General features: G+C 51.2%; 11 protein-coding genes and 2 long non-coding RNA genes across 24 annotated transcripts; 5 read left to right on the top strand and 8 right to left on the bottom strand.

Annotated features, from left to right (window-relative positions):
* Nucleotides 1–123: 123 nt before the first annotated feature.
* On the bottom strand, nt 124–3,435 carry LOC131917310 (asialoglycoprotein receptor 1). Its single transcript, XM_059271057.1, has 8 exons — nt 3,092–3,435; nt 1,952–2,068; nt 1,733–1,828; nt 1,579–1,650; nt 1,227–1,313; nt 835–986; nt 652–758; nt 124–524 (listed from the first exon to the last, which is right to left on the bottom strand). The coding sequence occupies exons 1-8, from the start codon at nt 3,159–3,161 to the stop codon at nt 368–370; spliced, it is 858 nt and encodes a 285-aa protein (XP_059127040.1). The 5' UTR covers nt 3,162–3,435; the 3' UTR covers nt 124–367.
* A 9,329-nt stretch (nt 3,436–12,764) lies between these two features.
* On the bottom strand, nt 12,765–38,802 carry Dlg4 (discs large MAGUK scaffold protein 4). Of its 6 annotated transcripts, none has more exons than XM_059271027.1 (20): nt 38,399–38,802; nt 30,109–30,174; nt 26,692–26,745; nt 26,486–26,545; nt 26,158–26,282; nt 25,739–25,908; nt 25,490–25,626; nt 25,234–25,378; nt 18,571–18,866; nt 18,289–18,391; nt 17,979–18,093; nt 16,556–16,732; nt 16,250–16,286; nt 16,126–16,153; nt 15,943–15,990; nt 15,753–15,854; nt 15,248–15,420; nt 14,274–14,383; nt 13,685–13,776; nt 12,765–13,492 (listed from the first exon to the last, which is right to left on the bottom strand). In XM_059271027.1, exons 1-20 carry the CDS (start codon nt 38,426–38,428, stop codon nt 13,386–13,388), a joined length of 2,175 nt encoding a protein of 724 aa, XP_059127010.1. In that variant the 5' UTR covers nt 38,429–38,802; the 3' UTR covers nt 12,765–13,385. The 6 variants fall into 6 exon arrangements, 5 of the variants coding, with proteins under 5 accessions (XP_059127010.1, XP_059127011.1, XP_059127014.1 ...); XM_059271028.1 differs by having other exon boundaries at nt 26,486–26,536; XM_059271031.1 differs by lacking the exon at nt 38,399–38,802 and having other exon boundaries at nt 30,109–30,296.
* Nucleotides 38,803–42,523: 3,721 nt separating this feature from the next.
* On the top strand, nt 42,524–47,869 carry Acadvl (acyl-CoA dehydrogenase very long chain). Its single transcript, XM_059271034.1, is given in 21 exon segments — nt 42,524–42,668; nt 42,736–42,811; nt 43,070–43,132; nt 43,217–43,289; nt 43,372–43,436; nt 43,525–43,659; nt 44,274–44,418; nt 44,554–44,683; nt 44,776–44,901; nt 45,166–45,230; nt 45,233–45,363; nt 45,740–45,844; nt 46,266–46,352; nt 46,436–46,498; nt 46,587–46,688; nt 46,765–46,862; nt 46,942–47,014; nt 47,090–47,162; nt 47,271–47,343; nt 47,440–47,515; nt 47,587–47,869. Coding segments are annotated over 21 exon segments (1,962 nt in total). The 5' UTR covers nt 42,524–42,606; the 3' UTR covers nt 47,728–47,869.
* A 160-nt stretch (nt 47,870–48,029) lies between these two features.
* Dvl2 (dishevelled segment polarity protein 2) lies at nt 48,030–57,689 on the bottom strand. 2 transcript variants are annotated; one of them, XM_059271025.1, is made up of 15 exons: nt 57,236–57,689; nt 53,179–53,248; nt 52,777–52,922; nt 52,534–52,643; nt 52,279–52,414; nt 52,067–52,157; nt 51,893–51,962; nt 51,668–51,807; nt 51,511–51,587; nt 50,774–50,841; nt 50,313–50,441; nt 50,107–50,238; nt 49,803–49,982; nt 49,161–49,379; nt 48,030–49,014 (listed from the first exon to the last, which is right to left on the bottom strand). In XM_059271025.1, the coding sequence occupies exons 1-15, from the start codon at nt 57,427–57,429 to the stop codon at nt 48,566–48,568; spliced, it is 2,211 nt and encodes a 736-aa protein (XP_059127008.1). In that variant the 5' UTR covers nt 57,430–57,689; the 3' UTR covers nt 48,030–48,565. The 2 variants fall into 2 exon arrangements, with proteins under 2 accessions (XP_059127008.1, XP_059127009.1); XM_059271026.1 differs by having other exon boundaries at nt 52,546–52,643.
* On the top strand, nt 57,441–58,886 carry LOC131917313 (uncharacterized). The gene is made up of 2 exons (XR_009380653.1): nt 57,441–57,583; nt 58,391–58,886. It is a non-coding gene; the product is annotated as an uncharacterized LOC131917313 (long non-coding RNA).
* On the bottom strand, nt 58,260–62,434 carry Phf23 (PHD finger protein 23). 4 transcript variants are annotated; one of them, XM_059271039.1, is made up of 5 exons: nt 62,189–62,434; nt 60,602–60,633; nt 60,388–60,480; nt 59,119–59,947; nt 58,260–59,012 (listed from the first exon to the last, which is right to left on the bottom strand). In XM_059271039.1, exons 1-5 carry the CDS (start codon nt 62,220–62,222, stop codon nt 58,798–58,800), a joined length of 1,203 nt encoding a protein of 400 aa, XP_059127022.1. In that variant the 5' UTR covers nt 62,223–62,434; the 3' UTR covers nt 58,260–58,797. The 4 variants fall into 4 exon arrangements, with proteins under 4 accessions (XP_059127022.1, XP_059127023.1, XP_059127025.1 ...); XM_059271040.1 differs by having other exon boundaries at nt 59,119–59,746; XM_059271042.1 differs by lacking the exon at nt 62,189–62,434 and adding an exon at nt 61,614–61,951 and having other exon boundaries at nt 59,119–59,746.
* On the top strand, nt 61,546–63,537 carry LOC131917312 (uncharacterized). Its single transcript, XR_009380652.1, has 2 exons — nt 61,546–62,035; nt 62,783–63,537. It is a non-coding gene; the product is annotated as an uncharacterized LOC131917312 (long non-coding RNA).
* On the bottom strand, nt 63,297–66,794 carry Gabarap (GABA type A receptor-associated protein). The gene is made up of 4 exons (XM_059271054.1): nt 66,060–66,794; nt 65,439–65,517; nt 65,184–65,302; nt 63,297–63,787 (listed from the first exon to the last, which is right to left on the bottom strand). The coding sequence occupies exons 1-4, from the start codon at nt 66,147–66,149 to the stop codon at nt 63,722–63,724; spliced, it is 354 nt and encodes a 117-aa protein (XP_059127037.1). The 5' UTR covers nt 66,150–66,794; the 3' UTR covers nt 63,297–63,721.
* Nucleotides 66,795–67,473: 679 nt separating this feature from the next.
* Nucleotides 67,474–78,323, bottom strand: Ctdnep1 (CTD nuclear envelope phosphatase 1). Its single transcript, XM_059271024.1, has 8 exons — nt 77,371–78,323; nt 74,662–74,728; nt 74,447–74,565; nt 74,183–74,254; nt 69,682–69,798; nt 69,165–69,276; nt 68,501–68,585; nt 67,474–67,911 (listed from the first exon to the last, which is right to left on the bottom strand). The coding sequence occupies exons 1-8, from the start codon at nt 77,470–77,472 to the stop codon at nt 67,851–67,853; spliced, it is 735 nt and encodes a 244-aa protein (XP_059127007.1). The 5' UTR covers nt 77,473–78,323; the 3' UTR covers nt 67,474–67,850.
* Nucleotides 78,324–78,365: 42 nt separating this feature from the next.
* Nucleotides 78,366–91,548, top strand: Elp5 (elongator acetyltransferase complex subunit 5). Of its 2 annotated transcripts, XM_059271022.1 has the most exons (8): nt 78,366–78,753; nt 78,905–78,965; nt 79,055–79,135; nt 84,215–84,435; nt 88,206–88,387; nt 90,084–90,179; nt 90,506–90,606; nt 91,187–91,548. In XM_059271022.1, exons 1-8 carry the CDS (start codon nt 78,708–78,710, stop codon nt 91,299–91,301), a joined length of 903 nt encoding a protein of 300 aa, XP_059127005.1. In that variant the 5' UTR covers nt 78,366–78,707; the 3' UTR covers nt 91,302–91,548. The 2 variants fall into 2 exon arrangements, with proteins under 2 accessions (XP_059127005.1, XP_059127006.1); XM_059271023.1 differs by lacking the exons at nt 78,366–78,753; nt 78,905–78,965; nt 79,055–79,135 and adding an exon at nt 86,368–86,602 and having other exon boundaries at nt 84,325–84,435.
* Nucleotides 91,549–91,908: 360 nt separating this feature from the next.
* Cldn7 (claudin 7) lies at nt 91,909–94,822 on the bottom strand. Its single transcript, XM_059269466.1, has 5 exons — nt 94,740–94,822; nt 93,442–93,718; nt 92,489–92,653; nt 92,304–92,388; nt 91,909–92,219 (listed from the first exon to the last, which is right to left on the bottom strand). Exons 2-5 carry the CDS (start codon nt 93,659–93,661, stop codon nt 92,057–92,059), a joined length of 633 nt encoding a protein of 210 aa, XP_059125449.1. The 5' UTR covers nt 93,662–93,718; nt 94,740–94,822; the 3' UTR covers nt 91,909–92,056.
* Nucleotides 94,823–111,316: 16,494 nt separating this feature from the next.
* Slc2a4 (solute carrier family 2 member 4) lies at nt 111,317–116,592 on the top strand. Its single transcript, XM_059269465.1, has 11 exons — nt 111,317–111,578; nt 113,042–113,158; nt 113,249–113,421; nt 113,514–113,638; nt 113,752–113,867; nt 113,972–114,134; nt 114,241–114,428; nt 114,582–114,686; nt 114,793–114,894; nt 115,475–115,678; nt 116,157–116,592. The coding sequence occupies exons 1-11, from the start codon at nt 111,546–111,548 to the stop codon at nt 116,358–116,360; spliced, it is 1,530 nt and encodes a 509-aa protein (XP_059125448.1). The 5' UTR covers nt 111,317–111,545; the 3' UTR covers nt 116,361–116,592.
* Nucleotides 116,593–117,969: 1,377 nt separating this feature from the next.
* Ybx2 (Y-box binding protein 2) lies at nt 117,970–123,703 on the bottom strand. 2 transcript variants are annotated; one of them, XM_059271009.1, is made up of 9 exons: nt 123,331–123,703; nt 122,622–122,685; nt 121,255–121,288; nt 120,262–120,351; nt 119,409–119,693; nt 119,119–119,222; nt 118,782–118,959; nt 118,422–118,506; nt 117,970–118,192 (listed from the first exon to the last, which is right to left on the bottom strand). In XM_059271009.1, the coding sequence occupies exons 1-8, from the start codon at nt 123,602–123,604 to the stop codon at nt 118,456–118,458; spliced, it is 1,080 nt and encodes a 359-aa protein (XP_059126992.1). In that variant the 5' UTR covers nt 123,605–123,703; the 3' UTR covers nt 117,970–118,192; nt 118,422–118,455. The 2 variants fall into 2 exon arrangements, with proteins under 2 accessions (XP_059126992.1, XP_059126991.1); XM_059271008.1 differs by having other exon boundaries at nt 117,970–118,343; nt 123,331–123,702.
* Between the last annotated feature and the right edge of the window lie 10,264 nt (nt 123,704–133,967).

The raw sequence follows: 133,967 nt of genomic DNA, 5'->3' as shown, positions 1-133,967 counted from the left end.
GTCCAAAGCCATCCTGTTTTCCCAGCACCACTGCCGGCCCGTGGCCTTCCCAAAGCTAGCCAACCCACCCCTGGTTCCTAATCCCCAATGACCAGACAGCTCAGGGACGGTTAAGTACACTTCTCTTCTTTTCACTCTAAAAAAAGGTTGACAGTAGTAAGCTGCGTGGTGCACAAAGCGTCACAGCGTTCCGGTAACCCCACCTCATCAGGCGTCATGGCACATTCCTCAAACACCGTTCTTTACCCTGCCCTTAAAATCCTAGACGGAAAATTCCGAGGAGGTGGAGACCCCTTGGTAGGATCTCCCAATTCCAAACCTCAGCAGCTCGAGGCACTAAAGAAATAAATTAAGGGGAGGGAGGCTCCTAACGGGTCTTGTCCAACTCTGTCTCGCACACCCAGCGGTAGGGCCTCCTGCAGACGTCATCATTCCAGGGGCCATCAATGGTGATGTGGGCACAGTCCTCGCCTCCTCCAAGCCCATGCCCATACCAGTTATCTGGCTGCTCTGGTTTCCAGTTCCTACAGACAAAAGACTGCTGTGAGTCCCAGGAAATCAGACTCTCAGTCACATTCCCGGAAGATCTCTAGCCTTGGGAACACCGGCTGGGAAAGCTGGGTGCCCCGCACCCGGAAGGCGTATACTCACTTGAAGCTGGCCTCGTAGTTGGTCCCATCCACCCATCTCCAGGGCCCGTTCTGGTCAGTTAGGCCAATCCAAGTGTTTAAAGGTCCCATGTGGCGCTGGACAAATCTCTGAGAAAAGAAACAGAGCTGGTGACCTCTTCCTCCCACCGTCCAGCGTCCCAGAAGAACGCACCCGTGGCCTCACCTGCTCGTCCCAGGAGGTCACCACCACCAGGTGGGCATTCTCGAGCTGGCAATACTTGTCAGCCTCAATCCAGGACCTCGAAGAGCTGGAGAACCAGTAGCAGCTGCCTTCAAACTCCACCCAGTTGATGGGGCAACAGGTCCTTTCAGAGCCTGAGGTGGGGGGTGAAGGGCTGAGATGCTACCGAGGGTGGGGGTGGTCAAGAAAGTGGGGCTGGTCGCCCCTCCCCTCGCCGTCGCCCCGCCCCTCGCCGTCGCCCCGCCCCTCACCGTTGCCCCGCCGCCCCGCCCCGCCCCACCGCCGCCCCGCCCTCGCTGTCGCCCCGCCCCTCACCGTTACCCCGCCGCCCTGCCGCCCCGCCGCCCCGCCCCCACCGCCGCCCCGCCCCTCACCGTTGCCCTGAAGGGCGGCCATCTGACAGCTCAGACTTCGCAGGTCAGACACCAACTGCTTCACGTGCAGCAGCAAGCTGGAGTGATCTGGGGTGGCAGAGGACAGAAGGCAGCAGAGGGAAAGGGAGCGAAGAAATCAGTTGGATGTGAACATTGGGAACAACCAGCCATCACAGACCCTCTGGCCAAAGCTTTGATCTGGGCTGAGAAACGGACCCCCCCCCAAGTCCGACCCCTCCCCTTACCCTCAGTTCTCCCCCCCCTCACCGCTCACCTCTCCCCGCTCCTCATCCTGACCTCCCCCTCCCTCTCTCTCACCCCTCCCTCTCCCTCCCCCCTCCCCCCCACACACCTTCACTCAGATCCTTCTGCTGTTTCTCCAGCTGTGACTCCAGTAGCTTCATCTTTCTTCCCACACTACCCCCTAGAGAAGAAACTCTCTCAGTGTCCGGACAGTCGTGCCACCCCTCAGCCCCACCCCCGGCCCCAGACCTGGGCCCCCTCACCCTGGGTGCTCAGGGCCTTGACCTGGTCCTCAGTGCTCACAGTGAAGTTGCTGAGATTCTGCCTTAGAGACAGCAGATCGCCCCGCAGTTGGGAGTCTAGGCAAGAGAGGATGTGGGTATGAAAAAATAAGATGTCTGTGTCCACCCACCACTGCGTCCGTCGCTCCCTCACACACCCCCGAAGCTGCCCCCTTTCTCTGCCCAGCCCTGGCCACCCACTTTGGGATGCGATCACACAGACAACCACCAGCAGCAGGAGGCTGAGGCCCACGGACACCAGGAGGAGGCGGGATCCAGAGCAGAGGCGGTGCAAGAGCGACGGGGTGGGAGGCGGCCCTGCAAGAGAAGGAGTCAGGAGTTCACCCGCCCAGGCCAACCCCGCGTAGATCCCGGGGTCCCAGGAAGAGCGCAGGCTGAGCTCTCCAACAAACTAAGAGAAACCATACACATTAAGAAATGTGGGCCGTGGGCAACCCTGTAGGACCGAAGCAACCTAAGATGGGGAAGAAAGGGGGTTATCTCAGAAGTGCAAACCTTTGACCTGCCCTAGCGTTTGCGGGGGGGCCTGAATCTCTGCTGCCACCTCGTGGCATGATCCTGTCATTACAGACGAGGAACTACCTAGTCTGCGCCTCGGCACCTGGGGAGTCGCTGCTCCACCAAAGCGCGGGGAAAGGTGGGTTTCTTCCTCTCCACGTGAATCCTGTGCATCTTGGGCTGCAGGGAGAGAAGGCGGATCTCTCTCGGTTGGCGAGAAAATGACAGTCCTGTCAGTTGGAGTGTGGCGCCTTCTCCCTTTCTTCCTCCCCAGTACTCCTCCTCACACGCTACCCACCCAGGACGCCCCAAGAGCTCTGACCTTGTTCTGCTTACACAACGGTCCCTGTTCAGAGGACAAAGACGTGGGGAGATGGGTTTGTTTTAGATGCAGGATGCTTCATCTTCCATCAGAGCAGAGACTCTCAATGCTCTCTCCAAGGGTCCTCAACCTAGCCCCTGGGATCAAGCTGATCCTGGTCACCCCCCACCACTGCCACATACACACTGTCAAAACTGAAGAGAACAAGGGACCTAACTTCAGAAAAGACTGACAACAAATTCATTCCCCAGCCTTCAGTAGGCCCAAAGTCTTGGATCCATCCACTGTCTGGGGTTTTGAGAAGTGAGTGATACTTTGAGGAAGCTTGGGTAACTGCCACTAAGAAGGACTCCAACACTGTGTCCTGTACCTATCTCCTCAGCAAGAGTGACTCAGGCACTGTTTTCTGAGTGTTTGGGACAGAACTAGGAGTCACCAGGGGAAAGGAGCTGAGTCGAGGGACAGAGCCATGGATCCTTCCAGTGAGGAGCACCCCTCACCTCTCCGGAGTTGATGATGGTCATTCTCCTCATTGTCCAGGTGCTGGAAGTCTTGATAATCCTTTGTCATGATAGCACCGGAGCTGGGCCTAGGGGAGCCAAGTTTAGAGCCCGGGTTGGGGCGAACAGGCCCAGAAGTCCAATCGATCCCTTCTACATCCGACTGGGTGACCTCAGAAGAACAGCACCTTTCTTCTTCCCTCCCTCTGCTCCCAAACCCGACATCCAAAGATCTATCCCCTGGCTGGGCATGGTGGTGTATGCTCTTAATCCCAGCACTCAGGAAGCATACGCCAGTGGATCTCTGAGTTCAAGGCCAGCTTGGTCTACATAGTTAGTTCCAGGCCAGCCAAGACTACATCCTAAGAAAAATCTGTGCTCTCCGATTTACACACACACACACACACACACACACACACACACACACACACACACACTTGTGCGTGCCCACCCGTCTGTGAACTCGCATGTGCAGGACCCCTCCACCCACTCTCACTTGCCTGTCATATTCTCGCCCTGCTTTACTTACTGAAGGTCCCTCAACTCCACACAGAGCCCAGGCTAAGGAGGGGGCTGAAGGCTGAAGAATCAGGTGGACGGCCTGGGCAATGGAGGGGAAGGGACAGGGTCCATCCAAGGGCCCTGCGTGTCTGGCTGTCTGTGTGTCTGAGCATGCTGAACCTGGTATCACCAATGCCAGAACTTTGGACCTTAAACAGAGGTGGAAATAGATTTGGAACTGGGGAGGTGTTTGGGTAGGAGGAGGGCATGGGTGACCTCTACGCTATTTCTGAGAGAAGGGGAGTCTACAAACACACACACACACACACATACACACACACACACACACACACACACACACACACACACGTTCACGTTATGCCCCACTTCAATACTCTTTACATTTTTGTGGGGGAGACAGGCCTAAAAAAGCCAGGTGCTGTTCCCTCTCAGGGCCCTCCCCCTTTCAGTTCTGAATTTCCCAGAATTGTCCATATCTCCAAATATCCCTGACCAGGATCAGAGGTACCAACTGATCCCTGACTCTTGCCCAATCCTGCCCTGTGACCTTGGCATTATAGTTGCAAGCTGTGGATTCTTAAGGGCTCAGCTCCAGGCTCCCCAGCCCTAGCCTGACCCGTTCATTCTCCTGTGGTCCTCCAAGCAGCATGGAGGGGCCATGAGGAGCAGTTCTCCTCTGGGATTGGAGCCCAGAAATCCATGATTCTGCCACAGGACTTCAACCTTTCTCGTCCCCAGAGAACAACCCATTCTGCAGGCAAGAAAGCTGAGGCCCTGAAAGGCAAGAGCTTGCCTTCCTGCCATACTGCACCGAAGAGCGCAGACTAAAAACATGAGCAGCCCTGTACGCTGCCTCCAGAACTTTACCCAGAACAGGGTTTCCAGCTGGTCCACACACGAGGTCCCCAAGTCCCCAGAGATGCTTAAACATGGCCCCTCACAGTCCTGAGGGCTTCAGAGGTGCCTGCCAGAACTCAGCCTCTAGCTTGGAAAGTGAACAACATTGAAAATATCCACAGGCCCCATGCAGCCGTCTAGATCCTATGAGCTATTCAGGAAGGCATTGCTTACATAAATGCAACTGCTCTGTGTGTCCTTGTTTGTCTGTGTCCTAAAAATCCTCATGTTTACATGGACTAGGCTTGCTGCCAGTGATTTTGGTGAAAATTGGGCCATTAATTTAACACTCTCTGATTTTGCCACTTCTGATCTAGTTTATTCTGGCAAACAAGCAGACACGGATCCAGTCTGAATAGTAGTTACACTCACAGAGGTGGCAACCGGCAGGGAGCAAGGTGGGCTGTAGAGGTGAGGGAGAGGGGTGTAGGGGTGAGGATGCACCTAGTGTCTTGGTGTCTGGATGTGGCGACACCTTAGCATTGGCTTGTAAAACTGCAAATGCTGTAAACTTGGGATTTTTGCATCTTTCTATTTGCAGGTTGTGCTGGAAGAAGGCATTTTGAAATCTGTAGCCTAGAGCCATGCCCTAAAAGAGTAGTATTGGACTAGTGTTGAGTGTGTGTGTGTGTGTGCGCTTGTGCACACATATGCATGTGCATGTGTAAATAAGTATAGGTGTGGATTGTGGATGCGTGTGGATGTGTGGATGTGTGGATTGTGGATGTATGGATGTGTGTGGATTGTGGATGTGTGGATCTGGATGTGTGTGAATGTGTAGATGTGTGTGGATGTGTGGATGTGTGTGGATTGTGGATGTGTATGGATGTGTGGATGTGTGGATATGTGGGTGTGTGTTGATGTGTGGATGTGTAGATATGTGTGGATGTGTGTTGATGTGTAGATGTGTGGATATATGTGGATGTGTATGGATGTGTGTGGATGTGTGGATGTGTGGGTATGTGGATGTGTGGAAGTGTGTGTTTACCTTTTCATCCCTTTCCAAAAGATTTCTATTTAGATAAATACATTTCATAATGTATGTGTAATGGACCTGTACCACTGGAATGTGTATTTGTTACCTATTATAAAATAATTACCCCTCAACTTAGCAACTTTAACAATAAACACATTGCAAAGATCATTGCATCTCATTGCAAAGATCAACGTGCAGCTTAGCCCACTGGTTCTGGCTCAGGATCTCTCCTGAGGATGTACCAAGACCTCAGTCAGTGGTCGTGTTCTCTGGAAGACTGGACTAGGACTGGGAAGCCAACTGACAGCGTGACTCACTCAGATGACAGGCAAATTCTGCTACTGCTGCTTACAGTCCCGGACTCCTCACCCGTAGGCCTCTCCACAAGGCTGCTCGAATGTCCTCATGATGTAACTGCTGGCCTAGCCTCACAGCAACAGCCCACCATTTCCACACTGTCCTGCCAATCTCTCGGGGCAGCTCTCCTCATTGTGGAGAAGAACTAACAGTGTAAGTCCCAGGGGGCGAGAATTCCTGGGACCATCTTGAAGGAGTGAACACATACCAGGAAGACACATGCTCAAATATCTACTGATATCACTGTATGATCAATACATTTAAAGATGGTGTGGCTACACTACAGGGCCATGAAGAGTTGTAGCTCCACTGGAGACATCACTTGGTGATAGAGAGCTTCTCTGGCATGCCCAAAGCCTTGGATTCAGTCCCCAGGACTACAGAAAAAGGAAGGGGGTAGGTTCTGGCAAGACAATGGTGAAGCCAGATATCTAAAGGTATGCAACAGCCTGCCTCGGAGTAGAACTTGGGTCAGAGGGACCAAGTGGCCCAGAGGCAATGAGACCAGTCAGGAGTGTGCCTCTGAAGGGTATGTCCTGTCCTGGGACTCTTTCTCCCCATCTCAGCTCCCTGGCTGCCATATCCCCCACCCTGCCGTGATGTTCCTGCCTCACCACAGGCCCCAAGTGATGGAGCCAGTGGAGCATGGACTGAGCCCTCTGACACCCTAAGACAAAACAGGCCCTTCCTCTCTTAGGCTGTTTTTTCAGGTATCTTCTCCCAGCAGCAACAACAACAAACATCGACGGAATCCCAGAGCAGGGCAGAGCAGAGAATGCGGACCAGGGAGGCCAGCTGGGAGCTGGAGGTGACCAAGAGAGAGAGAGATGAGTCTCCTTTGGGGAAAACCAGAAAGAAGGACGTATTTTCCAGGTTGGGAGAGGCCTGAAGTCCAAAGCTGAGAAGGAACTGGCCAAGGTGAGTGTGTGAATGCTAAGAATGAGCAAGAGGTACCGAGGGACGGAGGCCCCCTCCCTCCTCCCTCCTCTCCTCGCTCCCGCCCCCACCCTCCCCCCATCCCCCCCCATCCCCCCACCCCCCCCACCCCCCCGCAAGGAGATATGAGAGAAGCCTGAATCCTGTTATCAGACAATTCTGGGCTCATCTGAAAGGTGGATCAATGCCCATCTCAAGGGTTTGTCCAAGTCAGAATGATGAGTCAGCAGTACACAGTTCCACGTAGGCCCATACTGAGTGCTGGGCGCTGACTCTTCCTCATTCCCACTAGCAGCCCAGGATGAGTTGGGTTGTGTCTTGGCTACTTTTCTTTCTGTAAAGAGACACCACGACCAAGGCAACTTATTAAAAAAAAAAAAACAAAAGCATTTAATTGGGAGCTTGCTTACAGTTTCAGAGGGGTGAGTCCATGACCACCATGACAGGGAACTGGGCAGCAGACAGACATGGTGCTGGGGCAGTAGCTGAGAGCTCACATCTGATCCACAAGCAGGAAGCAGAGAGAGCAAGACTGGTGGGCTCTTTAGACCTCAAAGCCCGCCCCTGGTGACACACCTCCCCTAACAAGGTCACACCCCTTAATTCTTCCCAAAACAGTTCCACCAACTAGGGATAAAGCATTTAAATATATGAGGGCTGAGACAGAGCTGGAGAGGTTATGTGATGGATTCAGGAAGCTGAAGGAAGAGAGGGACATCCAGGGCGAGGAGATGGGCCCCTGTACCAAGTGTATGATTGGAACAGACACCTCCTGGGGGCCTCAGAACCCCAACACTGCAGTTGACAGGGCCTTCCTTAGAAAACAAAGAAAGCATAGTCCACCAAAGTCCAGCAGGGTCCCTCTCCATCCTGCCTTGCACATCCTGAATTTCACTCTTTCCAAACGAGGTACACCCCAAGTTTGTAGCCTTAGAGCAATTGGGGTTCTGTGGCCCCGGTGTTTCTGTCTCTTTCCTTTCGTGGGGTGACAATTTAAGAAAAAGTTTTTGAAATATCAAATGCTATGGTTCGTATGTGATTTTCAGGTTTATCGAATAACTGAAGGGACCCGGAGCCAATCACACTCATTGTGACTACTGTGATCCACATCCAGGGCTCAGGGCGTTTACAAGCACTGCTCCACGTCATTCCTCTTAAGGACGCCATAGGTAGGCAGTTACTGTTGCCGCTTTACAGACAGGGAAACAGACTGAGAGGTTAAGCTGACCCAAAGTGTCAGCCACACCAAAGTAGCCTCTCCTATCAATGGGGCAACTACCTCCAGGCTTTCTACTGCCCCCTACTGCATGTTCTCTCCCGCACCTGGAGTCCTCTTGCCCAGATAGAATCCCGCCACTGTGATAGCTTCTCTTCCGTTTGTTTGCTTCTCAACATTTATTTATTTTTGTGTGGGTGTGTGCATGCAGAGGTCAGAGGACAACGTCTTTCCTCCCACCATGTGGGTCCCACGTAAGGATTTGAACTCGAGTCGTCAGCCTTGACAACAAGCTCCTTTTCCCACTGAGCCACTTCCCCAGCCCCTCTGACAGCTTTCCATGGCACTTGGGCTCGAAAGCATGCAAAGGCCTAGGAGCCAGATCCTGCTGACGTCTCTGCCCCCTGCTGCAGATCCTGCTGACTCCTCTGCCCGCTGCTACACCCCAGTGCCCTCCTCCATCCTCCCATCTTCCAAACTTAACCCCATTACTGCTGCTCTCCTTGACACACTCCTCCGCTGTCTTTACCATCATTTATGTCTCAACACAGTGTTGCTCCAAGGGAGGCCGCACACCTGAACTAGCCTGAGACAGGTGTCCATTTCCTCTTTTACTTGTTTGTACTTTTGAACAAAGCTTCTCTATGTAGCCTTCTCTGTCCTGGAACTCACTCTGTAGACCAGGCTGGCCTCGAACTCAGAGATCTACCAGGCATGTTGCCACCAACCGCCCGCCGAAACAGATGTCCAACAGTCACTGTACTTACTTAGTAGCACTCGTCACTTTATCTGCATCTGTTCTCATCTTTTTTTTTTTTTTCCATCCCCACTGATAGATCCCAAGTTCCCTGAAACCAGGGACGTTGTCGTCTCTGTATTTAGAACATAAACTAGAACCAAAAAAGATCCAACGAGGATTTGATGAAAGACATGAAGAGGGTGAGGAAAGAGAAGCCAGGATTTGCCAAGCCAATTTGGTAGTCTTCTCTGCCTTCTGGAGCTGGGGAGACGGCTCAGGGGTTAGGAGCCCTGGCTGCTCTTCCAGAGGACCTGGGTTTGACTCACAGCACCCACATGGCGGCTCACAGCCATATGTAACTCCAGTTCCGGGGCCTGACACCGTCTCCAGGCCTCCGAGGGCACCTGGCAGACACATAACGCACAGACACACACACAGACAAAACACTCACACATATAAAATTTTTATTTTTTTAAATGTATTTTACTGAGTGTATGAATGGTTTGCCTGCGTGTGTGTACACCACGTGTATGCCGGTTGGATCTCCTGGATGAAGGATTACAGATGTGTGTGAGCCACCATATGGGTGCTGAGAATTGAATCTGGGTCCTCTGCAAAAGTAACAAGTGCTCTTAACCTCTGAGCCATCTCTCCAGCCCCACACATCCAAATATTGAATTAAAACATTTTCAATCTGGTGCCAAGAATGATGGTGTGCACCTTCAACCGCAGCACACAGGAGGCGGAAGCGGAAGCAGCAGCAGAGGTGTACTGGGAGGAGATTAATAAGGCCAGATGGGCCGGGCAGCGATGGTGCACACCTTCAATCCCAGCACTCGGGAGGCAGAAGCAGGTGGATCTCTGAGTTCAAGACCAGCCTGGTCTACACAATGGGTTCCAGGAAAGCCAGAGAGCTACATAATAGACCCTATCTCAAAAACATGTTTTTATTTTGCCTCAAGGGGCAGGAGGGGCCGAGGACATAGTTCAGTAGTACAGTGTTTGCCCAGCCTGTGGCCCTGGGCTTGAACCCCAATGCGAGGTGGGGGGACAGCAGGAAAGCATTCTCAGTAGACTTAGAATAAGACACTCCACACTGCTAACCACACTCCCTCAGATGTGTGGGAGGAAGAGGAAACAGTTTTAACTGTGTGAACTGCTAGATGTATTTGTCAGGTACACAGATCACTCACATCATTCAAAAATAATGCAAGACAGGCATGATGATGGATGCCTCTAACCCCAGCACTTGGAGGGTGGAGGCAGAAGAATCAGGAGTTCAAGGTCATCCTTGCCTGCAGTTTGAGGCCAGGTTGGGAACCTGAGACCCTGCCTCTCAAAATAATAAAACAAAACAATAATAGCCAGGGAGATGGCAGGTCAAGACACTTGTCACCAAGCCTGAAAACCCGAGTTCGATCCTTGGAATTCACATGGCAGGAAGAGTATCTACTCCTCCAGGTTGGCCTCCGACCTCCAAGCACCTTGGTGTATGCACGTATATGCTAGTGCGGTACACGCATGTACGTACACACACACACACACACACACACACACACACACACACACACACTAAATAGAAGCAATTGGAAAGGGAAGAAAATAAACAAAAAACAAAACTAAGGGCTGTAGAGGGATCAGCAGTCAAGAGCACTCACTGCTCTTCCAGAGAACCTGAGTTTGGTTCCCAGCACCCACACTGGGCAGCTCACAACCACCTGTAACGCCAGTTCCAGGGGACCACCTGACACTCTCTTCCGGCCTCCTGGAGCAGCCACGTGAATGTGGCATACACTCTCATAGACACACACACACACACACACACACATGAGAATTTATTTTTAATTAAAAGCAGTAATAAGAATGTAGCATTTGAGGCCGGTGTGGAGGTGCACACTTGTAATCCCAGCACTCAGAAGGCTGTAGCAGGATGACAAGTTTGAAACCAGCCTGAGGAACTTAATAAAGAACAAAACTGGATAATCCACCCTTCTAGGTAAACTCTCCTCAACTCCTTGGACTCAGCCCCATTGCCTTAGCACACCCTCCTCAGCTCCTAGATTACTCCTATTGGCCCATGATGGAAAACAAAGGCAGCCTCACCCTGCCTCATCCTACACAGAACCCAGCTAAGAGAATGATCTGAAAACTACCCTCTGAAGCAGTGTCTTTCTACCCAACAGGATGGCAGAACCACGGGGAGCTTTCCAGACATGTAGACCCCTGGGTCCTCCACCCTCAGACTTGGAAGGGTGAGTCTTGTGAGGCAGGATACTGCACGAATATACACTAGGCAATATAGAGTCACAGGTTTATGCAACAGTACTCTAGTGATCTGACTTGATTGTTGGATGACATGTCTTCCCCACAATCACTTCTCCTAGGCTAGCCTTTTGTTGTTGTTGTTTTGTCGAGACAAGGTTTCTCTATATAATAGCCCTGGCTGTCCTGGAACCTGCTCTGTAGTCCAGGCTGGCCTCGAACTCACAGAGATCCACCTGCCTCTGCCTCCCGAGTGCTGGGATTAAAGGTGTGTACACCATCATCTGGCTTTTTTGTTTTTTGAGACAGGGTTTCTCTGTGTAGCTCTTGCTGTCCTGGAACCTGCTCTGTAGACCAGGCTAGCCTTGAACTCAGAGATCCTCCTGCCTCTGCCTCCCGGGTGCTGTGAATGAAGGTGTGCGCAGCCACCACCGCCCGGCTTCCTAGGTTCGTCATTTGCATCCATTCCTCATCTTTGTTCAGGAACGGCTACAGAAACTTCCCTTTTGCAATTGTCGAGGATCTACCAACTCTCAGGGAGCCCCCACCTCAGCCTTCTCCTCAGGGGTCTCTGACAATCAGACAGACATGGGGATGGCACCACAGTGGTGGCATCAGGTAGCCTACCAGTCAAGTGCCGGGGTTATACGCCCACAGTATTTGCAAAGACACCACAAATCTTTTCCTGTAGAGATGGAGCATAAAGAAATCCAACGAATAACTATTCCTATAGCATCCCTCATCAGCAAACTCCTGTAAAGGCTCTGTCCACAACCCCATGAACAGAACGAAGAATGGTCGGTCCCTCTATGCAGCCCCGGCCTTGATGGGCCGACCTGGAGTAGAAACTGCTTTTTGGTTTTGTTGCATTTTGTTTCACTTTTTAAGGAAGCTTCACTCTGCAGCTCAGGCTGCGTAGCCTAGGCTAACCCTGAACGCCCAATTCTCCGGCCTCAGCTTCTCAAGTGCTGGGATTACAGATGTAAACCTCCATAATTGGATTTTTGATCCTTTTATGGGCTAGCAATACACTGAGTGACCTGATGCCAGGCAACAGCAGCATGCCTCGCTTCCAGGCCACCCCAGGGCCTGCTCGGTACTTCAGAACACAGCAGGCTTTGCTCAGCTATGGGCCGACTCTCTGAGCCCTTCAAGATGGATGAAGCTGTGTCCTAAATTCAGCAAGTGAGGTATATTAAATTTCTACATTCTGTACACAATCTTGTACACAGGTCATTTTCTGCCTACTGTAAGTCAAGGAGCTTCTGGATTTTTCTTTGGGAATAAATGACAACAGGGAGGAGGCCAGCTAGGGGAACGGTCAGGGCTAGACTGAGTTTGCCGGTGACTAGCACAGCTCCGGCGATTCCCAGGCCCGTTCGTCCCCATCTCTGCCGCCTTGGCCTGACAGCTCCTTCCCAGGACCCTTTCAGGCACCCTATTCTCTGTGAGGTAAGGAGGGATCTGAAGTTCTCACTCACCCATCCCAGGCACCCACCTGTGTCTCCACTTCCCTCCCTCACCCCAAAGAAGCAGGCCACACACTGGGTTTCAAGTATCTGTCTCTTCCCTTCACTCTCTCAAAAGAAAAAATAAATAAATAAATTGCAGAAGGCGGCAGCATTTCCTGTCTTCCCCTGGCTCCCGGACACCCAACCCCTGACCCCTCACCCCCCACCCCCCTCCCACATTCCCCACTCCCTAGACCCATCCCTCCCCTTTCCCCCCCAAAAAGAAAAGAAAAAAAGAAAAGAAAAAAATCCCAGAAAAAAAAAAAAAGCCACAGTTAGGCCTTCCACTCATGCAAACCGGCGAAGAAGAAAGGTGGGAGGCATGTGGAAGACAGGGACCCCACTGCAGAGTCCCCCACTTCTCCCCCCAAAAACCACCTTTGAGAAGAAAAAAATGGAGAAAATAAATGAGAACTCAAATGACATGGGGAGTTATGATGGGGCAGGGGTGACCCCAGCCCCTGCCTCAGGAGAGCGCGGAGGCCTGTGGCCCTGCATCCCTACAGCGGGTACTCCTTGAGAGGGGCCCTGACTTCTGGAATGTATGTGGGAGAAAATGGGGAGGGCAGAGGCCCCCAGTGGGTCTGTGTGTGCATGGGGGCGGGCACGGGTAGGGGTCCTAAGGAGCAAAGGCTCGGAACCAGGAGCCCAGCCCCACCCCCAGGCCCCAGGTTCCTGGGGTCCAGGAGCCCTGTTCTGGGGTACAGGGATACATGCAGAGGAGTGTCCCCCCTCCAATGGGCTGGATCCAGTTAGAAAGGAAATAAATAAGAAGGGTGGGAAGGGGGGCTGGGGTACAAAGGGCTTGGGCTATTCAGTCCAGACCAAGGGCCCAGGTGATGGAGGCAGGGTGAGTCCAGGCCAAGCCAGGGCAGGAATCAGAGTCTCTCTCGGGCTGGGACCCAGATGTAGGGGCCTGAGAGGTCTTCAATGACACGCTTCACTTTGTGGTAGATCTCCTCAAAGCTGTCACCCTCCACGATGGCTGTGAGTCGGGTGGAGAAGGGAGTGGGGCCAAGGTCCCAAGAACACGTGACCAAGGAGCCCAGAGCAAGGAGCCAGGGGTCCCCGCGCCCACTGACAGGACACCTCTTCCCACACCAACCCAGTCGGGCAGCTCCATCAGATCTCAGTAGACTCCCTGTCCTCGTGGCTCACGGGAACTGCGACCTCTCACCTGAGAAGCACTCTGTGAATTCCTGCTCCAGTTTAGTGGCCCTGTCAAAGGCTTTCCTGGCTTGTTCCTCTGTGATCCGCTTATTGATCTCTCTGTCAAGAGGGAGAGAGAGGCAGATCTGAGGGGTGGGCCCCTCTCTGCATTTTTACCTCCTCAATCCTAGCATGCTAAGTTGCAACTTTTCTCCTTGTTGGAGCCCATAGCCAACAACATAATTTCTGACATCCTCTGGGGCTGCAGATGCTCACGGCAACCCACCCGACCCAGGACCTCTCTGGAACTCATCGCTCCAGTCTTTAGCCCCACAGACGGGATCCGGACTCCAACTTCCAACTGCCTCTGAGGTTCTGATTTGCCCCCGCCTGTGTACGCCCCTGGGGGGGCGCTACTGAGAACTGGAGTACTGCCTAGCCCGAGGCAGGAGAAGCCTGCCATTGCGTCCAGCCCGGGCTCTCGACTCTCAGCTGAGCTCTCTGAGCACGGTGGGAATTGTTGTCCAAGGTTCTGAGAGGACAGATCAAGGTAGGAGCCTTGAGAGGCCATGATCACAAGCGTAGGGGGCAGAGGGGGCCCCCAGGACCGTACTCACAGCACATTCTCCAGGGAGCGGGGGCGGATGAAGATGGCGATGGGGTGCAGGTGGGCCGCCTGCAGCCGCCGCACGGCATTGGCCGAGACATCGAGGATGCAGTGCTTCCCCTGGGGGCAGGCAGGGTAGGCGGAGGGGGACCAGCAGGTAGCAGGGAAGGACAGACAGAGGTGCCAGGAAGAAACACAGAATATAGAAAGGTTGGGGGGCAGGAGGGTGGCCACAGGGGAAGTGACAGATGTCAAAGGACATGCAGGCAAGAAAACAGAAAGGTGTGGACAGAGCGACCAGTAGAGGGGAGGGAAGGGAAGATGGAGTGCCAGGTACAGGAGGGCAGGGAAGGGGCAGAACAAAGTGTAGGAGGCACAGGACCCAAAGGATGAAGGCCGAGCAAGGACGCGGGGGCGGGAGAGGTGGGATGCGGGGAGGACCAGGGCAGGTAGGGCAAGACAGGAAAGGGAAAAGGAAAGAGGAATTAGGATAGAGGGAGGAGGGTGAGGAGGACAGACAGAGGACAGACAGATGGAAGGAATGGGAGAGCCAGATGGGAGGGAGGGAGGCAGATGGAGAAAAGAGCCACCGAGGGAGGGCGGGCAGGGTGGGGAGCAGTGGGGAAAGGGGTGAGAGAGCGGGTAGTGAGGACCCCCCCCATTAGAGGAGAGAGAGAGGAGCAGAGGGGAGTCAGGGAGAAAGAGGGAACGAGGTGGGGAAGGCCAAGCCACCAGAGGCAAAGCCCCAGGAAGAGAGGAGAAATGGGGCAAGGAGTGGGAAGCAGAGGAGAGAGGGGACAGATGGCAGTGGAGGGCATGGGGTCAGGAAGCGAGGGGAGCGGGCCGCGGAAGAGGAGGAGGAGGTGGAGGAGCAGACCCAGCAGGGAAAGAGACAGAGAGAAAGAGAGTTAGAGAGAGCTGGAGGGAGGCGATGGGGCGGGGAGAGGGCGGGAGGAAGAGGACGCGGTGCCCACCAGCTCTTACCTGCTCGGCTACCTCTCGCACAGACTGGACACTGGTCCCATAGAGGTGGCTGTTGTACTGGCCAGCCTCAATGAACTTGTGCGCCTGAATGTCCTTCTCCATTTTCTCCCGGGAGGACACAAAGTGGTAATCCCGGCCATCTATCTCATATTCCCGCTTGGGACGTGTCGTATCTGCCAAGAAGTCATCCCATCCCACAAAGATCTAACCACCATCCCTTAATACTAGCCTGCATCAACCCCCCCACCCCCACCCCAAGACCCAGCTGGTCCTTGGTAGGATGGTGCTGGGGAGACTGAGACTCAGGTGGGACAGAAGTGCCACCCAGGGGCCTCCCAGGCGCGGGCCCAGCCTTGCCTGCTACAGACACACAAGTGGGCAGGCAGCACCCCTCCGCCACGGTGACCTGTGTCCCACTGTACTCCAGCGTCATGGCCCTGACAAAGTAGGTCGCCTGAGGTTCCCTAACTCCAACTCCATCTCTATCCAAGGCCCCGATACTCACGAGGGACACAGGATCCAAACTTGTCGGGGAACTCAGAGAGAAGATCATCATTGGCACGGTCTTTGGTGGGCCCAAGGATAATGATGGGGCGAGCGTAGTGCACTGAGGAGAAAGAGCCGGAAGGGCTTAGGCAGCAAGCAGAGCGGGCGGGCGGGCGAGCAGGACAGCTGAGGCTGGGGCTAGGGCTCACCTTCCATCTGCGTCACTGTCTCATAGCTCAGAACCGAGTCTTCTCGACCTGGTAGGAGACAGGGCATCTGCAGCAGGGCTCCAAGACAGAGGACTTGGAGGCCATCTTGCCTGCCTTCCCAAGAACGTCAAGGGAAACGCCATGCTCCACTCATCCCACAGCTTTCCAATTAGTCCTACCTACCCTGTGATCCAGAGCTGGAGCCCCAGTCCTGGAAGAAAAACCAACCTTATGGTAAGTTCAGGATTTAGCTCAGAGGCCACCCCCATGACTTCTCCCCCAGGTTCATCATCCCCCCTCCACCTACCTTGGCCTTTAACCTCGACCACTCTCGTCGCTCAACCCTGTGGGGTACATGGAGGAAGAGCAGGGAGTAGCAGGGAAATGCTCAATGAGGCCCCATCCTCTGAACCAGGTGGGAAGCCCGTCTTCCTAGCCACACCTGGGCCCTGTGTACCTCAGTGAGAAGTCCTTTCCCAAGGGCTGACGGGAGCCATGGTCCCCCAGCAGGGTCTAGCACACCCCCAAGAACCCTCCACTGAATGTCCCCCGGGGAGACCTTGTGAACGTCAATGCCTCTATCAGGAAGGCTGCACATCCCCAGGAGCCTCACCGCCGTTTGCTGGGAATGAAGCCAATGTCATCGGTCTCACTGTCAGAGTGGACCCGCCGCGCCTGCCACCACTCTTCATCGCTAGCGTCGATCACATGAAGCACATCCCCAAAGCGGAAGCTCAGGGCCTGACTCAAGAAGCCGCAGTCCTTGGTCTTGTCGTAATCAAACAGGGCCCTAGAGCACAAGGGACTGTGGGTCAGGGCCTGGCTGAGAACTCCAGGAAGGATGCAGCAGCCACCTCGAGAACCAGCCCGATTCTGGGCAAGGGATCCGTTACAGAGCATGGACCGCTGGTGGCACACACAGAGAAACTCCCAAAGCGCCTAGGGACTAAACACTCTGTCAAGTTTCTGAAAGAACAAAGACACAGAGGAAACAGTGGGACTGGGTCGCGCAGTGTCCGCTGCGGTGAGAATCACACATCCTCAGGGACCTATAGACTCCACCAGGAGGGAGAGCGGGGAGCAGGGATGCGGGCCTCCGAGAAGGAACACAGCATCCAGGAGAAACACAGCAAGCCCAGCCCAGGACGTGTCAAATGGGACATGCCCATGGGACAGCCCAATGGAGATGGCCCAAAAGCAGCAGCCAGAATTGGTCTAGGCCTCCAAGATGGTATCAAGCCAGGCCAGACAGCCTTAAGAGACACCTGTATAGCAGAGTGGCAGATAAGGCCGGTCAGGTGGACAAAGAAAGAGGACAAAGAGAGGCGAGGGGAGGGAGGAGGCCTCAGTCCCTGTGAGGGGACAGAAGGGGAACCACGAAGAAGGAGCCTGAGAAGGGGATAAATGCTATGAGTGGTCAGGGGATGAAGCTGGGGTGTGTTTCCAGCGGGGCTTTCAGTGTAAACCTAACATGCATGAGGCTCTGGACTCAATCCCCAGCGTAGGAAAAAAAGATGGAAGGAAGGAAAAGAAAGACAGGAGGCAGGCACAAAGAGCTGCGGTCCTTCCCACCAAGGCTTCCCACAGGGATGCCAAGCTGAAAGAGGACTCAAAATATCCCAGAGCTGGGCACCGTGACAAGTGCCTGTAATCTAAGGCAGGAAGATTACTAAAGCATAGGAGTTCAAATTCAGCCGAGGGAGGAGGAGGGAGGGAGGGAAGGAGGGAGGGTGGGTACTAGAGATGCCTGCTGGGTCAGACACTGACCTTAGGTCCCACTGTAATAGCTGTTGGGGAAATGCGTGGGTGACCAGGGGCTAGAAGGCAATTAAGACACTTGGGGCAGAGGCTGCTTTTCAACTCAGATAATATGTTCTAGAACATCAGCCTGTGTGGCCAAGCCCGTGAACTGCGGGCTGAGTGTCAGGTCTGAGTGAGGTGGGGGAGAAGAAGGCACGTGTGGGGAAGGGACACACGCTCAGGGGGGAAATAACACATGGCGTCGTCCTCAAACGTCACGCCCAGGAGCGTCTCACCTGATATAGAAACCCCTCTTGGGGTTGCTCCGCAGGGAGGCAGTCCCTGAGCCCAGGCTACTATTCATAAGCTGTTCCCGAAGATCATGGATCTTGGCCTCGAATCGGCTATACTCTGAGAAAGGACAAGAAGGTTCTGGAACTCTGTCCCATCCTAATACCACACACACACACACACACACACACACACACACACACACCCACACACACACCCATGCTCACCCCACCCCCGCTGAGGCCATCCATCAGCTAAAGTGGCGGTTCTGAGGACCAGTTTAGCCAATGACACAGGGAAGCTTAGGCCTGGTACCTTCTGGTTTATACTGAGCAATGATCGTGACCGTCTGACCCGCGTTCTTCAGGGCAATGGCAGCCTGCTCATGGCTGGCATTGCGGAGGTCAACACCATTGACCTAGACAGGGGAGAAGAGGCTGTCTGTCACCTGGGACAGGAAGACAGTAAGTAATTCTTGGGTCCGAGTGGGTCAGGGAATGGTCCAGGAGGACCAGGCTGCACCCCAGCCATACCCTCCCCAAGAGCATAGCGCTCTCTTCAGGGGGCAGTGCAGAGGCCTGCACAGGCCTTTCTCACCGATAGGATCTGGTCCCCCTTCCGCAGCTCCCCACTGAGGTCAGCAGGGCCCCCGGCGAGGATGAAGGAGATGAAGATGCCTTCACCGTCCTCGCCACCCACGATGTTGAAGCCCAGGCCTGTGGAGCCCCGGTGGATCACAATTCGTCTTGGTTCCCGGGGAATGTCTTCCTCCCCCAGCAGGTCCTTGGCCACAGGGGAGTAGCGCCGAGGGGAAGTGGGGGTCATGGCTGTGGGGTAGTCGGTGCCCAAGTAGCTGCTGTGACTGATCTCATTATCCAGGTGCTGAGAATACGCTGAGGGAAGAGAGAAAAGGGTGAGGTGGAAATCCAGGCAATAGTGCCCACCCACCCATCCTCTCCAGGGGAGCCCAGGGCCAGGCCTGGCCAAAGAGGAGTTATTCTACCAGAAAAGTGTATTGGTGACCAGCAGCATCAGGGGTCGGGAACTTACAGATGCCATCAGAGGGCACTGACCTGAAGGTCGTATGTCTGTAGGAAGCTAGGAACGGTGGCGCCCCAGGGGAAATACTAGTACCGTGTTTTTCAGACTGCCTTTTGGTTAAAGTGTCTCTCAGGTCTCTCAATCCATAAAATTTCTCTCCCTCATGGCTAGTCATTTATTTTTTTAAAAACTGGATCATTTGTCTAAAGTATTTCCCCGCATTCTACCAGGGATAGTCCTGCTTACATCCCTGTGGTCTTGCTTAACCATGTGCCTATCCCTGTCTCCTCTCTTTTTTTGTTTTCCTAGGCTTATCCTAGAGGCTTGAGCAGACTCAAATTCAGTGTGAAATTATTCTCGCAGGGTACCAGCAGCCTTGAGCTTCCCACGGCATCACCGCAGGATGCAGTGAAGTCTGCTGGACGTGGTGCCACACACTTTAAATCCCAGTGCTGGGGAAGCAGTGGATGGTCAGTGAGTTCCAGGCCAATCAGAGCTATGTAGTGAGACCCTGTCTCAAAAAAAAAAAAAAAAAAAAAAAAAAAGCCTGGCTGCCTGTCTGTCTTCCTAGAGTTGGCGGGTTCTGGTTCTGGTGTCGTCAGCCTGATCGGCTCATTACAATGTGCTCCATCAGCCTTCCACCTAAGTTCTTGTTGCAGGTGTTGATGATGGAGTCTAAGTCTGATATTCGCAGGGACTGCAAATGTTAGTATTCTACAATCATTAGTAAGATTTTGCTAGTGTTGTGTTCAAGCCTGCTTTCCCACTCAGGAGGACTGCTGAAGGCCAGCATGGGGAACTTGGTGACTCTAAAGTCAGCTTAGGCTATCTAACGAGATCCTATCTCGAATAGCAATAAGAAAACATGCACACGCACCCACCCACACACCCACACACCCACACACACAAGAACTGCTGCATGGCAACCTTGTGCCTGCTCCGCGGTAAGGCTGATACAGAAGAGAGGGGATGGATGACCGATTACCTCCCTTACAGGTTTTCAGGAAGAATGGTCTAGGTAAGCTAGCATCCTACCAAGGTAACAAGAGAAAATGATTTTGTAGTGAAGATGGAACCCCAGACCTTGCTCATCCTACACAATCGCTATGTGACAGCTTCCCAGTCCCAACCCGTTTGATGAGGGTTTTAACTCCAGTCAGGATCTCACTGGCTGCTCGTGCCTGGCTGAGCTCAACTGACCCTCCTACTTCAGTCTCCTCAGTAGCTGGGACTACAAACCATCACCATGCCTGGCTCCCAGCTTTTTCTTAGGTATTATTATGACCTCGTGTGTTTCGAATACTAAATGAATTCTAAAAGGCCAGGAAAATCCTCTTCAATATGGCTCACGTGTATGCTGTGACTCTAATAGTCTTGGGTCCCTTCTTTGGGGCCCTCTAGTATGACAAATATTAAGGTTCATCCTATACATTTGACTATTTCTTTTTTCTGGTTGTGTGTGTGTGTGTGTGTGTGTGTGTGTGTGTGTGTGTGCACATGCGCGCACAGGAGAGAGTATTCACGTGCATGCACGAGGATGGAGGCCAGAGGTTGACTTTGGGTGTCTCCCTCTAAAGCATTCTCCATCTTAATTTTTATTTGTTTGTTTGTTTATTTACTTCAGTATAGGATCTCACTACATAGCTCTGGCTGTCTTGGAACTCACTATGTAGACCAGGCTATCCTTGCAGAGATCCCCTGGCATTTGCCTCCTGAGTGCTGGGATTGAAGACGTGTACCACCATGCCTAGCTCCACCTCACTTACTTAGAGCTCACAGATTCAGCTAGGCTAACCGGCCAGTGAGCTCCAGGAATCCACCTGTCTCTGCACCATCCCTCAGAGCCAGAGTGATGGACATGCGCCCCAGCACCCAGCTTTCTATGGGAGTGTTAGGGACACAAACTCTGACCTCGTGGTTGTGAAGCAAGCGTTCTACCACCTAAGTCACCCCCCAGCCCTGCTTTGGGTTAAAAAACAAAACAAAAAAAAAAACAGGGTCTCATGTAGCCCAGGCTGGCCTCAAACCCACTGTGCGGTCTTGAACTTCTGACCCCTCACCTCCATCTCCTGAGCACTAGGACCATGAACCATAACGCCCAGTTTTATCCAGTACTGGGGATAAAACCCAAGGGCTTCATGTACACTAGGCAAGCACTCCACCAGCTAAACTCCATCCCCAGTCATTTTTTGAGACTGGTTCTATGTAGCCCAGGCTTTCCTTAAATTCTCAGTCCCCCCTACATAAACCTCCCAAACACTAGGATTACAAGTATATACTGGCCCTCCTGTCTCTTGTCTTATGCCTCTTGCCCAAGACTGGAAACCATTCTTTTTCCAAGGAGTCCAAATTATTTTTAGTAGGTTATAGGGTTCAGAGATCGTACCAGAAAGCTAGATATGATTGTACACACTTATAATCCCAGCCCTGGGAGCTGAGCAGGAGGACTACCAGTTCAATGAGTCTTGGCTACACAGTGAGACCTTGTCTCAAAAAGAAAAACAAATAGTACCATAATATTTCAATATGGTGTGTCTCATATTTGATAAAGGAAAATAATATTTCATTCTTTCCCCAAATAATGTCTTGTTATTCTCCCACACAGTTTTCCAATTGAACTTTAGATGCTACATAAATTCCAGGGACAGATAACACTGAAATTCTGATTAGGATTCCATATAAAATGTGTAATTTGAAAAAGGTTGAGATCTTTCACATACTAAGATTTTTTTTCTATACAGGCTCAGTGGATAAAGATTCCTGCCAACCTCAATTTGATCCCCAGGACCCACACGATAGAAGGAGACCAGACTCTCACATACAGTCCTCTGACCTCTACTATGATGTGTGAGCCTGTGAGCACACACCTACACATGTGAAACACACACACACACATTAAATAAATGTAAGAAAAAAACTTTAAAAAATTTTTCCACCGGGAGGTGGTGGCACACGCCTTTAATCCCAGCACTCTGGAGGGAGAGGCAGGCAGATCTCCATGAGTTCAAGGCTAGCCTGGGCTACTGAGTGAGTTCCAGGACAGGCTCCAAAGCTACACAGAAAAATCTTGTCTCAAAAAAAAAAAAATCCATCCAAAAGCATTGTTTTATACCCTTCACTAAAATGTTATCATTTTGCCGGACTGTGATGGTGCACGCCTTTAATCCCAGCACTCAGAAGGCAGAGGCAGGCAGATCTGAGTTGGAGGCCAGCCTGGTCTACAAAGTGAGTTTCAGGACAGCCAGGGCTACACAGAGAAACCCTGTCTTGAAAAAAAATGTTTTCCTCATTTTCAGTGGGTGTGGTGGCACCCACCTATAATCCCTACACTGAGGCAGAGCAGAGGCAGCTGGATCTCTTTGAGTTCCAAGGCAGCCCAGTGTCTATAATAAATTCTAGGCCGGCCAGGTCAGCCAGTACTACATAATGAGACTCTGTCTCAAAATTTTTTTTCATCATTTTCTTCATCAATTTATTATATTTCTGTCAAATGACAAAAATATTCCTTTCCTGTTTCCCCCATTCTAACCATAACAAAGTGTTATGACAAATTTAGTCTAGAAAAATTATCCTGGTTAAAAATCACTGATTTAGCCCAGCAGTGGTGGCATAAGCCTTTGATCCCAGCACTCAGGAGGCAAAGGCAGGTGGATCTCTGTGAGTTCGAGGCCAGCCTGGTCTACAGAGTGAGTTCCAGGACAGCCAGTACTGTTATACAGAGAAACCTTGTCTAGAAAGAAAAAGGCAGGGGGGGGGGGGCCGGGGAGGGGGTGTTTAGAATGTGGCCATGGCCATAGCGGTGCACACCTTTAATCTCAGCACTCAGGAGGCAGAGGCAGGTGGACTTCATGAGGTCCAGGCCAGCCAGGGCTACACAGTTAACATGGTCTCAAAACAAGAAAAAAATAATAATAACGTGGCCACCCCAAGTATAGTGCCTCACCCCTCTAACCCCAGCACTCCTTAGCTGAGGCAACAGTATTAGTTCAAGACCAGGATGTACAGTAACAAAAAGTTGTAGCATGGCTGGGGCAGGATACAGCTGTTACAGACATCTGCTCAGCATGCTCAAGGACCAAGATTAAATCCCCAGTAACACAAAGGAAAAAAAGAAAACCAAAGAAGAAAGAGGAGAGGAAGAGGGAAGAAAAGAAGAGAAAGGAAGGGAAGATGTTTGGCTGGACACAGCAGCAAAGACCTGGAATCCCAGCACAGCCTCGCCTCAAAGACCGGTCATGGGATGGGCCAGACAGCTGAACAGGTAAAGGTGCTTGCGACCAGGCTTGACGGCCTGAGTTTAAGCCCCACAACTCCCACGGTAGAAGGAGAGAACAGGGTTTCCCAAGTCGTCCTCTGTCCTGCACACACACACCGTGGGATGTCCGCACACACACAAATACACACAAACAAACAAACTGATTTCTCCCTCTAATTTTTAAAAAAGACCTAATATAATGGGGCCAGGCATGATGGTTCACATCTTTAATCCTAGCACTTGAGTGGCAGAGGCAGGCGGATCTCTGAGTTCAAAGCCAGCTCTGTCTACAGAGTGAGTTCAGGACAGCCAGGGCTACACAGAGAAACCCTGTCTTGAAAAAACAACAACAACAACAAAAAGATACCTATAAATAAAAATTCTAAAGCCAAGCATGGTGACACACACCTCTAACCCCAGCATTCAGGAGGCTGAGACAAGTGAATTAGCACAAGTTCAAAGCCAGCCTGGACTACATAAGGAATAGCTGGGTGACACAAAAAGACCGAATCTTTAAAAAAAAAAAAAAAGGAAGGCAACAGCCCTGTGAGGAGTTCTTTCTTACTTTTCCCTAATTAATCGATATTCACTCTACGAAGAAAAGGAGGGTGGGGGGAGAAATTATACAGGGCTAAGGCCTAGGGGTGTGATTCAGTGGTGGTGCACTTGCTCAGCATGCATGAGACCCTGGGTTCCATCCCTGTCACCTCTCCAAGAAAAAGTAAGTAATCTTTTTAACTACTGGAAATTCCGGGAACAGTTTCCGGTTGGTAAGCAGCAGCAGCAGCAACATGGAGGAAGTGCTGGAGTGATGGGGAGTGTCGGCAGTGAGAGGCATCCTTGCTCGGCTCCTGGAGTGATAGGCACACTGCTGGGATTTCCTAACTGAACCATCTGCTGCTGGTTGCTAGGAACAACTCTCTGTGTCTTAGGATCTCTACTCCGGGTTTACTAAAGGGTTTTGTCTGAAGACAGACGCTGAGCATCATCAGTGGACTCTCACATCTGTACTTGGTCATCTAACTTCCTTCCTCTGATAGGGTCTCATCGCCTGTGTAGCCTGGAATTTCCAATCCTCCTGCCTCTGGCTCCAGAATTCTGGGATTGCAGGGGTGGACCACCATTCCCCTCCTTCTCACTTTTAATGTATCAAATCGTGTGAAGAGGTTCCCTAACATTAATCCAACTATGGTTTTCTGAAATAAACCTTATTCTGTGACAGTGTTATCCTCTTGATGTGCCGCTGCTGTGTGGAGACCTACTGTGTGCATACCTACTGCGGTGTTCTGAACTTACACCTCTCTGTCCGCGTGTACAGCTGCCCTCTACACTCCTTCTTCCATGGCGTCTTTGTGACCGCATGAACTGCTCTTATAAAATGAAAGGTAAAGGATTCTATCCTTTTCCTCCCCTACCCTATTTTCTCACAAGTCTCAAGTAGCCCAGGCTGACCTCAGACTTGCTATGCAGCCCAGGATAGCCTTGAACTCCTGACCCTCCTACTTCAACCTCCCAAGTACTGGAAAAGCAGGTATGTCCCATCATGCCCAGTTCTTTCCCTACATTTGTGTGGGGGTGTGGGAAGGGGAAGTCCAGACAGGGTTTTTGTGTGCCGTTCTATCTGGCTGCCCTGGAACTTGTTCCATAGATCAGACTGGCTTCTTAACTCAGAGACCTGCCTGCCTCTGCCTCCCGAGTCCTGGAATTATTTTTAAAGAATGTGAGAATGAATTATCTGTTACTTAAGGATTTGATCAGAACCACAAAACCAAGTGGGCCTTGTGTCCCTTGGGTTGTTTTTTAGTGCTTCACCATGAGTGAGTTCCGGCTCCTCTCCAACCATCACAGGGGTCAGAGGTTGGGGCCATTGCAAAGAATAGGCTACAGTGGCTGTCATGGGATTGCATGTCTTAGGAATTACTAGGATGGGTCATGAGGAGTTTTGAGGTTTGGAGGGCTCTCACAGGTTGTGATGTCTGGGGGAGCATAGCTGTCACTCAGGTAGGCATTGCTGGGCTTGGCCACCTTTAGGTAGACAACGTCATATGTGTTCTTCAGGGCCGCCACGGCATCTTCGTGCATGACGTCCTCTAGCCCCACACTGTTGACCTGGGGTCAAGGGAAGCAAAGCTCAGACAGAGCCGGATGTGGTCAGGCAGTGAGGACCCCAGGCCTGCCATGAGACCCGAGTCCCAATAGAAACATGATTCAGGCCCTCACCGCCAGGATCTTGTCTCCAATCTGCAACCTGCCATCCTTGTGGGCCGCACCGCCTTCGATGATCTTTGTTACGTAGATGCTGTTATCTCCAGGGATGTGCTGGTTCCCTACGCCCCCTGCGATGCTGAAGCCAAGTCCTGGATGGCAAGGAGAGGAGAAGAGGCTGCCCACAGGCCTGGGGAGCAAGCCCTGGAGGCAGGGGAAGCAGGATGGCTGGGAGGGGACTGGAGCTAAAACGGTCACTACTACCTTTAGGCCCTTTGATAAGCTTGATCTCCATGACCTTCTCAGCTGGGGGTTTCCGTCGCATGACATAGAGGCGAACGATGGAACCTGCTTCTTTGAGGGCCTCTACCGCAGCTGAATGGGTCACCTCCCGAACATCCACTTCATTTACAAACAGAATGCTGTCGTTGACCCTGGGAACAACAATATGGGGCTGAGCCAGGAGCTTCCAGCCCTCCCTTTCCAGAGGTACTCGCCTTTTTTGTTTGTTTGTTTTTCTGAGACAAGGTTTCTCTGTGTAACAGCCCTGGCTGTCCTGGAACTCTCTCTGTAGACCAGGCTGGCCTCAAACCACCTGCCTCTGCCTCCCGAGTGCTGGGATTAAAGGTGTGTGCCACCACTGCCCAGCAAGTACTAGCTTCCTAAACCCTGACTTCTCCCACCTGAGGCGGCCATCCTGGGCTGCAGCCCCACCAGGAATGATCTTGGTGATGAAAATGGATGGGTCGTCACCGATGTGTGGGTTGTCGGTACCACCTGCGATGCTGAAGCCCAGACCTGAGTTACCCTGGTAAGAAGAAAGACAAGAGGATCAGCTCCCTTTACTGCCCCAGTCATTCTGTTAAGGGAGGCGGGGAGGGGACAGGATTAGAAAGGCACAGCTAGAACACACAGGGACACAGGTAAGTGTCTGGACACCTAGGAAACGCAGGCACAAAAAGCAACACCAGCCCAAGCCCGGGGACTTTGGATGGAGGGGCTGGCTCTTACCCTTTCCAATGTGATCTCCTCGTATTCCATCTCCCCCTCTGTCCCGTTCACCTGCAACTCCAGCACGGGACAGAAACACAAAAACAGTGAGACAAGACATTCCGGCCAGAGAACGTGCCCCTCCTTCCCCGCATAGGGAGGGACTTCTTCCTTCCTCTCTCCTACCCTTCTGCTAGGGCCCCAGCCCCAAAATCTAAACAACTCACATATCCTGGCGCTTCTAGGGTGTCCGTGTTGACAATCACAGGGGGAGAATTGGCCTGGGAGGGGAGACAGAAGACAAAAAGCCACCTAAGCCTAGACTCCAGAGGAAGTCCATAACCAAAGGTGAGTCCTACCAATCTGGATCCCCTTCTAGCTGCGTAGCCAAGCCCACTCCACCACCTTTAGAGCAACTCAAGGACCCAGCCTGTCTATATTACACAAACATGCATGCACTCGTGCACACACACGCACGCACCCCAGGCCCCTGGGTGTTTAAAGAGGTGTATGAGAAGAGGGAAGAGAGAGACAGCCAGACGGAGAGGGGAGCAGCAGATGGTACAGAGTGGGGAAAGGGGAAGCATGCTGGGGGGGATGCTTCTCACCGGATGTAACGCTACAGGGTGTTACATGCATTACGTGCTACGCATTACACCCCAGGGTTCAGGTCCACTAGGTCCTGCTCTCCTCTTTGGGGCCCCCTTCCTGTCTCTATACCCTCAAAATCACCCAGATATCTTGATAACCCTCCCCCAAATTCGTCCCTCACCTTGGCACACATTTGCTCTAAATCTTGCGCCATGAGAATCCGGGGTTTCCCCAGCTTCTGGTCCCTCCCTCTCTCTCATCCACCCGCCATCCAATCCACCCCTTCCTCCAGGGACCAGGTTGCCTAGCAACAGTATCTAAGACCAGCCAAGACCTGGGGAGACCCACCTCCAGGAGGCCTGGTAGTCAGGACAACGGGTGGGGGCGTGGCCTAGGGTACGACAGACTCCCTAGAGCAAGACTCTGCGGCTCTGGACCCGCCCACCGTTAGCCCGGCCAAGAGGCCAGAACGATTCTGTTCGTGGGCGTGGGCGCAGTGCATCCTGAATAACCTGCCTTCCTTTCTCCTTTGAGCCCCTCACCCTACGCAGTGCAAAGAACGTCAGGAGGGAGGAATGGGAAAAGGCATCCAGAACATAGCCTGTTCCTCTACTGCCTCCGCTCCTCCCCGCCCCCACTTCATTAAGGAAAGGGTTAAAGCGAGGCGTGCCCTGGTCCCTGACGTCAGTGGCCTCAACGCAGCCGGGTCTCTAGCTAAACTGCAGGGCGGGGACAGCTTTAGACTTGTCCTAGGGGCTTCCCCAATTGCCAGGGCAACCAAAGCCACGTCTCTATGGCAATGAGGTGAGGCTGCCAAGAGACTCCTTCCGGTGGTCCCCAATCTATTTCCTCCTTAGACAAATACTTGAAACCGACCGAGTACGAGGATTCCCAGTGCCCTTCCTAAGTTCTCCCTCTCCTATAAAGGTCCCTCTTCTCCCTTACTGCTATTTCTCAAGCCCAGAAACTCCCAACCATTTCAGGCCCCTCAATAGATTTCATACCCATGAATCTCTGTCATCTCCACCGCCACCACCCCGCCCCCAGGCAAATGCTGTTGTCTAGCCAACAGTCACTGGCTGCTGAAGTCATCCACAATTTCATCCTCCGTGGCACACATCCTCAGACCCACCCTTATACTACAACCTCTCCCCACACCCAGTCCCTCCCTATTCTTTCTGTCTACCCTAATCCCACACCCTCCCTAGATCCTTGTCCCCAGCCTTCAGTTTTCCAAAATCTTCCAATCCCAGTCACCATCCTCCACCCACCTCCCTGTCCCTATACCAGACTTCAGCTCTATCCCTTACCTCTCCTATCCTCGCCTGTCACCTCTCTGAGGAGAGAGAGAGAGCACTTCATTATTCCCCTTTACCTTATCTTCAACCCCTTAAGGTTCTATCCCCAAATCACAGCCCTCCATTTCTCAGCCCACTCGCCAACTCTTTTGGACACTGGAGCATCTCCAGCCCCTGAGCTGAAGCCCTGTCCTGAGACTTCCCACCTTCACTTACGGCCTCTTCTAGAACTCTCCCAGCCACTCCCTGAGCTCTGGTACCACCACACCTCTGCACTGTACGACTACTGCCCTCAAACACCTGTCCCTCCCTACCCAAGACATCATGGCCCCCTCTTACAAAAGGCATCTGGAGTCTTCTTTAACCCCTTGAAGGCACAGAGCTGTGCATACTCTGTTCCCACGCCCAGTGCTTCATGTTCCTTCCTCTCAAGCAGCTGACTGAGTAGCCCAATTCCAGTCTTACCCCATGCCTTAAGACCCTTGCCCTTCCCACGTTCCCCCAACCCCTCCCTTTGCCACTTTTAGCCTCAGAGACTGCTGCAGCCACTTCCCTGCCTCACCCCTGGCTCACAAACCTCCTCCCACCTTCTTAGTAAAATGTCAGCAACCGGGGGTCCCCCTTCCTAAAGCATCCCACACTTCTGGCCCCTCGGTGTTCTCCTCAATCTTACAGCTTGTGTCCCTAGAAGAGGAGATTGAGAGAAAGGGGGCTGGGAAATAGAAGATCTCAGAAATAAGGCCTCTCAGGCCTGGAGGGGAAAAAAATACGGAAAGCATACTGTGAGCACCAAGGAGGAGTGTAGGGGAACAGGTGGCCATATATAATGAGGACAGGGGATGGCTGAAGAAGGTATGGTGGAGGAGAGAGCAAGTGGAGGAAAAGAGACAGAGACGACCAGGGAAGAGCGAAATGGAAGGAAATGGGGAGCTGGAGGACAGAGAGGAGGACTGCTCAAACCAGGAGAGGATTGATCAGGCCACAGAGGCCTGAGCTGGGGATCAGCGAGAGGGGGAAGGAGATGCATGCGTGGGAGGAAGAGAGAGACAGCATCATGAACCAGCCAGCCAGCCAGCGGGGAGGGGGGGACGGGAATGGAGCAAAGGCTGGGGCACAGGAAGAGGCAGGAAGGACCAAGACTTGAAGTCTCAGTCCAGCCAGATGGAAAGAGCTGGAGACTCGGGAACAGGCAGAGCCAGGCCCAGAGGCAGGCTGGGGGAGGAGTGGGGAAAGGGTCAGGAGCAAATCAGGGCACCAGGCACTTGGAACAGCGCTCTGGACACAGAAAACTGAAGCGGAGGCTGGGCATGTGAAAGAATGAAGGGCCCCGGCATGAGGGGCACTTCTGGGGGATCCTCCATCCCTCTCAACACACCAAACACACGAAAAGGCACAAGCATCCTGGCTTTAGGCTCTGTACCCACTCCCACTTGCCTGGCCTACTTCTCTTCTGTGAGACCAAAACGTTTCCAGCATCGTGCCCCACCCCAATCAAGAAGCACACACCCCCACCCCAGCCCCAGGAGCCCAAGACCCAGATGCCAGACCATCCCCAATCTTTTCCCCCATAGCTCTTGCCCTACCGGCCCTTGGGGATTGCTGCAGCTCCGAGGTTCCGAGGGCCGCACTGGGGAGGGGGCCGCCAGGGTCTCCTACCTTGAGGGGGGAGAGGTGGGCGTGGCCCACGACCCCATGGACGGCCTCGAGGTGGGACAAGTTCCTCTCCGCCACGTGCACCAGCTCGGGGGCGTTTACCTGGTTGGGGAGGTGGGCCGGGCTGTGCTCCAGAGGGGGCGTGTCTTCATCTTGGTAGCGGTATTTCTGGGGATGGGGACCGAGGCAGCCGTCACTGGGCCAGCCCAGCGCCTCAGGCTTCAGGCGCCCGCCCCGACCGCCTCCTTTTCCCCCAGCAGTGCAGTGCGGAAGGCCCTGGGGCCTGACCAGCTCCTCCCCCTCCCTCTCCTCCAGCCCATTGGCTCCCCTTTCTCCACCCTCCCGACAGCCCCCTCTCCAGCCAAGGCCTCAGCACCTCTCATCTCTACCCAAGTCCAGGCGCCATCCTCCAACTTCCTACTCCTCATATCCTATGGTTCTGGCAGTCTACCCCATACACCCCCACCACCATCGTCTTCACACCGTCCCCAAGCAAGGCTTCCTCTTTTACTCCATCCTTTTAAGAGTTCTAGCACCTGACCCTTGTACCCTCATTTATTCCCAAGTTCTTTGCTTCCATAATCATCTCCCACTCCCACACTCAATTTAATGTCCCTGCTCTACACCCTACCCTTATCACCCCAGCCTCCCCATTACAACTGGCTCTCCAGCACCTTGTATACCTGAAACAGGAACCCAAGTCAGCTAGAAAGTACTGGCCATCAGGAGCCCCTAAGCAGGACAATGCTAACCCTACCCCTCTCTTCCTTCATTGGCCTCACTCATTCCGAATTACTCAGCAAAGGCGCCCCAGAAGCCAGCCAGCTAATCCGGATATAATAGACAGAGACGGAATGGGGGAGGAAGCCAGGGAAACAGAGGCAGGAAGGCTCAGGTTTGGGGGGAGGGGAACAGGAATGAGTGCCAGGCCCCCTGATTGGAGAAGAGGACACAATGTTAAAACTGAATTTCTGGTCTCCCCCTGACTTTTGCAGGTAAAAGGCTCAACATGACTCCCTGCCCAATTAACCAGCTGCCAGGACAAGAGCCTCCTAGCCAGCTTAGTAGCAACATCAGTAAATGAGATTAACTGGGGGTCAGAGAGAGGAAACATGCAGAGAGGCACTAGTGAAGGGCCGGAAGCCCACCGGGCTCCTTCCACATCCACCTCTACGATGCTCTTCTAGGTCCCTTCCCTCCAGAGTTGGACACCCCCCCCCCCATACACACACAGAAGCAGAACTGTCAAAACTCTAGAGTCAGGGAAGAGAGTACCAGATGCAGGTCTGGGACTGGAGAAAACAAAATACAGCCGCTACTAACTACACGTGGGCAGAATTTCCCTCCCAAGGTCTGAGAAACAGAGAACGCCAACATTTCAGGGGCAACAGTTGCAAGATCAAGTAGAAGGGAGCTTATCAAGGAGAGTCAATGCCTGATGCTAGAGTATGATTCTGAAAGTCTGAAGATGATGTATCGAGTTGACTGTAGATTAAGGGTGCAGTAGGAGAATTAGGAAGGCAAGTGGTCCTGTCAACAAAAAACTCTCATACCAGGACACACAGGCGACTAGAGTTGAGCAGCATCCTGAGCTGGGCATGATGGCACACGCCTTTAATCCCAGAGTTCGGGAGGCAGAAGTAAGCAGATCTCTGTGAGTTCAAGGCCAGCCTGGTCTATATAGAAAGTTTCAGATCAGCTAGGGTTACATAGTGAGACCCTGTCTCAATAAATAAATAAATACACTCGACATGTTTGGAGAGTCATAAAGACGGGAAATGGGGCTCACCAAGTGTGGGTCACAGATTTAGACCATGGGCAAAGAAAAAGTATAGAGAAGAAAATCTGCCATGGTAGTATATGCTTAAATCTCCGCACTCTGGAAGTGGAGGCAAAAGGCTTAGGAGTTCAAGGTCATCCATGGCTACATAGTGAGTTCAAGACCAGCCTGAACCCCATTTTATACCCCACCTCCCAAAAAAGGCAGAGAGGGAGGAAAGGAAGGAGAACACAGGCAAAATAGCCCTCCTTGCAGGCTGAACTGTCTTGGATTAGCAGCTCTGAATGAGCAGGTCAACCAACAGCCTGGTCACTGCGCAAGCTGGGGGACAATGCCCTACAACAGTAAATGCCCAACAGAAATTGCCCTGAATTCCCTGCAAGACCTCCCAAGTTTTGGAGGCTGGGGAGAACTTGAGCCCAATGTCCCTTCATGGTCACCCCACTTAACAGGAAATTTCTAAATCAGAGGAACTGCCAGGTGCGCCAAAGAAAATGGAGACATGAAGGGAGACAATCCATCATTTATTCTAGATAAGAAACAAGGGTCATTTTTATCATAGTGAGTCCCTATATCTCCCTGTTCCAGCCCTATGATGGGGAGGGACTTGCGTCTGACACTAAAGGAAAGGCTTTGGAGACTGGCAGACGATGTTAGGGAAATGGGGACCACAGATGAACAGGCGAAGTTCTCAAATGCAACTGGAAGTTAGGGTCTATGTTCAGTCCCTGGAAATTTCACAGTGAGAAAGGGCTATGAAGGGGTAGGGGGAAACAATTCTAACACTGCAGACCTGGGGTGGGGAGGTCGGCCCCTCTCAGTCCTGGATTACAGGCCAGCTAGATCCAAACAGGAAGGAGGACAGATCTCCTATAACCCACGGGGATGCAGGGTCCTGACGGGCACTCTGTGCTACTGGGGCAAGTCTGCACCCCCAGAATGTCCCTGTTGTACCTTCCCCCTACCTTCAAAGCCCCAGCTGCACAGAATGACCTGGAACCGGGGCTTGCACCTCAAAAATAGAGGGGTGTGGGTTAAAGTGGGTAATAAGAAGTTCAGCCCACTGCGCCTGTTTTCAAGAAGTTGCAACCCAGAGACCCCATGCCAAGCAGAAGGAACAGCGACAGCACTTGACGCTCGCATCCTGAGATGGGGGGGGGGGGTTGTCTGGGAAGAGGGAAGCGGGCCGGATCCCGTACCGCGGCACGTACCACGCAGAGACACATGGAGGCGAATCTGTTCCGAGTCGACATGGAGAAGGGGAGGGGGACTAAGGGGAGGGTATAGGTGGGATAGCAAAGGTGCTGGGTTGGGGGAGGGGGAGGGGCAGAGGGGGCGGGGGCTGCGGCGGCCGCGGCGACAGGAGGCTGCGGCCAGAGAAGGGGGGGGCGGCGCCTGCGCAGTACGGGAGAGCGTCATGATGGGAGAGAAGGGTGAGGGGAGACCCTCTTGGCTACCAACTTCCCTGATTCCAGCCATTTCCCTGCGGACTTCAACTTCCCCGGTATACTCCCATTTCGACCCCTCTACAAATACCGACACTTGTAAACTTTAGCAATTTATCTCTCTGGTTCTCAGGGACCCCTTATTTCACCTAATTCTCCACCACTCCCAAAACACTGGGCTTCTAACTATTACAAAACCCCAATGGGCATCTCATCAGTACTGTACTTCCAGACTACAGGGGAGGCAACAGCATTTGCCCTATCACTTCTGAGAACTACTAGAGATCTCAGGCCCCCACCCGAAGCCTCTTACATCAAACATGCCATCAGATTTCAAACCATCCGATAGAGTTCCTGCAACTCATCCAGCCCCATCCCATAACTAGACAACGCTGTTTTCAAGAGTTAAGAACCACAGATCTTGGATGTGCCTTCATATTTACATACTCTTTAAATCATTCGTTTCTAAGTCCTATCTGCCCCCCCACCCCAGTCCACCACTAGTGACCTTAACATTAATATGTTGCCCTTGGCTAACACAAACATCCACATAAGGCCTCTTCAAATTTGTTTGGAGTTGCCTTGTCCAAATCATTAAACCGAATGATATGATGGACTAAGATACCAACCCCCCAAACCTCACTTGGAGTATTATTTAATCTTCCTTAAAGCAAACCTTCCAAATTCAATTGCAGTCTCTTCAAGTCATTCCCAAACTCTTGCTTTATATTAAAAAATATTTTATCTTTTATTTAAGTTTTTTTTTAATTTTTATTGCATTTGTGTGTGTGTGTGTGTGTGTGTGTGTGTGTGTGTGTGTGTTAGCATATACATGCCTGTGCTGTGGAATGCATGAGGAGGTCAAAGAACAATTTTAGGGAGTTGGTTCTCTCCTTCCACCAAGTGAGTTACAAGGATCCAACTCAGGTCATCAGGCTTGACAGCAAGTGTCTTTACCCTGAGCCATCCTGACAGCTCACACACACACACACACACACACACACACACACACACACACACATATATATATGGAGAATAGAGTCTCATGTAACCCAGATTGGGCCCAAAATCTTTATGTAGCTGAGGGTGACCTTGAACTCCTGATCCTTCTGCCTCTACTTCCCAACCTCCTCCACCTGCCAAGTTCTGAGATTATGGGCATGTACCACCATATCTAACTATTCTTTTCTTTACCCCTCAAATTCGTAAATTTTCTGGCTGCCCCCACACCACTTCAACACCCTCTCCATGATTCTGAGCTATATTTTTGTTGGAAGATTTGCTCCCAAATATATTTCTTTTTTTTTTCTTTTCTTTTCTTTTTTTTGGGGGGTTGGAAGGTCAAGACAGGGTTTCTTTATGTAGCCCTAGCTATCCTGGAACTCACTCTGTAGACCAGGCTGGGCTAGAACTCACAGAGACTTACCTGCCTCTGCCTCCCGTGTGCTGGCATTAAAGGCGTGCGCCGCCAGCGCCACCACCCAGCTCCAAATATATCTTCTCTACTACACCCAAGCGGGGAGGAAGCATCAGGCTAGGCACGGTGACGCATGTCTTTAACCTCAGCACTGGGGAGGCAGAGGCAGGCGGATCTCTGTAAGTTCCAGGCCAGCTTGGTCTACATAGTGAGACCCTATCTCAAAATAATTTCACTAATGATCTGGACCTCAAATCTTTCAGAATTCCCTAAATTGCCCCATGTCACTTCAGTCTTCCATTCTTTCCCAAATTCCTGGACTTGCAAACCTCTCTCCCAAATATCCTTCCCGTGAATGTCCACCTGTCTAGTAAGGGTTCTCCCCAAATCAGCTGTTTACAGAATATAAAATTCCCACCTAAGGCAAAAGGCGTTAATGACCTCTGTAGATCTCATCCCTGCATTTATCGGTATCTGTTAGGTAAGCCCCTGAAGATGAACTCCCCCCCAATGTCCTAGTTTCATATCTGGATAAAACGCATGGGTCCTCAGAAACAACCAGTGCGAAACAGGCTTATACTCAAAATTCCTTCCTAGCCTACAAAATACATTGGCCCTTCTTCTCCACCAGTAGGCGATATGGACTACTAAGACCCTTTCCCATCCCCCATTTCCTTTTTCCCTCCATTTTCCGTTTCCCCGTTGCCTGGCAACGCAGCAATCAAGGACTTTGCCGTCGCCTAGCAACTGTCTCCCTGGAACATAGAGCTGAGGTAGGAGGGGTACTCTGATGAAATCTGAACAGGCCTCCATCTTAGGAAAATTGAGACGTCATATCTCCAACCCACGGATTCTCCTTTCCAAAGACCCCGCATCCCGCAATTACTTGGACTACCGCCACACGAACCCGGTCTCCTTTCTGTACAGGAACCACACCCCGCCCCTCCCGGGTCAGCCCCGCCCTCATTTTGGTCTGGCAACCTAGTCCCTCCCCTTTCTGAGGCTTTCTGCCCGCCTCCTCCGATAGAGTAAGCCGACTCCGCCCACCTGGCCCTATGAAACCACGCCTCCCTCCGCTTCCCGCCCATTCGCTCCCCCGGCCTCGCCCACACTATCCTTCCACCACGCCCCTGCCGACCAATGAATGAAGCTGTTGGCCACATTGCCCCGCCCCCAGCATCTTAGTTTTGCCCAATAAGGACCACCCAGAGGGCTTAACCACTTCGCCTCCAGGGCCCAGGCCAAATGCCCCCTCTCTTTTCCCTACTTTCCCCCCAGCCCCCATTTGTTCTGCTCCGCCCTCCGCCACCCTCGCCCTGCCCTCAAGTCCGCCACGCAACTTCAGTCGTCGCTGGTTACCATGGCAACTGCGGCAGCAGCGCGGGGAGAAGGGGGAGGGACGGGGGCGGAGTGGGAGAAAGCTGCTCTGAGATAGAGATACTGGCAGAGATCTAGGTACCGAATAAGACTCAGTGATAGCTGTAAAGCAGAGTTTTCACAGAGCACAGAGCTGAGCACATATTAAGTATTCAATAAATGTTCCTTAAATTACTGCAGCAGGTTATAAATATAGGCACCGAAAGATGGGAGGGCCATCAAACAGACCAGGCGAGATCAGAGACTACAAAGGCTGAGCACTCCCAAACCCACCCCCCAGCATTTTCGGAGGGCAGAAGCTATGTGCCCCCTGCTGGTTTTTCCTGGGCTCCCCGCCACTGCCCTGGATAGAGGGGAACCACAACTCCCAACAGTCCTAAGGACAGCCACACTCTACCACGGAGGGATCTTGTACCTCAAGGCCTTATGGGAGTTGGAGTCCCTCCACCCTGAAGGCTGACAAGTTTTCTGGCCAATGAATGTGGCAAACCTCAGTAAAACCCGAATGCATGATGATCCTCTCTGCTAGCCTGCTACCTTCAGGGATGCTCAATCATGTGCCCCACTGAACACACAGGAGTGTGGAGCAGAGAAATGAATAAATGCATCCACCCAGAACGGTTACCAGTGCAGGCAAACCCCTCACCCTTACTGGCATTCCTGTGCTCACGTGTTAGAAGCAGAACCCACACATTCCGATGGGTTTCCTACATACAGCTGGACACAGGTGAGAACAGCTAGGGGCCAAGGCCAAGGATCAGGCCTAAGGACAAGAGACAGAAAGCACAGGCAGACGCTCAAAGAGGGCCAGAAGAACTAAGGCACAAAAATCTACTGAAAACTACAGGGGATGAGAAAACCAGCAAGCTGGAAGAAAGCCCACAGCCCACAGAACAGGAGAAAAACAAGCAGCCCTGTAGATGGGGCCGGGGATACAAGACCTAAAGTCTTCAGCCCCCAATCTCCAATCATGCTCACACGTGCACAAGGCATGTGTATACACATGTGTGAGTTTGTGGCAAGGAACATGTGTGTCCTCAGCTCCCTCCCATAAGAAGCTGCAGTTCCCACTAAATATAACCCCCTCCCCAGCCTGTGACTCACCCGGACCCCGCCTCCCCCGGCCCCCACTTCCTGTCCCACCCCCCAACCCCCAGCTGCCTGCCACCCGCCCAAGCCTCCCTCCACACACCAGGCATCCAGCTTGCCAGTCTCAGAGTCTGGGAGCAAGCGAGTGAGCGAGCAAACGACCTAAACATCCTACCAGGAGCTTGCCTGGCCTCTTCATCCCAGAGCTCCCATTCTGTCCAGGCTCTGACCACAGGGACCCTGGGCCCTTGTGGAGATCCTAGCTCTGGCGGCCCTGCCTCCTCCTACACCTTTTTATCCCAGTAACCTCTTCACCCCACAAGTCTTCAGAGACCCTTACACCCAGGTGTCCTCCCAAGAGTCAGGGTAACAGTCCCCACCATCTGCTCTTCTGTTTTCTTGACCAGGACTAGATGAAATGTGAGCGATGGGGATACTGGACACCTGCCTGGACTACCCCCAAATTTTGCATCACCCACATGGTCCCCCTCCACAACTACCTTCTCTCTACCCTCCTACCCTAAACCTCTCATCCTTCTTTGGAGATGGCAACCTCAGCTGTTGCAACCTTCTAGCTCCCATGGGAGTACCCCAAATCCTAACCTCACCTGGTCCATTCTCTCAGGTAATTCTGTATCAGGCCTCAGATCTCTGACAACTCCATTATACCATATAATCAAACCCTAAATTAACAATTCCCTCAAATCAGAAGCATCCCAAACATATGTATCATAAGATGTCCTGTGTCCTGAAGGGCCACCCTTATCTGCCAGCTGACACCCCCAGACAAATCAAACACTCACAACCAGTAACCTTTACCCTTATGCCAAAGAGACCCCTCAAATTGGTCAGCACCTAGAAACCAGCTTTTTGACCAGGAAAAAAGAGAAACCCCCCGCAACACACACACACACACACACACATAGCCCACCTTCCCACATATATGAGCAGAACTCCCATGTGAGCCAGGCAGGTTTCTCCCTAAATAAATTGCCCTCAAAACACTGCTGGTGAACACCAGAGCCTACCAAGCCACCCCAAACACCAAATTCTCCATTTCTCTATAGGTACAAAATGATCACTCCAGGAGGCACCTGTGGCCAAATCCACCGTTTTCTCAGACGTGAACCCCAAAACTAAATTGTGACCCCTCTAATACATCTTATTTCAGATGCTCCACTCCAGTCCAGTGTCTGCAGCCCTAGATAAGGCCTACCTAACCCCTCTCCACAAATTCCTTACCTGCTCCCCCTCCCCACTGGCATTACCCCCCATCATGCTTACCTTGGTTGTCACTATACAGAGACAGTCCATGTTGGGGGGCCTGGCCGCGGCGGCGAGTAGGGGGCTCTGACTTCATTGGAGTTTTGTTCCTCCCCTCGGTGGGTTCTCACCCCTCCCCCCTCCGCACCCCACTTTTGCAGGGGGGGCCAGGATGGGGGGAGGGGTGAGAGGGGAAAGAGAAGGTTGGAGAAGAGAAGGATAGGGGAGCGTGGAAGGGAGGGGGGACCCTAAAAGGGGCTCCCAAGTGGAAGGGAGGGGGCTTGAGGAGCACACCCCGATTCTCAGGAGGGGCAGGGACACCGGGGGCTGGCAGCCCCGGAGTTCTGGGGCTGGGGCATGAGCTGGGGTGGGGGAGGGGAACTGGATTTCGGGAAGCCCCGGGATATGCAGGGGTCTTGCCGAACGGCCAGGGGCTAGGGGCCGTGGCGGGGGAGTGGGGTGGGGGGGGGTTGGAGATGGCAGCGGCCGATGAAGCCGCGGAGCCGAGGAGGGAAGGGGAGAGAGGAGGAGAGAGGAAGCAGGGGGAGGGAGGGAGGGAGCTAGGAGCCAGAATGGGGGGGTGCCTTAGCAGTGTTAACTCCTTCACTGCTGGCAGGAACCCGGATAATGGGAAAGGAGCTAGGAGCGGGAGCAGAGAGGCCCTATAGCAAACATGGAGGAGACCTAGTCAGCCTCGGTTACGACAGCAAAGGCAAGGAGGATGGAGTTCATTTCCTAGAAGGAAAAAGCCCACAGCTGGGATGGGAGCATCCCTGGTTGTCTAAGTGTGGGAGGGAGGCCACAGCATGGGGCAGGGTCTGAGGGAGGGGCTGGCAGCAGGGAATCCTGGGGGCTAGTTCTCCTCTAGGATTCACAGGAAGTCTGAAAAGTAATTAATTATGGCCTGGGCTCTCTGCTGCTGAAATTGGGGCAATCCAAGAAAGGGGAGAGGGAGAAAGGGGTACAGGGCTGGCTGACCACAGAAAGAGCACTCTCAGTGTCCCCAACCCCTCAGTCAGTACTCAGGATTCTGAGTCTCAATTCAATACTAGCAAGGAATCAGTGTGTCCCTCCAAGTCCTGCCAGCTCAGTCAGGAAGCCAGGAACCCACCTTCAGCACCTTACCTGACCCTCTGAGATGGAAGCCTCATAATAGTCCAGGATATCTGTCACAGGAACATAACTAAGTCACCCTCCCACTTCCCAGGCCTCTCTGGCCACCCCTGCTACCCATGGCTTCTGTTTGTAGAGAGAAGCTCCTCTGGCTAGGCTGATGGAGGGCACAGTGGCATGAGTCTACAAAGGCTATATCTTGGACAGATGCTCTGCAGGCTCCCACCCAGTCTAGAACCAGGAACACTTGACCTCATAGGCCCGGGACAGCCCTTTCCGCCGTGGCCCCTCAGAACCCTGGAATTACTCACCCAGCAAGGCCTGGAAGAGGTCACTGTGCAGCACTGTGAGAAGAGGGGGTGCCCACCGCAAGAGTGGGGGTGCCAAGAGCCAGAGAGCTGACCGGGGAGCTGGTGAGAAGTGACGCGGGAGTGAGGCCAAGTCACTTACACAGTCATCTAAGGTTCCCCGGCCTTCGTCCTTCCACTCTAGACCCCCATGGAAAGAGTCAGGAACAGAAAGAGCACCCGGGCCCCCATCACAGATCCAGATCTCCCCTCCAAAGACCCGTTTTTCACCTCTCGGTCTCTGGGACATCTCTCGCTTCTCTTGCTTTAATCTCCCTAATCCGTCAAGATTGGAGTTGAGCTGCCTTCTCCCTACGCAGTTGTGGCTAATAAAGTAGGCAAGCAGATCGTGGGTCCATTCTTCCACAGGTCCCCAGGTGCCACTGGGCTCCACATAGTGTGCCTCCCCAAAAGCCAGGTATAATTTAGCTACTTTCCTGAAAAACGAGAAAAATGGTTTTCTCTAAGGCAGTCCCAGCAGTTCAAAAGAATTAAGTTGAGCCCAGCTCTTTCTCTTCCCAGACCTGACGACCGCAGTGAGAAGTATGGAAAGAGGGGTGTACAGAGGTCAGTGACATGGATCACTGGGCACAGGAACTTGCTGCCGAGCCTGACATCAGGAACCCACATAAAGCTGTCTTCTGACAAGTGCTTGAAGAGTGCACACACACATAAACAAACTTTTTTTTTTTTTTTTTGGTTTTTCGAGACAGGGTTTCTCTGTGTAGCTTTGCGCCTTTCCTGGAACTTCACTTGGTAGCCCAGGCTGGCCTCGAACTCACAGAGATCCGCCTGGCTCTGCCTCCCGAGTGCTGGGATTAAAGGCGTGCGCCACCACCGCCCGGCCCATAAACAAACTTTTAAGTGAGGCTTGAGAGAGAAGGGCTCAGCGATTATGAGCATTTATTGCTCTTGCAGAGGACCTGAGTTCAGTTTCCAGCGCCCACATACATGGTGGCACACAACTATCTGTAACTCCAGTTGCAGGGCATCCAATGCCCTCTTTTGACCTCTGCCAGCATCAGGCAGGCATGTCATGTGCATATATACATCTTGGCAAAACATTCATATACATAAAATTAAAAAATAATACAATAAACCTTTAAAAAATATAAAGAAATGTGCTGGGCAGTGATGGTGCACACCTTTAATCCCAGCACTTGGGAGGCAGAGGCAGGAGGATCTCTGTGAGTTTGAGACCAGCCTGGTCTACAGAGCAAGATCCAGGACAGCCAGGACTTCACAGAAAAATCCCTGTCTTGAAGAAATAAAGGAAGGAAGGAAGGATGGAGAGAAGGAAGGGAGAAAGAAAGAAAAGGAAGGGAGGGAGGAATGAATGAATGAATGAATGAATGAATAAATAGATGCATGCACATCGTTCTTCTAGAGGACCTGACCTATGTTCCCAGCACCCTCGTCAGGAGACTCATAACTGCCTGTAACTCCAGCTCCGGTGGACCCATCGTCTCTGGCCTGCACAGACACTGCACTCAATGCAGGAAAATATATACAAACACACAGAGACACAGAATTAAAATAAAATCCTTTTTAAAAAAAACTAATATAAATTTCTTATTTGGGTAACTGTTGCCTTGTTTGCTGACCTTGACCTTGATATCCTCCCTATGCTAATTCCCTGCTGGGTTCTACCCTCCTGAATGCTTAAGGGAAGTTCCTTGTCTGTGTATCCTGCATAATGGGCGTTAACAGCTTAGATGCAAGATTGTAAAACATCTGTATCCAACTTCTGCCCTCCGGGGTTCTCCAATTGTGCCGTAAGCCTGTATTTAAGACCTCTTCCCTTCTTCAATAAACAGCATTCCGCATTAAAACAAACAAACAAACAAAACAAAACAAAACAAGGTCCCTGAGGCCTCAAATTCACAATGATCTCCCTGGTGGTGGTGACTGCACACCTTTAATTCCAGCACTCGGGAGGCAGAGGCAGGTGGATCTCTGTGAGTTCAAGGCTAGCCTGGGCTACAGAGTGAGTTCCAGGACAGGCTCTAAAGCTACAGAGAAATCCTGTCTCGAACCCCCCAACCAAAAAAAATTTTTTTCACGATGATCCTCCTGATTCAGTCTCTCCCAGTCCATTGAAAGAGACCAGAGGCTCCTACTATGTGCTTTTAGATTTTTTTTTTTGGGGGGGGGTTTCGAGACAGGGTTTCTCTGTGTAGCTTTGCGCCTTCCTGGAACTCGCTTTGGAGACCAGGCTGGCCTCGAACTCACAGAGATCCACCTGCCTCTGCCTCCCGAGTGCTGGGATTAAAGGCGTGCGCCACCACCGCCCGGCTGCTTTTAGATGTTTTGAGCTGGTGAAACCTCCTAGGTCTCAGAATTTGCTTAGAGCACACCCCAGCTTGACTCTGCCACCCCATTCCCTTTATTTGTTGGAGACATTTTCCAAATATTCCATGCCTCTGCATTTGACATTTACCTTACCGTCCTTTTTCCCACCTCTCCCTTCTAACTCGATCCAATCTACCTCCATCCCTCTAGCTGGACTAGATTTTAGTTCGGACCTGCTGCACTAGAGTTTGGGAAAGAAAACGGATCGCTTGAAGATTGATTACTCTAGGTCAGTCAGAATATAGGGACCGGGTGCACGCCGGAACTTCAGTTCCCACCATGCATCGGGCCCGAACGACCACGCCCCCTACCGCGCAGAGCATTGTGGAGCATGAGTCAGGGCCCAGACACACAACCCTTAGGCAGGCGGGGACGTAAGGAGAGGTCAGCGGTCAAGGCTTCCGCGGCGGCTTAGAGATGCAGTCGGCTCGGATGACCCCAAGTGTGGGGCGGCAGCTGCTGCGGCTGGGGTCCCGAAGGTCTGTATATGGCAGGGGGACAGTGGGTCTGGAAACCAGGGCAGGACTGAACCCCGACTCCTTACAGCTCACGATCTACTGTGCTTCTGGGACAAAACCGGCCCACCTCTGCCCAGCGACTTTATGCTAGTGAGGCCGCTCAGGTAAGTGACAGCGGCACAGGAGTGGGAGTTGTCGGCTCCCACTAGCCTGCGACCAACAGGGGTCTCTCTTCATCCCAGTCACCTGGTGACAGCTCTGGCACCGAAACTAGGGGAAAGGGCAAGCCAGGGTGCCCTAGTGAGAAAGTAGGGGAAAAGACACTGATCACACTTTGCCAGAGCCAGCGCTTCCCCGGGTTCTCCCTGGCACACCCTAAGACCCATCGCGAGCCTATTTAACTGCTCGCCTCCTTTCCCCAGGCGGTTCTGGACAAGCCGGATACCCTCTCCGATGCTTCTACCAGAGAGAAACCAGCCAAGGCGGTAAGTGACCCGGAAATTGGATTGACCCTTATGAGCCAGTAGACGCACCGAACCAGTGCCCTGAAACTTCTCTTCCCTGCCCAGGAATCTAAGTCCTTTGCCGCGGGGATGTTCAAAGGCCAGCTCACCACGGATCAGGTGTTCCCATACCCATCTGGTAAGCAAGGGGGTAGTGAGTGGCAGTGTGGGCAGGGCAGCCTCCCCACCTGACTGGCCTGTTCTCCTTCCCCATCCTGCAGTGCTCAGTCAGGACCAGACACAGTTTCTCAAAGAGCTGGTGGGGCCAGTGGCCCGGTTCTTTGAGGTAAGTGACTGGGGCACAGCACCTCTTGGGGAAGGCAAATGTTAAGCTTAAAGGAGCCTCTGAATATGAGGTCCAATTCCTTGCCCAGGAAGTGAATGATCCTGCCAAGAATGACTCCTTAGAGCAGGTGGAGGAGAAGACTATGCAGGGCCTCAAGGAACTGGGGGCATTTGGTCTGCAAGTACCCAGTGAGCTGGGCGGTTTGGGCCTCTGCAATACCCAGGTAAGAGGATTCCCCTGGTTAACTTACTTATACCCACATTGCTCCAGCTTCCTCACCACTGGGGCCAAGTAGCCAGGGATACTATCTGCCTGCTCTTTTCTCACCTGTCTGCATCTCCCCCTGAAAACATGAGCTATGTGCAGCCCACTAGGACCAAGGACCTAACCCTGAGACCCAAGTCTTTAGGGACCTGTGGCAACAGGGTAGTAAGCAATATTCACGTCAAGACCAGGGAGAGCTGGGCATGGCAGTGCATGCCTTTAATCCCAGCACATCCGGGGGCAGAGGCAAGCAGACCTCAAGAGTCTGAAGCCAGCCTGGTCTATTTATCATGGTCCAGGCTAACCAGGGCTACACAGTGTGACTGTCACAAAAACCAAAAGATCTAGAACCTTTGATGTCCCTGTTTTCTTAAGGAAGCGTTCCAGGGCCTCATGCGTGCTTAAACAAGCACTCTACCACTGAGCTACATTACCAATCCTCCCCCACGCCTTTTTATGATCCCACTTTACTTTTACATGCTCACAGTAGAGATGACCCACATCAGCTCGCCCTGTTGCCCACTCTCTCTCAATGCAGCCCGTTACATTCCCAGATGCCTTCTTCCCCTCTAGTATGCTCGCTTGGCAGAGATCGTGGGCATGCATGACCTTGGTGTTAGCGTTACCCTGGGAGCTCATCAGAGCATCGGTTTCAAAGGCATCCTGCTCTTTGGCACAAAGGCCCAGAAAGAAAAATACCTCCCCAAAGTGGCATCTGGTAAGGCCACCTTAAGGGACCTCGGGGTAAGGAGTGTGAAATTGCTCATCTTGTTACAAGGAACTGCTTGGGAGTAGTAAGGGAGGGACACAATTTTGATGGTCATCCCAGGTAAAGCAGTTCTCTCCCCAACAGGACAAGCTGTGGCGGCTTTCTGCCTAACAGAGCCCTCGAGTGGGTCAGATGCAGCCTCCATCCGATGCTCAGCTGTACCCAGCCCCTGTGGGAAATATTATACCCTCAATGGAACCAAGATTTGGATCAGGCAATCTTCCATTTCTCTTCTTCCCTTCAGCCCAATCCCCCGCCCTCACTGCTCTGAACCACACCACTTACTGATGCCTCATTCTTCCACAGTAATGGGGGCATCGCAGATATTTTCACCGTCTTTGCCAAAACACCAATTAAAGATGCAGCCACAGGGGCCGTGAAAGAGAAGATCACAGCTTTTGTAGTGGAAAGGAGCTTCGGAGGTGTTACCCAGTGAGTGAGCATGGAGAAGACAAGGTAGAATCAAGGGGGCAGCACTGGGCTCTCAAAACCAGACATTACAGGTCACACTGGGGCACGCACAAGAGCCAGAGGAAGTGGGCAGTTTGTTTCCTTGGGAGACCTCCGCAGCCCTAGGGCACACGTGCAGTGCCTGTATCCTAAGTCTGGGGAGTTCCTCCCTGATCATAAGGACCAGGAAGGCCATTCCTCATGGTATCCTATTCACACCTCCTCTTTCCTGCCCTGCCTTTTCAGTGGGCTCCCTGAAAAGAAGATGGGTATCAAAGCATCTAACACGGCAGAAGTGTATTTTGATGGCGTTCAGTACCATCAGAGAACGTGCTGGGAGAGGTAGGAAGTGGCTTCAAGGTTGCCGTCAACATCCTCAACAATGGAAGATTTGGGATGGCTGCAACCCTAGCAGGCACCATGAAAGCCATGATTGCCAAGGCGGTGAGTCCTGCCCCAGTCCCTAGCTAGCCTGAAGGAATCACTCTCTGCACGTGCCCCCAAGTACCCTGCAGGGACTCCCTCCATCAGAGCAACACACACACACACACACACACTTCCACATATACACACACACTTCCAGATCTACTACTGAGTTAGGTCTCTAGCCCCTGCCCAGGTGCCCCCGACTACCCTGCAGGGACTCCTTCCATCAGAGCAACACGTATGCGCACATACATACATACATACATACACACACACACACACACACACACACACACACACACACACACACACTTCCAGATCTTCTAAGTCGGGTCTCCAGTCCCCACCCCAGTGGAGACTGCAGAATCACCAGTGGGATACATGTGCCTTTCAGGTTGATCATGCTACTAACCGTACCCAGTTTGGGGACAAAATTCATAACTTTGGGATGATTCAGGAAAAGCTGGCTCGGATGGCAATTCTGCAGTATGTGACTGAGGTAAGGGCTTCCTGTGTCCCTCCCCCTGGAGCCCTATGGCTTTCTTCACAGTTGGGTCAGACTACAACCCCCAGCAGCACCTGGGGCAGTGGGTCTCCAGCTTTACACCAATGCCCTAGGGGATGCGAGGAGGCATAGTCAGTTCAGCTTCTGAAGGAGGGATGCTGCTCTAAGTGCTTCCCAGCGATACCAAACACTAATTCTAACCCACCCCTTAAAGTCTGAGGCCTGGAAGCCTGGCTTACCAAATCAGAGGAACACATATTGGACTTGTCTGACCTGACCAGGGAGTTAGATAAAGCGAATGCAAGGGTTGTGGGGGAGTAGAGCCGAGCTGGTCTTGCAGCCTGGAGTGTGAACCACCCTGTCTCACACAGCCTCTTCCTGTTTTCTTCCCCACGTCCCAACTATGCCCTCTCAGTCCATGGCTTACATGCTGAGTGCCAACATGGACCAGGGATTCACAGACTTCCAGATAGAGGCCGCCATCAGCAAAATCTTTGGCTCGGTGAGGACCCAGGTATAATGGAAGGGCAGAGTTCAGTTGCAGAACTCAGTTCCCCAACCAAACTCCTCTGGGTCTGTCCTTAGGAAGCAGCCTGGAGAGTGACAGATGAGTGCATCCAAATAATGGGGGGCATGGGCTTCATGAAGGTATGGAGTATCCCTCGGCATGGGTGGGCATCCTACGGAGTGGACAGGCACCTTGCAACAGAAGTTTGTGTGTCTTCCTCTGTGCTAGGAACCTGGGGTAGAGCGTGTGCTCCGAGATATTCGAATCTTCCGGATCTTTGAAGGGACAAATGACATTCTTCGACTGTTTGTGGCTCTGCAGGGCTGTATGGTAAGAGGAAGGAGAGGGAGGCGGAGGAACTGTGAAGAACATTGAGTTCTGACTGTCGGACCCTCCTCCCCCACAGGACAAAGGAAAGGAACTCACTGGGCTTGGCAATGCCCTGAAGAATCCTCTTGCCAATGTTGGCCTCCTCATAGGAGAAGCAGGCAAGCAGCTGAGACGGTAAGCCAGGGACAGGTCGGGGAAAGACAAGGTGGCATGCAGCAGCTACCCAGCCCCTCACTGCTGCACTGTTTTCCAGGCGGACAGGGATTGGCAGTGGTTTGAGTCTCTCGGGGGTTATTCACCCAGAGTTAAGTCGCAGCGGTGAACTGGTGAGTAGTCCGTAGAACAGAGCCTGCAGCCAGGGGCTGGCCGCTTCTTCTGCGCTGTGACTCTTGTCTCTTCAGACAGTACAGGCTCTGGAGCAGTTTGCCACTGTAGTGGAGGCCAAGCTGATAAAGCACAAGAAAGGGATTGTCAGTGAGTGAGCTCCGCAACCCCCTTACCTCCTGTCGCCACCCCCTTACCTCCTGCCACACCCCCGCCCTCCCTCAGACTAACAACCCCCCACCCTCATCTACCTGACAGATGAACAGTTCCTGCTGCACCGGCTGGCAGATGGAGCCATTGACCTCTATGCCATGGTGGTGGTTCTCTCCAGGTAAGAAGGCACAGTGGGAAGCTTGGGAGGTTTGAACCTCAGTAGCTGGGCCAGCGCCACAGCTCACGATCACCTTAACCTCCTGCTTCCTTACAGAGCCTCAAGATCCCTGAGCGAGGGCCACCCCGAAGCACAGCATGAGAAAATGCTCTGTGATAGCTGGTGTATTGAGGTGAGCCTTGGAGCTCCCCAGGACAGGGGGTGATGGAGACACAGGCCGACCCTCTCCTTCCCTCTCCCCAGGCTGCAGCACGCATCCGAGAAAACATGGTTAACCTGCAATCCAACCCTCACCAGCCACAGCTCTTCCGTAACTTCAAAAGCATCTCCAAGGCCATGGTGGAGAGTGGGGGCGTGGTCACCAGGAACCCCCTTCGAGTCTGAATACTCCCAGTCAGGCCCAACATCGTTTCGTGCCTTCTTTTACGCCAAAACCCAGGTCCCCTTTATGGGGCCCTGGTTTCTCCTGTTTGTCCTCTGGAGTACTTACTACTGCCTTAAGAACAATAAACTTTCTGACAAGCCACCCTCTGCTGCTGCCTCTCGGCGGTCCTCTCCACAGCCTGCTTCCCTCCCGACTTTCTGACAGGCCACCCTCTGCTGCTGTACCTCACTGTCCCTCTGTGTCTCCCTCAGTCCCTCTTCTCCACTGCCTGCCTCCCAAAGAAAGGAGCCAGAGGCTTGGGGAATTGGCCTCTATTGCTTTATTTGGTGTTTTATACAAGTGACTAAAATAAATAGAGTAACAAAGGCAGCTACACAGTCCCCAAGTACACCACCAGCTTCCTTGGACTGCTGTCTAGGGTACCCAGCACCCCCTTCCTCTTCCCAGGGTACCAGTAACCACCACCCCCCTCCAAGTGACAGCTAACTAGACAAGTGGAGGTGGTGGTCGTATTCTGGGGTTAGAAGGGACCCAGGATATTTTATATGAAGGGATTCTTCATATAAAAGAGAAAATGTCTATTACAAAAATACTCCCCAAAATATAAGAAAGTCTATTTTAATCCCCAAAAAGGCTTATAAAAAATAAAGCTAAAAATAACCAAAGGTCCCCGACTACCCCCGAGGAAGGGGAAGGACCAGGCACTGCTGGTGAGTCACACTGACAAAAACCTTGTGGTAGGTACCAAGCACCAGGATGACCCAGGCACTATGAGGAGCACCAAGCTGAAACTTAACAGGCCAAGGGCACGGACCCAATGTGGCCTCAAGGTGGGCCCTACATAACATCTACAAAAAATTCACTGGGGTTGCCCATGGCCATGTGGAAGCTCTGACGGCTAGCTGTCAGTTCTGGGGGCACAGAGCCCAGGTCTCTGACTGGAGGAGCACCAGGGGGCTGCACTGCAGCGGAGACAGGGGGTGGGGGGGGAGGCATCATGACTACCATCATGGGGTTATAGGGGAGAGCCATGCCAGGGGGAGGGCCATAGGGATGGAGCCCTGGGAGAGCTCGGAGATTAGGAGTACCGCCTGTTGAGCCCCTGGATGGAGGGGGGCCCCCATCACCAGTCCCACCAGGTTCCCCACCCCGCCGAAGGCTGCCTCCTCGGCTGGAAAGCTCGGACTCACTGCCACTGCCAGACTTTGACTCAGGGGCCCGTTCCTCAGGCCTCCCTGTGCGCCCGGCCCCCCCATCACTTCTTGTTGACCCACTGCTCCGGCTCCCTGTTGGGGGGGAGGGGGGAACGGGGTAAGTGAAGCTCAGCCCAGAGGCCTCTGGATCCCCCCAGCCCCTGCTCTTGCCTCTCCTCCCTGAGTCCCTCCACTCTGCCCTCACGCCCTGGCTATATCTAATGTGCGGGGTGACTCACCTTCACTGTGCTGGCTGCTGGCACTGCCTCCACCGTAAGTGTACGATGAAAGCTCGTGGTAGGGTGGAGGCTGTGGGCTGTAGGGGTGTGGGGCTGGGTACTGGTAGGAGAAGGTAGGCAGCAGGGGCCAGGGGGTAGCTCCAGGAAGAGGAGCCAGGGTGTCCTGGTCAGAAGCCCCACTGGAACCGTCATTGTCATTCAGAGACAGGTTAACTAGGTCTGGAAGAAAAGGGAAGAAAGGTCCCTGTTTTAAGGGGCCAGGATTCCTGAGAACAGAGAGAAACCGGGAACCATTTCCCCAGAGGCACCCACGAAGAGATTATGAAGGCCTGGAACAGAAAACTCTGCTTCTGGGGCAGAGACACAACCAGGGCCACCGTTACTAGTCCAGTATGCTTTTGTGGGACTCGTGAGTTTTTCTTTCCCTCGGAATACAGCTCTGCAACTGGCACCCAGCTTACTCAGCAGCATACGGGCACATATCAGCCCCCATGGTTGGCCACTGCAAGGCCAAGTGTGGGACACACAGTGCCTGACTACCCTGGTGGCCCTGGCTACAGTTTCTGGGCCAGGTCTAGGGCTGGACAGCAGAACAGGGCAGGACAACCTGCTCTCCCACACCAGGGCAGGCAGGTGACTTACAACTTTCACAACCACCACTGAGGTCCCCGAAGACATAATAGCACTGCTCAGAAAAAGTAATCTTGTTGACAGTGTGTCGGATGAGTCCTGCCTTCAACAGCCCGCTGGCGTACTTGCGGGCCTCCCGGCGCTCAGGAAAACCTTCTACATGATGGTACAGCCAGTCGACCACGTCTGAGCCTGAGAGCAATCACAGCAGGAAAAGTGAGACTCTCCTCCAAACCCCTACCCTCAGCCTTGCTCTGTCCCAGCCTTGGTCTCTTCCTCCCCTTCCCATACCACCTTGCTCAGGGCCTGGCAATACCTAGAAAGGCATTTGGGATGGTGATCTTCAGCCACATGCGGTCTCGGACTTCTAGCCCAGACTCTGGGGCTGCCATGGCCTTGGTCACAGAGGCCATGTCCATGTGGATGGAGAGACCCCGGCTTTCACAGCCTGACAGAGGAGACAACAGAGAACTGAAGAAAGGTCCACTGAAACAGGGAGGTGGGGAGGGGCTCGAGACTCACCATCAGGCAGGGAGGAGCCAGATGTAATAGTGCTCATGGATGAAGAGCCTGGATAAGCAGGGAAGGTGCCAGTCAGCGCAGCAGAATGCGACACCCAGGCAGCAGGATCAATTGGCTGGATGGGCTCATCTGGTACAAAAAATAATCATCAAGATCATCACTGCTCAACCCTAGAAAACTAGCCCTGTCTGCTCCAGGATTAAAAATCCAGTTGCACCCCTCCCTTGACCTTCTTGAACCCATTCCCTACAACTAGAAGCCCAGCCTCATCTTCTGGCTCATCCAATCTCTGTTGTTCTTGTTTGTCTGAGGCAAGGTTTCACTCTGTAGCCCAGGCTGGCCTCAAACTCCGGGAGAGCCTCCTGTCTTAGCCTCCCAGGTGCCAAGATTCCAAGCTTAAGTCACCATGCCCAAGCTCCCCACACCTCTTAACTTCAGACCCCGGCCTGAGCATCACTCACTGCGGGGGAGGGTGAAGTAGGCCTGGGGAGAAGGATCCCAACACTTGGCCACGGTCAGCACGATGGGGCTGTGGGGAAGAGAAGGCCAGTCAAGCAAGTAGAAGGGAGAGGCCTCGGGAGGACCAAGGCCCGATGCAAGGAGGACTAAGGACATACAGACGGAGAAGAAAGGAGCACATGCATAACCAGGCTCGAGAAAGTGAGAGTGGAGGGTTTCACAATGTGGGTGACTCACCAACACGGTAAGTTCAAAACACACTGCTGAGGGAAACAAGGGAGTACACGCTGCACAATTCACAGGAAGCGTGAAACAGCTAACAGCGAACCATCCTGTTCCAGGATTCAGGCATGGGTGGAAAAACCATCAAAGGTTTTCTTGACCAAAGAAGTCAAGAGTAATTACCACCAGTGAGGGGGGTAGGAGTGGGAAGGGGTGCACAGTGGGGGGCGTTCTGAGGCACTCACCACACTGGTTTCATGATTTAGGCTGGAGTGACATGACAGCCACTTAGACCTGTTATTCTGTTTTGGTTTTTTTTGAGACCTGGCTGGCCTGCAACTCACTCTGTAGGCCAGGCTGGCTTCACATCGGAGAGTCGCCTGTCTCTGCCTCCCTGGTGCTATGACTAAAGGTGTGTGCCACCATGCCCGGCTCACTTCCTTTTCTTAAATTGCAAAACAAAGACAAAAGGACTAAAACCAAGAGGCCTGAGGACCAGCACCCCGCAGAGGCTCACCCTGGCTTGTGTACAATGTCTCTCAGCACCCGTACAGCGTCATCATTGCTCATGTTCTCGAAGTTCATATCGTTCACCTGGAGGGAGGAGGACCGGGTCAGAAGCAGTGAGAGATGGAGAGCCGCGGCCCAAGCCAGCAGCCAACCTGTCAGCACACCTGCAAAAGCATGTCGCCAGGCTCGATGCGCCCGTCCGCAGCCACAGCACCCCCCTTCATGATGGAGCCAATGTAGATGCCTCCGTCACCCCGCTCGTTACTCTGGCCCACAATGGAGATGCCCAGGAAGTTGTACTTCTCTGTGGAGAGAGTCCACGTGAGGGGACTAGGCCCCAGAAACCCTGGAGACCCTCTCCTCCCGCCTCTCATCAGGACCTTCCATACCCATGTTGAGGGTGACTGTGATGATGTTGAGAGACATTGTGGAATCGGTGACACTGCTGAAGGATGAGGTCTGTGGCAGGGAGACAGGAGAGAGGTGAACTGCTCTTCACCAAGAGGGAGACAAGCCCCAAGCCTCCGTGTCACTAAGGCCCACTTCACCCAAAGAACCCTCACCCTTTCCATGCGTGGTGGCCGCTGCTTCCTCCGCCTTCGGTGGCGCTTGAGGAGGCGGGAGGCGCTGCTCTGCTCGGTGGAGCTGCTGAATCTGACAGCAATTGAGAAGCAGGGCGTTTGGAGGTAGAAGTGGTCAGGGAGCCAACCGCAACAAGACTGACTAGAGGGAGGAAGGGGGGAGGGAGCCCTGGGGAGAGACGTGGGAACCATACCTACTCATGGTGTCATCCTCGTCCGAATCGCCCAGGCTGGTACTCTCCAGCTCACTGGTCATGAGGGTGGAGGAACTCTCGTACCCAGCCAGGTGGCGCTCCAGCCTTGAGGCACCACTGGGCCTGTGGCCACCAGCTGTGTATAAAGGAGAACCTCAGGAGCCAGGCCTCCCATTCCTCTTGGTGTTCTTCATGCTGAGGCTTGCCTCCCCTCCCCGCTCCCAGTCTACCCTGCCTCCAGGGCCTGCCCCTCACCGCCATGCTCACTGCTGTCTCTCCTTCGAGGTCGCTCTCGTCTCAGTGACACAACAGACTCGGTTTCTGTCTCAGGCTCTAGATTTTCATGGCTGCTGGACACATTAGGGCTGCACAGGTAGAGAGTTTCCAACCAATGTCAGTAGGTCAGAGCACCAAATCCTCAGTCTCCCTTCCCCAAGGGCTGGCACTGGGTTCCCTCTTCACTCCCCTCCCCTGGATTCAAGACTGTAAAGGACTCACTGGAAGGACGGAGGCCTTGAGTCCCCAATGCCACTGGTCCTTTCTGGTGGCAAGGGGGGTAATGGTGGAGGTGGAGGAACCAGTTCTGTGCGAGACTCATGGGCTGGGGGAGCCATCTCAGGCTGGGGGTTATCTGAGGATACCAGCTAAAAGATTGCAAGAAAACATGACTCCACTGGGTAGTGGCTTACGTGAAAAGACCAAGGAAAAGGAGCAAGAGAACGGGGTCTCAGGGACCCGGGAGAACAGCCCAGAGAAAAGCCGGTATGGGAGGCTACAGAAAGAGAAAGCTAAGGAATGCCCACTGCTTCCGCACGTAGAGAAGCCAGGGCCACCAATGGGCGGGGAGAGGCTGCAGGAAGAGACTGAGGCTGGAAGCAGCTTGGTAATGACTCCCCTTACCCAGGAGACAACTCTTCCATTGAAGCACGGTAGGCGGGCATTGTCATCTGAAATCTCTTCCTTCACCACCCTGTGGAGAGAGCAGAGCGGTCAGTAAGAGGGCAGGTGTGACGTGCACATCTTCAGTTCTAATACGTGGGAGGCAGAGGCAGGAGGAGCTCTGTGAACTTGAAGCCAGCCAGGGTTACGTAGAGAGATGCTGTCTCCAAATAATAAATAATAATAATAATAATAATAATAATAATAATAATAATAATAACAATAACAATAATAGAAGAGGAGGAGGAAGAAGCAGAAGCAGCAGCAGCACTCAGGAGGCAGAGGCAGGCAGACCTGAGTTCAAGGCCAGCCTGGTCTACAGAGTGAGTTCTAGAACAGCCATGGCTACACAAAGAAACCCTATCTTGAAAATCCAGAGAGAGGGGCTGGGGAGATGGCTCAGAGGTTAAGAGCACTGACTGCTCTTTCAGAGGATCTGGGTTCAATTCCCAGCACCCACATGGCAGCTCACAACGTCAAGGGGACCCTCACACAGACATACACACACAGGCAAAACACCAATGCACATAAAATAATATAAATTATATATGTATATCAAAAAAAAGGAAGACCCAGAGACCCCAAATCTTATTCAAAGCCTCTTCCAATCTCCATCCAATCCAAGCATGTTGACTCTCTGCTGCCCTGGCTAGTCCTCTTTATGTTTTTTTTTAATGTACATAGGAGTGTGTGACTGTCACACGTGTTAACACGGGAGGGTGCTTACAGAGGACAAAAGAGGGCATTAGATCCTCGGGAGCTGGAGTTACTGGTAGTGGTGAGCTACCATTTTGGTGCTGGAAACTGAACTCCGGTCCTCTGAAAGAGGACCTAGCACTCATAACCTCCAAGCCATCTCTCCATCTCTCCAGATCCAATCCTCTGCCCTCTTTTTTTTTTTTTTTTTTTTTTTTTACGGGGAGGGTGTTTCATTTTGTATTCCTGGATGGCCTGGAATTCACTATGTAGACCAGATGGGCCTCGAACTCACAGAGATCTGCCTGCCTCTGCCTCCTGGGACCAAAGGCATGTCACCACGCCCAGCACGCATCACCATGGCACCTGGCTCTTCCGCTTTTACAATGAAACTATTTACTTTCCCACGTGAAAACAACTTCAGTCTCCCTCCTTATTTCACCCTCTCCCACCCCAGGGATACAACGCTGCTCCAAAGGATTCTTCCTATCTGATCCAAACCTGGAAGCGCCACTCGGGACAGTTCTCCAATTGCTCCAACAGCTTTAGGAGCCTTGCTAACCTTTCTCTGGTCTACACATCTGTCCCACAAAAGGTTCTGGTCCTCATGTGGTTCTCTGCTGTTCTACCACTTTTAGTTCTCCCTAACTCACAACCAGAGTCTTTCCAGATGTGTGGCCTTGGCTGGATAAAAACACCCTTAGATGCAACGACAATCCTTCACACTAGGAAAGCTCCCACGGAGAGGGGAAGCTAGGCTTCCTGCTACAATCTGCTCAGCCTGAGAAATTCTGAAGCCCAGCCTTGGTGGCCAGCCTCCCACAGGTTCCTGCAGCAGACTAGACTTGTTCCTTCTCAATACCCACAAGAAATCATTAGCACCTATTCTGTTCAACATGTGTCCTGGGTGTGCAGCACCAGCCTTGACACTTAGCAAGCATTAGCAAATACGCGGTGACAAAATCTGAGCCATGAGGCTTTCTTTCACGTACATAATACCTCACCCCCAAATGAGAACTTCTTGTCCGGGGCTGGAGAGTTGGCTCAGTGGTTAAAGCACTTACCACAGAAGACCCAGGTTTAGTTCCCAGCACCCACACAATGGCTCATAACCATCCATACCTCCAGTTCCGGGATCTGATGGTCTCTTCGAACGCTCACAGGAACCAGGCACCCACATGGTGCACGTACATACATGCATGCGGGCAAAACATTCACATACATAAAAATAAGCAAAAAAAAAAAAAATAAAATAAATCTAAAAAATAAAAATAATAAAACTTCTTGGCTGATTAACTATGCTCTGGGGGCCTTGGGTATATGCCTCATTTTGAGGGTAAATGCTTCATATATTTGCTGTCAAGACGACATAGCCCAGTCACCACTGGTCTGCTCAGCGTATACAACTCTTCCCAACATAACCCAACCTCAGCATGGCCCAGTCTCCTCCAAAGCAGGCAATTTTGTATCACTATAATCTAGTCTATCAACTAGTTAGCCTCAATACTAAATGAAAATTACCAGCCACCAAGAATTTACCATGTGCTGTGCACCTAAATTAAGCATTTTACACTATGATTATCATCATGCCACAGATGAAGAAATCAAAGCACAAAAGCTAAATAAATTGCCTAAAATTATAATGCAAAAGAACCTTGATTTAAATCCAAGACAACCCCCTAGATAGTATCACTTTGCCCATGTCAAACAATCTTTAGCGAGAGTCGTTTGTTCAGTTCTAGCTGATGAGGAATGTGCTCCAATCACAGGGATTCTTCACGGCTAAGGAGACCCTCCCAGACCCGGGCGGCAGAGAACCTTTGGCTCCCCAGTACCTTGCACTCCTTGCTTATGCCGACTCAGGCTATCAGAACCTAATACACTCTACCTTCAGACCCTGAGCTTGAGGACACACAGAAGGCTCAGTCCCAATAGCTACAAAACAAAAGGCTGCCTTACTCTGCCTCACTCAGAGTCCCAGTCCAGCCCAGGATCACCCAGAATGCCCCAAATTACCCTAGAACAACCCAATCTATTCTAGCATAGCCCCCTTGGCTCCCCACAAGCAGCTGTCTGCACCAGTACTGACCACAATACCCCAGTACAGCTGTATGTACTGGCACCACCAGCCCGTGTGTCCCCCTGTCTTGTGACACAGTGGACCCAGGTCTGGGCCGGCCAGTGCCACACATCTCTAGTCCCAGCACTCAGGATGCAGATGTAGAGGCAAGCCTGCTACAAGTTCAAGGTGAGCCTGTTCTACATTGTGAGCCCTAGGTAGCTTTAGTTACAGAATGAAATCCTGGCTCAGCCGTGAAGAGCACTGGCTGCTCTTCCAAAGGACTGGAGTGCAATTCCCAGCACCTACGTAGAGGCTAACATATCAAACTCCAGTTCCAAGAGATCCCGTGCCATCTTCTGGTTTCTGTGGACATTGCATGCTTGTGGTGCACAAATATGCTAGCATACAAAACACCCATACACATAAAATCTCTTTAAAATGAAGACAAACAAACCTCCAATTCCCCTCAGGGGAAAAAAAAAAAGTCTAAGAGAAAATAGGAAGAACTCATTGGAGTTCAGAATGGTGCAAACTTTGCCAGAAAAAAATCTACTTCAAAACAGCCTAAGATATCTAAGTACCAATAGAGACCTCTCTGCATCATTACAGATTACACTGTCCCAAAATAATGATACTATGGGACCTAATTAATGAGCCAGGATAGCCTAAATTGTCTAACTATAGCCCAGTCTACATACTGACACTTCATGCCCAGCATATTGGCTCACATCTGTTAATTCCAGCTCTCAAGGCTGAAGCAGGAACTCCATGAGTTCGAAGCCAGCCTGGGATACAGAGTAAGGCCCTGTCTCAAAACAAAAGAACAAATCAAAACACGTACACAAACAAAAAAACTACAGAATTTCTATATAATTCTCACACAGACGTCTGAGAACATACCAGACCACCAAAAGATAGATGCATCTAATCTCAGCACAGCCTAGAATATCCTCAAGCATCGCCTCTTAGCCTTTTGGCTAAAATCAAGTGGAGAGGATAGCCAAACAAACCAGAGTGCCCCATTATTCCCACCTAATTTTCTTGCCTCTGGTTCACTGAAGTCCAGCCTGTTCTCCTAAAGCTCTCTGTGTCCAACGATAACCTTGTCTGTCTTGGGATGGCCGATCTACCCTAGCAGAGTACAATATGCTATGTTCCACTACAGGCCAGAAAAATTCCAAGGCAGACCGGTGCCCCTCACCATCGCTCAATCCATCCTAGCACACCCATCGTCCTTCCCAGTCTAGGCCTCGCGCTTACCCAAAATCCTGATCCATAGACTTGAAAAAGTACTTAGCGCCCGCGGGCCGCTGCAAAACGCTCTTGAAATCGCCAAGGGTGATGCGCTCCGCGGGGACAGGAATCTTCACCAGGTAGGGAGTCTCTTCCTCATCCAGATGGTAAATCACCTTCGTCTCGCCGACACCACCGCCCCCCGCGCCGCTGCCCGCCATGGTCTCGCTCGCGCGCTCCCGGGCTCAGCCGCCCACCCAACGGGGCCAAGCGCCCCCGCCGCGCCTGCGCACACCCGCAAACTGACGTGCTAGCGCCGGCAGGGCAGGGCCGGTGCGGGCGACGCGCCCAAGGAGGCCGGCGTGGAGCAGCGGGGTGAGAGCTTAGAGCCGCCGAGCAGGAGCCAAAGCCCTGGACCCCACAGCCGAGGGCCACCTCCACCACCAACGTCTCGAACACTACCAAGGTCCCCGCCCACCTCTCCCCATGCCACGTGACACAAGCCCGCCCACTTTGCGCAGCGGACGGCCCTTCACGTGACTCCCCGGTGTCACGTTACCACAAGCTCCTCCTAGACACTCACGTGATCACTGCCCTGAGCAACGGTCTTCGGTCCTCGGTGACTCCGCCCCCAAACGTGTACCCCGCCCCACACGAAGTACTATGGCCAAGGCGGCCCCAGCTTAGAATACTAGCAACTGGCTCCGCTGTGCTTTACCCTCCCCAAGCCCAGAGCTCCAAGCACCTCGGGTGCAACTATGGGGAGGGGTTATTGTTAAAACAAGACTTGCAAATCCTCTGGTTTGAGAAAGCTGGGAGGCAGTCCTTTCAAGATCTGACTTTGGGGGAGGGTGATGGGGGGAGAGGGGGCTTCAGACAGGGTCTCATATAGTCAAAGCCAGTCCTAGCCCCTAAGTTTTCTGTCGCCGTCTCCCAAGTTATGGGATTACAGCCCTGGACCTTGAGTCGGTTTCAGCCCCAATTCATCTTCTCCAGCAAGCCATCTGCCAAGTTTCCCAAAGATTCCCCTCCCCAAACAGGACAACAAGGGTTGTAAAACGCAAGAGCCCACTCTGCTTTATTTACAACACTGGCTGTCTGTACAGGCAGCCAGCCAATTATTATTAAAAACGAGGCTAGTGATAATTGACACCTTCTTGCTCTCCTCCCCCACTCCACCAGGTATGGTACTCCGCCTTTGAGCAACCGCCAGGCTCAAACATGGGAGTTCAAAATTAAAATACAACTGGTGTACAAGAAAGTAAACAGGAGTGAAAGAGAAGAAACCATGAGGGAGTGCTGTATTTACACTACATTTTATAGACAACTATCCCATTACATCCCAGTTTGAGCCCTGGCCCTGAAAGTGAACGGGTGGCAGGTTCACCGGACAGAGATTTTGTCTATAGATCCAGCCTCCCCGACCCAGCTGTAAGGGGTCTAATTCAAGTCCATGGAGCAGGAAGGACAGAGTAGAAGACACTCATTTCCAAACAAGTCTCCCTTGGGAAATCCGGCCTGGAAGAGGCTGAAGACTCTGAGTCTCAGTTCCCAAGTAACGTCAGAAGTTCCAGCCTCCAAGAGTGACGTCAGGGTTCTCCCGATTTGGGAAGACCCCCTAACCGCCGGGCCTCTGGCCGAAGTTCCTTGCATTTCTGGCAATAAAAGAAGTCAGGAACATTGGTCTTCTTAATCTTAGCACAGGAGAGGTGGATCCAGGTCCCACATAGGCTGCACTCAATCATGGGCCGCCCAGCAAAGGGCTTTCTACAGTAACATGTGATCAGATCCCATGAGTCATCACCTGGAAAAAGGAAGTTTGTTTAGTGTTCAACTTTAAAGCTCAGCTCCTAAGAACCCCCAAACCCACCCTCCCAGCTCCCCACCCTGGGCAGCCCTGAGCTGCTCACCTGATTCCACCATGATGTCCTCATCCATGACCCGCATCTCGCCTTCACTGGAGCTGGCGTCCCCATCTTGGCTTGTTTCTGTGCTGCCCACCTCTTTGCCCTCACTGTCAGTAGGGGGAGCACCGTCGGGGTGCACGGTAACAGGGGGCCTGGGGGCTTCAGGGGGTGTTGGGAGCACAGGGACTTCACCCCCCACCACTGCTGTCATCTCTTCTTCATCCTCCTCCTCCTCCTCTTCCTCCTCCTCTTCAGAGTCTGTATCACTGGGAGGTGCCCTAGGAGGGCCAGGAGGTGGGAGTCTATCCCCACGATCCGCCTTTTTCAACTTCCGCTTCTTGCTCTTCTTGATCCGAGACCGTTTTTCCCCATCCCCAGGAGCCGGCCGAGGCCTCCGAAGCACCCCAAAGCCGGCCCCAGCTCCTGGTCCCAACTTTCTGTTCTTTCGGTCCTTCTTTCGAGGCTGAGAAAGGTGCCCCTGGGAAAGCGGCACTGAGGTGAGAGCAGCAGGGGACCGGGAGGTATGCGTCAGGGATGTGGGAGACAGTGGAGATGCCACTTTGGGCCCATCCAGATCAAACAGAGAGTCCTTCAGCTTCATCTTCTCGAGCAGAGTGGCACTGTCAGGGGCCTGCAGACGAGAAAAAGTGGACCTTGGGGGTCCTGGCTGGGTAGGACCTGCTTGAGCTGCCCTTCTCTTTGATGACTTTGCTTTCTTAACAAAAGTCTGGATAGTTCGAAGGTCCGAGGGGGCTGAGTCCCAGCCATCACTGTCTGCTGCACTCTCACCTCGTAATGGAGAGCTAGAGCCAGAAGCTGGCCAATCGCTTTCCTTAAAAGGAGGAAGAGACTAGGATCAGCAGGAGCCTAGGGACAGCTCAGCCCTGACACATGTCCAGCATAAAAACCAGGAACTAGACATGTCCCTACCCAGATCTGCCATGTACTCTAAGCCTGCCTTCACCCCAGGCCTCCTGCCTGCTCCTTCAACAGTTTCTGTATCTCGTTTGCTAGCATACTTATCTCCTTACAATTTACCTGAAAACTTTCCATGAACAGCAACTCAAGACCCTAAAAAAAAAAAAAGCCTGACCAACATTCCAAATTTGTGTTACTGCTGTTCAAGCCAGCTACTGCCATATTCCATCCCTCCACACCAGCTTTCCCACCACAGCCCTAAAAGCTTCCAGTTCTTACTCTTACATATTATAGTAGGATCTTCCTATAAAGTAATTCACTCTGACTCAAGTCGGCTATTTTTCAGTTTCCTACCTCTTTGCTAGGAGGAATGTAACCCGCATAGGCCAAGACAAAACTGCAGAATTTGTTGAAATCCTCAATTGTCCTCCGCCGCTTCTCTGGTGGCTAAAAGGAAGGGAAACGTGGGTCAAATGGAAGCCAGGCACGACTGTTAAAGAGGCATTCCCCACAACCCGGCTCCCAAATGGTCAGGCAGTGTACCAGTCAACGGCACGGGACAGCTCACCTGAGTCTCTGCCTTAAGGGTCGGAGGTGGATCTGCGAAATCAATAAAAGCTGAGTCAAGGCACTAGGAAAAAAAGAGTCTGGGAAATCCTACCTCTGAACCTTGGAGGTCCCGACCTCATCCCATCCAGCGCGCGGTGGCCCGGCCCCGCCAGCCAGCCCCCAGCCGTGCGGGACCCGCCCCTGCTCCCCCTTCCGCCCCGAGGGGCGGAGCCCGGGCGCGGCGCCCTCCCCGGCCTCGCTATAGCGCTCCCCTCCCCCCCACCCGAGGCCCAGCGCCCCGCCCCCTCCCCGCTCTCCAGTCAACTCGGCTCTCTTGGCGCCCCACCCCGCCATACCGCTCCCGGGGCGAGACCGGGCCACCGCCCGCCCCCGTCCTTCACACGCGCCCGGAGCCCGGAGTTCCTACCGGCCGCGCTCCACTGCCCGGGGCCCTCCACGCCGCCCGCCCCCGGGGTCCGCGATGACCACGCCGATCTGCTCCCCGCCCTCCGGCCGCTTCTCCTCGAACACGAGGCCGGGCGCGCCCCTTACCCCCACCCGAAACACACACGGGCACACACTCCCAACATTACTTCGCGTCCGGGACAGGCGGCGAGCTGCGGCCCGGACACGGCCCCACCTGCCCCCCCCCCCCCCCGCCGCCGCCGCGCTCCCCACAATTTCGCTGTCCCTCCGCCCCCATCCGGGGCTTTGGCCCCTCCCCGTCTCGAGCTCTTCGGGCTCCCCGCCGGGCCCCCGGGCCCAGTTCCGAGCTTCTCCGGCCGCCCCCCGCCCGCCCCCGTACTCGGCGAGTCCCTAGGCTACGGACCCCTCAACTCCAGCCCCCGGTCCCCATCCAGACACTCCACGGCAGCCCCCTGCCGCCGCCTCCGCCGCTGCCCCCCAATACGCTCCACAACTCGCAAGCTCCGGCCCTAGCCGACCGACCAACCCCCCCCCCCCCCCCGCTCCCGCCGCGCAAGTTGCCGGTCTTAACCCCCCCCACCTCGCCCCGCCGCCCCTACAAGTACCGGGCTAGCCTCGCTCGCCAGCTCTCTGGCCCCACAACTGGCCCTCCGGATCGGGCTCTACCGGAGACAATACCCAGACTCTCTGCTCTCCCCACAACTACCTGCCCACCCCTCTAACAATCACCAAGCTATCTCTGGCGGCAACTACTAGGCGCTCCAGCGCCACCGTCACAAACTCCCCCACCGCGGCCAACTACCGGGCCCCTCACTCAATCCTCGTCCGGCTCTCCCAACTACTCTCCGGCAATCAGATTCCCCCCAGCCTCTCGGCTACGGAGCGCCAGGCACCCCGAGGCCTTTCCAGCCCCTAGCCCCCGGAGCTGGGTTTCCAGCGCCTATCCCCGGACACCCCACCACCGCCATCCACACCGCGCCTGATGTCTAACTCTCCCGACCCAGGCTCCCACTCCTCTTTCTCCAAGGTATCTCAACTCGGCGCTCTCCCGGGAACCTCAAGAGCCAGGCCCCCGACCCCTCTTCCCGCACTCCCCCGCTGGGTGCCGGGGCTCGACCTCCAACTTTGCCAATTAAATCCTCACCCTCTCCCTGCCCTCCGTGCCCGTGGAGCGGCTTACCTTCGGGACTGGGCTCCGCCATGGCTTCCAGCATCGCCCCCTCCCCTCCACCCGGTCCGGCGACCCCCTCCTCTAAGCCAGGATTCCCGGTGCTGCCTTGGGCGCTCCGTGTTCCTACTGCCTCGCTTCACCCAAGTGTCCGCCTTGGCGCGGTTGAGACTCCAGTCCGCTACCGCCACCTCCCTCTACCACTGCCTCCCGCACTCCCGGACCGGGCCCCCTCCCCCCGCACCGCCGGCCGCCTGCTCCCTCCTCCTCCTCCTCCCTCCTCCTCCCTTCTCCCCCTCCCCGCCGGCTCCGCCGCGCAGTGCACCAAGGGATTTGTAGTCTGTGCCGGGGCAGCGGAAAGAGGATTGCGAGATGCTCCGGAACTTCAGTTCCCAGTAAGCCACGGACTGGCGCAGGCGCAATAAACAACCTCCCCCCGCCCCACCAGGGGAGTGGTGGGGAGCTCAGGAGCCGGAGGGGTAGAGCGGAAGAGTGCGCACTGAATCCCGGGAAGTGTAGGCTGGGCGGGACCAAGACAGTAGACGAAGAAGGGATTAGAACTCTTGGCCACCATACTGCCTCGTTTTGTACCTTTTTATCCCTCAGGGAACCGCCCCACTTCCGGCCAGGAGGAGACATGGATGCTGGGAGATGAAGTTCTCCTACTGATAATGGCACCCTTCTCCCACTATTTGCCCTCTCTCAAATTCCACTTTACAAGATCCCATACACTGGCACAAACTCTGCAAGTGACAGCCAGTTAGACAGTTCTTTTACCACCTCCCAAACAGGAACTTCTCTTCTTTAATACAAAGTAACAAATTTGGATCTGCTTACCTAAAAGTGGTACTTTCAAACTTTGTCCACAGCAACCCACAGTAAAAACTACCACCCCTTTGTTTACATCGAAACCCAATATATACACATATAAAATCAAAGTTTCATGAGATAATGGTCACATTATTCCACTCATTTAAAAAATACCTTTTTCCAAAGAGGGAAATAGTAACATCAACACAGTGTTTCTGTTTCTCTGACCTATCCCCATTCCCTCTTTCCCACCATAGACGTTCATGACACTTGAGACAGACAGGAGGTGGAATGACACAGGGCAATTCAATTCAGCTCGGTGGTTTCTTCTTTATTGATGTGCCTCCTACCTCCCCCGACAATGTCAATCCCTTCCATCTACCCCCCCAAAAAGAAGGTAGTGAAAGGAAGGGATTGGTGGGGTTCTGAGCCTGCTGGGCAGTTAGAAAGGGAATAGAAACCAAAACAATCAACGGATGTGACAGAGATTGACAATCAAGAAGTCTAAAGCAGAGTGGGAATGGAGGGCAGACAAGGGAGGAGAGAGGAGATGTACAGAGACTGTGTCCACCATTACCCCTCTTGCCGAGAGGGACTGGAGAAACAGTCTCAAACATGTAAGTGCAGGTCCTGAAGAAGGGAGATGGTGTTTTCGCCTGAAGGAGGAAGTGATGTCAAGGAAGGAGCGCCACCTCTCTCTGTAGAATGGAACCCCCCACCTCAGGGACAGCAGCTTCACAGACCATAGACGCTTTCATCGCTGTAGGCAATGTATAGAAAGAAGTCTTCTTCGTGGTGTTCCTAAAATGAAACCAAAAGGGTTTAATGGCAACTTGGATCGATTTACCTGAACTATTTACCACCAAGACATTCCTCAAGACTCATTCTTTTAAGCATGGCCTGGTAATTCCAGTTTCTGGATAGGACTGAAAGTTAGGGGCCACCAAGGTAACTTAAGAACCTGATTCAAAATATACTTGAAGATATAGATCATCTGTAAGGCACCTACCCTAATACTAAAGGAATAAAAAAGAGCCGTTCATTCTTATTTTCTCTCTCTCCTTTAAGAAAGGCTGACCCCGCCAGCCTGGACTACCAAGTGAGTTCCAGGAAAGGCACACAGCTACACAGAGAAACCCTGTCTCAAAAAAACCCAAAAAAAAAAAGAGGCTGACCTCAAACTCATTATGTATGTAGCCAAGGTGATTTCCAACTCAAGATACTACTGCCTCAGCCCTTAGTGTTTATTTGCTTGTTTTCATTTATTTTATTTTTGGTATGTGTTTGGGTTCCCTGGGGTTTTTGCTTTTGAGATAGGGTGTCACTATGTAACTCCAGCTGGCCTCAAACTCCCTATGTAGACCACACTGGTCCCGAACTTACAGAGACCTGCCTGCCTCTACCTCCAGAGTGCTAAGACTGAAGGTGTTCGGTGGTTTTACGTTGTTTGTTTTGAGACAGGATCTCGATATGTATCTCTGACTGACCAAGACAGCTTCTGAGACCCACCAGCCTCTGCCTCCTGAGTGAGAGGATTAAAACTGTGTGCAGAAACAACTATGATTGTATTGAGACAGGCTTCTGCCTCCTGACTTAAAGGATTGAAAGTGTGCACCACTATGCATCTGTTGTTCAAGGTGGGAACTTCAACCAGATGTGGCAAAACACGCCTTAAAATCCAGCACTCTGGAGGCAGAGGCAGGCAAATCTCTGAGTTCAGGGCCAGCCTGGTCTACAGAGTGATCTCCAGGACAGCCAGGGCTACACAGAGGAACCTTGTCTCAAATTGTTCTGACATCTTGGATGAGGGAAAGAGACTTGGGTAGTAGAATCCCAATCAAAACAGCTACTCCAAGCGGGGCGGTGGGTGGTGGCACACACTTTTGATCCCAGCACTTGGGAGGCAGGGGCAGGCTGTGAGTTCAAGGCCAGTCTGGTCTACAGAATGAGTTCCAGGACAGCCAGGGCTACACAGAGAAACTCTGTCTCAAAAATAACAACAACAAAAACCCCAGCTCCTCCCAACTAGTGCTCGCTCTCTCCTCCCACTGCTGTTAAAATCCCAACCACCCAGGACCACAGCGACATTTTAAAGTTAGTAGGACAGCTAGTGCAGGGACTGCTGACTTTGCTTCCTTCTATCCCAGCTGGCCGGGACCCCTCTCCACGTACTCCCGTTCCTCCCAAGGCACTATACCTGATACAGCTGACCCATCGTGGCACTGGTGGGTGGGATGACATTGTTGACAAAGAAAAACAAGGCATCCTCAGCACGGAGATGAATTCGCTTCCGGATCAAGAAGTAGAACTGACCAACTGCCAAAAACAAGAGATGCAAGAAAGTCACAGAGGTCATCAGTGCTCCAGAAAACTGCTGCCAGGTGAAGCCTCCTCCCACAGAGATGGCATTCCCACCCACAGAAGGAAACCTGCATCGGCGTCTCGTTCCCACCTGTAAGATCAGAAGGCACCAGGTATTTCTTCTTGTCCAAATCTCCTATCCGAGCCTTGGGGGCTTTTTCCACTATCACCTGATGAAAAGAAGAAGATAAGAATGAGAAGACGCCAAAAATACAGCCACATGGATGAGGAAGTCAAGATATTCCCTGTCCTGAAACCCACTGCAACCTCGTTTCTCTTTATTCTTATATACGTGGTGCACGCAGCACTGAGTCCAGAGATCCTGGCCTCACTGGCTTACCTAAATATTTAAGTATTGATCACAGAACGGCACATCACAATAACTATTTTCATCAGAGAATCAGGATGACTGGTTTGGGTCAAACTCTACCTTAAATCTAAGTAGCTGAGAGGATGGCCATGGAAGTCCTGGTTGTCAAGCTCCCCAAGGCCTCCATTCTGACAAACGCCAAGGTCTCTCCCTCTCTCTCCCGTCCACATCTCAGTCCCAGCTCTACTTCTACAAGCTTCTCATTCCCTTTACCAGAGACAGCAGTTTCAGATTCCTAAGCCCACGACAGACTGGAGGCTGACCTCCGCTTTCCCAGACTCAAGCCTAGCTTGTGGCGACAGCGTCAGCACCCTGAGCCTCGGCCCTGGATACAGTCCTTACCGGGACCCGGTCTGGGTATTTCTTTCGGATTTTCTCGCCCTCAGAGCGGCGCTTCTCGAACGGATGCTCCTCTTTGTACACGAACTTCATTCTCCCGAGAACCGGGCTGGACCGAGCTGGGCTGAGGAAACCCAGGGGGGGGGCCGGGACAGGGGGCGGCGGCGGAGGTGGCGGCGGCTTCGATGAACAGACTCAGCGGAGCGATCCGCCAATTTGCGCCACTTCCCTATTCACCAACCCCGCCCCCGACCATCCGGAGCGGCCCCGCCTGCTGAAGTACGCCACTAGCTCAGCTTGCTAACGCCGTTGGCGTAGCGCCACCCGCTGCCCGGCCCTCTCACGCCTTCAGCGTAACCGCTTTGGAATCAGTTTGTGGGTTCCGCAGACGACATCGCAGGGAAGGTTACAGTCGTTCCAAATCAACTGAAAATCCTTTCTCCGGTAGCCTCGCACCACGAAGTTGAGGACGAAATGGGGTAGCAGGTGGCCGTCATGAGATTTGGGTCTCGAGTTCTTTTCGTAAATTACGTAGGGGAAAGCAAACAATTACAAGTCAAGGTATTCACGAAACGGGTTGCTACGCTGAAGGCGGCCGTTGACACCAAAACAAAATAGTACCCAAGACGTGGATACGGACCCCACAATCAAAGGGCAGAAAGGAAGGAGGTTTGCAGACACGTACAGAACGCCCAGGGATCGGGGTTGGGTGGACCAATAGGAACTACAAAGTCCAAAAGATAGGGACTACGCCAATGCGGAGGAACACATTTTGAGATGGTGCATACAAAATCATGTGATCTCAGAAAGGCGGAGCATCACGTGGCGGGTACCAGAAAGTAGGTCCGGCTCTGGAGAGGCGGTGTCAGGGAGGCGGTAGTGTTCCGCCCCAAGCTTACCGCAGGAGTGCCAATGGCCCATAGGCAGCGCCCTCTTAGCCTGTCCACGTCAGCCTCCCAGACCAAGCCCTGCCTTCCTCCTGCCGTCTATGCTTTAGAGGATGAGGCTTCTCTTCTTCAGCCTTCTGTGTCCTACTCTTCCGCTGTTCCTCAGAGCCCCCATCCTATCCCTGGGGCTTTTCCTGCCAAACTACATTATCTCTGTAGTGAATCCCACTTCCCCACATCTCAAACAGCATCCTCCCTGATTCTGGGGCAGGGCGGATGTGAACAAGTTCCCTCTGCTTTCAAAACCATCAGAGAAGGACCTATGGCAACTTTGGTTTCAAAGTTATAATGCATGGTTTAAACGAGGAAGGAAGGAAGGAAAGAGAAACTTGATTACAGGTATCAGGGAGTTTGGGGGAAGAAAAAATGAGGAAAAGTAAGGGAAGGACAAGTTTGAGGAAGATCCGGTGGCCCAAAATCCCAGGCTCCCACCCACAGCCCAGCCCTTGGAGCAGGAGTGAAGAATTAGATCGGTTTTGTACAAGAGTTTTTAAAAAATCAAATCACAACAAAGTTGACTTGGCTTCTGTTGAGCCTCTGGGATGACCACGTCTGTCACTCAGACCACTCCTGCCTTCTCCACCAGACAGTTGAGCTCTCCAAGGCCTCCCCTGTCCAGGCCGGCATTTCCATGGAGTGTGAACACGAAGAGTGAGGCTGCTTCAGTCTGGCCCCATGTGTCCATCCAGACTCCATTAGTGGAGTGCAGGGCTCCGAGGGCAGAGAGGGGTAGGAGGGGCAGACCCTGCCCAGGCAGTCCTCACATCGGACAGGGCAACAGACGGCATCCCAAGAGTTCTCCCTCCCTTTCCCCCCCACCCCAGCTCAGGTGGAGGGGGGGCAGCCGTCACCAGAGCCTGTGTTGGTGAAGGTTTCGGCTCAGCACGGAGCGGACATCAGCAGTGAACCTGGAATGACAGGAACTTGCATTGGTGGAGCACCTTAACAGTTGATACCTTCACAATGGAGCCTCAGTGGAGTTAGGGGGGCTCAAAACTACTTCCAACAGTGAGACAGGCTCAATTGGATAGAAGCCAAATGACTACAAACAGCGAGCTCTGGAGTTAGTTAAGAAGACCTGGCCTGAAGTCCTGAAGGGCTTTTTTTTTTTTTCTAATTATTTTGAGACTCCCCCCAGCTCTTCAGTTTGGCCACTCAAGTGTTGCTAGATATGGTGGTACACCTGTAACCCCAGCTAGCAACTGGGAGGCTAAGCCAGGAAACTAAGGTCCAGGCCAGCACAGGCTACAGAGAAAGAATGTCTCAAACAAAACTTTTAAAAAGAGGAAAAAATGCAGGGCGGTGGTGGTGGTGAACGCCTTTAATCCCAGCACTCGGGAGACAGAAGCAGGAAGATTTCTGTGAGTTCAAGGCCAGCCTGGTCTACAGAGTGAGATCAAGGACAGGCACCAAAACTACACAGAGAAACCCTGTCCCAGAAAAGAAAAAAAGAAAAAAAAAAAAGACCAGGAAGTACCTTCAGGTGACTTCCCTTACCTGAGGGCATCCAGCATTGGGAGGAGGTTGAGAAGCGCTGTGTCACTGGGGTCACTGAACCAGGATTTGATAGGGATGGCATTGTCTAGGGTGGGTAAAATTACAGTTGAGAAGAGGTAAAGAATTCAAGAAAGCCTGTGAATTTGTCCCTAATATTATTACTTAAAAACCCATATACCTCACCCACCAAAAGTCACCAACCAAGTAAAACACTTACTCCTCTCTAAATGTCAAACCCAATTATCAATAGACTTCACAACAGTTCCAACTGCCACTGTGCCTCACTTGAAGCCAATTGGATAGGAAAGTCCCATTTATAGGACAGACACCTAAGTGTGGCGACCTCATTTGATGAGAAACAACTTACATTCAGACTTGGAGTACACAGGGAGTCCAAACTCTAGGGCTAGGACCCGGGTCTTCTGCCTCCTAGCTCTGCATTCCACCCCTCAAGGAGTCAAGGAGCTAGGGGTAGAGCTAAACAGCATAGTGCTTGCCTAGGATTTAGTGAGAGGCCCTGGGCTCCATCCCCAGAACCACTAAAACAAAGTCAGGTCAGGCCAGTCTGGTTCTATAAAGAGACCCTGTCTCAGAAAACAAAACAAAACTCAAAGTCCTCAGAACCACTTCCTGGTCCTGCCAGACTCACCACCTCGGCCCGTACCTGGGTGGCTCCTATAAGCCCCGGGGGAGTTATCCAGGATCACAATGCTGGAGAGGTCACTGTGGACCACAGAGAGGTCTTTGATGTAGCTGCCCAACTCCAAAGTGCAGTGCTGAAAGGCAAAGGACAATGGAGCACACCCCCCATCCCCATGCCCACCTCCACCCAGGACCAGGTCACCTGCCTCTCAAACCTGATTCTGGCAATGGAGCACACCCCCCATCCCCATTCCCACCTCCCACCCAAGACCAGGTCACCTGCCTCTCAGACCTGATTCTGGCAATGGAGCACACCCCCATTCCCATGCCCACCTCCCACCCAGGACCAGGTCACCTGCCTCTCAGACCTGATTCTGGCAATGGAGCACACCCCCATCCCCATGCCCACCTCCCACCCAGGACCAGGTCACCTGCCTCTCAGACCTGATTCTGGCAATGGAGCACACCCCCATCCCCATGCCCACCTCCCCACCCAGGACCAGGTCACCTGCCTCTCAGACCTGATTCTGGCTCCTTACCTGTCTATAGTATCTCCTCTTAAGAATGCTTCTGCTATTGTCCAGTTTATCTGCCACAGCAGAGCCATAAATTTCCATGCTTGCTGTAAACACCACGAGCTCATACCACTGGCTTACCTGAAGTAGATTGGAGAGGAATAGAGATGTCATACAAAGTAATCGTTTATTTAGACATAATGGTTCTTTTTAAGACTAGTCCTTTTGACCTTCAAGTAACATCAAATGTCTGTGAAAATGCAAAATATTTGGACCCTCTGCCAATCTTCAAACTCAGTTTGAGGCAACCACCACCCTCAAGATTCAAAGATAAAAACCCAGAAGTGCAGGATGCCTGTGAAAGAATAGAGTTCTATCACTGTAACAAAAGAACCCCAGCTACTCAAAGCCATTCCCTTACCTCCCTATAGATCCTCCTTCACAAAACTGCCCTTACCCACTGTCCTAGTTTGCTACTCTGTTGCTATAATTAAACACTGACCAAAACCAACCAGGGGAAGAAAGGATTTATTTCATCTAATAACTCCGAGATCACACTCCATCACTGAGGGAAGTCAAGGCGGGAACTAAAGCAGATACCACAGAGGAACGCTGCTTACCGGCTTGTTTTCCATGGCTTGCTCAGTGTGGTTTTTGTTTGGTTGGTTGGTTGGTTGCTTGGTTGGTTGGTTTTTTAGAGACAAGGTTTCTCTGTGTAGCTTTGGAGCCTATTCTGGAGCTCGATCTGTAGACCAGGCTGGCTTCGAACTCACAGAGATCTGCCTGCCTCTGTCTCTCGAGTGCTGGGATTAAAGGCCACCACTGTCTGGCTCAGTGTGTTTTCTTACTCAACATGGTACAACCTGCCCTGGGGTAGCACTGCCCTCAGTGGACTGACAACTACCAAGTTGTCCACTTCTCCAACCACAAAGACAGCGTCTACTAGGTTCTTAGCCTTGCAGACATGAGACAACTCATTACTATCTTAACGTAAACTGAATAATAAATTCTTTTAATACATATTCATCCTATCAGTTCTGTTCCTCTAGAGAACCCTATTACAAATTTGCAGCAGAAAATAGGATCCTGCTGTGACAGAGCTGACCATGTTGATCTGGGGGAGGACTGTGGAAGCATTTGAAACTTTTGAGCTGGGAAAAAAGCCACTGAATGCTTATTGCTTAATGGGCTGTTCTGGGCGGAGCTTAGAAGGTAATGCTGAGGGGCTGGAGAGAAGGCTCAGTGGTTAAAAGCACTTGACTGCTCTTCCAGGGGTCTAGAGTTCAATTCCCAGCAACCACATGGTGGCTCACAACCATTTGTAACGGGATCAGAGTCCTTCTTCTGGTATATACATAAAATACATGAATAAACAAATCTTTAAAAAAAAAAAAAGTCAATGCCGAGAACTGTGCAAAGGCTGGAAGCCTGGCCTGTAAAGTTGCAGAGGGAAACCAAGACTACCCGGCCATTTATGTACCTATTCTGCTGTTCTGGATTAAGAATCACAATCTGTGGACACAGCACCCACATCAGACAGTTCACAACTAACTGCCTGTAACTCCAGTTCTAGGTGCTCCAACACCAGGCCTCCATGCGCACCAGGCATTCATGTGGTATATAGACATACATACAGGCACTCACATATATACATAAAATAAAAATAAAACAACTCTTTTAAAAAGAAGAATCTACGGGCCGGGTGGTGGCACACACCTTTGATCCCAGCACTCGGGAGGCAGAGCCAGGCGGATCTCTGTGAGTTCGAGGCCAGCCTGGCCTACAAAGTGAGTTCCAGGAAAGCTTGGTCTACAGAGTGAGTTCCAGGACAGGCTCCAGAGCTGCACAGAGAATCTATGAACCAAAGCCAGGTATGGTGGCACATACCCATCTTTAGTCCCAGCGCTGAGGAGGCAGAGGCAGAGAGGCAGCGGCAGGTGGACCTCTGTGAGTTTGAGCCCAGCCTGGTCTATAGAATGAGTTCCAGGACAGCCACGACTACACAGAGACCCTGTCTCACACAACAGCAGTCTGTGGAAGAGAAAGCTGTGCTTCAATGGAACAATGGATGCTGGTTAGCTAGGGATGGAGAATCAACTGTGATGAAGAGGAGACCAGCATCACTGAGGTGAAATCTTAAGTATTTCCTCAGGGTTGGTACACAGAAGTTATGGTCTAGAACTTATAAGTTATGGTCTAATTAAGGCTACATCTAAAACTGGCAGCCAAACTTTGTATATATTTCAAAGTCCCACACCATACTACTGGTTTGGGTGGCATGAAGGCTACAGAATTAAAGGGATCATGGAGAAAAGTTGAGGCTTGGCACTGTGAAAGGCCAGGAGAGGCTATTGGTGAAGGAACAGCCTTAGTCACTGGAAACTCCAGTTCCTGAAAAGAGGCTAGGAGGCAACTGGTCAACGTGCAACCTCAGCTGCCACAGAGACCCTAGCATAGTGTATATGCCAGGACCGTGGGATGACCACAGAAGGCAGTGGCAGATGTGCAGCAGAGCTGGCCTGTGCCTATGAGACCAGCTGTGTGTGCTACCAATGGCAGAACTGGAGAGGTGAAGCTGCCCAAGTTCCCTGGAGCCCTGGAGACCAAAGGGAGTCCCAAATGTCAGACATTGAGCTGAAGACTTGATTTACACCACTGATGTTGGTTTTGCTATGATTTGATTGCAACTGCCCTGGTTCCTCCCTCATTAGTAATAAGAAAGTAACTTGTGCCAGGCAATGGTGGCACATGCTTTTAATCTGAGCAGGGTGGGGTGGAGGTGTTGGTTAGAGGCAGGCAGATCTCTGTGAGTTGGAGGCCAGCCTGATCTACAGAGAGAGTTCTAGGATAGCCTGTCTGGAGAGTGGAGTGGAGGTGGGGGGGTTAGTAACTTGTTTTCGATTTTACAGGAAGCCACAGTTAACAGTTAACAGACTCTGAATATTTTAAAGAGACTTTGAACTATTTTTTTTTAGAGAGCCAAATGGATGGAACAGCCATTTGTATCAAATTATGGCTATCTACATCCATAGGTGTAAATATAGCCCTCAGAGAATTTTTTTTTCTTTTTCTCTTTTTTTCTGAGACAGGGTTTCTCTGTTTAACAGCTCTAGCTGTCCTGGAACTTGCTTTGTAGACCAGGCTGACCTGCAAACTCACAGAGAGCTGCCTGCCTCTGCCTCCTGAGTTCTGGGATTATGGTTATCCTCCACCACCGTCTGGCTGAGACTTTGAACTTTCTTTCTTTTCTTTTTTTTTTTTTTTTTTTAAGATTTATTTATTTATTACGTACACAGAAGAGGGCACCAGATCTCATTACAGATGGTTGTGAGCCACCATGTGGTTGCTGGGAATTGAACTCAGGACCTCTGGAAGAGCAGTCGGTGCTCTTAACCTCTGAGCTATCTCTCCAGCCCCAAGACTTTGAACTTTTTTTTTTTTTTTTTTTAAAGATTTATTTATTTATTATGTATACAGTGTTTGCCTGCATGTATGTCTGCAGGCCAGAAGAGGGCACCAGATCTTATTACAGATGGTTGTGAGCCACCATGTGGTTGCTGGGAATTGAACTCAGGACCTTTGGAAGAGCAGCCAATGCTCTTAACCACTGAGCCATCTCTCCAGCCCGACTTTGAACTTTTAAGTGGTTGAATTTTTTAAAGACTAGGGGACTTTTAAAGTTATATTTTATATTATGAAATAAGTATGAGACTCGGGGGAATAAAGTTATGGTTTTTAAAATTTATTTATTTGCATATAAGTATCTGTCCCTGCATATGGTTATAGCCTCTGATTTTTTTCTATTTTTTTCAAATTATGTTTATGTGGGTACTTGTACACATCAGGTCCTCTGAAAGAGTAACAAATACTATCCACCACTATCCATCCATCTCTCCTGCCCAAGATTACGCTTTTTAAAGTGGCACGTTATTTTGTCAAGTGACAAGAGATGGACTATGACTTTGGTTTTAATGTCACCTTGCCACATGTTCTAACCTGCTAGAACCACCAAACAGGGTGCTCAATTAAAGAGCTGTCCTGACTGCTTTAAGTGATATAGGCAGACCCACCTTGAGAGTTGGTAGAACCTTCTGGTAGCAGCCCAGGTAAGAAAGCATGACAGAAGAAGATTATTTGCCTCTTGCTCGTCTGACCCTCCCTCCTGCACTGTGCTGATTTACCCTGCTGCTGCACTGCTTCCTTCACTAATGTTACAGCCAACATTTGAAGTGTCTATCATGGACTAAGGACCAGCAGCTCTTCAGGAACCTTCCAAGGTTTCAGCACCAGCCTCAAGAACTGAGCATCTGCCAGGTTCTTAGCCTCTCTGATACGAGACAGCTCACTACTATTTTATTGTAAGCTGAATAATATATACCTATATGTTTATATTCTGTTGGTTCTGTTCCTCTAGAGAACCCTGACTACTACGCCAACTTCTCACCCTTTTCTCCAGTTTCCCTAAAGACTCAGAACCCAGACCATTCTCTCACCAGGGAGCTCCCATTAGCTCATACACACTCACCACTTCTAAGAAGAAATCCACATGGGGTCTCTTATGTACAAAAAACCGGACAGGATGTTTGTCTATGACCACCTGCAGAGGAACAGGGAAAAATGAGCAAGTCCTCAGCACCACCACAGACCTTGCCCCCCATGCCACCACCGGCTTTTCTCCTTCTGGCTGATCCTGGTGCCAGGTCTTACCAAGCCCTGACCTTAAAACTGGGAAAGAGAGTTTATGTCTGGACACAGTGGGAGGAGTAAGTATTTCCCCATCTCCACACACCTTGAGGATGAAATCAGGAGGTGTTCCAGGCCTCACTGTAGGCCTCAGGACCCCATCATGGTGAGAGTGAATCAGTGTTTCATCCAGATCCAGCACCAGGATCTTCTTCTTCACCTGGGCTGAACCACAATGGGAAGGAATTACACCAATGACCTGGAGCCCAGAGCTGGAGCCTACTTCACCTCCAGGATGGTCTTCCCATCCAACATACTCACCTAGTCGATTCCGGGACAAAGGAGATAAGGGGAGGATATCATATCGAACAGTTTGATACTGAATTACCTAAGAATAACAAGAGAAAAAAATTAGAACACCTTATAAGGAAATCTTTCCCGACAATAATAATAGCAAATACTAAACATTTACCATATAAGATTCAGGACCTAGGGCTGGAGAGATGGCTCAGAGGTTAAGAGCACTGATGCTCTTCCAGAGGTCCTGAGTTCAATTCCCAGCAACCACATGGTGGCTCACAACCATCTATAATGAGATCTGGTGCCCTCTTCTGACCTGCAGACATACATGCAGGCAGAACACTGTATACATAATAAATACATCTTAAAAAAAAAAAAAAAAAAAGATTCAGGACCTAATGTATAATCCTAATAGTGATAAAGGTGAAGTTCAATGGTAGAGCACTTGTCTAACATGCAAGAGACTCTAGGTTCAATGCCCAGCACCATAAAACAAAATTTAAGTAATAATGTAATTATCCTTGTTTAACAAATGGTCTTCATGCCTAGGACTGCACAGCTAGACTTATCTCCCTAATTAAAATGAAAACTCCATGAGAACATGAATTTCCTCTCAATCATGCCCATTTTTTCAGTACCTCAAAAACTGCAGCAAGGATAATGAGTTAATAGCAGACTGTGTCCTCTTAACACGATATCCTGCCACACTGAACAAAGAAACACGCAGGTTCCCCACCCTCACCTCAGGGGCTATCCACGTCCATTCCCATCATCTCTCATTGGGAACCAAGAACCCCAGACCCTTGTGGGCAGAGACTAGGAATCAGGAAAGGAAGTCCTTGGATCACCGAGGGCAACAGTGATGAGGGAATCCAGGGCTTGTCAGGTCAGCTAAGTTCCTCTGGCTACGGGCCATGAGGACTATTTTAACCAGCCACCTGTCCACTTCTGTTTCTACTAGCCAAGTCACAAGTTGTAGTGAATCTCTGAAGAGCCTTTTTACCCTGGTACCCAGAGCAATGGAGAGGCAGTGTCAAGTCCTGCTTGTCAACCTGACAGGCTATAGAGAAGGCCAAAGTGGAGTAAGGACTGTGGGGGAAAGGGGAAAGGGGACAAGGACATCACTCAAGCTTTCCAGCTCTGCTTCTCCAAGGCTTCTCTAGAAGCTATTTCCTAACCCCCAGGGCTTCTATGTAGAGTCTGGCAAGTCCCTCTGTTCTTTTCTTCTACCATACAAACGCTCTCCAGTCCATTCCTAGGCCCTTAGCCACACATTCCCTACTTGAAAACCAAAAGGCCCTCTCTTCTTCAATCCCAAGGCATCTGCCCTTCTTTTCTCCCTGAGCCTGTGATGAGGACTGCAACAGCTCGGGTGTCCTGCCCTGCTATCTCGGGTTGCACATGCTGGGCATGTAGGGAATGCTCCAAGTATCGGCCAGAAAGGGCGTGGGGAAGAAAGCAGACTGGAAGGAAGGCAGGACAAAAGGCTGTGGGGTCAATGATGTACAAAGAGCAATTTAGGAAGTAACTAATCTTCCAATACATGGACTAGAGCACTACTCCCTACACTCAAAACAAGAAAGAAAGAAATGAGCTGATAGAAGAGGGAGGATTCTCGGGACAAGGTCAGGAAGAAAGGATAAGCAGCAGAAATCAACACATAAAATCACAGGAGTTAGGCCCATACTATGTCAGCCTTGCACACCCCAAATCTTTCATGAATCCTACTGCTCTTAGACTAGGTGTGCTTACAACCACCACCACCCAGAATAATCCTCACCCTAAACCAGGAAGTGGAAGAAATCAGTCAAGTCTACTGCAAGCACCAAAGACTTTCTGAGAATTCTCTTTGACCTAGACTGCCAAAGATTACAGCCAGCTCACTCATTTTCCCCAGAACCTGACTTGAGGAGATTTGCTCAAAGGGGTGATGAAAACATAAGGGCACATGGATCAAGTGATGTTAGCCGAAATAAATTTTACCTTGGAGAAAAGCTTGAGGGAGAGAACCCAGAGATGCTTGGGTTCATCCAAACCTCTACACTCCAGGTATCCCTTCATAATTGCTAGAGTCTCCTGGAGAAACATGCCCACCTTCCGATGCAAGCTCTCCAGCTAACAGCTAGATCTTCTAACGAGACACCCAACTTAATGTGCTGCCTCTTACAACTAAGAATGCCCATTATAAAAGCATCTTTTTCAGTCCTAGGGTCTCAACAAACCCATTTACACACGCCATAGGTTTCCAGAGCCTTTTTGGAGGAGTTCCTTCACGACCAAGGCTTTTTTTCCCCCCAGGCTCCCATCCCTGCTACATATGCCCTCCTACACACAGTCACCACTGACAAAGGAGCCTGGCTCTTTCAACAGCAGGGTCTTTCCAGAGCCCACATCAACAGTTCTGGCTACCAACAAACAGGTGTTCCCCGCCTCTTGCTTTCTTTAGCAACAACTCCAGCTTTCTTAAGGAGAGCAACATTCTAGCCCCCAAGAGCTGCCAAACAAATCCTATCCCACCTAGGCAGATTAAAAAAGAAACCAAAAGCACTACAGACCTTGGTTCTTTTATAAGGGTCTAGCCCCTGCTTAAAGGTGTCCTACTTCTCCAGCGGGTAAAGCTCTGACCAAGACTCCGTTCCTAGGCCCAAAACAGAGGCCCAACACTATCCAAAATTTCATGAGCACCGCGGACAGAGATCCCCACCACTGCCAGCACCCACACAAACTCACCGTGCGGATCTGCCTCCGCAAAAGGTAAATAAAGAAGCTCCAGAGCTTGGCGGCGAAGGCCACGAACGTGCGCAGCCCCAGCAGACACTGCGTCCGCATCATCCCGATGACCCCGGCACCGCCGGCCCCGGGGCCCCCGCGGCCCAGCTCCGCCAGCCCCCCGGGGGCAGCCCCCCGCCGCCGGGAGGGGGAACGGGGGCCCCGAGCGGCAGGAGAGGCTGCAGAGATGGGCACGGAGTGGGTGGCTCAGAAAGCCACCCCCAGCGAAGGGAAAGCCCCGCGGAACCGGGAGCCGGGGGACTGGCGTGGGCAGCCCGCAGGGGCCCACATGAGCGGGAAGTGGCAGCGACGGCTTCGCGTGGGCTGCAGGCCGAAACAGGTCGGGCTCGGACGGGGTCCTCCGAGACCAGGAGGGAAGGGGATGGAGAATTGGGGGAGGGGGCAATGGGGGAGGGGGCTAGGGAGGAGGGAGGGAGGGAGATGGGAGGGGAAGGGGGAAGCGAAGGGTGGCCCTCTGCGCAGGCGCGCTAGGGGTCTGCCCCGGGAAGGGGGCGGGCGGGGGCAGCGGCGCGCGCTGGGCCACGACGACTCTTGGGGACTCTTGGGGCCTCTGAGCGCAGGACCAGGGGAGGAGGGGGAGGGGGAGCCGAAGGGCGCGGAGCGCTGGGCCGGGGTGGCCTCCCCCTCCCCGAGGTCGGGGTCTCCTAGCCGCTAAGGAGCGGGGCTGCAGGTCCTGCAGCTGGGCTTCCCACTCTGACAGGCGCCATTTTACCGCCCAAAGGGCTCCCTCCTCCTCGCTTCCCTCCTCCTCTTCCCCTCTGACAGTACTTCCGGTAGTGACGTGTATTCACTTCCCCGGGATGGCTGGGCCCGCAACTCGTTCTAATGAAGGAGGGTAGAGTTAGGGAAAGCTGAGGGAGCCCAGACCAGGCATGCAGCGTTGCGCACGCGCGCAGGGTCCCTGCTGGGCGGGACCCGGAGCCCGCCCCCAGCGGTGTGGGCGGGGCCGGGTGACGTCACTGGCCCCCGGGTTCGGACTGTCTGGGGGAGTGGGGCTCGTGCGACCCCTATCTGCATCGCACTGACAACTGTTCCAACGGCCCTTCTCACCCCAGTCGTGGGGCAAGAACTGACTGGGGATGTCTTCTCCACGACTGGGTACAGAGACTCGGGAGCGTCCCCTCCGAGGGAGCCCCGCTGAGAACACGGAACATAAAAAGGAAAAAAAACCCCTCGTTCCAGACTTTGCGGGCCTTTAATGGGGGGGGGGGGAGCAATCGTAAGTGCCCCGCCTCCTCGGCCGTGACGACATCAGGAAGCGTCCGAAAGCGTCCGAGATGCTGGACTCGCTGTTGGCCCTCGGTGGCTTGGTGCTTCTTCGAGGTGAGGAGTAGAGGCACGTGGGGGGAGCCTCGGGCCTGGCTGAAGGGGCGGAAGGCCTGAGGCTGCCTGGCTAGGGGTGGAAGTCGCGGTGGATTATGAAGCCGGGGACCTGAGGGCTCTGTCGGAGTCACACCTGCTTGGCTCTCTACAGATTCCGTGGAGCGGGAGGGGCGAAGTCTCCTAAAGGCTCTTATCAAGAAATCTGCACTTCGGTGAGTTTTCCTGCGGCTTCTCTTGGTCCTTACGGGGAAGGGCACTGGCGCCCCCACTCTTCAACATATCCCCATCATCTTTGCTCTAGTGGGGAGCAGATCCACGTTCTGGGCTGTGAAGTGAGTGAGGAAGAGTTTCGCGAAGGTTTTGGCTCTGATATCAACAGCCGGTAAGTAGAAATTAGAACGGGTTTCATTCCGGCCACAGTTGATACGGAGCGTCTATTCAGCGAAAGCGCAGACTCTCGGATTGTGTGGAAATGGGATCGTATGACTTGGAACAGTAGAAACTATAAACAAGACTATCGAAGTTCTAGAGACTTTAGCCTCAACTGGCCGACTTGACTGGAGAAAAGGGATACAACAGTGATGAAGAGGAACATCATGAGGCCATAGCTCACTAAACAAAACAGAGCAGTAGACTCATTTTCTGGAGTAGACTATAAAGATATTTTTCTGTACATAAGCATTCTGGCTTTAATGTTTGCAGGTTAATAAATAGTCAATCAAGAAACGGCAGTTTCTGTTATAGTGATGCCGTCATCTTTCATAAATATCCCTGCAGTTGCTTTGTTCTGGGTCTTATTATAAGGCTCAGGACTATAGACGCTAGAATTGAGTTGAAAACACAAGAAAAAGATAAAGAGCGTACTAACTCCAAAGTGTAATAGGGTAAATTAACCTTTGGACAAAACTTTTTCCTTTTTATTTTTTCAATCCTCAGAAAAGAAAATTTAGTTGTTAAAAAAAAAAAATGTGATCTCATAATAGCCTCCAACTCTTATCAATCCTGTCTCATCCTCTGAGTGCTGTGATTATGTTACAAGCCACGTTGAATTTATAAAATATCTTTTTTTTTTTTTTTGGTTTTTCGAGACAGGGTTTCTCTGTGTAGCTTTGCGCCTTTCCTGGAACTCACTTGGTAGTCCAGGCTGGCCTCGAACTCACAGAGATCCGCCTGGCTCTGCCTCCCGAGTGCTGGGATTAAAGGCGTGCGCCACCACCGCCCGGCGAATTTATAAAATATCTTTAATAAAACAATGTCATAAGGCCACTGTGGCAGTACACACCTGTAATCCCTGCACTCAGGAGGCAAATACAGGAGATCTTTGTGTGTTCCTAGCCAGCCTGGTCTGTGTAGTGTGTTCCAGGCCAGTCAGGTCTACATGGTGTGTAGCTGAAATGTTTCTCTGGCCAGTGGGGACACACACCCCACACTCCCACCCCCGCCTTTGTGGTCCCACAACCACTTACAAAATAATAATTTAGAGGCTTAATATTATTTACAGACTGTATGGCCTATGGCAGGCTTCTAGCTAGCTAGCTCTTTCATCCTAAAATAACCCATTTCTGTTAATCAGTGTTTTGCCACAGAGCCATGGCGTTGCCGGTCTGCTGGCGTCTTGCTCTGCTACCCCAGCGGCTGTCTCTCTCTGTCCTCTCCTTTCTTCTCTAGGATTTCCTGCCTGCCTCTAAGCTGCCTTGCCATAGGCCAATGCAGCTTTATTTATCAACCAATCAGAGCAACACATATTCACAGCATGCAAAAAGACATTCCACAGCAATAGCGAGACCCTGTTTCTAAATAAATAATAAATGTAAAACAAATAAAATAAATCTAAAATTTTAAATGATTATATCCTCAGACTGCTTTCATGGCTATATGCTAAAAAGACAAAATGACTTTAAATTTTTTTTTGGATTTTTTTTTTTTTTGATCTTATGTATATGAGTGTTTTGTCTACATGTATATATGTGTACCATGGGCATGCTTTAGCGCCTGCAGAAATCAGAAGAGGGTGTTGAATCCTCTGGAACTGGAGTTATACATGATTTGAACCACCATCAAATCAGGACCCTCTGCAAAAGCAACAAGTGCTCTTAACTACTGAGCCATCTCTCCAGCCCTTCAGGACAAAATGATTTTCAAATGACCAACATGTCTACAAAGAGAATGATACAGTATGAAGACAGAAGTACCAAGTCTTTTATCCCATTTTCATTACGTATAGAATCAAGTGATGAGGTAGTGTTTTTAGCAAAAATGGTAGAATCAAGTGATGAGGTAGTGTTTTTAGCAAAAATGATCTTCAGATTTCTAATGGGACAGTTATGGCTAGTTTTTGGTTTTTCAAGACAAGGTTTATCTTTGTAGCCCTGGCTGTCCTGGAACTTACTCTGTAGACCAGGCTGGCCTCAAACTCACAGAGATCCACCTGCCTCTGCCTCCTGAGTGCTGGTATCAAAAGCATGTGCCACAACACTTGGCAAATTTTTTTTTAATTAAAAAAAAAATTAATTTTTAGATTTCTGTAAAAAAAAAGTCTCGATAAAACCAAAAAAAGCTGGGTGGTGGTGGCGCATGCCTGTAATCCCAGCACTCGTGAGGCAGAGGCAGGTGGATCTCTGTGAGTTCGAGGGCAGCCTGGTCTACAGAGTGAGTTCCAGGAAAGGCGCAAAACTACACATAGAAACCCTGTCTTGAAAAACAAAAAAAAAAGAAAAGAAAGAAAGAAAAAGAAAAGAGAACAATAAAACAATAATAATAGTAATAATAATGATAATAAATCACAGGGACTAGAGGGTTGGCTTGGCAGGTAAGAGTGCCTTCTACCCTTGTAGAGGACCTGAATTTTGTTCCTAGCGCCTATTTAGGGCTGCTCACAGCCACCTGTATTTCCAGCTCATGGGTATCTGGTGTCCTCTTCTGGCTTTCTTGGGTACCTATACTCACTTGCACATAATTACATACTCACGTATATACATAATTAAAAGTGAGATAAGCTTTTTAAAAATTATAAATTTACAGGGCTGGAGAGATGGCTCAGGGTTAAGAGCACTGACTACTCTTCCAGATGGCCTGGGTTCAATTCCCAGCATATATATGTTAGCTCACAACTGTAGCTCCAGTTCCAGAGAACCCAACACCGTTACACAGACATACATGCAGGCAGAACACCAATGCATGTCAAATAAAAATATAAATAAATTATAAATTTACTTTAGGGACTAGAGACGGCTCAGTTGGTATGGGAGTGCTTCCCTGGCATGCTCAAAGCCTTGGGTTTGGTCCCTAGCACGATATAAACCTGTGTGGGTATACATCTGTCATCCCAGCACTTGGAAAGTTTAGACAGGCAGGTCAACAATTTGAGGTCATCCTTGACCACATAGCACTTTTGAACCCCAAAACTAGTAATAGCAGCAGTTGAAGGAGCGGGTAGATCTTTAGGAGCATCAGATTACCTGAAGCTGGAGCTCTAGGCAGTTGGGAGCTGATGGGAACTGTGGAAATGAGGATTGGTGACAGCTAAGACAATCCAGAAAGGGTCCCAGAAGTTGAGAGTAATGGGAGTAAAAAGGTGGACAGTGTGTCTTAGCACTAGAGGACCTACTGAATGGTAGAATAAATAAACTCTGCCCTTTGGGTTATTCTGAATGGTGCATAATTCAGTCATAGAATCCAGGCTTGCATCAGCACTAACTGCAGGGTACTAATGGACTTGCCCTAAAGGCAACAGGAACACCAGAATAACATATGACAAGGCATGAGAGGTCAGGTAGATAAAGAGGTACCTGACTGTAAAAAGGTCTTACAGAACACAATAGAGGTTTAGATGTTATGCCAAGAACAGTTGGGAGGAGAGTTAGTCACACCATGCCTCTTCGAAACACTAGTCCATTGGTTACCGTGGAGGGAATGTAACAAAACAAGGCAGCCTGGAAGTGGAGACTAGTTAGGAAGGTTAGTGCAGTATCCAGGTTCACTCACTAGATCAGTCTGTACTGAGCACCAAAACCAAGAGCTATGCCCAGACACTGGTGATTAGAACAGTGGATGAGACTAGCTTGTTTCCTGCTCTAGTAAATCGTAGAAAACAATGGAAATGACAGAGCTCTTCTGCATGGCAGGATCCCCGGGGGCGGGGAGGGGTTGTTTTTGTTGTTAGGGTTGGGTTTGTTTTTTGAGGCAGAGTCCCATTACATAGCCTTGGCTGGCCTAAAACTTGCTGTATATGGGGGCTGGAGAGATAGCTCAGAGGTTAAGGGCCCTGACTGCCCTTCCAGAGGTCATGAGTTCAATTCCCAGCAACCACATGGTGGCTCACAAACATCTGTAATGAGATCTGGCACCCTCTTCTGTATACATAATAAATAAATAAATCTTTAAAAAAAAAGGGCAGCCGGGCGGTGGTGGCGCACGCCTTTAATCCCAGCACTCGGGAGGCAGAGCCAGGCGGATCTCTGTGAGTTCGAGGCCAGCCTGGGCTACCAAGTGAGTTCCAGGAGAGGCGCAAAGCTACACAGAGAAACCCTGTCTCAAAAAAACCAAAAAAAAAAAAAAAAGACTAAAAAAAAAGGGCCGGGCGGTGGTGGCACACGCCTTTAATCCCAGCACTCGGGAGGCAGAGCCAGGCGGATCTCTGTGAGTTCGAGGCCAGCCTGGGCTACCAAGTGAGTTCCAGGAAAGGCGCAAAGCTACACAGAGAAACCCTGTCTCGAAAAACCAAAAAAAAAAAAAATCTTTTAAAAAAAAAAACTTGCTGTATATACCAGACAGACCTTGAGCTCACAGAGAGCTGTCTATCTTGGCCTCCTGAGTGCTGGGGTTAAAAGCATAAGTCACCACTGTCCCACCAAGATTTCTTTTTTAATAATGTGTTTGTATGCGGATATGTGCATGAGTGTAAGTGCCCATGGAAGTGAGAAAAAGGCATCAGATTCCCCTGAAAGTCCAGTCATAAGCAGATAGGAGTCTACTAGGGACTGAACTCCAGTCCTCTTCAAGAACAGTATACACACTCTTAATTACTAAGCCAACTCTCTAATCCCCAGAAGAGGAGTTTAGAACAAATGTCAAAAAGGACTTTAAAGGGTAGAATTCCTAGTTAGGTGACTCTGGACGAGGTCCAAAGTCAACCTTAGAATTAGGTTATGAGACACCAAAGTCTGCCGTCAGTTACTAAATCCTTTCAGTAATTAGCTTTCACTAATATTTAAGGTGTTGGTGAGAATTGGGGGGAGGGGGGGAATGTCCAAAAATCAGGAAGAGGCAGGTGGTGATGGCATACACCTTTAATCCCAGCACTGAGGAGGCAGAGGCAGGTGGATCTCTGAGTTTAAGGCCAGCCTGATCTACAGAGTGAGTTCCAGGATATCCAGGGCTGTTACACAGAGAAACCCTGTCTGAAAAAATAAATCAGGAAGAAGTTCAAGGTTGTAACATGTCTTCTGTTCTCCCTTTCTAGCCTGGTTTACCATGACCTCTTTAAAGACCCTCTTAACTGGTCAAAACCTGGCGAAGCTGTTCCTGAAGGACCTCTGGGGACCTTAAGGGCCATGTGCAGAAGGACGGATCCTGGCCCTGTCACCATTGCTCTGGATTCTCTGAGCTGGCTCTTGCTTCACCTTCCCTGTGTCACACTCTGTCAAACCCTGCATGCTCTGAGCCAGCCACGTGTCTCCCCAGGTGAGCTTCCTCCTTTTGTTAGGTGCCCTCATAGAGCTCCTGCCAAAGAATGTCGCCCCTTCCTTTCCACTCCAACAAGAGGTACTAGGGGTCTCCAGTCCCATATTCTACCATCTCCTGAACTTTTTAGGGAGAATGGGAGATGGAGTGTTGATTGTTGGAGATTTGTTTTTTTAAGACTGTGTTGTGTCTAGCTTGACATTGTGAGGCACACCTTTAATCCCAGCACTCAGGAGGCAGAGGCAGGTGGATCTCTGAGTTTGAGGACAGCCCGGTCTACATAGTGAGTTCTAAGACAGCCAGAGCTACATGGTGAGACCCTGTCTCAAAAAACAAAAACAAGGGGCCGGGCAGTGGTGGCCCATGCCTTTTAATCCAGCACTAGGAAAGCAGAGATAGGCAGATCTCTGTGAGTTTGAGGCCAGTCTGGTATATATAGCAAGTTCCAGGACAGCTAGGGCTACACAAACGCTGTCTTGAAAAACAAAAGCAAAGAAAAAACTTGTATCTTTGTGAGTATGCATACCCATGTCTGTGATTATATGCAAATGTGTGTATGCAGGTTCACGTACCTCTGCAAATGGAGGCCAGAAGAGGGAATTGGTTGCCTTCTCTGTTACTCTTTGTCTGTTTCTTTGAAGAAGAGTCTCTCCCTGAACCTGGGACAACTTGAATGTTGTCAGCTAGGCTGAAAGCTAGCAATCCCCAGCTGTTCCCCTTGGAGCTGGGGTTACAGCGTGTACCAGGACACTGGGCTTATTACTTGGGTGCTGGGATCCAGATCTGGTCCTTAGGATTGGGAAGTAAGACCCCTTAAATGCTGAGCCATCTCTCCAGCCTTGGTGCTAGAACTGTACCACCACACCCAGGTAAGAGAGGTACAAGGTTTTGTTTTAATTTTCTTTATGTGATTTTTTTTTTTTTTTTTTTTTTTTGGTCTGTCTGTCTGTGCAGCACATTGTGGGTGCCTGGTGCCTGCAGAGGCCAAAAATAGGGCACTGGATCCCGTGGAACTGAAGTTGCAGGTGGTTGGTTGTGAGGCACCAAGAGGGTGCTGGGGATGGGGCTCAGGTCCTCTGAAGAGCAGCCAGTGCTCTTTCCTGCAGAGCATCTCTCCAGCCCGGTCATTGTTTTGCTTTGTTCTCTTTATGTACCGGTTGTTCTGTGGGTTGTTCCGTCTCTAGGTCTCCACCTTTTTTTAGTGTAAGGTCTCATATATTCCTTATGGCCAGAAGAATGGCCTCACCTGGTATGTAGCCAAGGACGACCTCAAACAACTTTTTTTTCCTGAGAATTTTATGTTGTCACAAATTACATCTTTATACATTATGTGTTCTTTTCTACATTAAGTCTCAGTGTACTAAGACGGTTTCTTTTGTTTGCTTGGTTGGTTTTGGTTTTTTGTTGTTACTGTTTTTGAGTTTTGGTTTTGGTTTTTTGAGACAGGGTTTCTCTGTGTATCCATGGCTATCCTGGAATTCTCTCTGTAGACGAGGCTAGTCTTGAAATCACAGAACTCTGCCTCCTCAGCTCTGGGATTAAAGGTGTGCGCCACAACCACCCAGCAAGTTTCTTTTTTTTTTTATTATTTGAATAATTTTTTAAAATATGTAGTTAAATCATATTTCCCTTCCATGCGCACCTCAAATTCATGGCTTCTTTTTCTTTAATTATTGTTACACAGATATATATTCCTAATTATATAACTACAGCCTGTTCAGTTCATATAATGTTACTTATATGTGTATGATTTCAAGGCTGACCACTTGGTATTCTGTAACAAATTGGGGGGCTTTTCCCTTGGGAAGATTGTTTCTCCCACTCAGGATTCCTTGCTTGCCTGTAGTTGTTTGTCTGGAGGCCCTGTGAAATGTTTTTCCTCTTCCATGTTAGCATGTCTGATGATGTCTCCTTTGTTTGGGTCTTGTTTAGGCAGCCGTGTTAATGAGACTTGACGGGTATAGCTTCTCTGACATTGCTAGAAGATGAAATCTCAGAGAGAGGACTTGGGAGATGGCTCAGCGGTTAAGAGCACTGGCTGCTCTTCCAGACGCCCTGAGTTCAATTCCCAGCACCCACATGGTGGCTCACAACCATCAGTAATGGGATGTGATGCCCTCTTCTGGTGTGCATGAAGACAGAGCACTCATAGACATAAAATACAGGGGTAAATAAATCTTTAAAAAGAAAAGAACTTCCTTTTTCTCCGGCTCTTACAATCTTTCCGTCCCTCTTCCAAGATGATCCCTGAGCCTCAGATTCAGTAGTTGTGTTGTAGATAAGTCAGTTGGGGGCGGCCACCACACAGTCACTTGTTCTCTGCATTTTGGTCAGTTATGGTTTGCTGTAATGGTCTCAGTGTAGCTAGATCCTGGTGACAGATGTACAGGATCTGGCTGGGCGAAGAGGTTGGATTGACCTTGAGCTTCTGATCTCCTGCCATTGCCTCCTGAGGCTAAGTGTAGGCCTGTACCACCATGCACAGTGAGTGTATATGCTGCTGCTTGTATACCAGGCAGGCATGCTTAATAACTGAGCCACATCTCCAGCTCCTCATTCACTTATTTTACAAATATAAACATAGGGCAATGTCAAGTACAGTTGTTTTTGTTTTTGAATTTCTTTTTCTTTCCTTTTTGTAAATTTTATTTATTATGTATACAGTGTTCTGTTTGCATGTTTGCCTGCAGGCCAGAAGAGGGCATCAGATGTCATTATAGATGGTTGTGAGCCACCATGTATGTGGTTGCTGGGAATTGAACTCAGGACCTCTTGAAGAACAGTCAGTGCTCTTAACCTCTGAGCCATCTCTCCAGCCCCTCAAGTACAGTTTTAAATAATGGAAAAATCAAGACTGACCTTACAACTGGGCCATTGCCTTATAGAGGCTTGTTCTCATAAAAGACACGAAGAAGTAAACCTGGCTGGAAGTGAAGCTCTTCACCCTCTTCTGGCCTCTGGACACCCACACACATCAATCAAAACAACCCATTTTTTTTAAAAATTAGACCTGAGTGTGGAAAGATACACTCTTGGAATCCTAGCAGGGGTAGGCTGATCTCTTATGAGTTCAAGACCAGCCTGGTCTATATATATATCTCGAGATCCATGCCAGCCAAGGCTATCTAGTGAGACCTTGTCTCAAAAATAAATAAATAAATGAGTAAATAAATAAATAAAATGTGCCAAATTGGGCCAGCCAGCATGACAACTTAGAGTAAAGTTGGGTAAAGATGCTTGCCACCAAGTCTGAGGACCTTTATTCAACGCTTGAGTCCCACATGTTGGAAGAAGAAAAGATTTCCAAAATTTAGCCTGTGATCTCCACAAGCATGCCATGGCACATGCACACCATGGAACATACACATGTATACATAAACACCCATAAATGTAAAAAATAAAATGTGCCAAAGTGTTTGGCAGAGTGTATCACACTGTTAATGTTCCCAGAGAGAAAGGAAGACACTACCTGATAACCACAGCATACAAGCAGTTCAGTAATTGATGAGGCTACAAAGTTTCCAGACATGCTAAAAGTAGTCATGTCATCCTGAAAGATAGAAGTCGGTGGTCCCTTGATCAGATCTGAATTGGATAATTGTTGGCTAGTAAAGGCAAAGAGCAGTGTGGTGGGATAGTAAGATTGGCCAAGGTAGGTCTAATTATGATAGGATGTGGTCCTCTCCTTTCTTAGCTTCACTGTTTACGCCAAGGTCTTCAGCTAAATGCTACTTTGTGTCTTCATGATCTCATTTCTTGTCCCTCTCCAGGTGCTGACTCCATAGTAGAGCAGGCACGTGTGCTGGGCCTGATACATGAAGAGCTTCATGGTCCCGGCCCCACGGGAGCTCTGAGCACCCTTGCTCACACAGAGGTGACTCTGAGTGGTGAAATGGGCCAGACTTCAGCCTCCATCCTCTGTCGAAGGCCCCACCAACGTGTAACTTACCAGGTCAGGAAAGACAACAGAGAAAACTGGAGATTAGGATCAGAGAAGGGCCACTGTTTAGCCAGAGTGTCTATTGCTGTGACGAAACACCATGGCCAAAAGCAAGTTGGGGAAGAGAGGATTTATTTGGCTCACACTTCCATGTTGTAGTCCATCATTGAAGGAGGTCAGGCCAGGAACTCAAAACAGGGCAAAGAACCTGGAAGCAGGAGCTGATGCAGAGGCCATGGAGGGATGCTGCTTACTGGCTTGCTCCTCATGGCTTGTTCAGTCTGCTGTTAACATCCAGGACCACCAGCCCACGAGGGACCCCACCCACACAAGGGATCCCCACCCACAGTGAGCTGGGCCCTCTCACGTCAATCACTAATTAAGGAAATACCCTACAGCTGGATCAGACAGAGGAATTTTCTCAATGGAAGTTCTGTCCCTTCAGATGACTAGCTTCTATCAAGTCTACATAAAACTAGCCAGGATGGGGGCATGACAAGGAGAGCAGTACAAACTGATGTTCACTTACAGGACAGGGAGCAGGACGGATGGGGAGAGCAATACAAACTGATGTCCACTTCCAGGACAGGGAGCCTGACGGACGGGGAGAGAGTACAGACTGATGTTCACTTACAGGACAGGGAGCAGGACGGATGGGGAGAGCAATACAAACTGATGTCACTTACAGGACAGGGGGCATGACAGACGGGGAGAGAGAACAGACTGATGTTCACTTACAGGTGGAGGAAGGAGAAGCGGCAGTTCCAGCGTACCTAGTAAGCTCTAGGACAGCCTGGTCTATGTGAAACCTGAGATTCTGTTTCAGGAGAAGCAAGGAAAGCTGATCTAATTACTTGTGTGTTGTTGATTTGTTTGATTTCATTTTGTTTGGGGCAGGGTATGACTCTGTAGCTAGCTCTGACTAGCCTAGAACTGGATTTTTTTTTTAAAAAAAAACTTTGAACCTACAGAGATCCACCTGCCTCTGCCTCCCAAGTTCTGAGGTTAAAGACATGTACCAGCAGAGCTGGAGAGACAGTTAAGAGCACTGGCTGCTCTTCCAGAGGTCCTGAGTTCAATTCCCAGCAACCATATGGCGGCTCACAACCACCTGTAAGGAGATCTGGTGCCCTCTTCTGGCCTGCAGGGATGTATGCAGGCAGAATACTGTATACATAAGTAAATCTTAAAAAAAAAAAGACATGAAGCACCAGGCCTAGCATCCTGTTTATACGTTGTGGTGCTTGGAGGATCAGACCTAGATCCTTAAATGTGCTCAGCACACACAGTCGTTGAGCTGCATCCCCTGTGATTTCTGTCACTTTCCTCATTCAGTCCTCAGATACCCTGTGAAGTGATTGTTTTATCTTTGGTTTTTAGACTGGAAAATAAAATCCAGGGATGTTAAAATTAGTCACTTGCCTAAGTTAAGTAAACACCAAGTGAAATACCCAGGATTTGAACTCAGGGTTGCTCAACTCAAGAGCCTATAAACTAGCCAGCCATGGCGGCACACACCTTTAATCCCAGCACTTGGGAGGCAGAAGCAGGCAGATCTGAGTTTGAACCTCACCTGGTCTACATAGTGAGTTCCAAGACAACCAGGGCTAGAGAGACCTATCTCCAAAAACTTAAAGACCCCGTTAATAACCAGTTAAGGATGCTGTCTTATAGCAAATAAGTGAGGGAATATGCTTTTCTTCCCTAGACTTGGTGGTTCTCCATTCTTCCTGACTTCAGCCTGGATCTCTGTGAGCGGCTTCCCCTCCATTCTGAGCTACACCCAGATCCTCATACAACCCAGGTATCTAAAAGTAGCAGGGCCAGAACAAGGGTGTGAGCCTAGAGTCTGGCAAGGGAGAAAGTAAAGCTGGAGATTAGCCAGGCAGTGGCAGTGCACACTTCTGACACCCTCACAGACATATATGCAGGCAAAACACCAATGAACATAAAATAAAAATTATAAAGGAAAAAAAGTGCCAGACGGTAGAGGCAGGCAGATCTAGGACAGCCAGGGCTGCACAGAGAAACTCTGTCTCAGAAGGGGAAAAACAAAAACAAAAACCTAGAGATGTTGGGGGTCTGGGGTTGAAAAGTAGAACTGATCAGCAACAGCACTTGTACCTACAGGTGGATCCCACGACTCATTTGACCTTTAACCTTCACTTATCCAAGAAAGAAAGAGAAGCCAGAGACAGCCTCACTCTGCCTTTCCAGTTCAGCTCTGAAAAGTAAGGTTGGGCTGGGATCTCAGCATCTGGGTCACAGAAAGGTGGGGTGATGACAGGTTATTGATTAACCTCAAGATTTTATAGGGGCTGAAGTCCACCTCCAGAGACAAGTCTAGGGAGTGGCTCCCTACCCACCTATACAGGATTCCCACAATGATACAGGACCTCTCTGTGCTTCTCTCCAGTAGAGCTGGGGGCCCGGCTGAGCCGGACCAGATGGGGAGACGGCCCTTCTCCAGGCCCCAGTGCCAAAGCTAACGTCTGTGGGTGTGGCAGGCGCTGATTGCCAGGGCTCAGGAGCTGCTCCTGCTCTGTGCCTGGTGTGGGTGGATGGAAACCAGGGCTGAGGAATCCTTGCCTTCCAGTGCTCAGGAGTTGGGTTTTGTTAGAGCGGTACAAGACAGTCCCCATCGCAGGGCCTAGTGGTGCTTGAGCTCTCAAGAGCCTTGGAACTTAGACCGAGAAAATGACACAGAGACATGGGATGGGTCACCTAAGCGAGTATCACTGTCGCCTAGAAGGAACTCTCCAGACCTGACTCATCACCTACCCTCATCATCATCACATCTTCCTTCCTCAGACAGCAAGCTCTGCTCCGCCCTGGACCCGGCCAGACAACTAGCCACATCTTCTATGAGCCAGATGCTTTTGATGACGTGGACCAAGAAGACCCAGATGATGACCTAGACGTTTGACTAGACAAATGGGAGAGGAAGACTGTGGCTCAGAACCGTCCTGTTGTTCGCCAGGGACCTCACCTGGTCCCTCCCTCCCTGTGTTGCTCTGTCTGTGGAGGGCCTGTCCTGTGAGCCAAGGAGTAACATATAATTGGGGCAAAGAAGTGTACTGAGAGCATAGTGTATAGCAAGAGAATAAGAAACCCCCTCTTCCCATGCCCATTTCTAATAAAAGAGATGTATGTGTACGTGTATAAATTGAAAAGCTCCTTGGTAACTACTTAAGGAGTAGATGTTGGGGGTTGGGGCTGGTGAGATGGCTTAGCAGGTAAAGGTACTTACTTGCCACAAGCCTGATGACCTGAGTTCAATCCCTGGAGCCCACTCCACAAAGCTGTCCTCTGATCTACACACATAAACCCATATAGCATTTGGCCACACAGGATAAAGAGTTTAGGGGAGAATAGGTAATACCCTGAGTCAAGGCGTCAGGCCTAACAAAATGGGGACTAGAGGCCTAGAGGCCCTGCTGGCGCTGTAGTGCCAACTCCTGTGCAGGGATCTGAGTGTGGAGAAAGGAGGCTTGGAAAGACACCTGATTTCCAAAACTTAACTTTTATTACTGTACAAAAGCACACCCCCATGTTTTGTCTTCTCCCAAGCCCTCCCCTCCCCTAGATGCACCTCCCCCCAACCGTACATGGTGTTCAGGGACGGAGTGACCAGGAGGCCTTAGTCCCACACCTTGCACGCAGGCTGAGCACCCCAGCAGCTCACACATATTCCTTGGCAGAATTGGACTTGGGGTAGGAGCGGGGTGCGCGGTATACAGCACTATTTTCACTGCCAGGACAGGAGCAAGAGAGCAGGGCACCTCCCAGGAGGGCCAGAGCAGACCCTGCCCAGCCAATAAAGATGGCAGGACCAAACTCGTACCTGTGGAGAGAAAGGGTTGGAGGCAAAACTCGGGTCTGATGTCCTCCTCCCTGTCCCAAGGATTTGTCTCCCTAGAAGACTTACTTCGCATTCGTGGGTGTATAGGGGTTATAAAAATCTGTGATAATGTCATGTCCAATCCAGGAGCATGCTACCAAGGCAGCAAGACCTAGAAAGAGAAAGATTCTGGTATTGGGTGTCCAAACCAAGACCTCGGCAATGATCAGGTGGAAGAGAGCCCTTGGTCCCACCTTGGACCTGTGGCTCACCTGTCACGATGAAAATGATGCCTCCAGTCATGGCTATACGGGCCTTCTTCACTTTGTCATCTCCCCCACAGTTTGTACACTTCATGCCCATCGTGGCGACCAACATGGCGATGAAGCCCAACACTATGGACACCACCATTAGGGCTCGAGTGGCCTGTAAGGCCGCTGCAGAGGAGGAGGAAGGAGAAGGTCAATGCGGAAATGGTAGCCTTAGGATGGCGCCAGCCTAAGTGCTGCACACAGCGCCGACTAACCCCTGGACCGCAGTGTGCCAGTTGGGCTCCACCGCCAGCCTGGGGCCCTCTCGGTCCAAGACAGACCTTGGGCAGACAGTTCCCGCCCCCACCCCGCCACCGCGGCCGTCCAGCGCCCCGCCCCGCCCCGCGCTCCAGAACCCGCCCGGGGCGCCGAGGTTTCGATGAAACCGCGCCAGGTAGGGGGAAGGGAGAAAGGGGGCGAAAGGGAAGTGCAGGTGGCGGCCAGGCCCTCGTTTGAGCCACACCGACGGGCGCGTGTCTTAGCTCTGCCCCCGCTATCGAGGCCACCGGGTTTGTGGCTTCAGCTAATCGGCGGATAAGATTAGAAGCCACAAGTACGATCCCACGTCTAAAGAGGGCACGATTCTGCGGCCCTAGGCACCTCCGTCCCGGTCCCCCTTTGTCCCGGAGAAAGAAGCAGGAGAAGACAGAGACCATGGACTGGCCAGGGCCGGGGGTGAGGGGTGCCTTTTCCCAGGACTCCCCCCTTCAAGCCGGGCAGAGGGGTGTGGGCCCACGTGCCACTGCCAGATCCCAGGCCCTCTTTCTCCCTGTCCCACCGACTGGGCTCAAGGTGTCCACTTCCTCCTCCCTGGCAACCCCGGGCTCCAGGCCGTGCGGCCTCAGCCCAGCCCCACACCCAACCCCGCCACCTTGACTCCGGGCACGTCCGCTCCGTCGGTCCCACGGCCTTACCCGGCAGAGCGAGCACCGAGTCGTAGGATTTGCAGCTTGACAAGCCAGTGCTCTGCGTGGAGCACTCCATCCAGAGCCCCTTGTACATGGCCTGGGCTGTGACGATGCTGCCCACATACGAGCTCATCCTCCACTGCGGAATGGCAGTGCTCACTATCAGGCCCACCCAGCCAAGCACGGCCATCGAAAAGCCCAGCAGCTGCAGGCCCGCGTTGGCCATTTCCGTCTCAGAAAAGATGGGACGCGCCGGGAGGGCGACCCGACAGAAAAACAAAATCTGGGAAGCAACACAAAGACAAAAAAACAAAAACTGGATGGAGATTTAAGTCACCTAGAGATAGGAAAAAGATTTTTTTTTTTTTTTGGAACGGTTAACTGCAAATCTTGTTAACCGAGGTAAACACAAATCGTCCCCTCCGGTGAAGCGACACTCTCACAGCGCAGGGAACCGGCTTCGCCCGAAGGACTGGTTCCAGACAAAAGAGGCCCCCGAAGGCCAGGCGGGGTTCCCTCCGGCGTGCTCAGAGACCACCCAGAGAAGCGGAGGGGCCGTTCGGGCGTGGCCCCCAGGAAGAGTGCGGGCCCCGGGCCCCGGGCTGCGGTGCACGGCGGAGAAGAGCTGGGCCGGGAGGCGGCAGGTGCGGGCGAGCAGGTGCGGCGCACCTGAGTATATGTAGGGCGTCGGGGACGCGCCCCCGCAGGCAACGGGAGCGCGGGAGCCGGGGCGGGACCAGAGGGGCAATCGAGGGTGACCTGACGTCACCGAAGGGACACTCACCTGAACCGGAAGTCTGGGCCCCCACCCCCTCCTTGTCCAGGTGAAGAGGAAGAAACCTGAGCGCCAGTGTCACGCCCCTTCATTTGCCTGGCCCTAACTGCCGATGGGAAGTAGGCGAAGGCTTCGCACAAGTCCCTGGGGTCGCAGTCCCCTGCAGGCTCCGGGTGGCCCCTTCCTCTCTTCTCCATACAGGTGCGCCCCGGTTGCTGCGGAGCCCGTCCCCATAGACGCCCCTGGGAAGGCCCCTTGCCACCCTTTCCCTGCGGGTTTCGGCGCGCACTGTTTGTCTGGCCCGACTTTCACCTCCACTCCTTTTTCTTCAGTCTCCTACCATGGCCTGCCCCGTCTTCGGGGGTCCTAACCCAGGACGGTAAAATCACCCGCGCTGCAACCTTCAAGGAATTTCTGCTGCAGAGATGTGGTTTAGCGACCCTCTGGGTCACTGCTCAAGCCCTCCGCGTAGTTACGGCTCTCTAACCGCCCACATGCCATCCCAGCCGTAGGTAACAGGATTTAATACCTGAGCCTGTCAGTGTCTCCTCCAACATCAAGGCTCCTTCTGCCTGAAGGGAGAAAGCACTGAGAGCCTTTGCAAGGGTGCGGAGTCCGGTAAGGCCTAGGGCAGAGTCTCTGCCACGCCCAACATTCCCCCGGTGTCATTTCAAACCTGTCCTCCACTCTCCTCAACTGCTTCCCCAACCACACATTTCCCTCCTCATGCTGAGCTTCCAGGGGCCTTCTGTGTGCCCCTCTACGCCCCTCCCACCCACTCTAGCATCTGACTCCCCAAGGGGGTCTTTGGCTCACCCCTTAAGAGCCCTGTCTCAACCTTACATTCCTTCCTGCTTTCCCAAACTTTGACCCCATCCCTCCTCCCAACGCGACTTCCAAGTTTCTCGTTGCTCCCTTTTGTATTGATACCTCCTCCCTGACTTTCAGTCCTTGGGTCCACCCTCCAGATCCTGTAGTCCAATGACACGATGTGCCTGTCACCGCCTCCCCAACCCTTTTTACCTCTTTCTCCCAGGCTGCCTCTCCTGCGACCCCCTTCCCCCTCTCAGACCTCACTCATCTTTCTTACTCTTGCTATTATTTATTTATCTGGGGCGAGGGTAGGGTGGGGGTGGGAGTTCGAGACAGGGTTTCTCTGTGTAGCCCTGGCTGCCCTGGAACTCGCTCTGGAGACCAGGCTGGCCCTGAACTCACAGAGATCTGCCTGCCTCTGCCTCTCGAGTGCTAAAGGCTTGCCCCCACACTGCCCGGCTTTCTTGTTATCTTTTAGTCAGTCCCTTTACCTTTCCCACATCCTTCCCCTTACACATTTCTCTGTTAATCCTCCCTTCATTTATCCAATAAACATATTTAAAGGTCCTTCTTGTTCAGCTAATTAACCTGCCTTTGTATAAAATGCAGACCTTTGTGAACACTCTTATTTGTGTCCATTTTTGACCTTTTGATTTTGGTTTTGTGAGGTGGTTTATTTTGGTTTTGGATGGTTGGTTGGTTAATTTTGAGACAGGATCTCACTATGTAGACTAGGCTAGCCTGGACCTTACAAGAAAGTCACCTGGCTCTGCCTCTGGAATGCTTCAATTACAGAGGTGAACTCCTATGCACAGCCGAGATTTTTTTTTTTAAGGTTGTTTTCCTGATTGGATATGGTTGGTGCATGCTCTTGGAAGACTGAGGGAGATGAACAGACAGTTTAAAGCCAGCCTTCCAGCAGAGCAGTGGCTACCAGCTCTGGAAGTCCATGTTTCTCATTACCCCTTGTTTGCATATCCAGCAATCATTGTCACAGCCACAGGCCGAGCTGCTATCTATTACCTGGAGACTACACCTGTCCCCAGACCACTCTCCCTGGTTCTGCTCTTTCCTAAATTCACTCCCCAGAGTACTCCTTCTGTATACTTAAATATTGCCATTCTTTTCAAAAGGCCACTCAGTGGGGGGCTTAAGAGGTAGCTGAGGAATTAAGAGAGTTTACTGTTCTTTCAGAGTACCAGAGTTCAGTCTCCAACATCCACATGGTGACTCACAATCCTCTGTTACTCCAGTTCTAGGTAATCCATTGCCGCCACCTCCTCCTCCTCCTCCTCCTCCTCCTCCTCCTCCTCCTCTTCTTCTTCTTCTTCTTCTTCTTCTTCTTCTTCTTTTCTCCTCCTTCTCCTTCTCCTCCTCCTCCCCCTCCTTTTTTTTTTTTTTGTTGTTGTTGTTGTTTCTTTTCAAGACAGGGTTTCTCTGCATAGCCCTGGCTGTCCTGGAACTCACTCTGTAGACCAGGCTGGTCTCGAACTCACAGAGATCCGCCTGCCTCTGCCTCCTGAGTGCTGGGATTAAAGGCATGAGCCAACACCTCTCCTAGAATCATCACCATCAACATCATCATCATCATTATTATTATTTTACTTTTTCAGCTTTTTGAGACAAGGTCTTTGTAGCCCTAGCTGTCCTGACTATATAGACCAGGCTGGCTTTGAACTCACAAGAATCCTCCTGCCTCTGTCAACTGTGTACTGGAATTAAAGGAGCTGGAGTTTACCAGTTAGTGGTGGCACACGCCTTTAATCCCAGCACTCGGGAGGCAGAGCCAGGAGGATCTCTGTGAGTTCGAAGCCAGCCTGGGCTACCAAGTGAGTTCCAGGAAAGGTGCAAAGCTACACAGAGAAACCCCGTCTCGGAAAAAAAAAAAAAAAAGAAAGAAAGAAATATTAAAAATAAAAATAAAAATCAGTCAGTGGCCGATTTTCTTTTTCTCCATTGTCGTGGTTGAACCCAAGAGCCTCACGCAAGTGTTCTTGCCACTCAGCTACACCCAAGTGGCACTCCCGACTACTGACAGATCTACCTTCTCCCTCAGCTATACTGACCTTCTCTCTGTCCCCAAAACGTATTGTGCATGTTCTACCCCACTACAGCACCCTTTTGTTCTCTGTGCTTGAGTGCCCTCGTCCATTTACCCCACCCACCTTCCTCTACCCAGCTAACAGTCATCCTTCAGCATTTGGTTCAACTCTCTTCTAGGAAGTCTGGCCTGACTACCCCACCCACGCTGAGTCAGGTCATCTGCCCAGGGCTCTCCTGGTTACCTGTACTTTCCTTTCTAGACTCTTATCATAGTCTGAAACTACTTTTGTGTGTTTATGGATTGAGTATCAAGTTCCCTGCTGCGCTGTAAAGTATAGACGTGTCTAGATTTGTATTACCAATGAGTGAATTCTGAAAACAATCTTCATCCACTGCCCCTTCTGTGATTTCTGAGTGCCTGTAAATGTACTGGGCACTGTAATTAACCCTGGGGATATACTGGTAGACAAGACAGATAAGGACACTGTGCTCATCTGGTTTATTTTCTACCAGAAATAAAGGAGGAAGCAGGGCAATAAAGCCATAAACTGCTGCTTGTTTTGAAGGTAATGAAACAAGGTAATGTATAAGGTTGGGTCCAATCTCCAGTGAGATCGGGGAGACTTTCTGAGCAACTGACTGTTAATGAGTCAGTCATGAGGGCATCATACAAGTAAGGAGAGCAAGAGCAAAGGCCCAGTGTTGATCACCTCTTTGGAATTCAGTCATCGATTTGAAGCAGGATTAGGTTTGTTTTGTTTTCTTTTGTTTACTTTCTTTTGAGATATTGCCATGTTTCGTGGGCCAGGGCAGCCTGGACTTCATGACTCTCCTGCTTCCAAGTGCTAGAATTACAGGTATGAACCACCATGCCTGGCTTTTTTGGTGTTTTTGAGACAGGATCTTACCATGCATGCCTGGCTGGCCAGGCACTCGTTATGTAGGGTAAGATGGCCAGGCACTTGTTATGTAGGGTAAGATGGCCCCAAATTTACCACAGCACTCTTGCCACTTGCCTTTCTGGTGCTGGGATTACAGGCTCAAGCCATCAGGCAAAAAGGGATTTCCTTGTTACCAATGTTGATATTAGGAGCTAGAAAGTCTTTGCTGTTGTGGGTGGTATCATATATTTAACAGCATCCTGAGATCTAATGATGTTAGTGAGATTAGATGTCACCAGACCCCTCTGCCACACCTCAGGATGACACTAAGCTGGAAGTGGTGTCTCACGCCTTTATTGTTTCATCTTGGGTGGCAGAGGTACCAACCGAGGCACACTCCAGCTATCCATCCGAGTTCTTGTGTTCTTTCAGTCAGTGGTTTCCTTCGGGTATACCAGAGGGAGGGGGGTGATACTCACTGGTGATAGAGTTTGTTAGCTGGAGGGAGGAAGGTGAGTGGGATAAATGGATTAGAATACCCAAGAGAGCCGGGCGGTGGTGGCGCACGCCTTTAATCCCAGCACTCGGGAGGCAGAGCCAGGCGGATCTCTGTGAGTTCGAGGCCAGCCTGGGCTACCAAGTGAGTTCCAGGAAAGGCGCAAAGCTACACAGAGAAACCTTGTCTCGAAAAACCAAAAAAAAAAAAAAAAAAAAAAAAAAAAAAAAAAAAAAAAAAAAAAAGAATACCCAAGAGAACAGAGAGGCACTTTAGTAGTACAGAGCGTGCATAGCATGTTTTAAAGACAGAAAGTAAAGAACAAAACAAACTAACTAAAAACTTTAGAAAAACTAATAGAAGGGCTGGGGAATGTAGCCAAGGAGGATCTCTGTGAATTCAGGGCCAGCCTGGGCTACACTGCAAATTCCAGACCAGCCAGGACTATATAGTCTCAATAAATAAATAAATAAATAAATAAATAAATAAATAAATAAATAAATAAATATTTAAGTATTTAAATATTTAAGTATTTAAATATTTAAATATTTAAATATTTAAAAATAAATAAATAAAGTCACCGGGTGGCAGTGGTGCCTTAGGAGGCAGAGGCAGGCGGATCTCTGTGAGTTCAAGGCCAGCCTGGTCTACAGAGAGAGTTCCAGGACAGCCAGGGCTACACAGAGAAACCCTATCTAGAAAAAAAAACAAAAAAAGAACTACTACTCTAGTGTTACCAGTGAATATCACTGTGGATTTTTTCCCTCTCTCTAGTAAACAGTTAAATGCAAGAACCCAAGAATTCAAATGGATGGGTAGCCGGAACGTACCATAGTTGGAAATTTGTCAAAAAGCAGGAGAGGACTGGAGGAATGCCTTTGTGCTCTTCCAGAGGATCCAGGTTTGAATCCAGTGTTCACATGGTGGCTCACGGCTGTCAATAATTCCAGTTCCAGGGGATCTAAAGCCTTCTTTTGGCTTCTGAGGCCACTGAATGCACGTGCCACACAGACATACACGCAGCCAAAACATCCGTACACATTAAAAAATCAATAAAATAAACAGCCAGGTGTGGTGGTCCATGCTTTGATCTATCTTCGCACTCAGGAAGATGGACCTCTGCACTTTCAAGGCCATCAAGGGCTACACAGTAGGACTCTGTCTTTAAAAAACGAAATCTTGCTGGGTGGTGGTGGCGCACCCCTTTAATCCCAGCACTCACTCTGTGAGTTCAAGGCCAGCCTGGGCTACAGAGCAAGTTCCAGGACAACCAGGGCTACAAAGAAAAACCATGTCTCAGGAAAAAGAAAGAAAGGAAGGAAGGAAGGAAGGAAGGAAGGAAGGAAGGAAGGAAGGAAGGGAGGGAGGGAGAGAGGGAGGAAGGAAGGAAGGAAGGAAGGAAGGAAGGAAGGAAGGAAGGAAGGGAGAGAGGGAGGAAGGAAGGCAGACAGACAAACCAGAAGAGGTGCTGGATCTGTAGCCCAGTTGGTAGATGCTTGCCTACCATGTATGAGGACCTTGATTCAATCTCAGAACCATATAAACCAGGTGTGATGGCATACACCTATAATCCAGCACTGTGGTAGTTGAGGTAAGAGAATCAGCCTGAGTTCAAGGCCAGTCTGGGCTAAATTGCAAGACCCTGACTCAAAAACAAAAAAAGAAGGAGGTCAATGCCATGATATAATGGGTAGAAGCACTTGCCACACAAGCCTGATGACCTGAGTTAGAGCCATGTGAAGGTAGCGGGGCAGGGATAACCTACTCCATAAAGTTGTCCTCTGACTTCCACAGGCACATTGTGTCATGCCTGTGCACACCTGTGTGCATACAGGCTTCAGTATGTGTGTATGGGTGTGTGGTGTGTGGGTGTGCGTGCACACAAGCGAGTGCACGTGCACATGCAGGCACATAAACACAAACTAATAATAATGCTTAATAAATAGAAAAGAAACTAAATAAAATTGATAGGAAGACCATTAGAACCAGCAGGTGTATTCAGCAAGGTTGCTATACAAGATCAACCTACCAAACCCAAAAATAAATCACTAACACTTTATTGAAAACTTTCAGATTTTATTTATTTTATGTGTGTAAGCATTTTGTCTCCATGTATACACCACATATGCCATGTGCCTGTCTCATGCCCAAGGAGGTCAGAAGAGGGCATCAGATCCTCTGGAGCTGGAGTTTCCAATGTCTGTGAGCTACCGTGTGGGTGTCAGGAACCAAACCTAGGTCCTCTGCAAGAACAGCAAGTGCTCTTAACTGCTGAGCCATCTCTCCAGCCCCGAACCACTAATATTTTAATATATCAACAGTAACCAACTATAAAACAGGACAACAGTATAAAAGAAAAAAGGGGTTTTTTTTTTTTTGTTCTATTTTTAGATCGGGTCTTATTTAGGCCAGGCTGCTGAAGTGTTGTTGGTTCATTTGTTGTTTGGTTTGGTTGGTTTTTTTGAGACAGGGTTTCTCTGTGTAACATCACTGGCTGTCCTAGAACTCTCTTTGTAGACCAGGCTGGCCTCGAACTTACAGAGATCCACCTGCCTCTGGCACAGGAGTTCGAGGAAATCAAGCACTCTTAACTGAGTCACTGATCTAGCCCTATAGTTTTTGGGGCAGGGTCTTACTAGTTGATTCAGACAAGCCTGGAGCTCACAGCCTCCCAAATGTGGAATTATAGGCACGTACCACCACACCCATCAAGACTGACCTCTAACTCATTATGTAGCCAAAAATGGCCTTGAATTCTGTATCCTTCCGCCTCTATTTGTTGATTGCTGAGATTTCATGAATGGGCCACCACATTCAGCTTTATGTGGTACTGGGAATCAAACCCAAGGCTTCAGGAATGATGGATAATAACTCTACCAACCGAAGTACATACCTAGCCCTCTTGGAGTGTTTGTGTGTGTGTGTGTGCGTGTGTGTGTGTGTGTGTGTGTGTGTGTCTGTGTGCACCCCCAGGAGAGCTGGTTAATTTATGGGCTTTGTTTGTTTGTTTTTCCCAACTTGACATAAACTAGAGTTATCTGGAAAGAGTGAATCTTAATTGAGGGGTTTCCTCCATCAGATTGTCCATTGGCAAGTCTGTGGGGACATTTTCTTGATGAATGACTGGTATAGAAGGGCCCAGCCCACTGTGAGCAGGACCACACCTAGGCAGCTGGCCCTGGGTGCTATAAGAAAACAAGCTGAGCAAGCGCACGGGCAAGGCAGCTAGCACACCTCTCCAGGGCCTCTCTTCCAGCTCCTGTCCTGGTGTCTCTCGATGACGGACTGTGAGTAAGCCAAATGAGCCTCTCCTCCTTCAAGGTGCTGTTGTCGTGATTAGCACAGCATCAGAGAAAAAACACTAGAACGGTTTGAGGTTGGGTTGGGGTTTGGTGTTTTGTTAGGGTTTTTGTTTGTTTGTTTGCTTGCTTGCTTGCTTGCTTGTTTGTTTGTCTGTTTACTTGAGACAGCTTCTCACACTGTAGCTCAGGCTAGCCTAGAACTATGTAAGCCAGGCTAGCCTCAAACTCTCAGTGATCCTCCTGCCTCAGCTTCCCAAGTGCTTGGATTACAACCCTGAGCCGTCATGCAAGTTCAAAGTCAGTCTCCGGTACATAGTCAATCAAAGACCAGCCTGAGCCACAAAGCAAGACCCTGTTTTAAGAAAAACAAGGCCTGGAGAGATGGTTCAGCAGTTAAGAGCACTGGCTGCTCCTCCAGAGGTCCTGAGTTCAATTCCCAGCAGCTACATGGTGGCTCACAGCCATCTGTAATGAGATCTGGTGCCCTCTTCTGGCCTGCAGGCATATAGAATGTTGTATATATAATAAATAGATAAATCTTTAAAAAAAAAGAAAAGAAAAGAGAAAGAAAAAAGAAAAACAAAGTCTGTGGACATAGCTCATGGGTAGAGTACATACGCACATACTAGTATGTGCAAGGCTTTGGGTTTGAGCCGCAGCACCTTCTCCCAAAAGGGTGTTTAAGCTGTTACTAACAAGTGTTACTAACAAGAGAAAACCGTAGGGAGATACCACCTTCCCTAGATGCTTTTGGGGATTTTTTTTTTGTTGTTTGTTTGTTTGTTTGGTTGGTTGGTTTTTGGTTTTTTGGTTTTTTTGAGACAGGGTTTCACTGTGTATCCCTGGCTGTTCTGGAACTCACTCTGTAGACCAGGCTGGCCTCTAACTCACAGAGATCCAGCTGCCTATGCTGGAATTAAAGGCGTGTACCACCCCACCCCACCCCACCCCACCCCCACCTCCAGCAAGGGATTTTTTTTAAGATCTCACTAGGTATCTCTGAGTGCCTAAAAATAGCTTTGTAGCCCAGGCTGGCCTCAAACGCCAAGGTCCATCAGCCTCTGCCTCCCAAGCACTGGGATTAATGGTGTGTGCCACCATGCCTGGCTTCTACTGTACCTCTAAATATTAGAAATGTGAGGGCTGGAGAGATGGCTCAGTGGTTAAGAACATGTATTGTTCTTGCGGTGGACCCGAGTTCAATTCCCAGCACCCACATCAGGCAACTTACAACTACTTGTAACTCCAGATTCAGGGGATGGCCCTAATCTTAGATACATGCACGTATATGGACAAATACACATTTACACATATATAAATAATAATAGTTTTTTTTTTTTTCCAGAGCAGAGGACCGAACCCAGGGCCTTGTGCTTGCTAGGCAAGCACTCTACCACTGAGCTAAATCCCCAACTCCAATATTTTTAAAAAAAGAAATATGAACAATTTCTCATGTATTTGATTAAAGTTTTATGAAGTCCTTTTTGACTAAAGCTTGTAAAAGTTTGACCACATGACAGACGTAAGAATGTGAAGAAACTGAAATTCACATGATGCTGTGGGGATGGGGAGTGGTCCAGCTGCTTTGCAAACAGCTGGGAATTTTCCTGGGGTTACACATATGCCTAGCACATAACTCAGCTTTTCTCTGAAGAAACGAAAGCATATGTCCATGCAAATAGCTGCAGAAATGCTTCTCGCAGCTTTACTTGTAATAAGCCCAACAAGAGACTGGGAAAGCAAATTGTGAAATATTCATATATTAGAATACTATTCATGGGCCGGCGAAATGGCTTAGTGGGTAGGGGTGCTTGCCATCAAGCCTAATGCCTCAAGCTTGAGCCCCAAAACCCCCATTTGTAGAAAGAGAAGACTAACTCCCATAAATTGTCCTCTGACCTTCAAATGGTGCAGTATGGTAGGCTCATGTGCACACAAAGATACCAGGATAAATACATAAATGTAGTAAACAAAATACTGTCCAATAGTAAGAAGGAATGAAGTCAACCAAACATGACAACATATGCCTGTAATTCCAGTATTCGGGAGGTGGGGCAGAAGGATCAGAAATGCAATGTCATACTAAACTACATAGCAAATTCAAGGCCTGCCTGGGATACATGAGGCCCTGTCTCAAAAGCAAACAGAAAATAAAAAAATTGGGCTGGCCAGGCGGTGGTGGCACACACCTTTGATCCCAGCACTCGGGAGGCAAAGCCAGGTGGATCTCTGTGAGTTCAAGGCCAGCCTGGTCTACAGAGCGAGATCCAGGTCAGGCACCAAAACTACACAGAGAAAACCTGTCTTGAAAAAAGAAAAAGGGGGCTGGAGAGATGGCTCAGAGGTTAAGAGCACTGTCTGCTCTTCCAGAGGTCCTGAGTTCAATTCCCAGCAACCACATGGTGGCTCACAACCATCTGTAATGAGATCTGGTGCCCTCTTCTGGCCTGCAGGGATACATGCTGTATACATAATAAATAAATAAATCTTAAAAAAAAAAAAAAAAAAAAGAAAAAAGAAAAAGAAGGGGCTGGAGAGATGGCTCAGAGGTTAAGAGCACTGCTTGCTCTTCCAAAGGTCCTGAGTTCAATTCCCAGCAACCACATGGTGGCTCACAACCATCTGTAATGAGATCTGGTGCCCTCTTCTGGCCTGCAGGGATACATGCAGACAGAATACTGTATCCATAATAAATAAATAAATCTTTAAAAAAAAAAAAAAAAAGAAAAAGAAAAAAGAAAAAGAAAAAAAAAAGGAATTGGGCTGGAGAAGTGGCTTGTGGATTAAGAGAGAGTAGCCTGTACTGTTCTTGCCAAAGATGGAGGAGTTCAGTTCCCAGCATCCACATCAGACCGGCTCACAGCTAGCTGTAACTTCCCGTTCCAGGGTAGCTGATGCCCTCTTCTGGCCTCTTTGGGCACTGGCTGTACACATGCTACACTTATATACATGCACCCGGGATGCTTATAAACATAAAATATATTCTTTTAAGGAAGCTTTTAGGGTGATCAATGTGTTCGTCACCTTGATTATGGAGCTGGTCACTGGCATATACCTATGTCATAACCCCAAACTGTATACTATATGCTTTATGTGATGGCTTCAATGTCAATTATATCTTTGCTGTTGAGGCAGGGCTTCTCTGTGTAGCTCTGGCCGTCCTGGAACTCACTCTGTAGACCAGGCTGGCCTCAAACTCAGAGATCGGCCTGCCTCTGCCTCCGGAGTGCTGGGATTAGCTGCCAGCACCCAGCTCAATGTCAATTATATCTCAGTAAATCTACTTTGAAAACCAAATGAGCTTCGCCACTGGACCCGTTCTCTGGACTCTGTGACTATGGATCATTCAGCTTCACGAGGGCCGGAAGGTGCAGCTACTATTATTATCACCCTTCTCATTTTACCAGCTAGGTAAATAAAGCGAAAAGAGGAGCTCAGGTCACTTCCCGAAGGGCACCAAGTTAGTGAGCAGTGCAGCTGGGACTCAGCTCAAGCTGTCATACTCCAGACTGTGCCAACCCTGGGGGATGCTGAAGAAGAGGACAATGGTGACAGAGCCCTCCTGCACTGCCGAGAGACTGGGACAGCCTTTCTGAAGAAAGCTGGCAGGACAGTATGGAATCACAGTAGGCAGCACCCTATGACTCAGCGACCCTGCTTCCACAGGTAGTTATAAATACAGACAGAGTCACAGTCACGACACAGACCAAGCTCCCGAAGGACCTGAGTAGAAAATAGTCGTAGTATTCATTGTGGTTGGAAATTAGATGGGACGAGGGAGACCATGAATGGGATCATAAGCAGGTGAGATAAGATGATCCTGCCTGCCTCTGCCTACTGAGTGCTCCACTATGTGTTTTGAGACAAGGCTGTGTCACCAAATAGAGTTAGGCTGAGCCTACCTCCACCTCCTGAATGGAATGTTGGGGTTTCAGGCCTGTGACACACTGCCTGTTTTAAAACATGCTGGGGATGGAATTTAGGGATTCAGACATACTATCAACTCTACCAACCTGACCCCAACCTGGAGATACACTTCTAAAACGAAAAACAGCCTGGCAAGATGGCTCAGTAGTTAAAGTTAAAGCAATTCCTTCCATGCAAGCCAAACAACCTGGATCCCACCCTGGAAGGAAAGAATCAACACTGACAGTTGTCTTCTGACTTCCACAAGTGTGCCATGGTGCACACACACATCACACACACACACCACCACCAACAACAACAACAACAGCAATAATAATGTATTAAAAACAAGATAATCGGGCGGGAGGGGGGAGAACAAGGGAATCTGTGGCTGATATGTAGAACTGAATTGTATTGCAAAATAAAAATTTAAAAAAAAAAACAAAAAAAAGAAGATAATCTAACAAAACATAGATCAATGAAGATACGGATCACGAATTGTGCTATGATGGGTATAGTGACTCACAGCTGAATCCCAGTACTCTGGAGGCTGAGACGGGAGGACTGACTTGAATTCCAAGCTAGCCTAGGCAACAGAGTGATGCTGTCTTGAAACTTAGATTATTGGTTCGGTACTCTGCATCTGTCCCAAACACACAAATAAAACACAAGAAAGGGCAGAGACGGATTGGTTGGCAGTGTTGAGTGAATGAGTTTATGGAAGGTGTTTGTAAAATGTACGAAGAACATCTGAAGAGAATGAATCCCAACAGCCCCTCTGTCACCTACGATATCAGTCAGTTGTTTGACTTTATCGACGATCTGGCAGATCTCAGCTGTCTTGTTTACCGAGGTGATACACAGACTACCAGCCTTATAACAAAGACTGGATCAAAGAGAAGATCTATGTGCTCCTTCGTCAACAGCCCAACAGGCTGGGAAGCAGTTGAGTTGGAAGCATTAGGGGCTGGGGGTGGGCTTGGAACAGGTGCATATGGGGTAGTGAACATTTTGAATGATAGTAACCCTGTTTCCACTTTGTTACTAGAGCCAAGATTGAATGTATGACATGACAGTGAATGGTCTTTTCATTCTGACACCACCGTTGCCCCTTTGCTCCATTCTTTTTTTTTTTTTTTAATTTAAACATTTTTATGATAATTCAGAGAAGGTGTTCTTTGCCAGTTAAGGTTGGTTCCAGTCCTGGAAACTGTTCGTGTCTGCTTTCTGGCAGTGAGTGTACTAACCCTTTGTGGGGAGTGGGGTAGTGACAAGCTTAGTTATGTCCTCTGGGAAAGACTTAGTGAAAAATAAAGAAATGTTCTGAAAAAAGGAAGGAAGGGCGGAGAGGAGGAGGGGATGTTTCTGGAACTCAGGGTGAAGCTCCGCCTCCCACCCAGGAGCTGGAAGCAAAGTGAACCTGAACAGTGATGGGGAGCTGGAGGCAGGTCTGGGGAATACCGTGGGTTTCTCCTGCAGGCCAGTCTCTTGCCTCCTTACCTAGATACAGGGTTTACCCAACAAAAGTCTTCGGGGATCCCCTCCCCGAGATAAGGGGCAGAGAGTAGGAGAGCTCCAATGGGCCCCATTGTAAACCAGCCCAGGTCTCCGTAAAAGACCAACACACACACAGCTTCCCTGTTTTCTGGGTCTCCCTTCCCTTCCTTTTCCATCCGCTACTAGTCATCCCCTTCTCCCAACTTCCCAGGCTCTTTTCTCCTTCCCGACTCTCATCATTCCCTCTCTGAACCCTCTACTTCTCCAACACTTTTTTTTTTTCCTATACAGAGTTTCTCTGTAACAATCTTGACTGTCTTGGAACTCACTCTGTAGACCAGGCTGGCCTCGAACTCACAGAGATCCACCTGCCTCTGCCTCCCAAGTGCTGGGATTAAAGTCGTGCACCACCACCTCCTGGCTTCTCCAACACTCTTTTTTTTTTTTTTTTTTTAAAGAGTTTTATGTAGCCCAGGCTGGCCTTGACCTGGCTAAGTAGTCAGGTATGACCTTCAGCTTCCTGCTCTGGGATTATAGGATGTGTCATCATGCCCATAGTTCATAGTGCTGGAGATTCATGCATGCTAGGCAAGCCCTCTCGGCATCCCCTCCTTTCCACAGTCTTTTAAATTTTATTCATTCATTTGTGTGTCTGTGTGTCTACCTGTATGTGTGTCTGTATGTGTGTCTGTGTGTGTGTCTGTGTGTGTGTGTATCTGTGTCTGTATGTATATCTATGTGTCTGTGTGTCTGTGTGTGTCTATCTGTATGTGTGTCTGTGTGTGTGTCTATGTATGTGTCTGTATGTCTGTGTGTCTGTGTTGGTGTGTGTCTATCTGTATGTGTGTGTGTATCTGTGTCTGTGTGTGAGTCTATCTGTGTGTGCGTGTCTGTGTTGGTGTGTGTCTATCTGTATGTGTGTGTGTATCTGTGTCTGTGTGTGAGTCTATCTGTGTGTGCGTGTCTGTGTTGGTGTGTGTCTATCTGTATGTGTGTCTGTGTGTGTCTATGTGTGTATCTGTGTCTGTGTGTGAGTCTATCTGTGTGTGTCTGTATGTGTGTCTGTGTGTGTGTGTCTGTGTGTGTGTATCTGTGTGTGTCTGTGTGTGTGTGTATCTGTGTCTATGTGTGTATGTGTGTCTGTATGTATATCTGTGTGTCTGTGTGTTTGTGTAGGAATGCAAGGGCAGGCACATGGCCAAAGGTCTTTTCTGCCACCTTGTGGGACAAAGGGGTTTAACTTAGGCTCTCAGGCCTGTGCACAGCACCACTCTACCTGCTGAGCACTATTTATTTGTTTATTATAATGTACTCATTTATTTTGTGTATGTGTGTGTGCATGCATGTGCATACAAGTGTACCATGGTACCCATTTGAAGGTCAGAGGACAACTGTGTGGCAATCAGTTCTTCCCTTCTACAACATGGGTCCTTGGGACTGAACTCAGTTATCACATTTGGTGACAAGGACCTCAAATCTTTTGTTGTTGTTGTTGTTTTCAAGACAGGGTTTATTTATGCAGCCCTGGCTGTCCTGGAACCAGTTCTGTAGCTCTATAGGCTGGCCTTGAACTCAGAGATCCACCTGCCTTTGCCTCCTGAGTGCTGGGATTAAAGGTGCGCGCCACCACTGCCCAGCTTTCTGATTCCACTTTCAATGCATTTAAACACCAAGGCTAGAGAGCTAACTTAGCACTTAAGAGTACTTGTGGCTCTTCCAGACAACCCAAGTTCACTTCCCAGTAACCACACATCAGGCAACTCACACCTGCCTGTAACTCTGGCTCTAGGGGATATGGTGCCCTCTTCTGGTCTCTGTTGGCACCAGCCCCCTTCCCTCCCCCCACAAAATAAAATAAAAACCACCTGTTATACCTGAGAAACATTCAAATGGGAGCAGAAATAAACCAAAGCAGGACAGAACTGAGGGACCCAGGGCATTAGCCCTGTACCCACCTGTCTACTACCCTGCTTTCACCTCAGCCCAGTCAGGGCCTCCCTCCTATTCCCTTCTGCCTCTTGGCACCCTTTCCTGCTCTTTCTCTCTCTCCCTGCCATTCACCTTTGACGGCATCCCAGCATCCCTGTTTCCCTTCCTGCTCAGTCCTCCTCACCCTCCAGCAGACTCTCCTCTTCTTTCTGGTTATAAATGATTATTGCCCCATATACATTATCTACCCTAATCGGCAGACAGACCCTCATTTCACCATTCAACAGAGAGCTAGAATACCTTGCTCTCAACTGGATGCATGCATGAGATGATCATCAGCCCCTGAGACTGAGTTACAGAGAAAGGCCAAGAAGTCTTCTCAGAAGAGGGAAGTTTTTCTTTTTCTTTTCTTTCTTTTTTTTTTTTTTTCTTTTGAGACAGGTTTCTCTGTGTAGCCCTGTCTGTCCTGGAACTCACTCTGTAAACCAGGCTAGCCTCAAACTTTAAGAAGTCTCTGCCTCTTTTGTGCTGGGAGTAAAGGCGTGCACCACCACTGCCCAGCATTCTACCCTCCTTTTATTTTTAATTTAATTCAGTTTTTAAAGATTTATTTATTTATTGTGTATATAGTGTTCTGTCTGCATGTATGCCTGCACACCAGAAGAGGGCACCAGATCTCGTTGTAGATGGTTGTGAGCCACCATGTGGTTGCTGGGAATTGAACTCAGGACCTCTGGAAGAGCAGCCAGTGCTCTTAACCTCTCTCTATCCCCCTAATATTATTTTTTTATGTGAATGAGTGTTTTGCCTGTATGTATGTCTGTGTACCACATGTGTACCTGGGGCCTGTAGAAACCGGAAAAGGGCGTAGGATCCCCTGGAACTGAAGTTACAGGTATTGTAGTGTCCATGTGGGTGCTGGGAATCAAACTTGAGTCTGGAAGAGCAGTCAGTACTCTTAACTGCTGAACCCTCTCTCCAGCCCCTGTACCTTCCTTTTAAGGGAAGACGGAAGCCAGGGGAAAGTAGTCGGAAGCCATGGACTAAAGTGGTAGTGGTACAGATGGAGAAAACCAAATACGCAAGAGAGGGAGGTCAAAACACCAACGCCGGGAAGATCCCAACCTCCAGCATGGAGATGAACTCCTTAGGGTAAGGAAATTAGGAGGAGGTCCATGTTTGTATATATTTGCCTTCATATATGAACTGCACCATTCAGGCAGTAGATAGACACATGGGTCTGGCGCTCCAGAGAGGGTTGCATTGTAGGTTAATGAAATCTCAGGGGAACTGTTAATGGAAGAGACCCCCACAGACTAGAGGATGGCTACCCTGGTCCAATTCACTGAGGTTCCTCGCTCTCCCTCTAGGTGGCGACACAGCCTTGCACTTCTCAGGCGCGTTCTCTGACTCGCGCTCTCTACACGGTCTGGCATCTTTCTCCCTGGACGTGCTTGGGTCGTGCCCTCTCAGCTGGAGACCCAAAACAGGAGCTGACTCTGGAAAGCATGTCACCCACGCGGCCAGCACATGCCTGGAGGCTCAAGGACTTCAGGGAGAGCAGTGTGGCTGGCGTGAGCACCTGTCCCTTGGGCCCCCTCCAGAAACCAAGGTAGGGAATGTGTGGAGGGGACGGGCCGGTAGGTAACGCCCCGCCCAGGGATGCGTGGAAAGAAAGGGCGGCCAGGTTCGGTCCCCAGACCCTGGGAACGGAAGCTATTGGTCCCTTGGGTCATCCCCTTGTGGGAAGCGTGTCGCGGACCCTTTAAGGCTCCATCTCCCTTGCCCTCCCCCGCCCGGGACAGGCTGGGACACCCGGGACCTGACATTTGGCGGAGCCTAACGTGGGAGCTAAAAATAGCCACTCCGGGTTACTTCGGGGCATTGTTTCTGACACACACACACCCCCGCGCGCTCTGTGTCAGCCTGCTGCAGTTACCCGGTACCCTGGCAAGAGCACCTTAGCCCATGCGCTCCTCTTCGACCTCACAGGGGGACCCGCTGCACTCAACTCCTTAGGAAACTTCGCAGTCCAGGATTTTTGGATGGCGGGAGGATCCTTTTGTTCCAAGAACCCCACTTTGAAGACTTGCAGGCTGGCGGGAACCATAGGGGCGTGTCCCCCCGGCCCGCACTAGGCTAGGGGTGGGGGCGTGGCCTTGTGGGGTGTGCGGGCTCCTGGCCAATGGGTGTTATGCGGGGCGTGGCCCGTGGCGGGGCGGGAGTGAGGAGGTGGCTACAGCTCCCGGCATCTTTTTCCCCCCCAAGCGGTTCTCACTCGATCCCGGAGAGCCCTGGTGCTCTCCGGCTCCTTGGTTTGTGGCAGTGGGTCCCACCAGACCCGCCCTGTGCACCTCACTTCGGGACGCCGGAGTCTTCTCCCTCTGCCCTCCAGGCTGGGGCCAGATACCCACCCCATTCGCTTTTTCTCACTGAAGTGCCCGAGTCCTCGGTTCTTCTAAAACACGATGCCGTCGGGTTTCCAGCAGATCGGCTCTGAAGTAAGGTTCAGCCTTTGGGGGGCGAATCGGGGACGCGGGTCCGGCTTTTCTTGGGCAGGGGTCGAGGTTGGGGTCAGCTAGGAGGCGGTTCCTGCGCAGGCGCAAGGGTTGGGAATGGGGGGCTGGCTATTTATACTCAGCCTAGACAACCCGTGACTGTCAGATTCCAATTCCGCCGAGAGACCTAGTGGATCCGAAAGACTCTTCACGCGCTCAGGCTACGACTGGATTGTACTGAGGAATCCAGAGTTTGTCGCCTGTCTTACTGTGCGCAGCACTCACTGAGTGACACTCCCCTGCCCTCGACTCTACTTGGGAAGGCAGATCCAGAGTCTCACCTCCAGAGCTGCGGGTCTGTTCGGACTCACAGTGTTTCTGGGACCGAGGCACTTGGGGGGCCCCACCCCCACTCCTGGCGGTCCTCCAGGAGGCTGAACTTTCCCTTGGCCTTGCGGTGGGTGGAGGGGCAGAGGGGAGTGTCAGCCCCCACCCCACCCCCCCAGCTCAGGTTTCTGCTTGGAGACAGTCTGTGCCGCCAGCAGCGGCCACCGCCGCCGCCACCGCCCCTCACACCACCACCGTTCCTCCCTCTTCCCTTGGGCATGGCTCTCTCTCCCTGCTACAATCCCGTCATGTCCCCCAGTACTTAGTCCCAGCTTAGGAGCTGAGGGAAGGTTAGGCCAAAACTTTAAAAGCCACCTCAAAGCTTGTCCTTGTCCCAGATGTCCTTCCTGGAATGGCCCTTCTTGGGCCTGTTGAGGGCCTGCTGGAGCCAGCCGAGAGAACTTCCAGAAGGAAGAGAAGAGGATTGGGGCTGATGCTAATCCTAAACTTATGGGTTTATAAAAACAGGCAATGTCTGGGATACTATTAACAGTTGATTTTTTTTTTTTTTTTTTTTTTTTTTTTTTTTTTTTTTTTTGGTTTTTCGAGACAGGGTTTCTCTGTGTAGCTTTGCGCCTCTCCTGGAACTCACTTGGTAGCCCAGGCTGGCCTCGAACTCACAGAGATCCGCCTGGCTCTGCCTCCCAAGTGCTGGGATTAAAGGTGTGCGCCACCGCCACCCGGCCAACAGTTGATTTTTATCTTCACAGACTGATAGGTAGCCCAGGGAGGCAATATCACCTCACAAAGAGGAACCCGAGGTTCCCTTTAGAGTGAGGAAGTGACTTACCCAAGGTCACACCAATCTAAGCCTACCTCAAGGTCACAGGGGAATTCTGAGGTTCAGATCCTCAGACATTTTCCTGTAATGTGGACACAGACATCCGTTTTTCCTGCATGCCCAGGTTCCTATTGAGTTCTGTTTACAGTGAGATCTTTGAACAATTCCTAATATGGCCCACTTTCTCTCACCCAGTATGTTGGATGGAGCCCAGCATCTTCGTGCTCCAGCCTGGGCCCCTGGAGGAAGCCAAACACGATTCTATGTGACATGCCTCCCTTTCTGTCTGTCTGTCCAGGATGGGGAACCCCCTCGGCAGCGAGTGACGGGGACCCTGGTCCTTGCTGTGTTCTCGGCTGTACTTGGTTCCCTTCAGTTTGGCTACAACATTGGGGTCATCAACGCCCCACAGAAGGTGAGAGGCCCTGCAGCTGTCCGGGGGAGAGGACTCAGAGCTGGTGGGAAGAGGAGGGCCTCTAGATTCACCCGCATGTCCTTCCCCCAGGTGATTGAACAGAGCTACAACGCAACATGGCTGGGAAGGCAGGGGCCTGGGGGACCCACTTCCATCCCACAAGGCACTCTTACTACACTGTGGGCTCTCTCCGTGGCCATCTTTTCTGTGGGCGGCATGATTTCTTCCTTTCTCGTTGGCATCATTTCTCAATGGTTGGGAAGGTACGGAGCTGGAGAGCAGGGATGGGGAGGTGGGAAGGGGGGGAGCATATCATGGGTGCCCTGACCAGTCCTCCTCTTTGTGTGCCTGCCAGGAAAAGGGCTATGCTAGCCAACAATGTCTTGGCAGTGCTGGGGGGCACCCTCATGGGCCTCGCCAATGCCGCTGCCTCCTACGAGCTGCTCATTCTCGGACGGTTCCTCATCGGTGCTTACTCAGGTACCCGTGGGTGCTGTGGACCTGGTCTGTGCCCCTGCTGTCCTCGGTCATGTATGGGCTGCTGTAAGGGAATATGCAGCCACCCTCAGCCCTCTTGTCTTCCTTCTGCCCAGGGCTAACATCAGGGTTGGTGCCTATGTATGTGGGAGAAATCGCCCCCACTCATCTGCGGGGTGCTTTGGGAACACTCAACCAACTGGCCATCGTCATTGGCATTCTGATTGCCCAGGTAAATAGGAAGCTGGGAGTAGGCGTTGGATTGGGCATCCATAGTTGAGCGGGAAGGCAACCAAAGACACCTTGACTCTCTTTCCTACCTTCTCCTTCCTACAGGTGTTGGGCTTGGAGTCTATGCTGGGCACAGCTACCCTGTGGCCACTGCTGCTGGCTCTCACGGTGCTCCCTGCCCTCCTGCAGCTGCTTCTCCTGCCCTTCTGTCCTGAGAGCCCCAGATACCTTTACATCATCCGGAACCTGGAGGGGCCTGCCCGAAAGAGTGAGCTCTCACCTTGCGTGTAGCCCAGGCTCACACCTCCACCCCATCTTGCTAGTTACCCGGCCTCCTCTCAGGCTCCATAAGGCCTGACATTCCCCACCCCCAGGTCTGAAGCGCCTGACAGGCTGGGCCGATGTGTCGGACGCGCTGGCTGAGCTGAAGGATGAGAAGCGGAAGTTAGAGCGGGAGCGTCCCATGTCCCTGCTCCAGCTCCTGGGCAGCCGCACCCACCGGCAGCCTCTGATCATCGCCGTAGTACTGCAGCTGAGCCAGCAGCTCTCGGGCATAAACGCTGTACGTAGGGAGACCCAGGCCGACCGGGGGAAGGGGAGGAGGGAGCAAGCCATCTCCTCCATTAGCGTTCAGGTTCAGTCCAGTTTGGTGTGGCTGGGATGGAGGGCCAGACGTCCCTGCCATTCACTGCCTTTCCTGTTCCCTCCCTTCCAGGTTTTCTACTATTCAACCAGCATCTTCGAGTCAGCTGGGGTAGGACAGCCAGCCTACGCCACCATAGGAGCTGGTGTGGTCAACACCGTCTTCACGTTGGTCTCGGTAACTGCTTGCCTGTGGAATGACCACGTCACTGGTTTTTTAGCCCTGGGTACCTAGAGGTCCTATTCTTGTGCATCCCCAACTGACCAGCTGCCCCCCTCCACAGGTGCTCTTAGTAGAACGGGCTGGGCGACGGACCCTCCATCTCCTGGGCCTGGCAGGCATGTGTGGCTGTGCCATCTTGATGACTGTGGCTCTGCTTCTGCTGGTGAGGCCTGGGGGCCGTGAGGGCACAGCCGTCTAACCCATGGGAATAACCTCGAGAGGCTCTGTGGCTGATGGTGGGACAGGACCATGGGTGCTCGGTTCTAGAGTCGATCTATGCTCTATGTTTCTGAGGTACCCTGGCTGCAGCGGGGCCTAGCTATAGCACAAGTTTAGCAGTCCCTGTGAGGCCTCAGGAGCAATACTTCCCAAAGGCACATCTTCAGAGCCCAGGGGGAATCAACCATTATAGGAACAAGAGACCAAAAAATATGGCTCTACCTTGAAACTACCAGAGGAAGCCAACAAAATGGCAGCCTTCATAAATGCTCCAGGGCAGCTCAACACGTGTGAGACTGGGGTGGAAGGCTTACAAGTAAGTTCAAGGCCAGTCTGGGTAACATAGTGAGACCCTGTCTAAAGACGGGGTGGACAGAGGATGCCCCAGGGCCTGTTCTAGCCTAAAATGGCAGCTTCCACCCAACAAGCCCTGGAAAGGAGATTTCAGTCCTCTGGGGCCGAGGGCAAAGGGAGATCTAGAGAAGCCAGAACCAAATTTTCTACTATTCTTTCCTGGTCTCTAGGAACGGGTTCCAGCCATGAGCTATGTCTCCATCGTGGCCATATTTGGCTTTGTGGCCTTCTTTGAGATTGGCCCTGGCCCCATCCCCTGGTTCATTGTGGCTGAGCTCTTCAGCCAGGGACCCCGCCCAGCAGCCATGGCTGTAGCTGGCTTCTCCAACTGGACATGTAACTTCATTGTTGGCATGGGTTTCCAGTATGTCGCGGTAGGTTCTCTACCCTCTGCCCACCTTCCCATTATCAGTGGCCGGGGGGGGGGGGGGGGGAGGCAGCTCACCCCTCGATCCCTTGCTGTCTGGTCAGGGACTCCCCATCCTACAGGTAGTTTCTGGATGAGCAACCACCCTGGTGGAGCTACACCAGAACCAAAGTGGGTGGAAAATAGATGGGTCGGGAGTAGAGTTATCTTTTAAAAAATAAACAGTGGTATAATTTAGACCAGAAATAAAATGATCAACTTTCTATGAATGCTAGCAGTGGTTTAGGAATCTACCCCAAGTGCACACTCTTAGGATAACAAAGGATAAAAACCAAAGGGGGTTTTCAATGTAAATTTTCATTTCTGGTCACTTCTGTTGCCCCTTGAAGGACCCATCTGCTCCTTGAAGCGGCCCCAGCTCCCTGTTAGTCTGTAGCCCCCGGCTTCCCGCCCTCTGTCAACACCTCTTTCTCCACCTGTCCCAGGATGCTCTGGGTCCCTATGTCTTCCTTCTATTTGCCGCCCTACTGCTTGGCTTCTTCATCTTCACCTTCCTCAAAGTGCCTGAGACCAGAGGCCGGACGTTTGACCAGATCTCCGCCGCCTTCCGCCGGACACCTTCCCTCTTAGAGCAGGAGGTGAAACCCAGCACAGAACTTGAATACTTAGGGCCAGATGAGAATGACTGAGGGGCAGGGCAGGGTGGGAGAGCCACCCTCTACAGCCCCACAGACCCCTCCTCTCCTCAACAGCACTTTAGCCCTCTTTTCCCGTTACCTCCAGGATGGAGAAAACTGCAGCCTGGAGAACTGGGAAGCCGAGGGAAGGGTGGTTCAAGTACCCCTCATTCCCCTCCTGACTCTTTTGGATTATTTATGTGTTGTGGCTAGGCTGTGGCCACCTGGTGGGCTATTCTCCTCTCCTGCCTTCCTCCTGCCCCTACCCAGACTCAGCCACAGAAAACTCCTGTTCCCTTTAGAGAAGTGGGCCTGCGGAGGGGAGGGCCGCGCTGAGTTCAGTGGGATGAGCAGGAACAGGGATGGCCATGAGAGGGGTGATTTCCTACCCACTGTGACTCCGCCCACAACTTGGCAGTTCCCCTGAATTCTTGCCACATAGTCTCTGGGTGAAGGGGGTTCTGTCTTGACCCCTCCAGGGCAAAGGACACACCCTCCCAAAGTCTAGCCTCTCCTTGGTCCCTGTAGGCTCCACCTTCCAGGGCAAAGGAACACAACAGTATATACCTGAACGTGGCAAGGCACAGTAGTAGTGTCAGTCTCTAGACTCAGGGGGTTGGCCTGTTGTGTCCCCGGGCTGCCTAGTGTGGCTACCAGCTCTTTCTTGTTCCCTCCAGGAAGGGTGCTAGGCCCGAAAGCTTTTGACCAACTAAAGGCCAGAGGGGGTTTGAAAGGCTGTCTATAAACACTGGTTGGGAGGGAGCCTTTGGATATTTTTGTATGTTTTGAATGGGTAGGGAGCAGAAACCCAAGGGCTACTGTATTAAATGTGTATATAGCGATTCATCCATAAAGTCACTGTATGAAGATGAGTGTCCTGTCATGGAGGAACTGGAGGGTGGGCTGAGACAGACAAGAGGCCCTCACCCAGCCCTCTTCCTCTTCGCTCCACCTTGGCTCAAGGGCTCAGAAGCCTCTAGAGTCTAGATTCTATCAGTTATTCAGTTTTTGTTTTTGTTTTTTCAGTTTTTCGAGATAGTGTTTCTCTGTGTAGCTTTGCGCCTTTCCTGGAACCCACTTGGTAGTCCAGGCTGGCCTCGAACTCACAGAGATCCGCCTGGCTCTGCCTCCCGAGTGCTGGGATTAAAGGCGGGTGCCACTATGGCCCTGGCCAGATCTACTTCCATCATCTCCCAGGCTGGCCTTGAACTTGCAGTGAGCCTCTTGTGCCTCAGCCTCCTGGAGTGCCGGTTTACAGGCCTGAATCCAAATGCCCCCCTGTTTTCTTGAGACAGAGTCTATGTGGCCCAGAATGCCCTGGAATTAGGAATCCTCCTGACTCCGCTTCCTGAGTGCTGGGTACACCTGGCTCCCTACTTTTTTATCTATTGCTTTAATTAACAGTAAATGTCTTGTAAACTATGTTCACATGTGCCCAGGCACTGCAGAGACCTCCCGCTCAGTTACTGGACCGGTGATTCTCGGTGATGAGGGTTCTTGTCAGAACTGAACAGCTAGGTACTGGAGCAGGGAGCAGTGCAGGCTAATCTTCTGCAAGGTGGTTCACGAGGGAGTGACCAATGGTTCTTCATTCTCAAACAGAAGAGGCAGAGACCAAGACAACAAGAAAGCCTGCTTTTGTTTTTATTGGAGGCTCAGGTGGCACATGACAGTTCATAAAATGGCTTCAGAGGTGTTGGGAGGAGGTAGAAGGGAAACAAAAAATAAATGGGCGGGGTAAACCAATCAGGAGGGGGTGAAGAGCGGGCTGGTTCCTTCTCAGCCTGACTTAGGGGAGGGAGCGGATGCCTCTGAACAGTGAGGACGGATCCCTTCCTTCAACCCTTGGGAGGGAGAGGGAAAAAAGAGAAAAAAGCCAAAGGCTGTTGCTTTGGCCCTCCTGAGTCTCAAGGGAAAAGCCGATGTTTTGATGTCATGAATTATGGGAAAGGGGGGAGGGGGATGCTGGGTAGTCAGTTGGAAACTGGCAGATACCTAATAGAAAGAAAAGAGAAATCATAAAGGATAACTTAGCGGAATCCAGTCATCCGTCCTGAGAGGGGCAGCACTCACCAGATGGTAGCTCTGGGTGTCCTCTGAGTTGGAATCACTCCAGTATGGTGGTGGGGGGGTCCCCACTGTTGATAGGTGCTGAGGTCTGAAGAGACCAGTGGTTAATTAAGACCTGTTTACAACCTACTTCAACGTTTTCTTAACTTTCCTCTTCTCACCCCTTCTAACCAACTCCCAGAGTTCACGGCTTGCTGGCCTGTGCTGGGGTTTCCTGGTGAATACAATGTCTGCCAGGGCGGGTGGGCCAAGCAGGTGGGCAGGAGGGGCAGAAGACTGAATCGGAAGCCCAGGAAAAAGACACAAAGAGGCAAGTGGTCTTGGCCTTTCCCACACCGAGGTCTGGGCAACCGAGAGCCTCACCTCTGCGGCTATCGGCTGCCGGGGGCCAGGGGGCTGCTGCCGACGGCGCTGGAAGTAGGGTCGGTTTCGTGGACGCTGGGGCTCAGGCCGGGAGCCATCAGTGGGGCCTTGGCTGGGCTTGGTCTCGCCATCCCCACCTTCTGTGGTAGGCTGTTGGGGTGGCCTGGGGCGGAAAGGCCTAGAAAAGAAACCAACTCTGACAGGACGGGGCCCCTAGTGGAGAGTCCCTTCCCCAGTTCCCTGTTTTCTTGTCCCCATCTGCTCCAGGCTCTTTGAACTCCTCCTTTTACAAGGGCCCAACACTGGACCCTGAAGGGGAAGCCAGGCCAAGTCTTACCTTCGGTACCTGGGCCGGAACCTGGGTGGGGGCACCCGTTCATCTCCTTGCTGTTGGTCCCCCTCCAGTGGGGCTGTCTCCTTGGGTTCTACCCCGTCGGAGCCCTGGAAATACACAAGGCCTAGGTGAGCTACTGAGCTCCGCTGCTGGCCCTGGGCCAGGTCACCCTTGGCTCTTCCTAGTCTCAGGTCTGCTTCCTCCGAGGGTTCTATGGTCCGCCCTCTCAACTGGCCCACTTCTTCCCGGAATGTGGAGGGCTGCCTCCCTGACTACAACCCCATCTATCTCACCTCTATGGGCTGCTGCTGATTGGGGGGCCGAGGGCCTCGCACAAACCGCCTTCGATAGAAGAAGGGTGGTGGGCGCCGTCGTCTAGGCCGCTGCCCCGAGTCCTCTGCCCGCTCCCCTTCGCTGCCAGGTTCAGTCCCACCCGAGGGAGCCTCTGCCACCATGGGTGGTGGGGCAGCTGGACGAGGCCGGGGGATGAATCTGCGGAACCTACGTCGATTGGGAGCATAGCGGCTGCCCTTCACCGGCACCCCCCCAGGCCCAGTTACATTAGCAGCTTCTGCACCCTGGGGAGGCAGAGAGGGAGGAGTCAGAACTGGCCCTGACCACAAGCATGACCACTTGCAAACCTGCCAGATCACTGTGGCCCCTTCTTCCGGCCCAAGTCCTCTATCCTGTGGCATCTCAAAATCACTTCCTCCCTCCCCCAAGGGGCAGCAGAAGGAGTTTGTACCCATCTGAGAAGAAACAACTTGTCCTTAGAAATAACTGCCACACTCCCCCCAGAGTGTAAAGACAGGACAGGATGAGATAGAGAGGGCCACTGTCCCCTCCTTCACTCCAGAGGACTGACTGAGGAGGGTCCTGTTAGGGCTGGGGTCCCGTGTAGAAAACAGACATGAAGTGCTTGGTGAACTAAAGAGAAGAAACCCAGATGTTACTGGCTGGTGACAGGGATGGATTCTTTAGGACATGTCCTAGAACAGCCCTAGCATTCGACAACATCCAGGTGAGAGCGCACAGGCCCATCCCCACAATCAGAGGCAGAGCCGGTCCCAGGAGTCAAAGCCTAGGCCAACAACCAGGCCACCCCCCCACAGTCCTGCCAACTCCACCCCACAGCAGCTCCCAAACCTTCTCTCCTTCCACGACATCGAACTCCACAGTCTCCCCATCTCCAACACTTCGCAGAAACTTCCTGGGGTTGTTTCTTTTAATAGCTGTCTGGTTGGGGGAAAAGTCAGGAGAAAGGTGAGGGCAGAGACCAGGATGTCTCACGAGCTTCAGCCTCCACCCAGCTCCACTCTGACAGTTTATTGGAGTGTAGGGCCGAAGGGCAGAGCAGGAAAATAAGTGTTCAAAGTAGTAGGGGAGGGCCTGGAGCACAGCTCCACAGCACCGTAAGAAATAAATGTATTAGTAGGGGAGAGTCATGAACTAGAGGTCTGGGGGGTCCACTGTAAAGTTACCACTGGCCCCAAGATGTCCTCCCCCTTTACCCCTCCGGACTTCAAAAACTGGAGGCAGTAGAAACTCAAAAGCAAAACAAAGGCTGAAATGTCTTGTTGTAAAATGGGTGAAACATACTGTGCTTCTTACCTCGATCCCACTGAGCACTCTCCACCAGAGCAGTGGTTCTCAAACTAGCCAGTATCAGAATCACCTGGGAGCATGTTAAAACAGAGTGCCCGGCCCCAGCCCCAAGGCTGATTAACTCAGTGGCTTGGGCAGGGCCTGAGATCAGGTGATGCTGCTGCTGCTGCTGGTGCAGGGAACACCCTGAGACCCACTGCACCCAAGTGTCTCTGGCCTTGCCCTCGGAAAATTGCCTGATTCCTTCCTGTGGTGTTACCAGGTCCCAGGAGGTGGTGAGCGTGCCCTTGTCCCGAGGGCACCACACACAACTCTGACAGCTGTTCCCGCAACTCAAGGAAAGTGGAGCTAATGGTGGTTCACACAGGCACCTGAGGTTTAACCAACAGACCGGAGGCCGGCTATTCCTCACGGGCAGGCCGTTGTCAAGTTAGGAGCCAGAGAAATGTATTGTGTGCAGCTAGAGGTTGTGGCAAAGGCTTCCAAAGAGAGGGCCGGGGCCTCCGCCCCCCAGGAAGCCAGCCTAGCTCTTACCTGGTGAACAAAGACATCCTCCTTGGTGTCATTCCTGCAGAACAGGACGGATGGTTAAGGGGGTGATGGGTAATAAGGCACTCAGCTCCACTGAGGCCTCCCTAGGTGCCCATTCCCAAGACGGGCCCATTTTCTCTACTGTTTCAGTTCCAGGGGTATGACGGGGCCCTGGGGGCAGGAAGAGCAAGCCCGCAGGGCCCCTAAAGCTGGCACAAAGAGAAGCATGCTGCAGATGCCCAGCAAACACTTGGATATAAGGAAGTTAGGAGGAGGAGGCCACAAAGGCACCTTCAAGGGGCCAGGACAGCCTCACCTTCTACCCCAGGGGCACCTCAGAACCTGCTGGTGCCGGGCCTAACTGTCCCTGGCCAATATCCCCTCCTCCCCTCAACCCCTGTTGCGGTTGGAAAATTCCACAGGCTCCTTCCTTCTATGCTCAGAGGAGGAGAAAGCAGGGCCAGGGGCATACAGCTGTGAGAACAGGGCATAAGGTGCCTTCTCCAGACAGCCACGAAGCCTTATCTTCACCCTCAGCCCGGAGGTAATCCACAGGCTCCCTCTACACAAACTGAACAGGGTGAAAAGACACTCCCGTTCGCTGGCACTACCTTGCCTATGACTCTGGTTTAATCCCAGGACAGGGGACAGGAGGCATTCTTTGCACGAAGCCGCCTTCCCCAGAACAAATGTTCTAGTCTTAAAGTACTTGGGTCTGCACAAAGGTCAGCCTGCAAAGAGGGAACTGAGGCTCCCAGGAGGGCTTGGCTGGGCAGGGTGCCTGGGCTGGGGAAGGCCACAGTAGGGAGCCCTGGCTCTCCTCAGAATCTTCTACCAGAGGGGTGGGGCTGCCAAGTGAAGGAAAGCGGCGTCTCTAGCTGGGCAGGCACTCCCCCCACTCCCCACCAGCTTCAGTCCCATCAGGTGTGGGTGTAGGGGGTGGGGTGGGGGATGGGTCAAATGAGCCACAGCTCTGTAGAGAATTTGTGTAGGTGCCTTGAGTGTTGCCCTTAACCAGGAAACCAATGAGGGCGCCAACCAGGAGCCCCAAACATTCTACCCCAAAGGCACACAGCAAGCTAAGAATAATGAAGCAACTCCAGAAGGTGAGACAGAGGAGCTGGGAAGGGCAGGGTCAGGTTTGCCAAGTTCCTGCATCATTAATCCTCGGCTGCCCTTGAAGATGTGGATGCAGCTTCATCTTGCCAGTAAGCACACATTTGTGCTGTGGTTAAAGACTCTCAACCAGCCTCAGCTGGACATCACAACCATGTGCCTTGGCAGGGCCAGAGATGAAATGAGGTGTCCAATCCCACAGGCCAGTTCGGAAAAGACACCCATTCCTCCCCCTCCCTGGGTTCCTTGGATACCTGTTGATGAATCCGTAACCATTCCGGACGTTGAACCATTTGACAGTGCCCAGGACTTGGATTGCTGCCAGGCAGAGATGCAGTGGGGACAGTAAGATGGGGGAAGAGACGGAGTTGGGCTGAGTTTTGAGAGACAACTAAGCTAAAAGCTAACCTGCCTCCCTGGTAAGTTTCGAGTCATCAGATTTCACTGGGAGCGCCAAGATATTCTCACCCTGGTTCTACCAATTGGAGTCACTCACACAGGGGACTCAGGCGTTCACACCCACGTTCCTCACACCCTACCAAGTTCGGGTCCTTCACCTAGAACCGGCTACTCACCTGGTCCACCCTCAACAGGCTCAACAGCCCTTTCTAGCCCTCCCAAACTTAAGGGTCCCCACTGCACCTGCTTCCTCAAGCTCGGAGGGTGACCTAACAAGAATTGGAGTCAACTACACCAAGTCTCCCGCCAACCGGGGCGTGGCCAGGCCCTGAGGCTTTATTTTCCGACCCAAGGCCCTAGCTGGACCTGCCCGGCCCGCCCGCCCGCCTGCCCGGGAAGGGGCAGCGAGCTTTCCCTCCAGGGGAATCCACTAATAGTTCGTCGGGCCGCTCCGGGACCGGTTAGTCCTTCGGGACCGGTTAGTCCTTCGGGACCGGCTGCCCCTCCCCCAGCCCGCCGACCGCCCCCCCCCCAGAGCCGCCCTAGCGCGCCCCCCCCCCTCACCCAGCACCGGCTTGTCCGCCTGACTCCGGGCCGGGGGCGCGGGAGTCCCCGAAGCCGCCGTCGCCGGGTTACCAGGGGTGCGAGGGCCAGGCGCTGCGGGGGTCCCGGCAGCGGGGCCAGAGGCGGCTCCGCCCCCGCCGCCCGCCCCGCCGCCTGCTTTCTGCGGCTCTCCCGCGGGCACCGGTACCACCACCGCTACCACCCCTGCCGCCGTCGCGGGCACCGTCGCCGCGGGGGCCGCTGTCGCCACCACTGCCGCCTCCGCCTCGCTCATCCCGCCGGGTCCAGTACCGGCCCCCGCCGCCACCGCCTCCTCCGCCGCTGCCACCACCACCGCCCCGGCCCCTCCCCCCGGCTCGCGGACCGGCCACCGGGCTCGGTCCTCGCGCCCCGAGCCTCGCCCGCACGCCTGCCGCGGGGCCCTGGGCCGAGGCCAATCGCAGCCGGCTGTAGCGGCGCGCTCGGGTCCCGCCTCCCGGCCGCAGGCCAATCCCAGCCGCGCAGCCCCCCGGGCCCGCACGCCAGCCCCGCCTCCCGGGCTCGGCCCCGCAGCCGCGGCCCCCGCCCGCCCCTCCCTAAGTACACCTGGGCCCCGCCTCCCCGCCGTCACGTGGGCCGCTCGGCGCAGCCCATTGGCCAGGGGCTCCTTTCCCCTCCCCCCCGCCGTCCCCTTTCCACCGGCCGCGGGAAATCAAACCGGCTGGTGGCGCCCCAACGGCCACCTGGCTTCTGCGCGCCAGGCCGGGGTCCGGACGAGCCTCCCAGGTTGCCCCTGACGACCCGGGTGGGGGGTAGCGGCCGGCAGCCGCGGTTCTGCGGCGAGGGCCCCCGCGGGCCTCCACCCTTCCGACGGTCGGTGCCGCGACCCCACCGCCCCGGGTACCTTTTCGCACAGAACCTCCCCGCACAGCGGTTATCACCAGCAGAAGCCCACACACACACCCCGTTTTTAGGGTTTTAGGGTTTTTGAAACCTTGAACTCTCGAGCATCTCACTTTCGACTCCCCAAAGTGCAGCGTCGCCTCGAGTTAAAAGTCAGCCGGGGTCATATAGTCAATTCCGGGACAGTGTGGGCTACCGTGAGAGACAGTGTCTCAAGAAAAGAGAGAAAAGGAGAAAGCGAGGTTTACAGATTTAGAACAACGTCCAGCTCTTTGCCCAGTTTTAATAACCCGAAAACCCCTTTTTAGGTTGAGTATGGTAGATGACACCCTTAATTCCAGCACTCTGAAGGCTGAGGCAGGAAGACTCAGTAGTTTTGAGGCCAGCCAGGACTCATGTGTTAAAAACAAGCAAACCGAAAGACAAGTTATTTTTGCTACAAGAAGTTCCCTTAAGCCTCTTCTGGGTAACCGGGGCCTCCTGACCCCCCCGCCACAGTTCCGACGTCAGATTTTCTTCGGTTCGGGATCGCAGGACCCCTGGCTCACCTGGGCTTTGTACATGCAGTTTGCTTAGAATTTACTCTTTGTCTCTTGGGGATGAGTCTCTCCAACTATCAGCTACTCTATCTTATCGTGACATTTCTTAAAAATATGCAGTGTTTTGACCGTTTGTTTCTTCCAATCCTCTGAACACACACTAGGCAGTAAAATGCCACAGCAATAACAAATTTTGTAGTGATGCCTGACATCTGTAACATCGCACCACCGATCAATTTATTCACTAAGTGTTGATGATTCCCAATCTGCAGGCGGCTTTAAGTCAGTCTTTCGAGGGCCGCCTCCTCCACATGAGGGGACACGGACGACACTTTACAGAGTTCATTTTTATCTGGTAAAGCGCCCCCCGGGGAGTAGCACGAGTCGCCGCCGCTGCGCACTCCGCAAGTGCGCTCGGGCTGTGCCAGGTCCGCAACGCCGGCGGCCGCGGCGTGGTCTCTCCCTGTCCCGGCGCGCCCTCTGCTGGCCTCTCCCGGAGTCCACCCAGCCACAATTCCAAACCAGAATTCCATCAGCAAACTTGTCCACCCAGCCCCTCTGGTCCTTTCAGAGTTGAGGATTGTGATTTCCAAGCCAATCAGGCACAGTGAACAGAAAAAGAGAAGAGAAAAAGAAAACAAATCTCCAGTGAGTCAGTAAGGTACACAGAAATGACGGCTCCTTCCTTACACTGTAAGTACGATGTACCTGGGTCTAGCCTCGAAGCCTGGCTGGGGAACGTAATCAGCACAGCTCACTGTTGGAACAGAAGAATCACAAAGGTGTGAGAGGTGTGGAGGAGTTCAGGTGTGGGCTGAGTAATGAGTCTGAGGGTGAAGTGAGAGGAATCCCACAGGAAGAGGTGAGCCTTTTTTGTAGTAAGATTCGAAAACTGAGCCTGGCCGTGGTGGCGCACGTCTTTAATCCCAGCACTCAGGAGGCAGAGGTAAGCAGATCTCTGTGAGTTTGAGGCCAGCCTGGTCTACAGAGTGAGTTCCAGGACAGCCAAGGCAGCACAGAGAAACTCTGTCTGAGAGAGAGGGGGGTGGGGTGGGGATTGGTAAAGGTCAGGGATGTAGCTCAGTTGTCAGAAAGCTTGGCTATCATTCACAAAGCCCGGGGTTTTGGGGCTGGAGAGTTAGTTTGGGTTAAGAGCACCAGCTGCTCATGCAGAGGACCTGGGTTCAGTTCCCAGGACATGTGATGGTCCACAAACCATTATAACTCCGGTTCCAAGGAATCTGACGCCTTTTCTGACCTCTTTGGTCACTAGTCAACTGCAGGGTGAACATACATACATGTAAGCAAAAACACTCATAAAATAAGTAACTCTAAAATATTATTTATTTTATTTATTTATTTTTCAAGACAGGGTTTCACTCTGTAGCCCTGACTGACCTGGAACTCAATCTGTAGGACAAGCTGGCCTTGAACTCACAGAGATCCTTCTGCCTCTGTCTCCCAAGTGCTAGGATTAAAGGTGTGTGCCACCACCATGGGCTTTAAAGATATTTTTGATAAAATGAAAACGGTTATCAGGCTCTACCTTGTAGATGTCAGACAGACAGTCTACCATTGAGCTATAACCCAGTCTCTCAAACTGTTTAGTTGTTTTTCAGTTTGCTTGTTGTTTTGAGATGAGTTTTCACCGTGTAGATTAGGCTGGCCTTGAACTCAGAAATCCACCGTCCCTGCTTCAAGTACCACCATGAAGCAGAGGCTTTCTTTCCCAACTGAGACATTTGTGGATGACTTACTTACATTTTTTTTGGTAGTCCTGGCTAACTCTCTCACTCAGCTAGATCCCCTGACTTTCTTACCCATTTTTTACATTGTTTTTTTTCTTCTGGAGACAGAGTCTCATTAGGTTGCTCTGGCTGGCCTTTAACTCCTTCTTAACTTAGGTAGAACTTGAACTTTAGACCTTTCTACCTCAGGCATCTTCATCGCCATTGGCCTCTTCCACACCCCAGCCCTCTCGAACCCCCCAGCCTCTTTTTTACAGCTTGCCCTACACAATCTCAGGACGGCTAACATCTCTGGGGGCTATGTTCTATCACTCGTAGATAAATTTTATTTATTCTCTGGCTTTGGTGATCACTTTCTTTTTAATCTATTAAAATTTATACTTATTAGCTAGGTGTAGTGGTGCACACCTTTAATCCCAGCACTCAGAAGGCACAGGCAAATGGAGCTCTGTGAGTTTGAAGCCAGCCTGGTCTACATAATGAGTTCCAGGAGATCTGCCTCAAAAAAAAAATAAAATAAAGTAAACAAAATATTACATTTATTGGAGGATGGAGAGACGGCTCAGCGTTTAAGAGTGCTTGCTCTCTTGCAGAGAACCTGGGTTTGGTTTGCAGCATCCACATGGTGGCTCATAACCATCTGTACCTCAGGGGACCTGACACCCTCTATTGGCCTTATCAGGCCCTGCAGGCGGGTGGTGCATTTGCATACACGCAGGCCAAACACTCACTTATTTTTTTTTCCTTTCTAAATTGTAATTACCCATTGGAGGAGCATATGCCAGAGTGCGTGTGGAGGTCACAGGCAGCTTGTGGGAGTGGGCGCTCTCCTTCCACCACGTGTGCCTCGTGGGTCAAACGCAGGTGGTAAAGCTTTGCAGCAGATGCCTTTCCCTGATGAGCACCCCGCTGGCCCTAAGTACCCACTTCCTGATAGCTCGCAAACCTGTCTCCAATCCTGAGTCCTTCCCACCTCCGGCCAGACCCTGAGACAGTCCTCTCTAAGCCATGTACTCAGCCTTGTGAACAAAGCCAGGCTTAAGCTCCCCTCTTCTCCCTCACTGAGTTAGGTTCCCAGTGTGACCACAGTCACTCATGGCCATTCCTCACCCTCATTTCAGAACAGTCTCCCCTGGGTGCTAAGGCTCGCCAAGGCAAAGGTGAAAACTGGTGGCATTTATTTTAGCTATTTCAACATTAAAAGGCTAGTGTAGCTAAGGTGATGGTGGTGCACGCCTTTAATCCCAGCACTGGGGGGTGGGGGTGGGGGTGGAGACAGAGGCAGGTGGAGCTCTGTGAGTTTGAGGCTAGCCTGGTCTAAAGAGTTTCAGGACAGCCGGGCGGTGGTGGCGCACGCCTTTAATCCCAGCACTCGGGAGGCAGAGCCAGGCGGATCTCTGTGAGTTCGAGGCCAGCCTGGTCTCCAAAGTGAGTTCCAGGAAAGGCGCAAAGCTACACAGAGAAACCCTGTCTCGAAAAAACCAAAAAAAAAAAAAAAAAAAAAAAAAAAAAAAAAAAAAAAAGAGTTTCAGGACAACCAGGGCAACACAGAGAAACCTTGTTTTCAAACAAACAAAAAGCTAGTGTCACCTGTGTCCCCTCTCAGCATGAACTTCCAGGGACTTTCCTCCCCAACTTGTTTTTTTGGTTTTTTGATGGGGAGTTTTTGCCCAAATTGTTTTTCCTCCCTCTTTTCTTTGTTCGGAGGAAAGTGGTTAAGATGGCGTCCTGCTATGTAGCTCTTCTTGGCCTGGGGCTCAGTGCGTAGCCAGGCCCATCTGTCTTCATCCTGTGGCGATCCTTCTGTCCCTTCCTCCCTGTACTGGGATTAAAGGTGTGCTCCACCATGCCACTCTCTTGTCCCCAACCTCCACCCCCCCTTTTTTGTTTGTTTTGGTTTTCAAGACAAGGTTTCTCTGTGTAACCCTGGCTGTCCTGGAACTCGCTCTGTAGACCAGGCTAGCCTCAAACTCAGAGACCCTGCCTCTGCCTCTGCCTCCCGAGTGCTGGAATTAAAGGCGGACATAGGAATGTGTGGCTTCTTTCCTCTCTTTTACAGCTGCACTCTTGTTTCTTAGCTTAGGCTGTCCCATACCTATGGCCACTGTCACTTCCTCCTTCTCTCACATCTTAGCTGCCCTCACCTCTGCCTTCCCTAGAGCTGCTGGCACCCTGCCAAGCCATACCCTTTCTCCACCCACCACCACTCCATCCCATCTGTTACTTCTGATACTCTTGTTTACCACTTCTTTCTTGGAACTTCTATCTCATAATTTTCCTTTTAACTAGTAGTAATACATAATAGAAATTTATTCCTTGTTGTTCTAGAAGTCCAAGACCAAGGCAGTTTCAGTGTCTTGTTGAAGGCCTTGGGTTCTGTTCCCAAGGAGGTATCTTCCTCCACCCCCACCCCCAACCCCCACCCCGTGTAGTGCTGGCCAGCCTGGAACTCACTCTGTAGACCAGACTGGCCTGGAACTCACAGAGATCCGCCTGACTCTGCCTCTCATGTGCTGGGGTTAAAGATGCTTTTTTTTTTATTCATTCATTGTAATGTCTTGCTTGTGTGTATGCCTATGCACCACACGCAGTCAGTGTCAAAAGGGGATGTCAGATCCCCTGGAACTAGAATTACAGCCCATGGTGAGCCACCATGTAGGTGCTGGGAACTGAACCCAGGTCCGCTGCAAGAGCAGCCAGTGCTCACAACTTCTGAGCCTTCTCTCCAGCATGTTTTTGTTTTTGTTTTTGAGACAGGGCTCACTATGTAGCCATGACTGGCCTGGAACTCACTGTGTAGACCAGGCTGGCCTCAAAACATGGAGAACCGCTCCTCTCCCTCCCAATACTGAAATCAAAAGCATGGGCCACCATGCCTTGCTGTATTGTTTGGTTTTCCTCCTACAAGGTGTCTTGTGCACTGTCCTCACATGACAGGGAGATTTAAAGGCCCCCAAATGGTGTCTTGTGCACTGTCCTCACATGACAGGGAGATTTAAAGGCCCCCAAATGGTGTCTTGTGCACTGTCCTCACATGACAGTGAGAATTAAAGGCCCCCAAATGGTCCTAAGCCTGTTCTCTAGAGCTTTTAAAGTTCAACCCATTCATAATGGCAGAGAACTACAGTGTATTGAGTACTCACTGTGCTGCGGGGTGAGCTAAGCCGTTCAGATGCCTTAGGTTTTCTGGTGCCTGTAATCATGAAAAGAAGTTATGGTGAAAATCATCTTTTCTTTGTTGTTGTTGTTTTGTTTTTTGAGACAGGGTTTCTCTTTGTATAGCAGTTCTGGAACTCATTTTGTAGACCAGGCTGGCCTCGAACTCAAAGATCAACCTGCTTCTGCCTCTCAAGTGCTGGGATTAAAGGCGTTCAGCACCACAGCCCCCACAGGCCTGTTGCTCTTTGAGTCTGAAGAGAACATTAAGTGCCCATGGTTGTGAGCCATCATGTGGGTGCTGGGAATCGAACCCAGGTCCTCTGAAAGAGCAGCCAGTTCTCTTAACCTCTAAGACATCTCTTCAGTCCCTTTTTTGGTTTTGTTTAACATGTATTTTATGTATTTATTTGAGTGCTTGCACACACACACACACACACACACACACACACACACACACACACACACCCCACAGTGCTCATGTGGAGGTAAGAGGACAATTTGCAGGAGTTAAGGTCTCCTTCTACCACGGGGCTTCTGGGGATGGAATACAGGCTTAGTGGCAAATGTCTTAACCATTGAGCCATCTCTTCAGCCCTATTTTGATTTTGTTTTTTAAGATTGATTGATTGATTTTTTTTTTTTTTTTTTTTTCCGAGACAGGGTTTCTCTGTGTAGCTTTGCGCCTTTCCTGGAGCTCACTTGGTAGCCCAGGCTGGCTTCGAACTCACAGAGATCCGCCTGGCTCTGCCTCCCGAGTGCTGGGATTAAAGGCGTGCGCCACCACCGCCCGGCGATTGATTGATTTTTGTGTGTATGGGTGTTTTGCCTGCATTTATGTCTGTCATGTGTGTGCAGTGCCAGGGGAGGCCAGAAGAGGGCGTTGGGTACCTTGGAACTGGACAAACTGTCATGAGTCACCTTCTGAGTGCTAGAAATTGAATCTGGTCTTCTTAACCACTGAGCCATCTCTTCAGTCTGGTTTGTTTGTTTGTTTGTTTGTTTTGACTCAGGGTCTCTTTATAGCCTAGACTGGTTAACTTTGAGCAACTAATTCTCCTATTTATTCCTCCCAAGTGCTCAGGTTATAGTCATACGCAACCAGGCCTAGCTGAGATTTTTGTTTTCAAATTTAACTTTGTGTTTGTGTTTGTGTATGGACTTCACTACTCCCACACCGTCAGGTGCGAGCTGATTAGGAGTTGAGTTTGATCTTTCAGCTCTGACTTCCTCCTGAACTCACAGCTGAAAAGCTCTGGGATCCTCTCACACAGTTGAATGAGAGACCTCTGTCTTGAACTCTACCCCTCCTTCCTCAGAGGCTCACTCTCTCTGGATCCTGTCAATCCCTCATCCTCACCTCCATTTGTTTCTTCCCATCCCCTCTGCCCCCACCTGGTTCATACCACTGCCATGGCAGCAGCCTCTGCCTTCTTGGCCCCCTTCCTGCAGTGGAATCACCCGGTCGGTCCCCGTTCTGGGCAGTGCATCACCTAGAAGCAGTGTCCGGTCCTGTTGTCATGACTGTGTTCCTTAGCACTGGATATTCTCACATTCATAGTTTGTTTCCTTATGACAATAGGGGTTGGATCTAGAGCCTATAGCTTGCTAAGCAAGCTCTCTATCACTGAGACCCCACATCGAGATATACAGTTCATGGGCTTGTGGGCCTCATACGACCCAGGATAGGTGTGGAATGTGTCCAAGCACAGAACTGTAAACTTAGTTAAAACATGTAACGTGTGTACCATGCCCATGCCTAGTGAAGGTTGGAGGAGGCAACAGATCTCCAGGAAACAGAGTTACGGTGGTTGGGACCACCGCGTGGGTTCTGGGAACCAAACCCTGTCTTTTGAAGAGCAGCAAGTCCTCTTGACCACTGAACCCTCTCTCCAGCCCTCTTCCTGAATTATTAAAGGAATTTCCACCGCTCAGCAGCTGCTCCTCCATCCTCTGCCTTTGCTCCTTGGCAGCTAAGATGTCAAAGGTCCTAAAACTTGTCAATTAATTTTCATAATAAATATAAATAAATATTGTTCCTCATCTATTATTTAATCCCAGCATGGTTTCTACAAATTCAAAAAAGAAAATAAAATCCCCCACCTACAAACAAATACACATGAATATCAATGAAAAGCAGACAGTCTTTTTTTTTTTTTTTTGGTCAAGACAACTAGTAAGACACTCTGCTTAACATTTAGGGAATTTGTGCAAATTTTCAGACTGTAAATTAAAAAGGCAAAAACTAAAAACCATGCTGCCCAACTTGGGGCATATTAAGGATTGCATCATAAAGACAAAATCGCAGAACTGGGGGAAGAGAGACTATTATAAAGTCATAACTCAGGGGATGGAAATTTGACTCGGCTTTTAAGAGTGCTTGCTGCTCTTGCAGGAAACCTGAGTTTGAAGAGCACAATGAGAACTCACAGAATTGCAGCTAATTCCACTGAACCAGATGTCAATTCAGTAATTTCTCAAATAAAAGGTCAAATATCCCACTAGTTTGATGTTGCCTTTTTATCATTTCTGTGTGTGATTTTTTAGTGTGGATGTGTGTGCTCAGGCATACATGTGAAGGTCAGAGGATTTGTCTGTGAGTCCCAGGTATTGAACTCAGGTTGTTAGGCCTGTGTGGCAAGCAGTTCTATCCACTGAGCTATCTCACAGGTCCTCTTTGACTAGTTTTCTAGGCAGAGTTTCACTGTGTAGCTAGCTCTGACTGACTTGTCAGTAGCTACATAAACCAGGCTGACCTTGAACTCACAGAGATCTGCCTGACACCTCCTCAGTGCTGGCATTGAAGGAGTGTGCCACTCAGCTTTGTTTGTTTGTTTGTTTGTTTTTGGTTTTCCAAAGACAGGGTTTCTCTGTTTAGTTCTTGCTGTCCTGGACCCCACTTTACATTCTCAAGTAGGAGCATTTGGGATTACAGATGTATATTACCTCACTGACTTCATGTGACTTCTGGGGATTCAAACCCAGGTCATCAACCTGGGTGGTAAGTTCTTACCCTTCGAGCCCACTTATTTTTTTTAAATAGGTTTTTATTTTAAACTTAAAAGAGGAGGGTCTGGAGAGATGCCTCAGTGGTTGGGAGATTGTATTACCAGGCTGGCCTTGAACTCACAGAGATCCACCTGCCTCTGCCCCCCAAGTGCTGGGACTAAAGGTGCTGCAGACACCACTACCATCTAGCAGCCTTGTTTGTTTTAAGGTTTATTCAAACAAGGTGGTGGTGGTGCACACCTTTAATGCTAGCACTCAGGAAGCAGAGGCAGGTGAATCTCTGAGTTCAAGGCCAGCCTGGTCTACAGAGTGAGTTCCAGGACAGCCAGGATTACACAGAGAAACCATGTCCTGAAAAACCAAAGGTTTCGAATCCTGTGTGTCTGTTTATTTTGATACACAGGCACACCTGCATGAAGAGGCCTGAGGCATTGGATCCCTGGAGCCAGATTTAGAGGCCATTGTGAGATGCCTGAGGGGGGTGCTGAGCATTGAACTCACTAATACAGTCTCCCAACCACTGAGGCATCTCTCCAGACCCGCCTTCCTCTTTTTTTTTTTTTTTAATAATTTATGTATTTTATGTGCATTGGCGTTTTGCCTGTGTGCATGTTTATGTAAGGATGTTGGATCCCCTGGAACTGGAGTTACAGTTGTGAGCAGCCATGTAGGTGCTGGGAATTGAACCCGGGTCCTCTGAAAGAGCAGCCAGTGCCCTTAACCACTGAGCCATATCTCCAGCCCCTCCTCTTTTAAGTTTAAAATAAAAACATATTTAAAAAAAAATAAGTGGGCTCGAAGGGTAAGGACTTGCCACTCAGGGTGATGACCTGGGTTTGAATCCCCAGAAGTCACATGAAGTCAGTGAGGTAATATACATCTGTAATCCTAAATGCTCCTACTTGAGAATGTAAAGTGGGGTCCGGAGAATCCGGGAAGTTTGGGGGCCACCTAGCAGGCCATAGGCATCAATATACAATAAAGAGACCCAGTTTTAAATGGGGTGGTGACAAGGACCCACACCTGAAGTTGTATTTTGATCTCCACATGTGGTGCACAAATGTCCACACTCACACACAAAAATGCACAAAAATATACATAAAGATAAAAAAAAAAAAATCAAGCCGGGCGGTGGTGGCGCACGCCTTTAATCCCAGCACTCGGGAGGCAGAGCCAGGCGGATCTCCGTGAGTTCAAGGCCAGCCTGGGCTACCAAGTGAGTTCCAGGAAAGGCGCAAAGCTACACAGGGAAACCCTGTCTCGAAAAACCAAAAAAAAAAAAAAAAAATCAAGGCTGGAGAGA

The sequence above is a fragment of the Peromyscus eremicus genome, chromosome 8a (assembly GCF_949786415.1).
Source record: "Peromyscus eremicus chromosome 8a, PerEre_H2_v1, whole genome shotgun sequence".
In the NCBI taxonomy this organism is placed as follows: Eukaryota; Metazoa; Chordata; class Mammalia; order Rodentia; family Cricetidae; genus Peromyscus; species Peromyscus eremicus.
This window is presented reverse-complemented; position numbering and strand designations above follow the sequence as displayed.

Coding starts and splice junctions, on each gene's coding strand:
- LOC131917310 (XM_059271057.1), bottom strand. CDS start 3,161: ATGACAAAGGATTATCAAGACTTCCAGCACCTGGACAATGAGGAGAAT. Junction 1,829..1,951: donor CTGTGTGATCGCATCCCAAA/GTGGGTGGCCAG, acceptor TCTCTTGCCTAG/ACTCCCAACTGCGGGGCGAT. Junction 1,314..1,578: donor GCAGAAGGATCTGAGTGAAG/GTGTGTGGGGGG, acceptor CTGCCACCCCAG/ATCACTCCAGCTTGCTGCTG.
- Dlg4 (XM_059271027.1), bottom strand. CDS start 38,428: ATGGACTGTCTCTGTATAGTGACAACCAAG. Junction 16,733..17,978: donor AAGAGGGGTTTCTATATCAG/GTGAGACGCTCC, acceptor CTTGTGCTCTAG/GGCCCTGTTTGATTACGACA. Junction 15,855..15,942: donor GACAGTGACGCAGATGGAAG/GTGAGCCCTAGC, acceptor CTTTCTCCTCAG/TGCACTACGCTCGCCCCATC.
- Dvl2 (XM_059271025.1), bottom strand. CDS start 57,429: ATGGCGGGCAGCGGCGCGGGGGGCGGTGGTGTCGGCGAGACGAAGGTG. Junction 52,644..52,776: donor TCAAGGCCTCCGTCCTTCCA/GTGAGTCCTTTA, acceptor CTACCTGTGCAG/CCCTAATGTGTCCAGCAGCC. Junction 49,015..49,160: donor CAGCAGCCAGCACAGTGAAG/GTGAGTCACCCC, acceptor CCCCCCCAACAG/GGAGCCGGAGCAGTGGGTCA.
- Phf23 (XM_059271039.1), bottom strand. CDS start 62,222: ATGCTGGAAGCCATGGCGGAGCCCAGTCCCGAAG. Junction 60,634..62,188: donor GGCGGAGCCCAGTCCCGAAG/GTAAGCCGCTCC, acceptor TTGATTTCGCAG/ATCCACCTCCGACCCTTAAG. Junction 59,948..60,387: donor ACATTCCTCCTAGCAAAGAG/GTAGGAAACTGA, acceptor CCTCCTTTTAAG/GAAAGCGATTGGCCAGCTTC.
- Gabarap (XM_059271054.1), bottom strand. CDS start 66,149: ATGAAGTTCGTGTACAAAGAGGAGCATCCGTTCGAGAAGCGCCGCTCT. Junction 65,518..66,059: donor AATACCCAGACCGGGTCCCG/GTAAGGACTGTA, acceptor TCTTTTCATCAG/GTGATAGTGGAAAAAGCCCC. Junction 63,788..65,183: donor CGATGGGTCAGCTGTATCAG/GTATAGTGCCTT, acceptor GTTTCATTTTAG/GAACACCACGAAGAAGACTT.
- Ctdnep1 (XM_059271024.1), bottom strand. CDS start 77,472: ATGATGCGGACGCAGTGTCTGCTGGGGCTGCGCACGTTCGTGGCCTTC. Junction 74,566..74,661: donor TTTGTCCCGGAATCGACTAG/GTGAGTATGTTG, acceptor ATTGTGGTTCAG/CCCAGGTGAAGAAGAAGATC. Junction 67,912..68,500: donor CCAATGCTGGATGCCCTCAG/GTAAGGGAAGTC, acceptor CTGTCATTCCAG/GTTCACTGCTGATGTCCGCT.
- Elp5 (XM_059271022.1), top strand. CDS start 78,708: ATGCTGGACTCGCTGTTGGCCCTCGGTGGCTTGGTGCTTCTTCGAG. Junction 84,436..88,205: donor CCAGCCACGTGTCTCCCCAG/GTGAGCTTCCTC, acceptor GTCCCTCTCCAG/GTGCTGACTCCATAGTAGAG. Junction 88,388..90,083: donor ACCAACGTGTAACTTACCAG/GTCAGGAAAGAC, acceptor TTTCTTCCCTAG/ACTTGGTGGTTCTCCATTCT.
- Cldn7 (XM_059269466.1), bottom strand. CDS start 93,661: ATGGCCAACGCGGGCCTGCAGCTGCTGGGCTTTTCGATGGCCGTGCTT. Junction 92,389..92,488: donor CATCATTTTCATCGTGACAG/GTGAGCCACAGG, acceptor TTCTCTTTCTAG/GTCTTGCTGCCTTGGTAGCA. Junction 92,220..92,303: donor TATACACCCACGAATGCGAA/GTAAGTCTTCTA, acceptor TTCTCTCCACAG/GTACGAGTTTGGTCCTGCCA.
- Slc2a4 (XM_059269465.1), top strand. CDS start 111,546: ATGCCGTCGGGTTTCCAGCAGATCGGCTCTGAA. Junction 113,422..113,513: donor ATTTCTCAATGGTTGGGAAG/GTACGGAGCTGG, acceptor TGTGCCTGCCAG/GAAAAGGGCTATGCTAGCCA. Junction 114,895..115,474: donor CTGTGGCTCTGCTTCTGCTG/GTGAGGCCTGGG, acceptor CCTGGTCTCTAG/GAACGGGTTCCAGCCATGAG.
- Ybx2 (XM_059271009.1), bottom strand. CDS start 123,604: ATGAGCGAGGCGGAGGCGGCAGTGGTGGCGACAGCGGCCCCCGCGGCG. Junction 121,289..122,621: donor GGTTACGGATTCATCAACAG/GTATCCAAGGAA, acceptor CCTGTTCTGCAG/GAATGACACCAAGGAGGATG. Junction 118,507..118,781: donor GGCAGCCGATAGCCGCAGAG/GTGAGGCTCTCG, acceptor TGGTCTCTTCAG/ACCTCAGCACCTATCAACAG.